This window comes from Macrosteles quadrilineatus, unplaced genomic scaffold, assembly GCF_028750875.1.
Source record: "Macrosteles quadrilineatus isolate MER2022 unplaced genomic scaffold, UCM_ALF_1.0 Scaffold_2__2_contigs__length_208266976, whole genome shotgun sequence".
In the NCBI taxonomy this organism is placed as follows: domain Eukaryota; kingdom Metazoa; phylum Arthropoda; class Insecta; order Hemiptera; family Cicadellidae; genus Macrosteles; species Macrosteles quadrilineatus.
In genome coordinates, this window is record NW_026542595.1 from 14,886,777 (window position 1) to 15,030,955 (window position 144,179).

At 35.4% G+C, this 144,179-nt stretch overlaps 2 protein-coding genes across 7 annotated transcripts; both read left to right on the top strand.

Moving 5' to 3' along the window:
• Positions 1–8,721: 8,721 nt before the first annotated feature.
• Positions 8,722–73,323, top strand: LOC128985713 (kelch-like protein 38). 3 transcript variants are annotated; one of them, XM_054405516.1, is made up of 6 exons: positions 8,722–8,811; positions 30,239–31,202; positions 45,074–45,182; positions 48,841–48,962; positions 61,954–62,160; positions 72,910–73,323. In XM_054405516.1, exons 1-6 carry the CDS (start codon positions 8,794–8,796, stop codon positions 73,185–73,187), a joined length of 1,698 nt encoding a protein of 565 aa, XP_054261491.1. In that variant the 5' UTR covers positions 8,722–8,793; the 3' UTR covers positions 73,188–73,323. The 3 variants fall into 3 exon arrangements, with proteins under 3 accessions (XP_054261491.1, XP_054261490.1, XP_054261492.1); XM_054405515.1 differs by lacking the exon at positions 8,722–8,811 and adding an exon at positions 8,819–9,156; XM_054405517.1 differs by lacking the exons at positions 8,722–8,811; positions 61,954–62,160 and adding an exon at positions 8,819–9,156.
• Positions 73,324–113,066: 39,743 nt separating this feature from the next.
• On the top strand, positions 113,067–124,035 carry LOC128985716 (replication factor C subunit 4-like). 4 transcript variants are annotated; one of them, XM_054405523.1, is made up of 2 exons: positions 113,067–113,253; positions 122,900–124,035. In XM_054405523.1, exon 2 carries the CDS (start codon positions 122,904–122,906, stop codon positions 123,975–123,977), a length of 1,074 nt encoding a protein of 357 aa, XP_054261498.1. In that variant the 5' UTR covers positions 113,067–113,253; positions 122,900–122,903; the 3' UTR covers positions 123,978–124,035. The 4 variants fall into 4 exon arrangements, with proteins under 4 accessions (XP_054261498.1, XP_054261500.1, XP_054261499.1 ...); XM_054405525.1 differs by lacking the exon at positions 113,067–113,253 and adding an exon at positions 113,317–113,405; XM_054405524.1 differs by lacking the exon at positions 113,067–113,253 and adding an exon at positions 113,417–113,551.
• Positions 124,036–144,179: the final 20,144 nt, after the last annotated feature.

Below are 144,179 nucleotides of genomic sequence, written 5' to 3' on the forward strand. Positions count from 1 at the left end.
GCACTGTAAACGAAAAACTATCACAATAGTTCAAACCAAAAAATTGAAAAAGAGGAAAATATAAACAAATATGGAAAATTATGGGTAATTTTCTAACATATTTTTGTGAAATTATAATCAGGCAAATGGAAATTCGCTCGGTCTATAGATTTGCTGCGGCAGGGGGATTATATATTACTGGTTTGCACAAAAATAATTCAAAGAAATAAACCTCATAAAACTCACGATAAGGGCCTAGGTTGATACGGCAATGATTATAGAATATTAATTAGTTCCTATACCGGTATCTATAAATGATTTTTTTACAACAAATTTTTCCCAGTAAAACATTGTTACAGCATTTCACAAAAATTAGAACAGACTCAGTATAATAGATCATAAACATAAACAAATGAAGTAACTGAAAGAATCATATACTTATGAAATTACATTGACATATTATGGTTTGACAGCTCCATTTAAGTCATGTTAAATAATGTTTACAATAGGGCTAGTGACATCATTATTTTAAATTTATAATCCTTACCCTCTCTGTTCTAACATTCGTGCAGTATTTAATTTCTTTGAGCCAGCTGTGTGGCATTGTGAAATCAAAATTCATTTGACAGTTTGTTAGTTCTACTTGTTTACATTTTTAAACTTTGTAGGTTTGTTCTTTGTTACCATGGATAACATCAATCAATATTTACTTTTAAATCTCTCACCTCAAATTTTTGAAATCCCACGGGGCAGAGCCCTAGGACAATATTGAAGCGGGAATAGTTCTATATGTATCCTCGGAGCTGTATTTACAGTTGTGTGCAATTTGAGCCCCGTCGGTTCAGTAGTTTTTGAGATTATCTAATACAAACACACAGACACCACCTCTTCTTTATAATAGTATCCTTATATGTATAATACGTGAAGGCAATTTCAACGAAACACTACTCCTCCGTTATTAATGGACGGATTTTTACAAACGACGTGTCAAAATAAAGTATTTTTTGTGTAGACACCCCGTTCACCAATACCTGTAATAAAAGTCCTCGGGCTTTTCCCCACAGGCCATCAATGTTGGAGTTTCTCCCATAAGATTAACATGGGTGAATCTAGATATTTAATTGGAAACTTTGTCCCCACTAATTTGAGAGAACGGCTCGGCGTAGAAACTTGGTAGAGGTGTCCAAAGAAAGGTCTTGGTCTGTAAATGAGTTATCAAAAGAATACCCCCGCCGCAGCAAACCTGCAGACTAAGCGAATTTCCATTTGCCTGATTGGATTTACACTAAAATGCCTCCTTAAAAATATCACATTCATTCCCTATTTAAATAACATTAGTTTAACGAGTACTTAGGTTTGCTGCAACAGGGAGGGTAAAAAGGTGTTTTTGTAAAATGTTAATCGCTTAGTATGAAATGAATGCATTATCCAAATTTGATTAAAATATGATCATAAACAAGCAAACTACAACAGTTTACTTATTCTCCATAAGAATAACATGGGAATTTTAAATTTACAGTTTTTTGGAATTTTCTCCGTAACCATTAGGCGCATAATAACGCTTCAATATACTAAATTATTTGTTTTTTTAAGCTCTACAAAATGGTTTGGAAAGAAATTGCTAAATTTTATGTTTTTTGGGTCAAAAATGCGAAAAACCTATTTTTACCCCATAAAACCCCCCGTAAACCCCCGTTCCCATGGTCCGATCATGCTGGATCGCGAACTCGTTCGAATAAACGTAGGTTTACACGTTTGTACCAAATTTCATCAAAATCGGATCATTTTTGCTCGAGTTATCGTGCTAACGGACACATATATCTATATAAATAAAATTAGAGTTTTGTCTGTACATTGCTTAGAATAATGAACTTTTTGGTTATTTTTACATTTCATAGGTCAGAGAAACCGAATCAAACCTTATCTCAATTTCTGTCTGTCTGTCTGTCTGTCTGTCTGTCTGTCTATCTGTCATTCTCTTGGTAACGCTAAAATACGCACTTTATTACAACTACTCCTCAATAACTATAGCACTGTCCCGCCTGAAACTTATTTTCCAAATACTATACATATATGAGATGGTTTTAGACGTATTTCATCGAATATGAGACAGTTAGATATTTAACAGTAAACCCTTGAAAATCAAGTTTTTGTCGATTTTTGACGTGGAATTTCTGGAAGCCCATGTTAACCTTATGAGAAATGAAATTATTGAATCTTAACAGCTGTTTCAATTAAACAAGTTGGTTCTGTTCTGTGATGTTCAATAGCATTAAAGTTACAAGGATTACCAACAGGGTGCAGCACTAGCACTATTATTTCTTTTACATTTATGACAACAGCTAATTTGCAACCTGGAGGCGAGTGAGCGTAGCGAACGAGCTAACCTGAAGGCAAGTGAGCGTAGCGAACGAGCTAACCTGAAGGAAAGTGAGCGCAGCGAACGAGCTCCAACATACAGGTGAGTGAGCGTAGCGAACGAACTTCAACCAGGACGTGATTGAGCCATGCAAACGAGATCAGATAGTAAAAATAAAAGTAAGCCTACCGTTATAGGATCGACCGGCAGACACAGAGGTAATTTAACCTTTTATTGATTGTCATACCGATCCGGAACAACAAAAAACAACATAAAATGAAGCTATGTATAATAGTTTGGCCAGCATATCTTAAAATATGCAAACCAACTGCTGTTCGTTATATAAGAAGGTTTCAACTGAATATTATAAGATCCCCGTGCGTAGAACGGGTACACAGCTAGTATATATATAAATATATAAATATATAAATATATAAATATATAAATATATAAATATATAAATATATATATATATATATGAATTTGAACGGATGGTGTTTTTGGCCTCTAGGGACCTCGAAACGAAAAAAAAATTGGTCCCGCGTCCAGGTCTTACCATGAGTACTACGGTAATAGCTTATTCCCTATATGGGAAATTCGCTAAAAACTAAGCAAAATCCCTTAGGACTCTGCCCCAGAAGCCTTTAAAGATCCCTCCACAGAGTTGTTTTCATTTTGGCCATGTGAATAATACTTTTTAATGAAACAGCTTGTTCATTTTTAAATTGTATTTCAAACAACACACATTTATTGGGAGTTACTGAATTCTACCAAATAACTATTTGCAATGTTATTTTCTGATTAAACAAAAATTGATTTTCTCCTTTATCATGTCATGTTTTGCAACGTTCCATTACGAAATCAGTGGAAAATCATTTTATCACGGCAATTCTTAAATTATTTCTTATTGAACTATCTTATATCTATTGTACGGGTATGTGTCTGCTTTTTCACCATTTCTGCCTACATTACATTTTATCATATTATTCTATACATATCAAATATTTATGTGGAAATATCTGCTCTTATCGCGTCTAAATAAAATCCAAACATAGAAACCTTGCCTAAAATGGTACCCATCTTGAAAAATATTTGCACCAGCCTTTGTTACGGACTTTGGCACACTGGTTTGGTAACATTATTGAAAATAACACGACGTTTTGGCTGTAAAATATGGCAAAAAGAGAAAATACTATTTAAGCAACTACTATCATGACAGAAAGGCCATATTCCTTTTAAACTAGATCACATAATCCTTTATAAGATACGTTGATTAACAATATGTAAACGTCTGATGTATACGTAACAGCCAATTTACAGTATTTTTGCTTTTTGGAAATGTCTTATTGCTATGTCATTTGCATTTTGTTGTCAATGAAGCCGCATGACCATATGAGCTAGGAGGCCCCTAACAGTTCAAGAATAAAAGCCAACTTCACTTCAAGTATTCCACTACACCTAACATTCCGTAGAGAGATTATATTGACAACTTTATGGATAAGGCTGAGACAACTAACTGACATCCCCCATGTCAAGGAATTCCAGCAGTAACCCACAATCAATTTCTCAAAAATATGCTAGAGGGGTTCATTCATTAGCACAGAAGTACGATATGAACTGACGCGACGTGACGAAGGAAAAATCAAACTTACACTGTAACGGATATACCCCTTTGAAGTTAGAATATGTCTTCCCAAACATTATTTTCTTTTGAAATAAAACCATGTTACAAATCACGGAAGTGTTTAACTACAAAAGATCCACCAATACGATTTTAATACTGTTTAAAAGTTCAACACCGATGACGTACGGTATAGGGAATATGTTATTCATTGAATGAACAACCAAATTTGGCAACTAACGCAATTAATATCATTATTGTTGTTACACTTATTACTCTTTAAACAATGCTAAATGCTCAAAATATGTATATTTCACCCAACTCATTGCAGTTAGATGAATTAAGGTAAGCCTTGAAGAAAGTAGTAGATTTCTAATAACCCAATTACAGTAACATGTAGGCCTATTCACCTCTGGTACTCCCAGTGGACGTCCAAATTTTAAATGTTAACATTTTAGAAGGGTTAGACAAATCATGAAACTCTAAAATGCTGTGGAATCCAACCAAAAATAAGGTAGAAAATAGAATTTATGACAAACATTCGGTGATTGGCTCACACATCTACATGTTTTCTTAGTTAAAAAATGGCGACAGCTGGTCCATATAGATGGGATGTTTACTTCAGTACCCAATAGTGAATACGGTGTACATTACATGTTTTGGTCGAGTTTTCGACCACCGGACGACCACTAGTATTATTTAATTTATAGATCACTTGACTTGATTAAAGTAAAGCCATAGATAAAACATACTCCCCTAGTAGATTTCTCATCCCGTATGGAACAGCTGAAGCCGGTGCATAACCAAACAGTAAAGCACAAATCCTTAAATTAACCCTAAAATAATAAAAAAAATCCGTCGACACTAACGCACGCAGTGTCGCCGAACATGAACTAGACACGAAAGACGAGCTTCAAAATTTACAATGGGATAATAAGTCTACTAGTGGTTGGTTAGTCAATGGTTTCACCTAGAACAAAATGAGCCTTACGCGCAAAACTGGGGTTTTGAGTGTTCGTATTTTTTTTATTCCCAATGGACATAGGCACGTTTCAAGTAATTAAAAGCCTTCTCAAGCTTGTAGAGAATACATCAAAATAGTTTCATCGTGATCTGTTTGTTCGTTTTCCTGTCGAAGAGAGCGTAAAATAACATCTTGTGCGTCACAGACAGACAGGCAGAAATTGAGTTTCTGCTTTCCTATCGTATGACTCGTTCCATACGATGAAACTAACCGAAACATTTATCATTCTGAGCCATGTACAGACAAAACTCTAATTTTAGCGAATTTCCCATATATTCCATATAGCAATTACAGTAGGTCTCATGGTAAGACTAGATCCAGGACCGATTTACTTTTTCGTTTTGATAGGGTGTTTTACGGGGTGAAAATTGATTTTTCCTATGTTTGACCCTAAAAACACAAAGTTTTATAATTTCCCTCCAAGCCATTTTGTAGAGCTTACAATTTTTTATGAATATTTTAGTAAAAATCCACCTCGGTAAATGGAAATTCTGGAAAGTCTGCAGGTTTGTTGCGGCGGGGGTATTATTTACATAGATTTTTGGTTCTTATGTATCTTCACAGCATTCTTCTTCACAGCAGTATCTTCACAGCATTAGTCATCAACATCAATTTCTGTGTATTCGAAATATACTGAACTAATAAGTAAACAATTGAAACATAATTCAAAGATTTGAATATAGTCGAGTAAATCCGTAAGACAACTCTAAGAAAATTGCTTAATTAAAGATTGGTTATTTTGACTAAGAATTGTGTGCATTTACTAGTGAAACGGTGAAAAGAAATCGGAGTCTCTGAAGTCCAAAATTAAAGATGGCGTAAACGATTTTTGTCAAATACTTGTATACTGTTCATTCATTTTTTTTATTTATGAGTATTTTTTGCTTGAAACAATCATTGTTGGGGAGAGTGTATTTATAATTAATCTGTTGGGTATCTTTATATTTATGCTATTAGGAGATAGTTACGTTTCTAAATTTCAAATATTGTCAAACATCTAGAGTTGTTTACGATCGCATAAACCACTCATTCGTTCTGCTAGGGCAATTAGTCGGCTCTTAACAAAGCAGTTGAGACCGTCCTTCTGCATAAAGAACAAATACGGTCACAAAAACTCCTTTTCTATCTAGGCTAGGAGGACTGTGGGTTAAGAGTGGTCTGTGGTCTATGTGATCAGTTGCCTACTGACTGTCGTGTCAGCCGAGTAGCATTGTTTTCTTTCAGCATCTCACGTATTTCATTACTGTCGGGACCACGTTTGCAGTTGGTGGCAGCCAATCACAAGACAAGGCTAGTGCGACGTTGCCACATCGCCCGTTGACAACACTAATTAAAATATACTAAGCAATATTTTCAAATCAGCTGGCATATTAGATTTGGCAACACTGCACGGTTCTCATTGGTTAATTCAAAATCATATGGTACATAGGCTCCTCCCTCAACTGCAAACTTACGTGGTCCCGACAATAGTCTTAAATTATGACTCTTAATCCACATTTTTTAGTAGTTTCGTTATAGAAATTAATTTATTACAGTTTCACTATACAGTCCACTGATATAATTTGTTTATATCTTATCTACATCAATAAAATCATAGTTTAGTTGAAAGTGTTAGTTTGTTTTATTACCAAAACATTGGCGCATCACGTGCCGCAACAATTATTGAAACATTTTTAGAACATATTATAAACAACATATTATAAACATAACACAACATATTATAAAGAACATAAGCTAAAGATCAACATATATATTTTATTTACTTAAATATGTCATATTTATGATGGAAACCTTATCTTAACCTACATTAATTTTGTATTTAAAATAACGGCATTATAGCACAGTTCCGATTGCTTATACAATTATTAACGTGGAACACATGGGTTATGGTTTAAACGCTTGAATCAATGCAAATGTGAATGTCAATATAACTTTTTTAACGATATTTTTCGTATATATTTCGTGGTTTCGCTGATATACTCACCATCATGTCCTCTTATGCAGTAATTAATTTAGTAGCCAAAATGGTGGAATCCGAAACTGTTAAGGATTTATTTCTAGGTTATAGCTAGCTAGAACTGTACCGCTCTGTTTTAGAATAAGTTCATGACCAATCCTGAGGGTTTTTAATTAACATGTAAATTCAGGTCTCCAAAAATGTCTAAAATTACATAGGTATCTGTGTTTTTTACTGCCCTTCATTACGAACAACGTGTATCTAATTACACCAATGACCAATACCTATCTTTACACAAACGTTCTCTTCCTTCACTTAAAATTGTTGGTAAAAATAATTATGAAGCTCAATGGTGAAGGTCAATAACACCCTGATGACTCCGCTCAATTTTGTAAATGCCTCTGCAAACGCCACCTAGTTAATATACATTATATAGATGTGTCATAATTAAAAGAATCCGGAACCGCAGTAAAGCAGTATATAAAATACAGGCTGAGAATCATGAAACAGTCTTATTCCCATCCGTGGTTCAGAGGACTAAAAGTGAAGTTTAAATTTTGATTTTAAAATAGACACCTAAGTAATCATTATCAAGTAAATTGTTATGGAACTTGCTCAGGTTCATTGTTCATAAGCATGTGCAATATTTGATGTAATACTAAAATTTAAAGGCTTTACTTTCAATTTTTTAAATTTTATTGTTAAATTTAAAAGTGATTACTAGAACCAATTTTTAATTTATAAAAGTATAGATTCCGTTGCACATTGCAACGTGCTTGCAATTATACAGGTCTTATAATAATAATGTTTCATTTTTGATATCCGAATGGAATTAATAATAAATAAAAGTTTTTCCTCCCATTGGTAGCTACGGGCCAGTTCTGGTTACGATAATTATAAATCCCTGTGTTGTGAGGGAAACGCCACCGAGTGTCCTTACTCGATAATGGGGGCGAAAGGTGCCGAATTACCCACCCGGCCTTGGCGCGGGGATTTCTAAAGCGTCCATCCGCGCGAACCACCATTTTGAGGGTGTCGTGTCAAACACGTCCGGGCTAAACACGGAGCCGTATTTTAGCTTTTGGCTAGCTTGTGGGTAAATGTGTAAAAGAGGACTGGTACAACACACTCAAATAGTTCCTTCTCTTGAGTTTCGAATCAAACTACCCCGCCCGTGTTTTGTTTTCCTACTTGGTGTTTAATATTAAGGTCAAAAGATTCTTATAGTTGTCAAATCATTATTTTAAAAGGTTAGGTATACCCACGACGCGTTATTTATGTAAATATAAGTTAATTGGGATAAAAGGCAGACTAACATTCCGGCGTTAGTGTTAAATTAAATATTAATAGTTCATAATTTTTGTTTATTTTAAAATTAAGTCCTTCTAACTAAGTATGTTTTAATCGATAATCGATAGCAAGTGATGGTCGATATGACTACAAACGATATTGAACCGATATCTTGTCAACACTGTGGGGGTGATAAAATGGTCACCGGTCAGGTGCTTCGTCTTCTTCTTCTTTGTATAGTTAGTTGTGAGTATGAAAAAATGTTATACCCACTGAACTATAGGCTGCACTTTACTTGACGTCCTACACTCATTCGAATGAAAATATCGATCGATATATCGATTAATCGATTGCTTCGTTCGATATATCGTTTGGTTAGTTAGGTAAGGTTAACCTAACCTAACTAACCAAACGATATATCGAATGAAAAAATCGAATGAAAATATCGAATCGAAAAAAACAATCGAATGAGTGTAGGACGTCAAGTAAAGTGCAGCCGAACTGATTCTAACCGGAGGTAGCAGGAGAATGTCAAAGATCAAAGATGCGTGTCGCCAGCCGCCATGTTTAGGCAACAGCTGGTGAGTGGTGACAGCTAAAAGCTATCTCGCTATCTCTTCTCTACTGTCTACCATGTTTTTGAGGTTAAAGGTTGCACTCTTTAACTCTGTAAAATTGTTGGCAATTAATTGATCCTGATTAAAATGCTGAACGTGGTTTACAAAACTTAAGTACTTATTGTTATCTTTGGTTGCTGTGATTGTTTCTTGATAATGGAAGATAATATTCCTACCGAGGTGACTTTGAAAGTTAAGGACACAGAGTTTTCATGCAGTAGAGAGTTATTAGCTCTACACAGTCCATATTTTCATGCAATGTTTAATAATGACTTCAAAGAGAAACACCAGGAATTCATAAGCTTACAGGTATTTATCACTGTTTAGATTTCCTTGGTACATTTTCTTAGCTGGGATCCACTAATATCGACTATCGTTTCGATTAGTAACCTTCATTCATTAGATTTTTTCATTATCCGCAAGTTTGGTTAGTTAAGTTAGGTTAGGTTAATGACAATTTCATTTTATAACTGATATAGGTACCGGTAGGCTATATAAAATATTGATTATTAATCAATATTTTCAATCGATAGTTTTAATCGATATTAGCGTAGGCCTAATTTATTAATTCCAGTTAACACGTTCGCTGCGAGTGGGTCAGTACTGACCCATGGCGATCGTATCGCTCACGCAGCCGGGTCAGTACTAACCCACACTGCAGTGCATCAATCTGTTGCTCAGTGCGAGCCTAGCGTCAGTCGAAGGTGAACCTATACCACGTTAGCGTGTAGTGTGTGACTTGCTTTATTCACCGTTGAGATGGTTCCCGCGTCTCGCTCCGGCCGAGGCGGCTGGGTCGGTACTGACCCACGTTACTGTGAACGCCCCTTGCTTTGCTACCTTTGTGTGCTTTATGACGTCATATTTAATTTCAATTAACTTTTAAACTATTTTATTTCAATAAATTTAACATTTCAAATCTTTTATATCTCTCATTTTTGTTTAACCCTCCGAGCGTCACTCGTCGAAAAATCGACTCACGACACACTTTGTGTAGTGTCACGTGTCAATTTTTCGACGCACGAACATAGTTTACGGCGAAGGCTCTATGACTGACTGAATCGGATTGAACTGGATCGAGTTAGGGGGTTCGTTAGATTCTAAGCTTTCTCCAGAGGTCTGTCTCTAAGCGCTTTATGTTCTCCGAGCCGATCGTAATTGTAGCAGACAGCTGACGTGCGTATTTGTAAACAGCTAGGTTACCCTCGGACCGATGACTGATGTGTTTTATTACGTTTATCATTGTTTTAGTGTTAAAAATCAAAAGTAGTGATATACGTGGTGCATTATAAGAAGGTTTAAGTGATTTTGAAGGGCTGTTTGATGATCCTGAAGAAGTAGGTAGTGATATTGATGTAAATTATCAGCCAGATTCCTAGCTATGGTTTGTAACATTCGCAATTTTATTGCTACTTTCAAATAATACAGAGGTTGGCCCCCTCATGTATCCCAAGAATTTATTCAGCTGTAGTGCTAGCCTACAGTCTGCTTGAAACCCAATACAGTGCAGTAGTGTTCACCTTTTGCCTACTGAAATTGAAGGAACCACAAAATCCCAATACAAGCCCAGCTTAGCAAGTTCAAGTGAAAGCGACCATCAGCTGTTTGGATGACTCATCAGTGCCTGCATCATCCTGTTAGCTGATATCAGGTGGACTGGGGTTTAGGTTTGTCTTGTTCTGGCAGTCTTGGAAGCTTTAGCAATTTATTCACCCTTCAGGTTTCTGGATTAATTAAGGTAAGAGTTCGAATCATTTTCATTGCAAACAAATTTAAATAAATGAAATATTAAAAACCTCAACCAATCAAAATAGATTATTGCTAAAAATGTGTAATATGTTGTTAGGTTAATATTTTCTAGTTCATTTAGTTAAATTAAAGGAAATGGAAGTTTTCAAGCCTAGTAGTCACATGTTTTCAGAGCTTAACTAAATTTTATTTATTTATCATTGTACATTTTAAAGTTGCTGTATATATAAAATAATTTGTTGTAATTCAAGTGTACTAATTTTCATCAAAATAATCATGGTAAATATTAGTGTGACAATATTACTTTTGATGATTGCAAAGCTAAAAGTTGTTTTAACCTGCAAAAGTTCAGGAAATTTCAGGATAACTAGATTTAGGAAAAATGTAGATTCCCATGTGTTTGTAATTATTAAATATTTTTGTGTTCTATAGTGTCAAGCTGTTCAGAGTAAATTAATGTCTGGTAAAGTAGTATTTCTCAAATTTGTAAAGACAGCCAAATGTTAAAATTTGTCCTTCATTAAAATACTCCAATTTCAAGTAGACTATTAATTGTTTATTGCTAAGAATTACTATTTTAATCATTGTCTACTAACTCAAAATATTATCTGTTGCCTTTATTGTCTTAATGTTCACTGTGTTGTTCTAATTGTTCATTATTATTGCTGTAACTAAAACAAATACTTTTCTCTCTATAATTAATGTTCAAAAATTAGGCCTGTCCTTTTTGTATTTAGTGATTGCATATCTGAAAACATATTTTAACTTGAAACAAATATTTAAAGTATAAAATTCTGAATCAAAGATTGTTAAATAAATATATTTGTGTTAACATAAGTTTAAGAATATGTTACATTCTTTTGGAATATCCTAGGGTTTTACCGCTACCGCTATCGCTGGATTCTGGACCTGGACCTGGACTTCCTGGTGTCTCGTCCTACCTAGCCTACTATCGCTGTATCGACTATCGTCTCAACCTGCCGAGGATCTACATTGTTGAAGGACCTCGTGTGTGCCTTAGCCTATGGACTATCGTGGGTCGACACATTCGTACCAAAAGTAAGAATTTTCCAATTTGTACGATATTTATCTTACTATGAGACCAACATAACTGCTGCAAACCTACATCATTGAGGATCTCGGACACTTAGTTCTTGGTTGAATGCTTAATTTTGCAGTGACTTTGCACTAGTACTAGTGAATTTTGATAGCATCAATAACACAGACAGTGAGTGTGAGATCTACCTACACCTGGACAGGACTCCACCTGATTTTGCCAGAATATCTAGCTGTAATTTTGTTTAGCTTAAGTATTGTTATATTTGTTGGGTATTATATTGTTTTATATGTCATAGTGTATGTAAATGTTCTTATGTGATTTTGATTCTTAGCTGGTGGCCACCGAATTTATTGAATTATATTATTATACTTGTTCTTGATTTATCAGTTGAATATTGCAATCAAAATAATTAATCGTTAGTTTGTATTAATAATTTTTACATTTATATCTGAAAGTGAATCAATCCTTAAACTTGAATAATTCTCGGGTCAGATAACAAATATTATCTTGTGGAATAACTACTGTTGTTGGACAGTCCCTTTGTTATCTTGCTATATCAACTGAAATACTTATCTCTGATAATACATTCCTGGTTTATTCATTCAGTGTTATTTATTTAGTTACCTATGATCTAGACAGTTGGTTCATTTACATTCTTAGAAAATATAATTCAACTTTTTATCAATTTTCACAAATCAATACAGAGTTTATTAAGATTAGAAATTTGACTATACTGCAATAGTTATTAGATGGTGTTAGATTTATGCAAATTTTTGTCTTCTATTTTGAATGGTCGAGGTTCAATTTAAATTATCAAATATTCCCTGAATATCAGCTACGGGTTCAACAACTCAAGAGTGGAGTTTGACCCTCGCTTCGACTCCAGGACTTCTCCTTTAGCGAGGTGGCGCCCTCAAACTTTGACCAAGAGGAATAGTAGGCCTAGATTGACTATTAAAAATTGCAGGACCACTCCCATCACTGAGTTAGCGGGTAAAAATCGTCGCAATGGCGCCGGCCAACGTGGGGCAAAGAAATTTGGCATAACAATACATAGGAAAAAAAAAAAAAAATAAAAACAAAATAATAAAAAAAAAATAAATAAATAAAGAAAAATATATACCTATACATTGTTTATAGAGGTGTTGCTGGCAAATTGTTTGGATTGATTCACATCCAAATATTTGTGGATCTTGTTTGTATTATTTGGTCTTTGAAAAAAATATATATATATTTAGCACTTATACAACTTGTGTGTTTTGGACATTATGCTACTTTAATGATTTTATGCTGATTTTGTTACCATTGTCTACTGAAGAGTTATTAATTGTTGTATGTCTTTTGCTGGTTTACTTGGTTATTTGATTTAAAGGAAAAAAATGAATTCTCATCGGTTACGCAAAACTGAAATTCAGTATGAGTTAAAGATAAGGGGACTACGTACTGATGGAACGGCTAATGAATTAAGGAAGCAATTAACACATTGTTTCTCAAATAATATTAAAGTGGATGAGGCTGTTGTACTAAAGCTGGATCCTGAAACAGAACTTGAAGAATGTGAGGAAAAATATTCTGATCTCTACTCATTAGTTGATGAGTATGATGGAAATGGGAAAGATAGCGAAGGTCAACGACTTATTGCCCGACTGGGACATCTTACTCAACGCATTGATAGAATTCCCTTAAATGAGACTAATAAGGAGGAATTTGAGGATAAACTTGTAGAATTATTGGCAAAAAGTAAGAAATTACTTGACTTAGTCACGAGTAAAGAAGATAAATCAAATGTTGATCCATCTAGTGAAGAGGAAGATAGTGAGAAGGAAGAAAGTGTCTCCATGGTAACAACGAAGAAAGAGGATACTGCAATGAATGTTGAGGAAGGTGGACATCGTACTGCTGTCAAGGCTATTGGTGTTGCTGGGGCTTCTACAGCACTGAACTTAGAGAATTCAACTAAACCCGTTAGACCTACTGTACATACTTCTGTGCCTGGTAATGACAATCCTCAAACTTCACACCAGACAACAAAGCCTTCATATTCATCATCTCAGAACAAAACAAAATCCGTTCCAGTCTACAAGTGGGGACTTCGCTTCAATAATGAACAAGAACAGAGTGTAGCAGCATTCCTTCAGCGAGTAGAGGAACTTAGAAGAGCTAGAGGAGTTAGCCATCAGGAACTTTTCGACTCAGCTGTCGATCTTTTTGCTGGACCCGCACTGGTTTGGTATAGGTCAACAATAGGAAGGATTAATTCTTGGGAATCGCTTTGTGCAGAGATGAGGATTGTTTTCCAATCAACAGACCATGATGTAAGACTGCAACAGGAAATATTCAACCGAACTCAAGGGGAGAATGAATCAATTGATTTGTTCATTGCTTGTATGGAGGGACTGTATGCAAGACTAGCAACCAGTGTTCCAGAACAAAACCGTCTTGAACAAATTTTACACAATCTCCATCCTCAACTGCAAGACCGACTTGCCTTGTTTGAAGTGAACAGTATAGAGCAGCTTCGCTTACTTGGGCGAAAGGCGGAGATGGGCCGCCGTAGGGCGAATACATCTCGTCCTATCACCTCTAACAAGACCAGCATAGAACCGGATTTAACATACCGTGACTCAAACTTTGCAAAGCGATCTACAAATGTAAAATTAGCCAGTCTACAATCAAGACCTTTCCGTCAGAACACAATTAAGTGTTGGAACTGTATTAAAGAAGGGCATCGGTTTACCTCATGCCAAGAGCCAAGGACTAAATTCTGTTATGGATGTGGAGCTAGGGATGTAACAAAGTCTACCTGTAGCCACTGCAATCCTTCAAAAAACGTGTAGATTTGGGGGTCATCTTGGATCAGGCTGACTCCCAAGTAAAGAATATAATGGAATCTTCTGAAGAAACTTTAAGGGAAAATATTAAATTAGATTACTTGTTGGAAACTGTGGATAATGATTGCCGACCTCATCTGGACGTGAGAGTTTTTGGAAGAAAAATTAGGGCTCTATTGGACTCAGGTGCATCTCGAACTATTATTGGAAACAAAGGCCTTTGGATTCTTGAGGACTTTCCTACTAAATTGTTGAAAACATCACAGCATTTCATTGAAACTGCAGACTCCAGCCAACACCATGTTCAAGGATTTGTCAATATACAGATCAGTCTTGAGGGTAGGACTACGAACATAACTGTCATGGTGGTACCTACTATAAACCAATCTTTAATTCTGGGTATAGACTTCTGGAACCAGATGCAGATTGTCACAAATATGTCAAACAAGACATGGGAATTTTCTCCAACCATCAAGTTAAGCTGTTTGCAAGAATCTCAAGGAATAAGAGCAAATGAAAACTTATCTGAAGAAGAACAAAAGCAACTAAAAAAGTTGGTTGATGAATATTTTTCAAAAAACACTAATGTACTTGGACGGACTGATCAAGTTGAGCACATCATTGACACTGGTTCAGCAACACCAATTAAACAACGTTACTATCAGGTCTCTCCTGCCCGTCAAAAATTAATAATTGAAGAACTGGATCGTATGCTAGAAATGAATGTGGTTGAACCATCTCGAAGTCCTTGGTCTTCACCCATACTATTGTTAGATAAACCTGATGGAACTCATCGTTTCGTAGTCGACTTCAGAAAACTAAACCAAGTTACCAAGAAAGATGCCTATCCCTTGCCCAAAGTAACAATGATTCTTGACCGTCTTAGAGATGCCCGTTATTTATCATCACTTGACATTAAACATGCCTATTGGCAAATACCTCTCCATAATAGTAGCAAAGAAAAGACAGCATTCACAATTCCTGGTCGTGGGCTGTTTCATTTTAACACCATGCCGTTTGGACTCAGTAACGCTCCTGCAACCTGGCAGAGATTCATAGATAATGTTCTTGGAGCAGACCTTGAGCCTTTTGTTTTTGTATATCTAGACGATATAGTGATCTTGACCCCCACCTTTGAAGAACATCTGAAAATTCTGAAAGAGGTATTTACCCGAATTTATCAAGCCAAACTTACCCTTAATAAGGATAAATGCAAATTCTGCCGACCCGAGTTGCGCTATTTAGGATATGTCGTAGACAAACATGGTCTTAGAGTAGATCCAGAAAAGATTGAAGCCATAGTGAAGATACCTGCTCCACGGACTGTAAAAGAAGTGAGAATGTTTTGTGGTACTGCCTCATGGTACAGGCGATTCATAGAAAACTTCGCTACTCGTATGTATCCTATAACTAACCTATTGAAGAGAAACCGAAAATTCTTCTGGACCCCTGACGCACAAGAAGCTTTTGATGACATTAAGGGTTGTCTAATTAAGTCACCTATACTTACTTGTCCAAATTTTGAAAAGTCGTTTTCTATTTCCTGTGATGCATCAAATGTTGGAATTGGCGCTGTTTTGACTCAAGAAAGCCCTACAGGTTCTGGAGAAGTAGTAGTCGCCTATGCCAGCCGCACCCTTACTAAAGCAGAACAAAAATACTCAGCAACAGAAAAGGAATGTCTAGCAACTATTTGGGCCGTGGAAAAATTCCGTCCTTATATAGAAGGAACCCATTTTACCATCATAACTGACCACTATAGCCTACTGTGGCTCCACAACTTGAAAGATCCGCAAGGAAGATTAGCCAGATGGGCCCTTCGGCTACAACCCTATGACTACACTTTGATACATCGGAAAGGCAAAGATCATGTAGTGCCAGACCTGCTTTCTCGAGCACCCCTCATAGACAAGGTTGATATGGTCCATGAAATTGAATTGGAAAATAAGATCGATCATCAAGAAGACTCTACGGACAAATGGTACTGCAAGATGAAACGCCTAGTTACTGAGAATGGTGAAGATTATCCTACATGGCGAGTAGAAGATGGAAGATTATTCAAGTTAGTTATTGAGAACAATAAACCAGAAGATGACACCACTGGATGGAAGATAGTTGTTGCCAAGGATAAAAGAACAAAATTATTAGAAGAAATGCATAATAAAACCACAGCTGGACACCTGGGAGTTTTCAAAACCTACCATCGGATCAAGGAAAATCACTATTGGCCAAAAATGCGCCAAGACATAGCTAAATACATCAAAAGATGTGAAATATGCCAAACCACAAAGTATGATCAGAACAAGCCAGCAGGATTTCTGGGACAGAGAAGAAGCATAGATCGACCATGGGAGATGTTGAGCACTGATCTGATAGGACCATTTCCCCGCTCTACTAAAGGATTTAAGTATTTGCTTGTTGTTATTGACACATTCACCAAATTTACCTTGATGTTCCCCCTCAGAGCAGCTACAGCATTGAGTGTTGCAAGACATCTTGAAGACGATGTTTTCATGATCTTTGGGGTCCCAAAGTATGTCTTGTGTGATAATGGATCAGAATTTGTAGGCAATGCCCTGAAGAAATTGATGCAGGAATACAAGGTGAAACTGTATTTGAATGCTAGTCGCCACCCTCAAGCGAATCCGGTAGAGAGGACCAACAAAACTATCATCTCTATGATTCGTGCTTATATCAAGGACAACCATCGTCATTGGGACAAGGATCTCCCACAAATAGGATTTGCTCTGAGATCGGCTGTCCACGAGACTACTGGATTTTCTCCTGCTTACTTGACATTTGGTAGAGAGCTTAGTGCTACCTCTGAGGGATATGCTCTGCTGAATGAACAAGATCAATTGCCGGTTGTGGAAGAAAGTTGTGCCAACCATGCAACCAAACTCTCAAAACTTAAACAGTTGATTCCTGTAGTGAAGTCTAGGCTTGAAAAAGCCCACAACAAGAGCACCGAAAGGTACAACCTACGAAGACGAAACGTTTCTTTTCAAGAAGGTGATTTGGTATTGAAAAAAAATTTTGTGCAATCCAACGCTGCTGCTCACTTTACTTCAAAGTTGGCTCCACGGTTTGTCGGACCATACCGCATAGCCAAGAAGACATCTACCGTCACTTACCAACTTCAGAATCTGGAAGGCAAAGACATCGGTACCTGGCACGTTCAAGACCTGAAACCCTACATCCAATGAACATCTTTGAAAATTTGGGAAATTTCCTTCAACGAAGGGGGGTGGTGTAACATTCGCAATTTTATTGCTACTTTCAAATAATACAGAGGTTGGCCCCCTCATGTATCCCAAGAATTTATTCAGCTGTAGTGCTAGCCTACAGTCTGCTTGAAACCCAATACAGTGCAGTAGTGTTCACCTTTTGCCTACTGAAATTGAAGGAACCACAAAATCCCAATACAAGCCCAGCTTAGCAAGTTCAAGTGAAAGCGACCATCAGCTGTTTGGATGACTCATCAGTGCCTGCATCATCCTGTTAGCTGATATCAGGTGGACTGGGGTTTAGGTTTGTCTTGTTCTGGCAGTCTTGGAAGCTTTAGCAATTTATTCACCCTTCAGGTTTCTGGATTAATTAAGGTAAGAGTTCGAATCATTTTCATTGCAAACAAATTTAAATAAATGAAATATTAAAAACCTCAACCAATCAAAATAGATTATTGCTAAAAATGTGTAATATGTTGTTAGGTTAATATTTTCTAGTTCATTTAGTTAAATTAAAGGAAATGGAAGTTTTCAAGCCTAGTAGTCACATGTTTTCAGAGCTTAACTAAATTTTATTTATTTATCATTGTACATTTTAAAGTTGCTGTATATATAAAATAATTTGTTGTAATTCAAGTGTACTAATTTTCATCAAAATAATCATGGTAAATATTTGTGTGACAATATTACTTTTGATGATTGCAAAGCTAAAAGTTGTTTTAACCTGCAAAAGTTCAGGAAATTTCAGGATAACTAGATTTAGGAAAAATGTAGATTCCCATGTGTTTGTAATTATTAAATATTTTTGTGTTCTATAGTGTCAAGCTGTTCAGAGTAAATTAATGTCTGGTAAAGTAGTATTTCTCAAATTTGTAAAGACAGCCAAATGTTAAAATTTGTCCTTCATTAAAATACTCCAATTTCAAGTAGACTATTAATTGTTTATTGCTAAGAATTACTATTTTAATCATTGTCTACTAACTCAAAATATTATCTGTTGCCTTTATTGTCTTAATGTTCACTGTGTTGTTCTAATTGTTCATTATTATTGCTGTAACTAAAACAAATACTTTTCTCTCTATAATTAATGTTCAAAAATTAGGCCTGTCCTTTTTGTATTTAGTGATTGCATATCTGAAAACATATTTTAACTTGAAACAAATATTTAAAGTATAAAATTCTGAATCAAAGATTGTTAAATAAATATATTTGTGTTAACATAAGTTTAAGAATATGTTACATTCTTTTGGAATATCCTAGGGTTTTACCGCTACCGCTATCGCTGGATTCTGGACCTGGACCTGGACTTCCTGGTGTCTCGTCCTACCTAGCCTACTATCGCTGTATCGACTATCGTCTCAACCTGCCGAGGATCTACATTGTTGAAGGACCTCGTGTGTGCCTTAGCCTATGGACTATCGTGGGTCGACACATTCGTACCAAAAGTAAGAATTTTCCAATTTGTACGATATTTATCTTACTATGAGACCAACATAACTGCTGCAAACCTACATCATTGAGGATCTCGGACACTTAGTTCTTGGTTGAATGCTTAATTTTGCAGTGACTTTGCACTAGTACTAGTGAATTTTGATAGCATCAATAACACAGACAGTGAGTGTGAGATCTACCTACACCTGGACAGGACTCCACCTGATTTTGCCAGAATATCTAGCTGTAATTTTGTTTAGCTTAAGTATTGTTATATTTGTTGGGTATTATATTGTTTTATATGTCATAGTGTATGTAAATGTTCTTATGTGATTTTGATTCTTAGCTGGTGGCCACCGAATTTATTGAATTATATTATTATACTTGTTCTTGATTTATCAGTTGAATATTGCAATCAAAATAATTAATCGTTAGTTTGTATTAATAATTTTTACATTTATATCTGAAAGTGAATCAATCCTTAAACTTGAATAATTCTCGGGTCAGATAACAAATATTATCTTGTGGAATAACTACTGTTGTTGGACAGTCCCTTTGTTATCTTGCTATATCAACTGAAATACTTATCTCTGATAATACATTCCTGGTTTATTCATTCAGTGTTATTTATTTAGTTACCTATGATCTAGACAGTTGGTTCATTTACATTCTTAGAAAATATAATTCAACTTTTTATCAATTTTCACAAATCAATACAGAGTTTATTAAGATTAGAAATTTGACTATACTGCAATAGTTATTAGATGGTGTTAGATTTATGCAAATTTTTGTCTTCTATTTTGAATGGTCGAGGTTCAATTTAAATTATCAAATATTCCCTGAATATCAGCTACGGGTTCAACAACTCAAGAGTGGAGTTTGACCCTCGCTTCGACTCCAGGACTTCTCCTTTAGCGAGGTGGCGCCCTCAAACTTTGACCAAGAGGAATAGTAGGCCTAGATTGACTATTAAAAATTGCAGGACCACTCCCATCACTGAGTTAGCGGGTAAAAATCGTCGCAGGTTAGGCTATGCATTCTTAGCTAAACGCTATGTACTGAAATCTGTTTTTTGCCCATAACTTATTTATTTGCAAATCTACTTCCTTATATTATTATATATTTGTAATCCTCATAAAATTTAGAACAAAGTGGCTATTTTCAAATATTTATAGGCCTATAATTTATACAATTTCATTGAGCGCGGAACTTATTATTTATTTTTTGAAAATTTTCCAAAATATTTTTTTTACCTAAAAGTTTTTTTTGAAACAAATGTTCCTTATGTTTTATGTATAATATTAAAGCCCATGATTTTCCAAACAAAATGGTATATAGAACAGTAGAATTAACATTGTTTTAAGCTTCTCAGATCCGTTTTAATAAAACCTTGCAAATGCGCCAAAAATAGGCGGACATTAAGGCCTAAACTATGGACACTCGGAGGGTTAATATTTAAATTGCTACCTTGCTTTACTTTTCCTAAATGGAACCAAGCTCGTTTGGAACCAGCCAAAATGTCACTGTTGCATCCAGTACCAACTAAAAAATTTTTGCCACTTTTGCGACGGCCATGTTCACGTTCACGACCATTAACCTCAACTTGTTTGTTATTGTTATCCTTGTTGGCCGTGGAGCTGAAACGTTTTTTGATTGGTCGCTGGGGAGGGGAGGCAACCTGACTCTTGCGTCTTTTTGACGATGGAGTCCGTCAGACAGACCTTCAACCAGTGATTGGGCGTAACTTTTTCTTTTAGCACGTTTACCGTACATTGGACATCTTTCCAAGACTCACGATCATCAAGATTTTCGGGAGCACTAGTAATCTCACATGGAGCCTTACTTTTGGTTTCACTATTTACAATTTCCTCTTTATTTACATCGTTACATGGTAGGGTTATGCAATCGGTAAGTAGGTCGACTTGTCCAGTACTTTGATTTCCAAGATCGATACTATCGATCGATATAGAGTCAACCGTATCACAAGTTATTTTATTTTTGTCTACGTCACTTGCACTTCCACCTAAGGTTGCAGTTGATTCACGCACAACATTGATAACTTTAATAACTTGTCCAGTACTTTGATTTCCAAGATCGATACTATCGATCGATATAGAGTCAACCGTATCACAAGTTATTTTATTTTTGTCTACGTCACTTGCACTTCCACCTAAGGTTGCAGTTGATTCATGCACAGCTTTGTTAATATTTACATTTTCTGTTACAGTTAACCCTAATTTGGCTGGAGGCGTGAGGTTATGAAATGAACTATTTAACACTTTACTTTTCCCATCCATATTTGTTAGTTCTGAGATTAGTAGGCATGTTTTACGTACATGCATGTTATAGCAATCGTCAACAATGTTCCAAGAATTTCTCATGTCTGCAAGCTTACCCTCACATGGCTTGCAGAACCACAGAACCTTATCTTCAACCTTCTGAATGTCACTATATGATGACTTGTCAATATTCACACACCTCGCGTGGAACCATTTGTCACAGAAACTATCGCACTGTAGGGGTCGCTGGAATGGTCGCCCCCGGAAACATCACCCCCCAGGCTAAACGTGACGTCACGAAACCAGACAACCAGCTGGTATAAAATCTATGTCCGCGACCGGAATCGTACCCCCCAAGGGCTTGACAAGTAATTTATCAAAGTATTGTTGATATGAACTAATTATGTTATTAATTTTAATTCAAACTAGTAGAAACGGAAAGGTCTCCCCCGGCAAGACATCCCCTATGTACACCCCTGAATCGTCCCCCCCTGAAACGCTACCCCTAGTAGGGCTGGGCTGCTCGGCAGCCTACCTGCTGCCCGTCCTCCCCAGCCCATTGTTCTGAGGGTCGGCCGCTAGTTCATTACTGTCGCTTGGACAACCACTTTTCCACAGAAAAAATAATAGACGTTGTGGTGGAATATAAATCGGTAGATTTAGATGTGTATAAACTTCTAAGACAACTAAATAATAAGAGCATAGTTTGACTTTAAAAAATGATTATTTTAGGCCTATACTCAATTCATAAAATAGCTACCAGCGATAATGCATATACATTTTCTGTTGCATTAAATAGTAGTTATACTTATCAACATCAGTAAACTCACCTTACACCCTATGGTAATTGTTAAGCAACATATTTGTTTAAAATATAATAATTTCTAAATGTATTAAAAATAAATCACATTGCTTTAGGTTTGGCCACGATTTTATTAATAATTCAAAAATTAGAAACAGATTATTATATAAGAGTAAACATATTAATATCTTTTAGAGGATTAATCCCTTAAATTTAACGAAATAATTAATCGTAAGTAATTACAAATATGTACCTAAATTATACTATTCTAAAGGTTGTGCCAAAAAGTATCTTAATCCAGAAACAGCCTAGGCTAGATTCATATCACTGGAATGGAGTCAAAATATAATGAAAGTATAATAAAAATATCAGAATCACTTCAACTAACATTTGAGTTTTTCGAAGATTTGTCTTTAATTAAAGATATTATCTCCTGTTATAATTACGATACATGAAATGTTATATACTAGATATACTTAGTGAGTTACTGGTTTTAATTTAAGCCATTGACTATTAAAATCGGTTGAGTTGAATATGAGTTGTGAACCCCCAAACAACAACAAAATAGATTTTTTTATAATTTATCTTTAGTTAATGATTGTGTCTTGACTCTTGAGTTATTTTTACGTGATAGTGTATGTTTTGGTATGAGAATACTCAGTGAATTAATGCGGTTTTTTGAGCTATTATTTTATTGAAATCTGACGTTTTTGGGGCGAGTTATAGGCTTAAACATGGAATAAAAGTTTTTTTTTCTTATTTTTCTTGACATATTTCTCAGCTGCTATGTATACTATGTTTTTTGTTCTGGTCTAAAAACACTATGTCAACTTAGAACTTTCATTTGAGTGAATTTTCATTTAAATATGTAGAGTCTAAGGTGAGTTGTAGACCTCTAACTAGCATTAGGGTTTTTTTAATTTTAAGGTCTGTCTTTGATTAAAGATCTATAACTCAAGCTCTAAATGAGCTGTGTTATTCATTTTGGTGAAGAAAGACTCAGTAAACTATGGATAAACTCAGATATGAACCTAATCTGGTTTATTCCAATCAAGTTGTTTTTTTGTTGCGTTTGATATACACCAGTGAACAGAATTGAAAAGATGTAGTTGCGTGAGCTCAGGCTACCTTGCACAGTATTTTGCCATTTTGAGGATATAATATTTGTTTAAATGGAAAAAGAAAAACTCAAGACGACAGCGAAGACTACGACAATGTAGACTAATGAGTTAATACCCCCGCTGCAGCAAACCTGCCGAGTACATTTTCCATTTGCCTGGATAGATTTTCAATTAATCTATTAAATTAACATTTATGTTTAACGAGTACCTAGGTTTGCTGCTACAGGTAAACTAATCAAGTGTGTTTTTATTAAAATGTTAATAGCCTAGTATAAAATAAATAAATCTGCCAAGTTTGATCAAAATATATCTAAAAACAAGCCAACTACAACATTTTATAATATTCTCCATAAGAATAAAATGGGAATTTTAAATGAACTACTTTTTTTTATTTTCTCCGTGACCAATAACTGTACAAAAACACTTTGGTAAAAAGGTCTAGAGAAATTTTGTATTTTAAGGGTAACAAATTATAATACCGGTACTCAATTTTTACCTCATCAAACCAAACCCCGTTCCCAGGGTCCGATCATGGTGGTTCGCGGAATCATTCAATTTTATCCCACCTTATACCTTTAAACAAAATTTTATCAAAATCGGACAATAATTACTCGAGTTATCGTCTTCACAGACACCATGGCCTCTGGGGACATCAAAATATAAAAGTAAATCGGTCCCGGGCCTAGTTCTTACCATGAGACCTACGGTAAAGAATGGCTACTTTTCTATAGAGAAATTTGCTAATAGTCACTAAGGTTACTGAAACGTTATTAACAAGTTTTTCCATGTAGGCCTAGGCCTATTATGTAAGTTAAAATTTTACACGAATATAATATTTATGTTACAATACAAAATAATAAGAGTCAACTAGGCCTATGTTGAAATCAATTTTTTACATATTGTCTTTTTCAATTTAACGCAAATACTAACAAGCATAGTCACAAGTGCAACGGGAATTCTGCTAACTTAAAAATTGAGTATTATTATTACATGCCATAATAATGATGTAAAGAATGTGTCTTGCTAGTAACTTAAAGAAGCTCAGGTTTAAATTGGCAAAACTTATATTTTGTTTGCTTAGAGGTAACACTTAAACAAGGTCGTATACCAATTTTTTTTTAATTGGGCAGAAAATGTAATTTTTAAGATAAAAACCACGTTTTCCGCCGCCATTTTGAAAAATCGGGACTGATATGGCTAATATCTGGTAAATTTATGAGTAACATTATGACGAGGTTTCATTCTAAATTTCATGATTTTTCGAACTAAAACGCATAGTTTATAGCTTGATTAAGCCCTACCATGTTTTAAAATCGAATTATTTTTTAATATAGACTATTGTTATCTCAAATTCTGGAAGTTTTCCCAAGGTACTTTGTAAGTACCCGCTATTTTCTGCATCTAAATACTACCAAAATTAAATATCGAAAATAAAAAAGGTTAATAGAACAAAACAAGGTTCAAGGAAAATTCTCTGTTTGGCTGCCGGACTATTCCCAATTTAAAAATCAACAGAATACAAAAATATATTTTTATTGATTGATGATCTATACCTCAAACTTTTTCAAATCCAAATATGTATCAATATGTTCCTTGAAAGCCAGTACGTTACCGACTGTTTTCATATGAAAACATAAAACATAACATAATAATCACTAAAGATATAGGGCTGTGATGAGATTTTTTCGTAACTAAAATGACTCTTTTTTTAGGGGGGTCCATAACTAGCTTATTAAACATCCTAAGATTTGAACGTAAATGGAAGCCGTTGGTTTATCGAGCATTTTGATACCAAAAACTGTAGAAAAGAACTACAGAATATTCTTAGAAAGAATTATATAAATCATTCTCATTTATTAGATACCCCTCTTTATAATAGAAAAAAATAATAAAAATTATTTCTCACGCTTTGTTGTGACCTTATCCTTGATCCAACAAAGATCCCTATTGGATGCACAATTTCAATATCTACAACTTTTGTAACATGTGTCATGGCCTTTTTTAAGAGACTTTAGCTCAAAGTTGAAAAAAGTTGGGATAGAACATATTTTTTATCTAAATTATTAACTTTAAAAAGAAATAATTGCCTCAAAACACAAAATATATAATTAAAATATGATATTTTCCTGTATGGAATTTCACTGTGAGTATTTTAAAAGCGTTCGCACTGGTGTAGATAGCATGGTATTTTCATAACATAGTTTTAAGTAAAAGCTTACACTGTAAATTACGTTTTATGCCATTTTCCAAGATGGCGGCTATTGCCCAAGGGTACCAAAAAAGTACCCGGTGGTTTTATGGTCTACACACCCTAAATAACTCAAATCAACAATAAAATAAACTTAATAGAACAAAACCAGGTTAGGGGCAAAATCCTCATTTGGCTGCCGGACTTATCAAAATTTATTTTAATGTATTATTATTTTTCAAAAGCTAATTTTTTAGTGTTTTCTACAAATGTTTCCCACTCATAGCCGCATTAGGATGTCCATAACAAGTATTATAAATAATAAAAAGAATTATTTCCACTTTTTTTACTTGGTAATGTTCTATAAATTTCCTATGTTTCCATAGTTTGCAAATCGGCTCTTTCAATAATATAATTTGCACAGGGTTAATTTTAATTTTTTTGTATATTAAATTGACCAGGCTTTCTCGCTTTTTTTTCCATTGTAATATTTACGAAAACCCAAATCCAAATAGTAAACACTAGCAGAGTACCCGTCCTTCGTACGGGGTTGGTATATAAGTATAAAATGCTTATTGCAGTTATACTCAAGCTTTGCGTTTGCAATAAGGGAGGACACAGTTTGATAAAATTTGCTTTTTTAAATGTACAGTATTCTATAGTATTACACATCTACCATAGCCATAATGTTCTACCACTTCACCTAAACAATAGAGAAAAATAAACTATCAACAATTCGCAAAATATCACAAATTATTCATGAAATGAAAAACATAAACATAACTGTAAACAATCCTACTTTGACAGTTCTCATTGCGAATCACAGTTTTTTGTTGCTGCTTAGTTCAAGTTAGCTGTTTTCATAAATGCAAAAAAAATAAAATGCTGCACCCTGTTGGTAAATCTTATAACTTTTTAATGCTTTTCCATATCATAGAACCAACTTTTTTAGTTGAAACAGCTGACTAAATTCTTTAATTCCCTTTAAATATGAATACTCATAAGGTTAACATGAGGAATTACAGAGCCACTGGGGCGGAGCCCGAAAGGATTTTTGAGATAAGAATATGCCTATATGTTAATCGGGAATGTAAGCTATCATCATGCCAAATTTCAGCCCAATCCATCCAGTGGTTTATGTGTGATTGAACTTCAAACACACAAACACACAAACAAACAAACAAACAAACAAACACACAAACAAACACACAAACTTTCACATTTATATTATAATATTAGTAAGATTTCACTTCAACCAAGTATTTTGTAACACAGTGACTTTTCCTTGAATTGCAACAAAAATATTAACAGCTTATTTAATTATTTAGCTGATCATAATGTAAACAAATATGTTCAACGTGGGTACTTTAAAAGCCACTGGGGCAGAGTGCAAGGGACTTTTTGAAATTTAAGTTCAGTTTGCAAATCTACGCCCCTAAACAAACATTTTGGTATATAATATGTGGGATTAAATCTTAAACTAAAAATGCATTATTGTTCACACATTTGCACGTAGCGTATTAATAATATAGATATATGCTATCTGACATTTGATACTATTTGATTTTTAGTGTATACTAAAAATCCTTATGTTGACCAAAGGATAATTCAAGATTCGATCCTGAACCCTCCATTTTTGGAACAAACTGTGATTGGATCTTACTTTTTACAAATTGCATTAACATTTTCAAAATCTGTTTAAAACTCTATGAGGGGTTCTGTTCACAAATTAACCCCTTCCAAATTAATTATGTACATAGGCTAGATAACACTGATAATTATGGATTATATGTACGAATTATAGTAAAAAGAAAAAACTGACTTTAAAAATACTAGCTATTGGCAAGCTACATTTTAGTTGGATTCATTATTTATTAAATAGCCTAACTATAACTACATTTATAACTAAACTTTTCCTTAACTATGTTAAACACACATATTTGGTTCTGGTATTTTTGGGAGGGATACCTGAAGTGTGGAAGTCTAAGCTATTTAAAAAAAAATACTTCCCGCTATAAATACAGTGTTGTATTCTACGAATTAATAGTCTCTAAATTACAGACGAATTCTATTATTAATCAATACTCCATGAAAATAGTGGATACTATACTTAGAATTATTATGTTCTCTTGCAAACTTTTAAGTTCTACGTATTAAATATTCTGCGAACGACAGGTAGATTTAAATGTGTTACTTTTCAAAACAATGGGCGACCGTTCATTGAATAACTTGAAAAACAATGGGCGACCGTTCATTGAATAACTTGACTACTTCAATGTCAATTTAGTTATTTAAAATCAGCAGTGTGAAATCATGAAATAAAGTGAATGTGACACTGTTGCTTGTTTCCCGTCAACACAAACGTAAACAGTGTGAACTATTTTCCGTTTATTTCTAAAGAAACTAACCAATATTTACTTTATAAAACTATTTTTACGGGAAAGAGTCATTCCCCAATATCAAATCAGGAATATTCTCAATGCGTTTATTTAACCATAAAATCCAGATAATCTTTTTTAATGGATATTATATACAACATTTATTGGTCAATGTTTACAATTTAAGAATTAGGAAATGTGAAAATATGTTTGTCAAGTGTGTAATGTATTATGATGTTGCGTGGTTAAAGCATGCTCATATTATTACGAGTTGATTCCTTACTTAATTATTTACTTATATTACTATAAACATTTTATTTCATTTCCACGTGTTTCAAATACATTTTGTACGTTGACGGAAAAAAACTATATGTAACTAGCAGAGTATCCGTCCTTCGTACGGGGTTGGCGTATAAGTATAAAATGCTTATTGCAGTAAAGTTATACTCGAGCTTTGCGTTTGCAATGGGGGAGGACACAGTTTGATAAAATTTGCTTACTTAAATTTACGGTATAGGTATACTATAGTATTACACATCTACGATAGCCATAATGTTCTACCGCTTCACCTAAAAAAAAAAAAAAAAAACAAATTACGATAAATTTGTAAACTATCACAAATTATTCATGAAATTAAAAACATAAACATAACTGTAAACAATCCTACTTGTACAGTTCTCATTGCGTATCACAGTTGTTCGTTGCTGCTTAGTTTAATTGCTGTTTTTATGCATGACAAAAATAATAGTGCTGCAACCTGTTGGTAAATCTTATAACTTTTTAATGCTTTTGCATATCATAGAACCAACTTTGTTAGTTGTAACAGCTGACTAAATTCTTTAATTCCCTTTAAATATGAATACTCATAAGGTTAACATGGGGAACTACAGAGCCACTGGGGCGGAGCCCGAAAGGGTTTTCGAAATAAGAATATGCATATATGTGATTCGGGAATGTGAGCTATTATCATATCAATTTTAGCCCAATCCGTCCAGTAGTTAATGCGTGATTGAACTTCAAACAAACAAAAAAAAACAAACAAACACACAAACTTTCACATTTATAATATTAGTAAGATTTATTCATTTGATGTATAAAATTAACGGGAAATGTCTAGAGAAAGCACAATATTGAAGTGTTAATTTGTATTTATCTTAATATCGACAAAATTTGCGTAATAATATAAAATCCTTCCCATTCATGCAAGTTAAAATCCTTCACATTCACGAGAGTTCAGTCGAGCGGTGGTAATATGGGACAGTCTCCACCCTTGTAAACAATAGCTGGCTCGAGTCACGAGCCCAAGCCCTACAGCAGGTATAACGGGGGTGATCATGGCAGGGGGGGACCTTTCCGGGGTGTGCATTTTGAAAACGATCGGGGTAACGTATCCGGTTAACATAAATTGTAATTAGAAAATCTGGTAATTGTATATGATAAGTGGATATAATTATCTAATTAATACGCAAACTCTAAAATAACTCGTCATATCGACGAGTGCATGCTGCAACTGAAATTGAGTGTCCGCGGCCGGAAACATCACCCCCCGGTCTCTGACGTCATATGACGTAGGTGGGTGATGTTTCCGGGGACGACCTTTCCGCGTCCCCCACTGGAGTCCCATACCAGAACTTTTCACTGTTTTTTCACACACCTTGCACAAAGCTAGACCATTATCCACCGCCATGACACCGGAAGTCAAATTACTCACATCAAATTACTGTACAGTAGGTGGAAAGTAGTTCCCTGGTTTAAGAATGAATTTTGGTAAACTGTTTAAATAATGATGTGGGAAGGTGTAACCCTTTCTTGGAAATTCAAACATGCACTGCTCCAGGATCAGTCATGTGAATGTTATCCTAACATAACACTTTTAAAAACATAATTTTAAACAAGTTAAACATAGGCCTATAATAATACACCACTGGTTCAGTGAAGGAGAATGTAGATGATAGTTGTAGCATAAGTGTGATGTGAGTTAGTGGCGACTTTGACTTGAAACAATGAAATAAAGTGGGCCATTTCTTCCCCTCAGCCTTAAAAACATCCCACATTTTTTCTTTGATCCTCTTCAACCCTGTGGGCGTACGTGACGTGTTGAGTTAATTTGATCACAGTACCACTATCTCAATGAATCTGGGAGATTTGGCTTACAAACATTGGATGTGTGGTCGTAAGACTTTGAAGAGCTGCATAAATATTATGGTAAGAAACTGAATGCTCACAATAATCACTATGGTAAGCATATGCAATTTAAATTCAGATAATTTAATAATTTTTAATCCATTAAAATTATTGTTTGAATTTATTTGGTTTTTGTTTTAGGGAGTTGATCCTGAAGCCTTAGACTTTATACTAAAGACTTTAAATGGAAATGAAGTTGATTTTACCAGAGCAAGTAATGTATTACATATATTGGAAACCACCTGTATGTTACAGTTTGGTAGGCTGCAAAATGAATGCATTCAATTTATAGTATGTTCATGGTTGAATAAGGAGACATGGCTGATCACTGCAAATTTAGCTGACAAATTGGGGTTGACCGATTTAAAAAAAAAGACTCAGACATTAGCTTTATGGAATTTTAGCGAAGTCAGAAAGACAGAACACTTTTTATACCTTACAGCAGATGAAGTTTTTGATTATTTAAGTGATGATAGGCTTAGAACCACAGTGGGGGAATTTGAGGTTTTTGAAGCCGGAGTAAACTGGATTGAATACAGTCCAGAAGATAGGCTGTTCTTTTCACTCTTGTTATTAAGAACTGTTCGGTTTAAGGATCTAAAACCATTCGATATTAGAAACATGTTACATTACTCAAGTGTGAAGGACACTCCACAAGCAGAAATAATAATCCAATGCATCCTTGAAATGAAAGATGGCTTATTAAATCAAAGTTGTGAAGCTTGTAACACGCCAGAATTTGAGGAGCAAAGTACTACAGATTCAGAAAAGACTTCACCTATGCCTACAGCAATATTTTTTAAAAATTTGAAGAGGAAACGTAGAACAACATCTCACTGTACATGTTTTGATGATACAACAGTCAAAACTTGTCACGAATTCTTAGATAAAGAACCTCGCTGTCTTCCATTGATTCCTTGTGTCGCAGCAAGCTTTCCTTTTAAGTCTACTACACCAGATGAGTCTCCACGACTGAAGTTGAGGAGAAAGAATAAGTGGCCTTATATTTTTCATTGGGATGGTGAAAATCTTGTGCCTTTTATACATCTATCTAAAATTGACGAGGGTCCTGCAGAAGCTATGGGATACAAAGTGTCAGTAAAAGGTATGGCTTACAGCTTACGAGCTATTTGATCTGATATCTATCTATATATAACTCAAACGAGCTGCACTTTAGTTTACGTCCTACACTCATTCGAATGAATATACAGGGTGGTAATAAAGTCCGAAGACAGTTAAATATTTAAAAAAATAATGTAGATAGAGCTACAATAAATACTTCGTACAAAGTTGCAAGGCATTAAACTCTATTTTAACACATATTCAGTGATCCAATAACTCTTCAGGGGGACGGCCCACAAGGAGTTGGAAGAAAATCTAAATGGAAGCATAGGTCAATATGCACATAAAATTAAAGGTATTTTTTAGTAGAATATGTTAGAATGTTGAATGATGTTTTATATTGTATGTAGAATACAATTCCGCAAACTGCAAACTTATTACCACCCTATGTTACAAACTAATTTTTTTTAAGGTTATTGCTGACTTTCATCATCTAACAGGGCATGGCCCATGATGAGTCAGTAGGTAATCTTAACAACATCTCGCTGTACATGTTTTGATGATACAACAGTTAAAACTTGTCACGAATTCTTAGATAAAGAACCTCGCTGTCTTCCATTGATTCCTTGTGTCGCAGAAAGCTTTGGGTAAGCTTGTGGGTAAGCATAATGTTGATATTGACATCATTTTAAAGGACATTTTAAGCAAAGAAGAATGTTGTATACCGCACTTCAAAAGGACCATCCGTTAAAAAATAACAGTTTTAAAGATTTAAAATAGTGTTTTAATTTAAAGAAATTGGCTAATTTTGAAAATCTTTGAACATCTGCCATCTTTGAACATAGGGCTTGTTTAACTTTCAGCGATAATTCTGAATCATTTTTACATTTGACAACTGCAGTTGTATCGTCGGCATATAAGATAAGGTTGTTAGAGACATTTTTAGGCAAGTCATTTATATACAAAATAAAGAGTAAAGGTCCAAGAATCGAGCCTTGAGGAACACCTACTGTAATCTTTTCCCATTCTGATATTGATTTGTCATTATTTTTAAAATCATTGTTTTTTGAAAACTGCTTTTAAGTATGAAGTCAACCATAAGACAGATTTTTTTTTGAAAAGTTATAAATATTTAGCTTTATCAAAAGGTTATCATGGTTGACACAGTCAAATGCCTTGGATACAGTGGTGTAGCCAGGATTTCAGTTGGGACGATGTCGAAGTTGGACAACGTTAAACGTGGACTACGTTAAAAGCAGACACCGCCTCAATCAGACAACGATAAAAGCAGACAACGACGAACATGGACACATTCAAATGTGTCCAAGCTTAACGTTGCACGCAAACGACGAACCTGGACACATTTATAAGTTGTCCAGGGGTGGCGTTGCACGACACGACGAATCTGGACACATTCAAATGTGTCCAAGTTTAAAGTTGCATGCAAACGACGAACCTGGACAAGTTTTTAAGTTGTCCAGGGTTGTCGTTTGCGTGCAACGTTACCCTTGGACACATTCAAATGTGTCCAAGTTTAACGTTGCATGCAAACGACGAACCTGGACAAGTTTTTAAGTTGTCCAGGGGTGGCGTTGCACGACACGACGAAACTGGACACATTCAGAAGTGTCCAAGGGTAACGTTGCACGCAAACGACGAACCTGGACACTTTTAGTTTTTGAATAGACTGTACACCAGGCTCATCAAATTCTCAGTCTCGCTCGGTTGGTAAACTCTGAATGAGCTTCCTAAAACAGAAATGCCGTGAATACGCCTTATTGTTACAAGGCTTCTTTCTAACACACTGTTACTAATACACTGTGTTGTAGTGACTCATAGTCCGCGAAACACATTGTACATTATAAATTCGGAAATTTAATTGCATGTTTATTTGGTCGTTGTAAATGTTTGCTGGATATTAATAAAAAATTAAAACCTATGGGACCTGGATACACCGTGTCCCAAACGGACGGTTCAAATCTACAGCTTTTGTTCAATATACGTGTTGCTAAATGTCGTAGAAAAGTTAATTAAGTCTCATTTTAAAACTGCCATATTTAAGTGATTTTTAGTGCCCTTCAATAGTAATTAGCTGTCCATTTTTTTTGGCACATTTGAATCTTCAAAACATACATTTGCAATATGGAGCTGCGGCTGAAATCAAAATTTGTTAATGGTTTATAGAAACGAAATATGTGGAGTGTTTTTGTCTGGGGGTTTGTCCTTGGTTTTTCAATGATTGAACGTATCAGTCGTCAACCTCTATCATGGATAAACTAACAAAATGAAGCAAACAGATGCCTTAGATTTTAACGTTTTCGTGGCAAAACAAGGATTATTTAATTACGGTATGTGTAAATGGATCCTGCTCGACTAAACCTGTTTCACAATGTGCAGTCTATCGTATCCTACGATCACATATCGTACCTACATAGGTTGAAAAAATAAAACTGATTCGTTTGAGGATTATTTGAACAAAGCAGCAAAATAGCGGTGATACACAATGACAACATATCAGGCGTGTATTTGAGATCGTTAGTGAATCCACTACGGGTAATACTTTGCAAAACCGTTACGGAACTATAACTACACCCGCCACAACGAACCTGCAGACTAAAAGCTACTTTACTTTAGTCTGACTGTGTTGTCGATAAAATATCTCCTTAAAAATGAAATATTTATTCCCTATTAGTCTATTACTATAACATTAGTTTAACGAGTTTTTATGTATGCTGCTACAGGGAAGGCTGTAAGGTGTTTTTATAGTTCAATGTTGACATTGACAGTATAGTATAAATAAATACATTTTCCAAATTTGATCAAATTTTGTTTATAAACAAGCAAACAACAACAGTTCACTCATTCTCCATAAGAGTACTCTCATAGGGCTCTGCCCTGCCTGCCTTAAAAGTTTCTACGTTATTCTTATGAATACACTTAATATTGGAATTTTCAAATGTATAACGTAATTTATTTCATTATATCGTATAAATTTATACGAAAAGTAATTTGAAAATGATCAGGCTGCTGATCTATCGAAATTGTGTTTATTTATTCGTTGGTTCTTTTCATCCAGTATATTTATGGAACATATTCTCTCTCGTTGCGAATCACGGATATAGCACGGACGTAGGGGGTGGTGAAGGAAGTAATAAAGGTGAGCAGTGTTGAGTGTGGGAATTGATTAATGTATCTGTAATGCTAAAATGTTATGGGAAGAGACTGTAGACTGTAGGTTAAAATGGTTACGAAGCACGAATCGATACATATTTTCGATATATGCAATCGTTTACGATAGAAATTTACAACTGAGTTGACAACAGCTGATTTTTACTCCATAGAGGCCTAAAAATGATTCTTACTCCCTAAAGAGTAAAAATGCTACTTAAGACCCGCAACGCATGCATTAAAAACGACTGTTTTATGTAGTATGACAAAAATAATATATTATGAACCCTTGATGATTCCGCTCAATTTTGTGGATGCTTCTGCAAACGCCACCTAGTAGTTTAAACCTACCATTGCCAAGTGGCCACCTCAGCATACAAAAGTGTCAGTCATAAAATGGCTAACATAATACTACAAGCTTTTTGGTTATTAGAATTTGTAAGAAAATTGTAGTGGAAAATATAAACTTAGTTCCAGATCATAACAGATGTTGCATTTGAGACTAAATCTTTAAGATGCTGTCTGACTTCTGGCCAATTAATCATACATTTAAATAGCTCATAATGTATTTGGAAGAATTAATAACTATTTACCACTAGGCCTTCTATTGTAGCGAGAGAAGTGTCTTGCTTGCATTTAAACACAAAAATGAACAACTTAAATAAGTAAAATTAATTATGAGATATCAGAGATTCTAAATATAAACTGGAAAATTGTTATACAAAACAATCCAAATCACTGGTTTGTATGATATTGGACACGTTTCAAATTTTACTGCAAAGATCACTTAACAAATACCATGGTGTAACGATATAATACGTCATCTGAAAACAAATGGTGACCTGTTTAGAGTAATGTTCTTCATATCAACTTTCAATTTTATCTTTACGTTATAGTTTATTTACAATCAGTGACGTGTTTTGAAATTACTTTTAGAACAATTCATTTAGTTACCAATTTTACAAATTAGTTAGTACAGATTTCTGAAACATACTAGTACTTCATCTATGCTAGTTGTCTCATCTAAAGGTACCAGTACAATCGGTACATATCTAACTCATGTCACAGACTCGCGGGTAAAAATAACTCTCTAACGGTCAAAGAATCCGAATCAGAGTGCATTATTAGTCAGTCAGTCTTAACAATGTAATTTATTTGGACGATTCTGGTCAATAAACAATAACCTGATAATCTATATAAAGAGAACCGATAATATTAGGATGAAATTATTATTTTGTATACAGTAGACCCCCTCTTAACCGACCTCGTATTAACCGATAATCGGATTATCCGCCTTTGATCGTAAAATAATACAGTTTGTTTTAACCGACCTTGCTTTGAGAGCAGCTCGGTTTAACCGCCGCTTTCTAGGAATCTCAGCATTTCCGCTCCCACGCTGGGCGATGAGAACTGAACCATACGCTTATCTCCACAGGATATGACTAACAATAAGTTATCTTGTGAAGATCACAAAAAATATAGCATAGCCTATTGTCAGTTTGTCATCATCGTACGTAGCTCGAGCACATCTGATCTGATTTGTTATCTGTGCGGCAAATTTATAACATCATAAAGTGCGTTACGATTTTGAGAACTGATTATCTTATCGCTGGAGTAAACAAACAACGCAACTTGTAGGGAGGGCAGGGAAGGGGTGTTAACAACTCCAAGGTCAAGATAGTTTTTTTGCCTCGAGCCTCCAGTGAGAGGCTATAAATAAACGTCCTGTCTTGTAACAAAATGGTCGCTTGTATCTTTAATGACGACAAAAGGTTCTGTACTGTATTACGATGTATTTGGAAAGCATTAATTATTACATTACAGTAGTAAAGTTATTGAAATAGGAATTTTATTGACTCTTGCCTAGTATTATAATATATTCTACTGAAAGTAGGCCTATTTGACTTAACCGTGTTTTGTGTTTATTTGTGACATTTCTATCAATATGAAAAAGGAGATAAGAGTAGTTTATTTTATAAATAATGCAAGTATGACTTCAAAATAATGATTATATAATTCCAAATGAATAGCACTTTATTATGTTATGATTTTAGGGATTGCCCGTTTTATCCGACCTTTTGAATCATCCGACCTAGGTCCGGTCCCATTTGGGTCGGTTAAGAGGGGGTCTACTGTACAGGATTCATGTAAACCAGAGGTTTACTAGTTCGATTGTAATAACTGAGCGGAGCGAAGCAAAGCTCTTTGGGATCGGCTTCAATGTAAAACTTTGTAACACTATCACACTCAATAACGGCTAAACATATTTTTGCCAAACTTACCAAGCTTTTCCGACAAATGTTTGGAAAGTTTTGAACAAAACAATCTCAATTTCTAATAATGCCTATATAATGTAAAAGTAACTCAAAGTTTTTAAATTGTAACATTGACCTTGTGGGTAGCCATGATGGTTACAAAATGACGTAAAAGTAAATAAAACTATTAATCATACCATACCTTTACAATCGAGCCAATATACTAAATAAACATAGTAGAGAGGACAGACATTCGTCTGATGATCACAGATCAAATAATACTGGAAAATCGATATAAATAAAACTATAGTTTTCTCTGAATTATATATTTTTTTGGTTACTTTTACGTGTTATACATTAAACTAGCCGAAACAAGTCTTATCTCAATTTCTGTCTGTCACGGCCCAGAAGGCATTTTACGCGGCCATCTCCGGAAAAACGAGAGTACATAAAATCAAGATTCAAATCATTTTAATGTATTCACGGGGTTAGCGTGTGTGTATTTAGCCAATAAAATATAGCCTCACTACTTTAAATCATTTTTATGTATTCACGGGGTTGGCGGGTGTGTCTTTAGCCATTACAATATGGCCTCACTACTTTGTAAATATAGCTGTCACTGATATGTTTACATTATGTTGTTTACAAATACCGCAACAATTTCAATCACGTTTTGAAATAAAAGCCAAACAAAGTTACATAAAAAAAAATTGTCCTTACATAACGGATTTAATTAATCGCAAGTGCAATAATGTGTAACCGCAAATGAAATTAAATAACTTGGCATCATCCAGGTCAGGAACCGGAGATTCAATTCAATTATTTAAGATGGGGACGCCACTATGTGCGTATTTTAACCCAAATATGAGTGAAGGATGAGTGTAGGATGAGTGGCGCGATCTTGTAGTCTTGTTAGTGACTAAGGCCGACATGTTCCTTAGACACAGCTGTTAATTAATAGCCCATACAGCTAATGGCAACTAAGGGACCTACAGTTTATAGTGGAATCCGAACCACATTTTTCCTTGTAATTTACGAATTGGTCTAATTATTCAGGATAATACTGCGGATAGTCGTAGTACTCACTAGTGCGGACGTTAATCCACACCAGGGAGCATCGCATCCACAGTGCATCCCTATAAATATCCACAATTTGTGACCTCCCAGTAGCTGGATTACAGGACGACGCCACCCAGATTCTTTGTGTATCAAATTGTTCCTGGTTTTTGATAACCGGGAAAAACCTTGAATCAGTGCTGTTTAGGGCTGGGAAACTTACATTTTTTAAAATCATTGTCGTCACTAGCTTACACAAATTAGGTTTCCACTCATTGACGGCGCTTACTGATTTATATGTACTTTGCTATGGTTAAATTGTAGCAAATTCCTTAACTAATTAAATTCTGAATTTTCGTGTGTATGTCTGTTTGTGACGCATTAATGTCTTTATTACTCAGTGTTTCACGAAAAAAGTCAGGAGCACTTTTGTTAATGGAAATGTCAAATTGGATAAAGTGTTCAATGGTGAGGACTACACTATCGCCGTGCGTAGAACGGGTACTTAGCTAGTTTTAAATAAACATGATTTACACGTAAAGCAAGGTATATGTTTTATAGTTTAACTAGAGTTCCAGATTAATAGTTTAGTTTACCTTAAACATGATTGTTTTATTTTCGTTAGACATATTTTTAATGAGATTCAGTAAGAAAACTAACCTCTTAACACTTATGCTCCAGACTCAAGAGCATAAAGTAAAGACCATGACATTTTTTTTTTGCAAGTCCTTAAAATCAGCATTAGAAAATACATTATACAGCTGAAAATCACATCTTAGAGTCTTCGGAGTGTTTATTTGCAGTTTTATGTATACAAAAATACTTATTTCTGACAGTAGATTTATTATCAGTGGAATTCATTAGTTTTGAATGAACGTAACCTTTTTTGGCCTAACACAAAACTGTATGATGAGTCTAATTTGTAGAGGAAATCCGATGTTAAATATAGGCCAATAAACTAAAAAATATGTGATTAACCGTTATAACATCAACTCTTAGGCCATAGCCTAATATGGTGCAGCTTTAAAAATGATAATACTGTAATGATACCATTTTTAAATGCAGAATTTTTGTGTTGGTAATTTTTACCGTGTCAATAATGCGAGTTTGTTTAGGCCTACAATGGTTTTCAATTACTTGAGATGAACGAAATACGAATGACTCGTTTTTGTGCAGTCACACAAAATGTGTGAAAATGTGCAAATAGCACCGATACTTTTTAAATAAACCTGAACTACTATTTATTTTTTATTAAGTCACGTTTGAAGATAGAAATCTACGTTTCATATTAGTTATGTATGGACAACATATACAATAATTACATGCTAATAATAAGAAAGTCTGGTCTTAATACACACATTCCGATCAAAAATAATTTTATGTGAAATGAAGAGGCTTGAAAACCAAACAGATATTTTTAAATAGTCGCCCGAAACTATATTACGATATATGTAATCTTATTAATACTGTCATGATTATTTCATTCATATTTAATCCATAATATCCGGAAAATTAAAAATAGTACTAAGCTATGAAAACAGAAAAAGTATAGTTCAACTGATCTGAAAGATTGGCGACAAACATGGACAACGCAAAACAAAAGCCTGAGGGATGCATTTTGTTTATCCTAAGGCGGTTCCAGACATGCGCCAGTCACCAAGCACGAAATATTAACGTTCAGCGATTAAGTTTTCTTGCTATTCACCGATTAAAAAATAGACTTATACTACATACATGTGTTGTTTTCCGATAAAGTGTTAGTTTTTCCGTCCGTAGGGAATAGAAAATATTTGTTTACTTTTATGTATGCAAAAATACCGACTATGTGCAACACTACGTCACAGTGGTCGATAGTTGTACGAAAATGTAACCGTAAAATCTGAAAACAGCCAGCTTTATTACCTAAAACATATGGGATATTGCAGTGAATCTATCCACTAGTGTGACGTCATGAACCTTCAGCATGGCGTGTTTTTCTAGTGGGGCCTTGGTCGAAATCCCAAACAATGGACTTTGACAGGTAGAATGTACAGTCAGGTCCCAAAACAAGAGACTTAAGACAAATGTCCAGATTCGTCGTTGCACGACACGACGAAACTGGACACATTCAAATGTGTCCAAGCTTAACGTTGCACGCAAACGACGAACCTGGACACATTTATAAGTTGTCCAGGGGTGGCGTTGCACGACACGACAAATCTGGACACATTCAAATGTGTCCAAGTTTAACGTTGCATGCAAACGACGAACCTGGACAAGTTTTTAAGTTGTCCAGGGTTGTCGTTTGCGTGCAACGTTACCCTTGGACACATTCAAATGTGTCCAAGTTTAACGTTGCATGCAAACGACGAACCTGGACAAGTTTTTAAGTTGTCCAGGGGTGGCGTTGCACGACACGACGAATCTGGACACATTCAAATGTGTCCAAGGGTAACGTTGCACGCAAACGACAACCCTGGAAACTTAATCTGTCCAACTTTAACGTTGTCCGCGTGTGTCGTTGTCCAAGGTCGGCGCGGTCCCTTTCAGTTCAGCAAGGGTGGGTCCGGAAAAAATTTGGGCTTAAAATAGAGCAATTTAAGGCCAAATAAGCAATAAGTTCTATCTCGCAAATCCCTCTTAAAATATAACTATTTTAACATATTTTTATATACTACACCTGTAATACTTAGCAATTGCTCGAATTCGAGCAACAGGTACTCTTGACTTATCTCCTTTCACTCCTGCACGGAGCATAGGGCCTCCACGAAACATCACCATCGGACTCAGTTGGCAGCCAAGGCTCCCACTTCCCTCCAGTTTTCACCTGCATCTTTTATTTCTTCTTCTATAGTTCTTCTCCAGGTCATTCTAGGCCTTCCTCTTCGTCTATGCCCCTGGGGATTCCAGATCAAGGCCTGCCTCTCTACAGCATCTGGATCTTTACGAAGAGTGTGTCCAATCCATCGCCACTTGCGGTTTTTAATCTGTATATCTACAGGTTCTTCATCTGTAGCTTTCCACAGCTCTCTGTTTGAAATAACCTCGGGCCAGTAGATCTTCAGTATTTTCCTCGAACATCTGTTGATGAAAACTTGTAGCTTTTGTGTCAAAGATAAAGATACCTTCCCCCCATAAAGTCTCACACCCATATAGCAACACAGACTTGACGTTGCTACTAAATATCTTCAACTTGGTTCTGGTCGAAATGTCACGAGCCTTCCACACTGGATACAGCTTTACAAAAGCAACATTAGCTTTAGTAATTCTTGACATTACATCTTCATCAGCTCCTCCAGCTCTTGTTAAGACACTTCCCAGATATGTAAATCTGTCCACCTCTTCCATTTCTTCATCTGACATTCTGAAACTGTTGTTATTCGCTACATTTATCCTCATTGATTTTGTTTTCTTTGCATTTATTTTTAAGCCTGTAGATTGTTCACTTTCCAAATACTGCAACTTTGCTGTCATGTCATCAAATCTATGGGAAAGGAAACGAGGAAACAAATATCATCAGCAAAGGCCATTTCTTCAAGCCTCTGTTGGAGACCCCAGGATATGCCTCTACAGGTACACTAGTGTTAATTAAATTTTAATTGAAAATCAATTCAGGCAAATGGAAATTCGCTTAGTCTGCAGGTTTGCTGCGGCGGGGGTATTTTTGTTTGGATTTTTCTGTTTGAATTTGTATTACTTAAGAAATATAAAAAATATTAACTTTTAAAACTTTGAAAAACATTCTAAACATATTTTATGCTGTTGGATTTATACAATTAAGCACATTTGTCCAATCATAAGTACCAAGCTTATCCACTAACACACCTACCGAATCAATCCAAAGTTGTATTTAATAGAAGATCATTATGGTCGGAGAAAGGAAAATCAAAAACTTTACAGCTTATGTTTGCATTTTTATTACAGTTTGTTAATTAATACGTTGTCCAGGCAATTGTTGCCTCGAGTATGGTAGTGATTTAGGAAGTGAAAATTGTGCTGGCGGAGTATATTAAGAAATTGTTTAGAGAGAGGTTGTTCTTAGTCAAGTCAACATTATTAAAATCTCCTCAAATAATTGAAACATAATTAGTCCAACGAGAGAGATGAGTTAGGCTTAATAATTTATCAAAATGACCAAGAAAAACCACAGGGTTGCCCGAAGGTGAGTTTGGTAGACTGAAACCAAAATTAATTTAAAATCCTCGATAAAGACCCCAACTGCTTCTAAACTCATTTCAGAACAAAACTGGTCCAAATCACACATTTTAAACTGTAAAGAATTTTTAGTGAAAACTAAAGAGCCCCCCCTTATATGATCAGTTCTGCAGAAAGCACTACCGAAAAATTCAATTAAATACCACAGATTCAATTTAAGCATTGACTCCTTATAGTCCAGCATCTATAGGGGGTTGAGTATGCACTGAAAGTGTAACTCTTTTTGACTTTTGATTGTTGTTGGGGGCATCTTGGAGATGACAAAAACCGATGTTGTCGCCCTCCCAGCAGGTGCACAACTTGGGGGGGAGGGGGGGAAGGTGCTCTGAGACGCGTTCTAGAAAATCGCATATATCTCGTGAACTAGACACGATAGAAACAAGCTCTAAACGGCATTGTATTAACAACTTCATCTGCTTTAAAAAAGTATCCAGGAAAAGTCCAGTATCTATGATATTAGTTGAGTTATTTAACAATTTATTTAAAATTTTAAATAAAAACCCCTAAAAAACGTTAAATTCTCCATTAAAACCCCTTTAAAACAACAAAAGTACAGTTTTTCATCGTGCATAATATGTTTTACACGCTAAAGTGACTTTATATGGTAATTATATCGAAATATTACAAGGTTATGCGAGGTTTCCGATGAAGCGGCACGGTGACGCGGGTGACGTCGCTGCGCGGCAGAAATCAACGTGTAGTACGGACTGGTAAAAATTGGGTATGTACCGAAAGTGTAACGCATTTTGACTTTTGATTGTTGTTGGGGGCACCTTGGAGATGACAAAAGCCGATGTTGTCGCCATTCCATCAGGTGCACAACTTGGTGGGAGGGGGGGGAAGTAGCACTGAAGTGCGTTCTAGAACATCACTCATATCTCGTGAACTAGACACGATAGAAACATGTTTTAAACGGCATTGTATTACTAACCGCATCTGCTTTAAGTATTTTACAATGAAAAATCCCATATCAATGATAAAAATTGAGTTATTTAACATTATATTAGAAATTACTAATTTAATGTCGAGATACCGTTTATCTACCTATAAAACTCTCATAAAACAATGAATGTAATGTGGTTAGAATGCATTCTATGTATCAACCATCGAATTTACAAAAAATTAAGTTTATTGTACTTTCCTTAAAATAATATGTACGGAGTTGTCAGGTTAGCGAGAAAATAATTATAAGCTGTTTTTAACACTAGCCTATTTTAAATATAAAATTTTAACAAGCATTTACATGGCTTTAGCAAATTTGTAGGAGCCGGGGGCAGTGTCATAAGAAGGGGGCGCAATTTTCCTGAGCTGTTTTTTTAAAAAAATCGTACTGGAATAGATCTCAAGACAATATTTCTCCTGTCAAGGACTTTTCCCAAAAATATAGTTGGGCACTACACCGTAACAGGTGTAATTTGAAGCTGTCCGGTGTGCAAGGCATTTTACTAATGTCCTTGACTGCAGATGGATTAGTTGTGATTGCTATATAGCTGCTGTCATTGCAGGTGCTTCCTTTCCTTCTTAATACTGCTGCTCCTACTGCAAATGTTTTAATAATAGTAAAAATCCTTATCATTAAGATCGTTTCAAACAAGATGACTGAAATAGTATCCATTGTTTTCTTATGTGTAGTTTACATGGCAGTAAGTTTTAAAATGAAGTACAGCATTTCCAAGTCTATTTTAATATTATTTTAATAAAAACTGTATACATTTCAAACTTAAGCATTTTCTTTGGTAGTTGTGCCTAGATTTTTTTTAATTTTATATTTAAAATCGCCTAGTGTTAAAAACAGCTTATAATTATTTTCTCGCAAACTCGAGAACTCCGTACTTATTATTTTAAGGAAAGTACAGCAGACTTATTTTTTTGTAATTCGTGTGTTGAACATAGAATGCACTCTAAACACAGTACTGTTAATTTTCGTTTTATGAGAGTTTTATAGGTAGAAACGGTATTTTGACTTTAAATTTGTAATTTCTAATATAATGTAAAATAACTCAATTTTATCATTGATATGGGATTTTTCATTGTAAAATATTTAAAGCAGATGCGGTTTGTAATACAATGCCGTTTAAAACATGTTTCTATCGTGTCTAGTTCACGATATATGAGCGATGTTCTAGAACGCGACTCAGCGCTACTTCCCCCCCCCCCCTCCCACCAAGTTGTGCACCTGATGGAATGGCGACAACATCGGTTTTTGTCATCTCCAATGCCCCCAACAACAATCAAAAGTCAAAATGCGTTACACTTGCGGTACATACCCAATATTTACAAGTCTGTACTACACGTTGATTTCTGCCGCGCAGCGGCGTCACCCGCGTCACCGTGCCGCTTCATCGGAAACCTCGCATAACCTTGTAATATTTCGATATAATTACCATATAAAGTCACTTTAGCGTGTAAAACATATTATGCACGATGAAAAACTGTACTTTTGTTGTTTTAAAGGGGTTTTAATGGATAATTAAACGTTTTTTAGGGGTTTTTATTTAAAATTTTAAATAAATTGTTAAATAACTCAACTAATATCATAGATACTGGACTTTTCCTGGATACTTTTTTAAAGCAGATGAAGTTGGTAATACAATGCCGTTTAGAGCTTGTTTCTATCGTGTCTAGTTCACGAGATATAAGCGATTTTCTAGAACGCGTCTCAGAGCCCCTTCCCCCCCTCCCCCCCAAGTTGTGCACCTGCTGGGAGGGCGACAACATCGGTTTTTGTCATCTCCAAGATGCCCCCAACAATAATCAAAAGTCAAAAAGAGTTACGCTTTCAGTGCATACTCAACCCCCTATAGATGCTGGACTATTAGGCTACTGATTTCAAATCGCATATCACTCTTACTTAAACAGGAGCGTTGATTTTCTTCCAAATAGTTTTCAGCTACTATGACAAGACGAAACTTATTGTAGTACAGGGTTGGAATCCGGCCATAATAGTAGTGTATGAATGTAAGAAAACGGCACTGGTATCAGATTTGAGCTAGCTTCAGGTTGCTCAGTTGCTAAGTTTGATGGACCTTAATTTATGGAAAACTTGTAAATTTCAGCTTGTTGAAAAAAAATTCCACCAACAAATGTCACATTTTAAAGATTGGCATCAAATCATATCTGGGTTGGCTAGATTTCCGTAACAAATTGTACATTTACAAACACAGACATGTATACATCACAGCTATGTGTGTGGGAAGTGGTGGGTAGCTAACAGTATATACAGATACAGGTTTGTTAACAGATTTAAAGCTGTATGTCATTGGTGGAGAGTACATGATGGGTCATGGGGACTGGAACACATCAGTTTGGTCTTATGACACCTGGCGAGAAACTTGGGAATTTGAGACCAGGTATTCATTGTCTCATTCGTAATCATAAATTTACAATAAAACTCTTCCACCTCAAACCTTGGTACCATTGGAAACCACTATGATTTATTCATGTTTTTCCTATTTATAATCTTTCTTATATAAAAAATAGTATAAATTTTAGTTTTCAAAGATTACCTGGCCTCTAGAATTTGAATTCTCAACCATTTGGCCTCTGGAATTGGCATAGTTCATTTTTTTCACTTTCAAAGTCTGTTTAATAGAATTAATTTGTCTTACAAGAAAAGCCAAAAGCAGATATATAGCCCAGTCAATAAAGGTTTCTTATAGCAACTAAATGGTGGAAAGCTAGATTGTTTGGTACTTTCCTGTTAAAGGGAACATTCATTATTATCGATCTGATTTCTTTCGATATATCGATATTTTTGTTTTCCTTTACGATTCATACCTTCTGTTTTAATATCTTCATACACATTTATATTACAAATTGACAACTGATCTTGTTTAGGCAAAACATAAATAAGTAAAACTGTTCTAAACTAACCTAACATAACCAACCAAACTTGCTGGGTTTGCTGTATCATTTCAAAATTTCGTTTGATAACAGAAAAGGCATGTGAGTTATATAAAACGGAATTTGGAAATTTTACAGCAAGTTTGTTTGGTTAGGTAAGGTTAGTTTAGAACATTTTCATTTCAATATTTAAATTGTTTGTTGATACTGAACAATATTTACTTATCGTAGTTGTCAGCTGACATCTCGTTCATTATCGGATCAAAAATAGAATATCGATATATCGAAAGAAATCAGATCGATAATAATGAATGTTCCCTTTAACAGGAAAGTACCGATTGTTTATATGTGATAGACCCACATGAGAGGTGCATTTTCCCAAAAGTCCCCACCCTTGAGCTTTCCCCCCTTTCTTGAGTATAAAATGTAAAATTTACTTAGAGTCCAATAATGCAGCAGGCTATGATGAAATCACAGGAAAACTGCTTAAGTACTGCAGAGAAGAAGTAACAGAACCTCTACTCCATATTATGAACACCTCACTCAAAGAAAATCAAATACCTAAAAACTTAAAAATCTCTAAGATTCACCCAAAATTTAAAAAAGGAGATAAAGAAGATCCTGGAAACTATAGACCCATATCTAACTTACCAACAATATCCAAACTATTAGAAAGAGAAATATACGACCAAACCATTAATCACCTAGAAACAAACAACCTACTCACAAACTGTCAACATGGCTTCCGGAAGAAACGAGGAACAAACAATGCAATTGCAAAACTCTGAGAAGACATAGCAACTATCTGGGAAGGCAGAAAAAATGCATCAGGACTTTTCTTAGACCTTCAAAAAGCGTTTGACTCATTGGACTGGGACATACTTCTACAAAAGCTCAAAAAAGAGACGTAGGAATTGGCTAACTCAGGAACTCGCTAACTCGGTCGTGTGGCGGAACTGGCTAACTCTGGAACTGGCTAACCGTCTCAGTCAGGAATTGGCTAACTCCGGAACCCGCTAACTCGATTTTGTCTCGCGGCGGAATTCGCTAACTCTGGAAGTCGCTAACCCGGCCGCGCCCACTGCTCGGAGCGGTGCCAACCTTGTACGACAAAATAATCGTACACTGCCGTATTTCAAAATGTCAGTGTCTATAAAGATACAGTAAATGTTATTGTTTTTTGTTATCAATTCCACTTTTAACAGATAACTAGCCCAAAGTAATTAAAAGACAATTAAAAAATCATGAAAAAATGTTTTTTATTAAACTGTACAATGGCCAGTTAAATGTTTATGATTTCGATCTTAAATATAAATGCCATCAGTATAAAAGAAAATAATAGAATATGAAAAATATTCAAAATTTAGTTTAATTGGTAATAAATAATTAAACCTCTACGAAATTAAGCTAAAATACACGCAAGTTCTTAAACACGGAAAACAGATTTAATTGTAATGTCGTTTCAGTCCGATGAAACGGACCTTGAGTCCGATTTGAACGTGTATGGCGAATCCCGCAGTCCAAGACAGTGCTGCGCTTCCCCCTCCCCCTATAAATTTTAAGCATTACAGTATCGCATTCGCATCCTTTCTTCATTGTGAGTCAACTACTGGTGAAAACATAATCGGAGTTGTGTTGTTTGTTGTTTTGTTGGTATAGTTTTTGGATTTTGGCGCTGTAGTGTTGTGTAGTGATTTCGTTAGTACTCCACATTAATCATGTCTACCTGGTCAAGAGACTTCACACTGGAATTCATTGAGAAATACCGAGGTCACGAATGCATCTGGAAAATTAAAAGTAAAGAGTACCATAACAGGGAAATGGGGGAAGCAGCCTATCAACAATTATTGGATTTTGTGAAGAAGGCGGACCCAAAAGCCACAAAGGACACTGTGGTTAAACAAATAAATGATTTAAGAAGTGCGTTTAAAAGAGTTGAAAAACTCCAAACTGTGCAGTTCCGGACTGAGCGTGTGTGGGGAGGTCACGACTCCGGCCAAACTGTGCAGTTCCGGCCTCAAGGCCAGGCCTTGAGGCCGGGACGGAACGTGTATGGCAGGCCTAAGGCCAATGTTAAATTTCTAAATTATCAAATGAGTTGTGTAGCGAAATACCAATTTTCCTGAGGTAGTGGCACCAATCACAATTTAGAGCTTTATGTCCCTAATTTTAAAATTTTGTCAAATTCCTTCCGCTATATATTAGGCCTACAGACAAAAAGACAAATAGACATATAGCTCGTATTAGAGTATAGGATATGTTTATAAAATAAGCATATTTCTTTATATGTGTAAATAAATTTACGGTAATGATTAAATCCGTAAGATAATCGAAATAGGATGATGTTTGCTCGAGTTATTGCGAGACCTGCGGTAATAGCGTATTCCCTATGATATATATAATATGGCAGATTCTCTATAAAAGGACTAACTTAATTCAAACTCATGCCTATTACAATGCCAGTAGTGATAATGCCGCAACCCCTAGGTCTAGCCTGAAGTAATGTGAAAAACAATCCCAGGCTCATGCTTAGCGTCCTAGGACAAAAAAAAAAAAAAAAATACTGACTAGCCACCATACCCGTGCTTCGCAACGGGAAGAGAATGCTTAAGAGAAAAATTATTATTCCATAGATCTGCTTTATTGTTTTCATTGACTGGGCTAATAGGAATGATCGGTTAAGATTGTTCCTCTGGTGATAATTTAAGTTTTAACATCTTCATCTATGTGTGAATTACCCTTTGAAGAACAGATACCTTAGCTAGTTTGTTCTTCTGTAAAAACTGTGCTGTTTATTTAAATTAGGCTTAACATGATTTGTCTAAAATTGAGAGCAAAGCAGGCATTTTAGCTAGATGTTGCCTAAGATTCCTAACATCGTGCATTTCGCTGTCTCCTTCCACTCGCCTACGTGCGTAAATATTTTTGGGACACAAGAAATGGGTGAATGGAATATTCATTTGCAAATAGGTCCAGTTTTATGACCAAAAACAAACAAATAAAAAAGCTTTTTTTCTAGAAAATCTTTTATTTTTGATGCAACCTAATATTACATTAGCATTACCATGGTGAGTTAATATAATTTAGTTAAAAGAGATCTGTGAATGGCTGCAATATTGTTACAATAATTAGCTTCAGTTAGTTGTCACGCATTATCTGTTGCAGTTTGCCTTCTCCTCGCCGCCACCACTCAGCTGTGTTTGTCAACAACGATCTGTTTGTGATTGGAGGAGTCGGTCGACATAGAGTCATGTTAGATTCAGTTGCAAAGTACAACTTGGTATCCAGTGAGTACCTTGTGTCTTGAATTTTTACCCTTTCCCTTTCAGTTTCGAGATATTGAGGTCCATCTAGTATTATAAGCTGGATTATCTATATATAAATTACGCTAAGCCGATTTTTGTAAACAGAACTCCTCCCTCATTTTTTGACCGATTTTGATGGTTAAAATGTCAAAACAATGGCCCTGGTCTGCAGTTTTGCAAAGTTTTTTTTAGTTTTTTCATATCTTTATTAGTTTGGGCAGGATCTTCCATCAAAGTTGGGTTTTCTCCCATAAGATTAACATGGGGGAATCTAAATATTAAATTGAAAACTTTATCTCCACTAATTTGAGAGAACGGCTGGGCGTAGAAACTTGATAGAGGTGTCCAAAGAAAGGTCTTGGTCTGTAGATGAGATATCAAAAGAAAAACAAAGTAAATTCGCTTAGGGCTCTGCCCCAGAAGCCTTTAAAGATCCCTCCACAGATTTGTTTACATTTTGGCGATGTGGATAATACTTTTTAATAAAACAGCTGTTAATTTTAAAATTGTGTTTTAAACAACACACATTTATTGGGAGTTACTGAATTGTCCAAAAGAAGTATTTGCAATGTAATGCAAAATAATACAAGTGCAGAAGGGCACGGTGCCCATTTGAGCCGTGTCCATATTTTGTTAAATTTATAGTAGTTTTCAGCAACTGGATAAAACATTTTACAATATTTATGTAGAAATATGATCATGATGATGAGAGAGGTTACTTCGATGTATTCATTCAGCTTAGTGAAAACATAATATACTGTCCGCGAGAGTAAAGAAGTCCCTTGAGCCAGAGCGATACGCAGCTATGTTTGGAGGGTATCGCACACTATTTACAGGCGCTAAGCATCTGGGCGCCTCACCTCGATGTCTGTCTGTAAACAACTGTTGTAAACATAATTACTCATATCTTTGTTTTTGGTAAGTGGATTATCATCATGTGGTCACGTCATTTGATTCATTGCAGTCTCGTGTGTTCGCGTAGTGAGTTCTGTTTTGTTTTGGACGGTCCTTGTAGCTATGGATTTAAGAAAACGTGGTGCTACTATACTAGTACATAGTGGAGAGAGAGATTTAATTAGACGGGTGATCGAGTGTTGTGACAACGAATGTAAAGACAAAAACTTATCAATGCCGATAGAAAAGGCAACAGAACGTGCCGCAAACTATTGTTAAGTGCCAGAAAAAACTAATAAACGAATTAGAAAAGCCGGCAAACAAACTCCGGATGAAAAACTCTGTACACCAAGGAAAAACGCAAGTAGGCTGACCAATATTAAGTACAAATATATATCTTTGATAGGCGTGTAATTGTAGATGTAATACGCGATTTTTACAAGAACAAAAAAATTGTCCATACATGTAAAAAACTATTACCTGTTTTGAGAGAAAGAATTCATTTTAAATGGAGCGAATGGGCACTTCCGTGTCTCTTAAAATATATGGGGTTCAAGAGGAAGAAATTTTGTCCTAAAAGAAAATGTTTGATTGAAAGGCCTGACATCGTTAATTGGAGGTTTCAGTATTTGCGAGGGATGAGAAAGCTAAGGGGACAAAAAAAAGGAAAATTTTCTATCTGGACGAAACTTGGATGGACAGTAATTTAACGTTCCAGAAATTTTGGCAAAGTATAGACGTCAATGGCGTGTTACCTGATATGAACACGTCAAACCGCGTGATTGTCGTAGACATTGGGTCAAAGGAAGGGATTTTGCTTGTTTTCTTGATTTTTTGCTTAGGTTTATGGTAATAGGATTAATAACTTTAATAATAAGTTGTTTGCGATGAATGTTATTGAAACTGCTGAACTCGTGTACTTATATGTACCGGTAATATGCATTCACCATAAGTATATTCATGGATCAACTAATTATTTGGGATTAATGCTTTCAAACTCGGATTTAAAAAGGATTTTATTGTATTGTATTTAGTTGGTATTGTTACATTTAACTAAACAAAAATCATAAAGTAGAAAGGTTATTAATTTGCCTTAGTAACACTAGAAAATGGGTTTCCTTCAATTGTATGACTATGCAAAAAAATATTATGACATAGATTTATAAAATCATACAGATATTAAATACAAAAATTAAGCCTTAAAACTAGCAGAGCAGCGTGAAGACGGCTCTACAGTGATTGTCGCGCAAAACGTTCAAGCGTAACGCCTTCAAACTACGAATAGGCCGAAGCTCAGGGTACTTCTTTACTCTCGCGGACAGTAGATATGTATACAAATAAGAACACTTAGAGAGCCTTTGAATGTTATTAGACTAACGAAAAGGGTTGTGCATATTTACAAGCGCTACTCAGCAACATAAACCATTTATTTATCTCTAAAATATATATTCTTAAAGTGCACTGAGCAGCAGCCTAAAAAATCTATGTAACTTACCCATTATAATATGGTTACAAAATGCTCAAACTCGCATTGTGACATTTATGATGATTCGGCTTATATTTCTCCAACAGAAAATTCATCTGCAGAAGAATTTTATTGTGCTCTTACCGTTTCTAATAACATCCAAACACAGAAACCATACCTAAAATGGTACCTACCTTGACAAATTATTTGCAGTGGCCTATATTACGGACCGTGGCCCACTGGGTTGGTAAAAATTATTGAAAATAAGACAAAACATTTTAGCTGTAAAAATGGGCCAATGAGTAAATACTATTTAAGCAGCAGCTACTATCGTGACAGAAAGGTCATATTCCTTTAAAACTAGATCACATCATCCTTTATAAGATATGTTGATTGACAATGCATGTAAACGTCAATATTTACGTAACAGCGAACTTACATTATTTTTTGCTTTTTGAAAATGCCACATTACTATGTCATTCACATTATTTTTTGCCAATGAAGCTGCACGACCATATAAATGTGAATGCCCCTAACAGTTTAAGAATAAAAGCCAACTTCACTTCAAGTATATTCCACTACACCTAACATTTTGTAGAGAGTTTATATTAACAACTTTATGTAACTGATAAGGCTGAGACAACTAACAGACATCCCCCATGTCAAGGAATTCCAGCTTTAACAGTAACCCCACAACCAATTTCTCAAAACTGTGCAATAGGGTTATTCATGGGCACAGAAGTACGATATGAAACTGACACGTCGCCCGACTTGACGAAGAAAAAATCAAACTTACACAGTAACGGATATATCTCCCTTTGAAGTTAGAACGTGTCTTCCCAACAAACAGATTTTTTTCAAATAAAATCATAAAGGCGGATACCAGATATAGAGAGATACCAGATAGTATACTAACAACCCCAATGACGTACGGTATGGGAAATATTTTATTCAATGGATGATCAACCATATTTGGTAACTAACGCAATTAATATCATTATTGTTTTTACACTTATTAATCTCTTAACAATGCTAAATGCTCAAAATATGTATAATTGCACTCAATTTATCGCAGTTAGATGAACTAGCGTAGGCCTCGAAAGTAACCGTTGATTTTGACGGGTTTCACCTAGTATTATATATTCTATTCAGGGTGTCTACCAACCATTGTACTTAATTTTTTACTGGCCATGAAATGTACAGGAATTGTCCTTAACACGTTCGCTACTGCAATAGTACGAAATTTTCCATTCACATAGACCAGCGACGCACATATGCGACGACCGGTTTCCACCCATAGACTGCCGTCTCATATATGCGTCGGCTAGTCACATTAAAATAGACTGCCGACGCATATTTGCGTCGGGGTTCTAATGTTATTAAAATGCTTATATCTTTGTAGTGGTCTATTTGAAGGCATTGAATTCCCTGCAGTGGTCTACAGAGATGTCTGACGCACAACTGTGTCGCTTGGTCTGTGGGTATGATGATTGGTGACGTCATATAATAGTTGGAAAAACTGGTCTTTACTTTTCTGCATCACTGTATGTATGTATGCAGTATGTATGCTGCATTATCCTATGTAGCTTTTATATTTGTTCAGTTATAAACTGTCCTTGAATAATCTGTTTATTTATTTACTTACTTTCACCTTAAAACACAAAAAAATGAACTGTCGCATATATGCGACGTTTAGTCTATTTCAAGAAAACTATGATAATTTTCATTATTGTCTTCGCTGTAGACCGGGCGTCGCAAATATGCGACATTACAAAAGGTTATAAAAAATACAAATAAACAAGAATAATTTATTTACAAACACGATTGTAGCGTATTACAATGTAAATGATCACTGTTTTACAGGTTTTCGCCCGTGGTCTGTGTGTACTGTTATCGAAGTGACAGCCGGTCTATGTGTAAGATTCAAACGTATACCTCGGTCTGTGGCAATGACTGCGGCGTCGCATATATGCGACGCTCAGTAGCGAACGTGTTAAATGTCAGACTATGTCCTTAAATAGTTTTATGGGCCATTTTAAGTAGGGCATAAAAGTCGTAGTTGGTTAGGAGCACATAAAAGGTTTATCAGATGTTTGTTTACATTTTCATAATTTATTGCTAGAGTAATCTATATACAGTGTGTAAAAAATGTCTCCTCCCCCCTATTTATTTTTTTTATTTTTTAAAATAATGAAATATCGTTTGGGGAGTGATAGTAACATAACGTGAAGTTTCTTTTGACATAGTTAAAATTTTTGAATTCCCCCCCTAAATGGGGGGTAAGGGGGGTAACTCAAAATTTTTAAATGTAAACCCCTAGCTTGTGACACCTCATTTGAAAGAGCATTAAAAAACTAGGTAAATGGTGAAAACTAGAAATTTCTATCTAATTTCTAACCGGAATTACAGCCAAAAACGCTCAAAATTACAATATTTTTGGGAAACTCAAAATTGTAATTATTGCATACACCCTTTGAGTGACCCCTCATTTGAAAGAGCAATAAAAATCAGGCTTATGTTATTAAATTAAAAAACTGTTACTTCCTACAGCCAAAAATTTCTACAGCTAATAAATTATTATTTTAATAAAATCTTTTATTTCTTTATTATTGCAAAAGTGCAAAATAACATCTTTTGAAAAAAAGTGAAAATGAAATGTATTGGTTATCCACAACAGAGCAAGTACAAACTAAAAAATTAAGGTTATTACAATAAGAAATTTTCGTGAACATGAGTTTGTTTCATTAGATGACCTTTGCTCAGCCGGTTTTCCCTGTTTGCCCTGGCATGGGTTTCCTCAACTCATTCTGTCAATGAGCTGTTACAGACAGGTCTAGGTCAGTACTGCAGCATAAATTCAATTTCTATTTAATAATAACAATTATGTAACTATTTGATAACTGTAAAGACTTTTTTGTTCATTAAAATTCTCTAAGGTTAATAATTAATTGTTAGTTTGTTGCTATTTAGTTAGTCAGGTTTTTTAATTTAGTTTCTTTATTCAATAGTTAGTTTTTTGTTAAAAGTTTATTAGAAATTTTTAATAATGGCTCGAAGCAAAGACGATAAGGTGGAAATGGTTTTAACTTTTGGTGCCTCGAATGAAAACTACCACGAGACAGAAAGGAGATTCAACGAAGCACATCCTGATCGACCAGTGTGTCGAAAATATTTGAGGGAACTAATTGGCAAGTTCAGACGAACTGGATCCGTAGCTAATGCTCCAAAATCAGGCCGAACATCTTTAGACGAAGAAACACAATTTGAAGTTGTGGCAGAATTTGTAGAGGATCCTCAGCAGTCGACTCGATCAGTTGCTACACTGTGTGACTTATCCCATCAAACAGTTCGAAATATTTTAAAGAAAAATAAATTTCACGCTTATAAATTTAAACTTGTTCATGCATTAAACGACGATGATCCAGACCGTCGACTTCAATTTTGCGAAGAAATGGAAGAACTAATCAAAGCTAATCCACATTTCGTGTATAATGTAGCTTTTTCAGACGAATGCACTTTTTTTGTTAATGGAACTGTCAATAAACATAACTGCAGATACTGGGATACTGCAAACCCCCATGTTTACCGAGAATCCTCAACGCAGTACCCAGAAAAATTAAATGTATGGGCTGGGATGTTGGGTAATCATATCCTAGGACCATTTTTCATCGATGGCAACCTCAATGGAGAACATTATTTGCAAATGCTTCAAGAGTCGGTTTTTCCAGCCATAGTGGAAGTTATTGCACAACATCCACATGAGTTTGATGAAGATATTGTTCACTTCCAGCAGGATGGCGCTCCCCCTCATTTTCATCGACAGGTCCGAGCATTTCTAAATACACAACTGAATGGTCAGTGGATTGGCAGGCGTGGCCGGATAGAATGGCCAGCACGGTCCCCCGATCTAACACCTTTGGATTTTTTTCTATGGGGGTTTATTAAATCGACAATTTATAAAACTCCCGTACAGAATATTGAAGACTTGAGACACAGGATTGTTGAAGCCTGCAGAAAAATCACTGAGGAAACATTCCATAACGTGAGGGAAGAGTTCACGTCTCGTTTATTTTACTGTCAGGAAGTAGGAGGACTTCAGTTTGAACATTTGCTGTGAATTTATTTGGTGAACACAACATCGCTACTGTTATTTCGCACTTAAGGTTAGTTTGTTTGTAAAAATCATAAAAAACCATCTAATTACCTGTTAGAAATTATTAATCCTTATCATTGGCCTGATTTTTATTTATCTTTCAAATGAGGGATCACTCAAAGGGTGTATGCAATAATTACATTTTTGAGTTTCCCAAAAATATCGTATTTTGAGCGTTTTTGGCTGTAATTCCGGTTAGAAATTAGATAGAAATTTCTAGTTTTCACCATTTACCTAGTTTTTTAATGCTCTTTCAAATGAGGTGTCACAAGCTAGGGGTTTACATTTAAAAATTTTGAGTTACCCCCCTTACCCCCCATTTAGGGGGGGAATTCAAAAATTTTAACTATGTCAAAAGAAACTTCACGTTATGTTACTATCACTCCCCAAACGATATTTCATTATTTTAAAAAATAAAAAAAATAAATAGGGGGGGGGAGACATTTTTTACACACTGTATATAAATTCCAATGTATGTTTGTTTGTATGTATGTTTGTATGTATGTTTGTTTGTATGTATGTTTGTATGTATGTTTGTTTGTATGTTTGTTTGTATGTATGTTTGTCCTTTATGGACTCCGAAACCACTTGACAGATTGTAATGAAACTTTCAGGCATTATTAAGCATTATTCAAGGATGGTTTGTGTGAAGTTTGGTGCAGATCCGTCAAAAGGGCTCTGCCCCAGTGGCTCTGGAGTTTCGCATGTTAACCTTATGAGTACTCATATTTAAATGGAATTAAAGAATCTTAACAGCTGGTTCAACTAAACAATTTGATTCTGTGATGTTCAATAGCATTTAAAAGTGAATAGGTTTACCGACAGGGTGCAGCACTATTATTTTTAGTGAATTTCCCTATAGGGAAGTAGCTATTAGCGAATTTCCCTATAGGGAAGTAGCTATTACCGTAGGTGGCACGGTAAGACCTAGACTCGGGACCGATTTACTTTTTCATTTTGATATCCCCAGAGGCCAAAAACACCATTCGTTCAAATTTTTATATATGTATATATATATATATATATATAGACTTATATATATGTTGACGCTATTGAGGAAGTAAAGCGAGCCGTAATGAGAGCTGAGGAGTTTAACAACTATTCTCGTCGGGTTGTGCTGCTTGTAACACTTGATGTGCAAAACGCATTTAATTCTGCAAGATGGTGCGATATGCTGGACGCTCTGGAGAACACTTTCCACGTCCCGGCATACCTCATGCGCATGATAGAGGACTACCTCCGGTACCGCCTCAACATTTATGACACTACAGAAGGCTCCAGGACGATGGATGTAACTTCTGGTGCTGCTCAAGGATCCATACTGGGCCCGGACCTCTGGAACGTCGCCTACGACAGCCTCTTGAGATCCGAGATGCCTGAGGAAACTGTCCTAGTTGGGTATGCAGATGACGTTGCGACTTTAATAGCTGCACGTAGCATTGAGCTTGCCCAGCTGAAACTAAATCGAGTCATGCGCACCATTAACGCATGGATGGCATAACATGGTCTCTCACTCGCTCTGAGCAAAACTGAGATTGTGATTCTGACTAAAAAGAGGATTGACACCATCCTATTGTTGATGGTGGGGAACGTTGAAGTCCAAACCACTCATGCCGCAAAGTACCTTGGGGTCATGGTGGACAGGAAGCTCAGCTGGCGAGACCAGATCACCCGTACGGCGGACAAGGCCGCTAAAATGGTTTCTTCCCTTAGTCGGTTAATGGCCAATGACGGAGGTCCGCGGTCCAGTCGCAGAAGGCTGTTGATGTCTGCGGTCCAGTCCGTGCTCCTGTACGGTGCGGAAGTCTGGGCAGACGCTCTCAATAAGGAGATATATAGGATGCGGCTCGCCCGAGTGCAGCGTCAGGCAGCACTAAGGGTAGCATCTGCCTATCGAACAGTGTCCGAACCCGCCGTCCTGTTGGTTGCTGGAGTCATCCCCGTCAAACTTTTGGCGGCGGAGAGGAAGGCAATTTATCAGCGCCGTGGTGAGGACCAGGCAAGAATTGAAGAACGCACCCGGACCTTCCAGCTGTGGCAGGAGAGCTGGGAACAGGAGACAAGGGGGCTCTGAACCAGGCGACTGATACAACAGGTCCAACCTTGGGTTAATCGGCAGTGCGGAGAGGTGAACTTCTACCTCACCCAATTTCTGACGGGTTACGGCTTTTTCCGGTCGTACAACACCGGAAAAAGTGTTGTACTTGTTCAGGATGGGCAAAGCCGTGTCACCCGATTGCATATACCGCCCAGGCATTCCCGATGACGTGGAACACACTTTCTTCGTTTCATCCACTGCCAGCATTGGGAAAGGCCCCGCCTGGAGGCTCAACAGTTCGTAGGACTGCTGTCGGTGGACACGGTCATACCGAAGATGATGGTGGGTGAGGACAATTGGACCTGTGTGTCACTTTACATCCAGGGTGTTCTCCGCGCCAAGAAGCTCGACCTCGACCGGGATGCGGTGTAGGTCAAAAAAAAAAATAAAATAAATAAATAATGCCAGAAAACGGTGCGAGCCCTGTGGGCTTAGGTCACATGTTGGCCTGACTTGAAGTAATGTGACAAACAATTCCAGGTCTGTGTCCAACATAGCAGAGGGGGTTTTTTAGTGAGTAGTCTGATAAATTCAGGAGTCTCACACTACAGGCTGGCTACCTGTGTGCGTAAAAGCATTTTCCTTCCTCACCCTAAAAAAAAAAAAATTGTTCATTTGTTAAGAATTACAATAGTGTCAATGTCAATACAATAGTGAATTGTACGTGTTAATTTCCATAATTTTCATAAAAATCCTTTATTTAGTAGGATGGTCTTGCGATTAGCCACTTCTTTAACTCCTGGCGTAGCTTGTTGCCAGTCAGGTCTCTCAGGTGGTCAGGTATCTTATAACAAATTTTATAAATTGTGGATATTTATAGGCATGCACTGTGGATGTGATACTCCCTTGTGTGGATCAACGTCCGCACGGGTGAGTACTACGACTATCCGCAGTACTATCCTGATAATTAGACCAATTCGTATATATACCAAGGAAGAAATGTGGTTCGGATTCCACTATAAACTGTAGGTCCCTTAGTCGCCATTAGCTGTATGGGCTATTAATTAACAGCTGTGTCTAAGGAATATGTCGGCCTTAGTCACTAACAAGACTACAAGATCGCGTCACTCATCATACTCCATACATAACTCCATTCATACTTGGCTTAAAATACCTACTTTGTATGGTCGCCATTTCAAAGAAAAAGTATTAAAGTATTAAAAAGGTTAATGGTTCCTCAGTTTGCAGCTTATTAGTGGCAGCCGTTACCGTAATTGGTAACGGAGAAAATCCAAAAAAATTGTAAATTAAAATTTCCCATGTTATTCTTGTGGAGAAAAATTTTGTATTTTGCTTGTTAATATATATTTTGATTAAAATTGGCAATTTTATTTATTTTATACTAAGCTATTAATATTTTACTACAAAACACACTTTATTAGTTTCATTGTAGCAGCAAACCTAGGTACTTGTTAAACATAATGTTATATAAATAGATTTAATAGAATATCACTTCGGTCAAATGGAAATTCTCTTAGTCGGCAGGTTTGCTACGTCGGGGGTATATTTTACTGACTTTTATGGCAGATGGGAATTTGCCTTCTTTAAATGATTTATTTGTAAGATTAACCAGAGGAGAGATGAGTTCTTGAGAGCAGTGCTTATCATCATAGAGGAAAACTCATCTATTCCACTTAATGTTTTGGTTTTTAGGGAGTTTATTATCGTTTTAACTTCTTCATAGGATGTTGAAGTTAAGGTAAGGTGTATTGTACAGACTGGTTCCTCTCCATTCAGCACTGTTTCAGGGTCTATAACGATTGCTCTGTTTTGGTTAAGGGTATTTTCTGCTATATTTGAGAAGAATGTGTTGAAGTGTTTGGCCATTTCTTTTGTGTCATTTGTGAGTTTGCCATTTATTTCTAACTAGCTGGCCCGACAGACGTTGTCCTGTCCTAATGTGGTTTTATGTCAAATGCTCGTTCATTTTCAAGATGAGCTCGTTTGCATGGCTCAATCACGTCCTGGTTGAAGTTCGTTCGCTACGCTCACTCACCTTTTGGTTGCAAATTAGCAGTTGTCATAAATTTAAAAAAATAATAGTGCTGCACCCTGTTGGTAAACCTATTCACTTTGTAATGCTATTGAACATCACTGAATCAAATTGTTTAGTTGAACAAGCTGTTAAGATTCTTTAATTCCATTTAAATATGAGTACTCATAAGGTTAACATGCGAAACTCCAGAGCCACTGGGGCGGAGCCCTTTTTACAGATCTGCACGAAACTTTACACAAACCATCCTTGAATAATGCTTAATAATGCCTGAAAGTTTCACTACAATCTGTCTGGCGGTTTCGGAGTCCATAAAGGACAAACAAACAAACAAACATACATTGGATTTTATATATATAGATTCTGTAAGGGTTTTCTCTTCACATTTTCCTTTCCTTTCCTTGTTTATTACTTGCCATAGCGCTTTTGGTTTGTTGGTCAGCTTGTTCCATGAAGCTAGCTGTTGAGGACATTTTTAGGTTTCTTAGTTTCATCTTCATGTTGTATATCCTTTTTCTATTAATCATTTCTACTTTGTCTTCATTTCTGTTTGTTAACTCAAACTTTTGCAGAGCTTTCAAAAAGTTCTCTTTAAGGCTTTAAGGTATTTTGCTTCAGGATCGTAGTACTTAATATGTTTTTTGTTTGTACTAATTTTAGTTTTCTTTAATGAGCATGTATAATCCAGTGCTGTTTGAAGAATATTATGAAATTTGTTGTAGGAGGTTTCAAGATTGGGTGAAGAGTAAACATGTTCCCAATTTTGTAGATGGAGGTGACCCGTGTTGTTTAGGCTTCTTTTCATTACAAATCTTTGGGAGGTGTCTTCTTGGTGTGATTTCAGCAGGCACAGATTTGTCTGCATGCGAATCATTGCTGCTTCAAAAATTAGCTCCTGGCATGTGTTCGATATGTCAATAGCTGATACTGTATCAGCAAGGGTTTCCTTGGAATATATTGCTACACCTCCAAGTTTATGTTCTTCCCTACTAAAGTTGGTGATTAAAGAGTAGCTGGGAATTTTTGTAGCTTGTAGTTCTGTTTTTTCAGTACGTGTTCAGTCAAAACTAGAATGCTTGGTTTTGTGTCATTGAGAATATGGTGTAGTCTGTTCTTCTTTTGTAGCAAGTCCTCTAATGTCCAGACTGAAATGAACAATATTTTGCCACGATCGAGATAGACGATGCTGATGTTTCATTGCGCGGGTTATTCAGTATTTGGCTACTGCGGGAGACAAAGACATAGCCTACACTGCCGCTGCAAATGATCAGAATTGTAACGCGATTGTGGAAGATGTTGATGACGTTTCCGTTACCGTGGTAAACAAGGATGATGTCTTCATGGCCGCAGGAGATTATTAGAATTTAGCCGCAAACGTGGAAGACGACGATAATCGATAATAATGTCAATGTCTACAAGATCGAGGGAGATGTTCATAATTTTGCCGCAGTCACGGAAGACGATGATGGTGTTAGTTACTGCGGTAATTATTCAGGGTTTAGCCGTGACCACCGGAGACAATGATGGTGTTCATACGACTGCGGGAAATGGACAAAATTTGGTCACGATCGGCAAAAATGATGATGACGTTACCGTGACTGTGGGAGTGGGAGATGATCAGAATTTAGCCGCAAACGCGGACAACGACGATAATATCTACAGGACCACGGGAGTGTTTCATGATTTAGCCGCGATCGTGGAGCGGAAGACAATGATGATGTGGGGGTTATTCAGGGTTTTGCCGTGACCGCGGGAGACAATGACGATGTGGAGGGGGGGGGGTCTTCAGCTCTAATCTCGTCCCCCCTCCAATCTAAAGCTGAATCGGCCACTGGGGTACGCGTTAGCTAAAAATTTCAAATGGAAAGTGTATTTGAGATTGGTATCATTTTACAGGTCTTGATAAAACCAAACAATTGCATAAAGGAAATAAAAATGGGACCACTAATAACAAAATGGCAACGCAAAATTTCGTTTAATAAGCCTTAAAAAGCATTGTATTCGTAAAAGCATTGTGGGGATGAGGGCGTAAAAAAAGTGGCTAGTAAAAATTTTTGGAAAATACCCAACTTCCCATAATTGTTGTTATCAGCAATCTCTATCAGTTTTAGGGTGCCATTTACCCCACTAAAGGACAACATTTTCAAAATAATCATCATTATTGTAGCTTCTTATATCGGTTGCCGCAAACCAATTTCAAATATCTCAAATAGTTAAAAAATTAAGGAGAGGTGCAAGTTACTTTTCAGCCACCCAGTATGGACCCTGTGGGAGATGGGTGGTAATGATATTTTATTCCCACTAAAGTGTACTAATGAGTGTAACCTATAACATTGTGCGTCTTTGGAATATTGGTTATCTCTGATACAGAATGCTGGGAGACATGTGCACCACTGCCCACAACCCTCTATTCAGCTCCCTGTTGTGTCTATAGAGAGGATATATACCTGTTTGGACCTCAGATCTACTGCTACCGCCAGGCTATCTGCAGTTGGGAGTCGGTGGCCAGGATTAGTCTGCCTGACAACATGGCAGTGGCAACAGCCATGAGTGACAACACACTTATCTACATCATAGGTAGTCTAGTAATGTTTTGTTACTAAATTTACTAAATTTCAATCCTTGAATTTCTTTGCCATTTAAACCCTAGAGGCCAGGATATCAGACTAATCTATATTATTAAGGGCACGCTCCCCCTAACGGCAAGTTTGTAGGCGACGCCAGCGCGCTCCACAGCGACAGTATCGGTTTGAACTAGAATCCTCCACAAAGTTGAGTCACAACAAAAATAGTTCGCTCCGCAAGGGAGGGTGGCGGGAACCCACTGAACTGAGAGACAAAGCGACAGAGGTCGCCTTGGTCCGTGTTGTGTATGCATTCTGCATCACTGATTCTCAATTCTCCTATAGCTTTAATATTTTACCAAATTTTACTCGTAAATTCCACTACTAGTAAAGGAATGGCGCAAATCAACTTGACTACAGGGCTGTGTTTACTTATATTATAAAAAATACCAGACTATGAAATATAGTCTATATTTTTAACAGCTTTAGTGTGATTAAAAGTCCTATTTCGTGACTAGTAGTGAAATATACCATTACTAGATCCACTTACAATCAATTTAATTTGAACCTGTAACATGCCAGTACTCAAGAGGCATGTAGAATGTCCAAGGACCTATATTATACGATTATTTTTGACAATTTCTGTAAGGTGCAAGTGTTATTCATTAACTCACAGTATAAACAAACTACTCAGGAATTTCCTAACATACTGTACGTTTTTGTTATATGTGTGTGGGAAAATCATTTGTTAAACTCAATCTATACCTAATTCAAATTGTTATTTTAATGCAACAAATTGTATATACATACTAGCTGTGTGCCCGTTCTACGCACGGGGATCTTATAGGAGTAGTAAGTAGAAACCTTATTATATAAAGAACAGCAGTTGGTTTGCATATTTTCAGACGTGCTGGCAAAACTATTATATCTAAACCTAATATTATGACATATAAAGAAAAAGCAAAACATATATAAAAACTTTGGTGACAGTTTGAACCAAACAATCTCATCCAAACAGCTTTTTGTTATTTAGAATATGACGTATTCTCTTAACGATGTTTGGTATATGTAGCTAATATTACTGTAGAAGGAAATGTGAACAAAATCACACAATGTTGTGTTTTTTTTTTAAGTTTTTAATTTGATTTCCTAAGTAGGTACCTAGGCCATGTATTCTAGGGAAAAGTACCGGTATCAAGGATCGTCGTCGAATAGGTTGTTATGAATAATTGGGTAGGCTATGTACCCAAGATACAGTCTTATTGGCCTATTGGCTGTATGGTCTAGCGATTGTAGCAACCGGGGTCAGTAGAAACCGAAAGTGGCACATTGGAAAAGCGAGTTTAGCATCATCCGTAAACCTCTGTTACAATCACCCTCTGCAGTTATGATTTTTCACTTTACGCTTTACACAACCGCCATTGAAACGCCGTCAATTTAATAAACGTAAGTTTCCCAGCCCTATACATCACTGTTTCAAGGTCTTTTTCCCGGTTATCGAAGCTTCAGAGCAATTTTATACACATAGAATCTCTATTTCATTTTACACATTATTGAACTTGCGATTAATAAAATCCTTTATGTAAGGAAAATAGTTTTTAATCTCACTTGGTTTTGGATTTTGCTTTCAAAATGTGATCGGAAATGTTTGCGGTATTTGTAAACAACCTTTAATGTAAACATATCAGTGACAGCTAGAAAAAATAATATTGATCTGTACAGCTGTTCGTTATTTCATTGATGATTCAGTGATGAACATTGGACATTGGGAGAAAACTTGACAAAAATTGCACGAAGTCGGGTTTTTAAACGTCCGTCGTTTTATATACAAAGTAGTGACGCCATATTTTAATGGCTAAAGACAATCTCGCCAATCCAGTGAATACATTAAAATTATTTGGATCTTGATAGGTACTCTAGTTTTTCAGGAGAAGGCCGCGTAAAATGGCTCTTAGGCCGTAACAGACACGAAGACAGACAGAAATTTAGATGAGACTTGTTTCGGTTTGTTTAAAACGTAAAAATAACCTAAAAGTTTATGATTCTGAGCAATGTACAGACAAAACTCTAATTTTATTTATATAGATAAAATCATGTACACATATATTAAAAAGGGAACCTGATTGAAAGTTACGTTGACAGTAAAGTATAAATTTTTTTACTTTTAGGTACGGTAAGGAATAATGCAAACACTAATTAAAACTTTAAAAACATTACTAATAATCAAAGACATAAATTTAATTTGTATAGTCTTTATTATCTAGGTGTAAGAAAAAAATCTTTTTAAAATAAAATTTCATGTTTAACAATTAAAAAATCGCCTGCATGTATATTTTACTGAAATTTCACTTTAAGTAAATTTAATATTTCCATAATTCCAGGAGGATATAACTGTCAGAATAAAACAGTACAACACATACACTATTAAAAATGTGTAATCACACATTTCTTCTTAAATGTATACAGGGTGACTGCCGGGAACCAGACGTTTTTTAAATGAATAGTACAACCTTATTTTATATAGTAAAATTATTTAATTGTTGAATATATATTGGTGAAAACATAGCATTTCAAAAAACATATGTTTTATGGAACCTTTTATCCTAGTTTGGGTTTATTTCTAAAAGATGATATCATGCATGTGATGGCCGTTAACCTGGATACAGGTTTCCAACCTCTGGAGAAAATCATTACGCACTCTCATCAACATGTCTTGTCCAATCAAATTCACCTCTTCGGTGATTGCATCTTTTAGCTGCAATAATGTTCGTGGTTTGTGAACATGACACGAGCTTTCAAATACCCCCATAAGAAATAGTCACAGGGCGACAAATCTGGTGACCTCGGTGGCAACGGCACGTCATCAAAACGTGAAATCAACTTGCCAGGGAACATCTTCTTTACAACTCGCATCGATGCAGCGGCAGTATGCGCTGTGGCCCCATCTTGTTGGAAGTAAACATTTTTCACGTTTATTCTTTGCCTCCGAAGTTGTGGCTTGAGATATGTTTCCAACATGTGAACATAGCGTGCAGAATTCACTGTCACTGTGACTCCATTTTCCTCAAAAAAATACGGACCAATTATCCCAAAGTGGCCTACAGCACACCAAACCGTTACTTTTGGAGAGTGGATTGGTTTTTCATGAAAGTTACATGAATTTTCAGGAGCCCAATATCGTAAGTTTTGTTTGTTCACTGAACTGTTTAAGTGGAAGTGAGCTTTGTCGCTCATTAACATCATTACTTCAGGATTATCAGTAAACAACACCTGCATACGTACTGCGAAATCTTCTCTTTGTCCATTGTCCGTCTCTTTCAGTTGCTGTACCACCTGTATTTTGTAGGGATGAAATTTCAAATCTGATTTTAAAATTATTCTGACAGAATCGCGCTCCATGCGTAGCTCTTGTGCGTGTCTTCGTGCAGAGCGACCCGGGCTCCTCATCAAAGCAGTTCTCACTGTGGCGATGTTGTCTGGTGTTCTCACTGTTCTTGCTGGACTGGGTGGCTTTTTCTTTGATACTGTTCCTGTTGTTCTGAACTTGAGCACCCATCTTAGCAATGTATTTCGGCTTGGAACCGTGTCATTTCGCGCAATATTAAAGTGGCGTCAGAAGATACGCTGTGTTTTGATAACGGATTCGTCATTTTAATAAATGTCATATGCAAAAACACGATGCTGAACTGACCACTGATCCATCGTGACCAAAATGGTAAAGCTCACTCAAAACAATGACATAACCTCAATCTCCCTAGCATGTGTAGCAACAATGTAACAGCTGTTGCAAATTCGTCCGGTTCCCGGCAGTCACCCTGTATAAGAAGAATAGTGTTAAGAAGAATGGTGGGATATTTTCTTTAAGATACATTACCCACCAAACTGATATCATTAAGCATTACAAAATATCCAGCTAACATAAAAAACTGAAAAGGGGCATCTAAAAATTTCCATTTTTTACTGTAAATACTACATCAGTACATTAAAAATGAAAATCTATATAAATAACTACTCAAATTCATATACAGGTAATTGATAAATTGCTGTATTAAGTTTAAAAAACATAAAATAAATTTTTGGGAAGCTAATTTTTAGACTTGGAACCTGTTATATGTATCATCACACTTCATTTACTTACACACAAAAAATTTGTCACACTGAGTACCAATCACCCTCTATATTATGTTTTATTGCAGTTTTCCTTAGGTACTCGTTACATCTAATGTTATTTAAATTTAAATAGATTTAATTGAAAATCAATTATGACAAATGGAAATATGCTTAGTCGGCAGGTTTGATACGATGGGGGTATTTTAAAGATACCATATTAACCAATAATAATAATCGAGGAAGGTATTTTGTAGAGAACTGATTATTTGTTGTTTATTACATTTTGCCAGTCACACATTTACTTTTTGGTAGCCGTCACAAGCCCACACATCTAAATCTGTCTTATATCGGGAGAATGAGGCGAACGAGCGCAGGCGAGAAGTTATCATTGCATTCGCAAACACCACCTAATAATACACTTACCACGCCAGATACAGAGTTGAAGTTGGTTCTGTATCATCTCTTCGACCACCTCCCGTCTGCCATCACGGTAAGCAAGGGCACGCCTTGTCCACGTCGTTACGCTGTCACGCGAGGACTGCTTCTTCTTCTGCTACAATCTTCATTTTGCAAGGGCAGAATTTTCCCAAACTTTGGAGATAACATGTTTGTACTTTTCGTAAGTATTGAACCCCATACACCGGACGTTCATGGCCCCTAAAACTTTGTTAAATTTGCAAAGCCTCCACCCGTCCTGGAACCAGTCACCGTTGCTGCGTTGATGTCCAATGACGATTAGTTATTAAGGTCAGACCACACAGTTTCTTTAAAACCACACATGTTGCACACAAACATAAAACCGGAACGTAGTCCACGTGTTATTTGCCTTGTAAGTATCAAATTACTAAAAGAACAACCAAACTGTGGGGCGTGATTGTTTCAAATTTTCAAACAAGTAGGCTATACATTAATTTGACAATGTACCGTGCAAAATTACGTGTTTTTGTAATGTGTAATTTAGTTATTGTCATTTATAAATGATTTGTTGTTGTTTGAGCAAAGTAAAACTTAACCAAAAGAATAATTTTGTTTTAATATAATTTTTTAAAGTTTATAAACGGGCTTCAATGCATTGTTTGTTATAGAGCCGATTTGGCCGTCATTTAGTTATTAATTACACAAAATAATAATACAATTAATGTGAATAGCATGAATAGCACAATGAAACTCGTAATGTTTTTTTTTTTACTATACATACTTGCCTTAAACATGACCAAAAATATTAGTTTATTTTTAAAAACATAAATTGCTATTTTTACAATTTGGTCCACGAGTTGCATTTAGGATTATATTACCTTTCAAACGATATCACATTTGTAATTTTCCGTTGAAAAATAACGATAAAATTAGGGTGTACCGGTATTCGTTAGCATTGGGCTTATGGAGGATCAATTCAATATGGCCGACGAGGGGAGCGAGGCCTTAATACGCTACATGAAACTTTGTAAACAATAAGGCTTTTTTGTTTTAAGATCTAACCCCACATGTTATATACCAAAATGTTCATCTAGGTGTGTAGATTTGCAAACTGACCTTACCTTTTTGAAAAAGACCCTTGGGCTCTGTCCCAGTGCCTTTTAAAGTTCCCATGCTATCCTCATGAAGAACATATTTGTTTATATTATGATCAGCTGGATAATTTAATTGCTGTTAATACTTTATTTGCAATTTAAGTAAACGTGTGCTACAAAAATTTAATGACTTGGTTGAAATAAAATACTCACTATTTGATTTTGGGTTAGCGTAAATATTACAATGGAAAAAAGCGAGAAAGCCTGGAAAATTTGATATGCTAAAAAGAAAACTGAATTAACACTGTGCTGAATTTCTTGCGCAATCATTAAAAGAGCTAATTTGCAAACTATGGATTTGACCCAATAAAAGATTTTTACAGTCAAGAACGATTTTTACAATAAAGTGAGGGTTATTCGCTAAATCAAATCACTGAACAATAGTAAACATTATCGGGGATAGTGGTGAATTACCTGTATACTCCAGGAACTTCACTAGAACCCACTATAGCACAACGCAAATCACGTTTTGAAATGTAGCAAAATCTCTGAACACTTCCTGTAGTCTAACGATCAATGGGACGCCCGCAAGAATAACCCCAAATGCATTGAACGAAATTTCACCCTCAATATCACCGATATCAAATGATATTATCTGTGGGAAATACAATAGTACTCTGCACGTTAGATCCCCAAGTCTTTATAGGACATTCAGACATTAGATAGGACACTTTGCTACTCCTTTCAGGAAGCTTAAGAAAATCCAACTGGTGGTCAAAGACCCAAAATGGTCTGCTCAAGCCTGCCGGGCACCAGATGCCAACACAACTAAGCTGGCATCTGGCTTTTGGCAATCATCTGCATATTCTACTCCCCCGCTAAAATACCGTAACTGTGGGAAACCTTCAATGACACACTTAGCCAAGAGTTCCTTAGACAAAACACACCCAAACAGGCCTGCCTCACATGCTGCAGCTACCAGAAGCAATTTTTGTGAGCATGTTAGACAATACAAAGCTTTTCGTCTGCCATAGCCAGTTGTTTTTTTAGGAACAAATCACAACACACCTCTACTGCCACATCCAAGAAGGACAGGCCAATGGAAGAATAGGTTATGGATATATATAGTTGAGGAGCAGAAAGCCATTACAGATTATATAGGCTATACTATTCAGTTCGAAATAAAAAATTATAATCTCAATCTCAGTTCTGATTCGGTTCTTTACCAAGTGACGTAAAACTCTCTGTTGTGCATCCATTAGACTTTTAAAACTCATTAAGCCCTTCAGGTTCGTTAACTTTATTAAAATATGTTCTAAAAAGCCATAATATGAAATATTTTATCACATTTCCAACAAGAATAACTGAAAATTCCAAAACAGCCATAGACAATTTTTTCTAAAAAAAAAAGGCTAAAACAACTTTTTATGAAGATCAAATAATATAAATCATCAAATGTCAAAAAAACTGTTTGGAACATATTCAGAAGTTGGAAAGAATAATAGATCAATAAGAAAGTTTGTGTTAAATGATGGCTTAAATGATATAACTAATCCTAAGGACGTTTCAAATATGTTTAATAGGTACCTATTTTACAAATGTTGTTAAGAATATAACTACTAGCAGAATATAGGAAAGAAATAGAAAAGAGCTTATTCTTAAGTCCAAGTTTTAGACTCAATCCTGTAAATAAACATGAGGTGGAAAAAGTCATTAGCAGTTTGAAAAATAAGCTTTCAAGTGGCTATGATGAAGTTCCTACTACAGTATTTAAGGGAGCAAGCCAATACTTAACCAAAGTTTTATGTCACCTGATTAATTCTTCTTTCATTTCTGGCTTGTTTCCGGCACAACTTAAAATAGCAAAAATAATTCCAATTCATAAAAAAGATTATCCTAAAAATGTTTCTAATTATAGGCCCGTAGCTCTGCTTCCTTCTGTTTCCAAAATATTTGAGAAAATAGTTTCTGTACAATTAACATCATATCTAGAGCAACATAACTTATTTGATGACTTACAGCACGGTTTCAGGTCAGGAAGATCTGTTATTAGTGCTGCAGTATCCTTCATAGAATCAGTAATAGAGTCAGTTGACGAGGGCAAACATACAACGGGTATATTTATGGACCTCTCAAGAGCATTTGACAGTGTTAATCATCTAATTTTAATAGAAAAATTAAAGAATATTGGCATTTCAAAAATATCTCTAAATTGGTTTAATACATTTCTGGTAAATAGGTATCAGTATGTAGAAGTAAAACATTTGTCACCGAATAACAAATTAACGAATATAGCTTCAGACCTGGAACTAGTAAAATATGGTGTCCCACAGGGACCAATATTATGTAATATAGCAAATGGAAATAAAATTTTTTGTAGAGCTAGAAAATTTAAATGATTACTTAAAAAAACATAATTTGTTTTGTTTTGTTGTGTTGTGTAGTGTCTAAACGCACTAAAAACTAACTTCATGCAATTTAAAACTACCCAAAATAAAAACAAACGGTATCAGCATTCTGACACATACTTTCTCCCATAAGCTTGCCAACAGCCTTTATCATGTGTAAGAGTAAATGTACGGAAATGGGATTTGTACAATTTTGTTCAGAATTTAAAGACTATAACATACAAAAATGTTATCAAAATCATTCGGGCTATTTTTGGGAAAATCCGATTTTTCTGTTATTTTATGGGAAAATAACATAATTTACAATAACTTTTGACCCGTAATTTTTACAAAAATGGGATTTGTACCATTTTGTTCAGATTATAAAGGACAATAACATACTAAATTTTTATCAAAATCGTTAGGGCCATTTTAGTGAAAATCCTATTTTTCCGTTATTTTATGGGGTTTTATGGGAAAATCCCCATTAAAAATCAAAATTTCCAAAAAATGAAAGAACTATCAAAGTTGTAAGGACCATAACATACTATGTTAAATCAAAACCGGATTTTTTTCTAAAATCCTATTTTTTGTTATTTTATGGGGGTTTTTATGGGAAAATAACGTAATTTACAATAACTTTTGAACCGTAATTTTTACAGAAATGGGATTTTTTACCATTTTGTTCAGAATTTAAAGGGCTACAACATACTAAATTTTTATCAAAATCGTTCGGGCCATTTTTTTAAATATTCAATTTTTCCGGTTTTTTATGGGTTTTTATGAGAAAATCCCCATTAAAAATCTAAATTTCAAAAAAATGAAAAAAACGCCTGGAGATACCATGGATTAGAACCTACATACCAAATTTCATCGAAATCGGACCACAGGTGTAGTCCCTAGCTCTGTAGGCTACACATCCAGACACACACACACACACACACACAGACATCACTTCGAAAACCATTTTTATTGGGTCCAGGGGGACCCAAAACGAATATATCCACTCAAAACTTAAACTCGAAAATTTTGACGAAAACAATACTTTCTCCATATACTATGGTATAGGCGGAGAAAGTAAAAATGAGAATTTAACTATTATGTCAGATTCACAGATGATTGAGGAGAAGACAAGTACATGCTTCCTTGGTTTAACAGTGGATGCAAATTTAGATTGGAATGATCATGTAGGTAGGGTGTTAACAAAAGTTAACTCTGGTATATATGCTCTTAGGAAAATGTCGTTATACTGTGGATCGGAGACACTACGTCATATCTATTTTTCATATATTCACTCACACATAAGTTTTGGATTGTGTCTTTTTGGAGCAACACGAAAAATAAATATGGACAGTATCTTAAAAGAACAAAAAAGAGCCATAAAAATTATTCTTAAACTAAATTATGATCAATCAGCCAAAGAGGAACACTTTGTAAATTTTAAAATCCCCACAGTTTATGGACAATAAATTTATGACTGCATACTAATTTCTAAAAATGAGGCAGTAAGTTCTAAGTCTTCTATATGCCACAAGTACAATACAAGACATAAAAATGAAATAATCCCAAATCATCATAGATTAAAACTTTACGAGGAAAAACCAACATATTCGGGAAAGAAATTCTTTACGTATTTACCAAAAAATATAAAGTCTGAAAAGAATATTGAAAAATTTAAGAAGAAACTCAAAGAATTCATAATAAACAAACCAATTTATTCTTTGGATGAGTTTTTCCACCTTTTTTCACAAAAGAACTAAAAGTATATTTCAGGACAAATTATCTTAATAGTTAAGGTTCGGAGACTGATGTATTTTTAATGTAATTGTTTGACACTATGTGTACCTATGTGCATGAAATAAATAAAGAATTTTTTATTTGATTTGATTTGATCAGAAACCTGAACGTTAAGCAGGCCCCAAGATTGGTTGTAGCTCACTTGGGCAACCACACTAAGTCATCATGGTGAAGTTGGCTGACTCCGGTCAAACTGTTGTCACATACCACGCAATAGTTCTCAATCCTTTCAAACTGACTAAGAAGGAAGTTCATGTCAAAGTTACCTTTGCCATAACTATAAACAAAGCACATGGACAGACGCTAGCGAAGGAAGGATTGTTCATGCCAGACCCCGGTTTTTTCACTCATACAGTTAGTTGTTTGTGGCGTTGTCAAGTGTATGTTTTTTTTCAAAACTATGTGCAAAAAAGCGATCAACACTAAAAAAATCGTATTTGACCATAACATCACTTCAAACATAGTGTTCAAAGATGTCCTGTTAACATGTAAATATTTAAATAACTAAAAATTATGTTTTGAAAAAGTTAATAATCTAAAATGTACACCCACATCTATTCCTGACGTAAGGACTCATACCTAAATCAATGATGCACTTACTACGCAGTATTGTATGTTGTGTACTTAAATTGTGGGATTTGAGGAGGGTACAGTACGAATGCTTCGCACGGGTCGGCTAGTTGTTAATAATTCTTTTGACTTTTTTTGCTCATACTTATTGAATAAAATTCATATTGACATGTTACCTGTATTTAATACTATCCGCCATGAGTACTTTGAGAACTAATTAAGAAGTAAATATTAATTGAAAAAAATAACAGAGAAGTGAAGCGACAAAATGCTAACAACGTTGGAACATGTTTAACTAGTGAGGTTCTGTTATACCTCTCTTAAATTAATTTCTTTGTACACTTTTTGGATATTGTTTGAATTAAAATTAGCTTTTCTCTTTTTTAGGAATAACAGCAAAACTGTATTGTTTTGATCCTCAAACTGAAGATGTAAAAGTGAAATTCCTAGGCGAGTTTAAAACTCCCGGGAACAATGCTTGCCTGGTCAACAAGACGATATACAGTTTTGGAGAGGAGGATGGTGTGCAATCCGTAGAAGAGTACAGTATCAAAAAAAGAACTTTCACAACACTTTGGCATCACAAGCGGGCAGATGAGGACGAGCCTTCTGTCTTCTGTCTCAACCAAGCGGCTGGCTGCTTTTCCTTTCCTAAATATTACTAAATTTGTATGAAACAAAAACACTAACAATTATTATCACTGACACAAATCAATGAACCAAACACTGACACAAATGAGGAAAACCCTTCATGCTTAGAATTAAAGCAGTTTATAAATATAATTTTATTTTAAAACTGTATTTGCCTTATATAAACAATATACCTTACATCAGAGTTTCTCAAAGTGTTGTCCGAGGCCCCTAGGGGTCTGCGGGCAGGTTTTAGGGGGGTCGCCAAAAACATTTTAATCGAATTTATTTTTCACACCAAAAGCGCCTATTTCTGAAAATAACAGTTTCCGTTTGCATTACAAAATGCATTCGTAGCAAGCTCTACAAGTGCCTATGAGCAGGTAAATATTGGGTTAATGGTGTTAGGGGGTGGGGGTAGTTGTAGGGGGCAGTGGCGGCTAGCTCATAAGGACTCTCGGACGCCGCCCTCCCAACAATACATAAATAAATTACATTTTAATATTAATATAATTCAGTTAAATGTAATTAAATTTACTTTAACGAGTATTTCAAACTATATACAACATAAATATATCAAATAATTGGATAATTTAATTCAGTAAAGACTAAATTTTGATCGTCGCTTGCTTAGTAAGGACGGCGCGGACGGCGGCCAGACCGTCCCAATCCCAATACATGTAGTCTTATGGCAGAACAACCAAACCGCTCTGAGGGTGCCATGACGCCATTCCATTGCTTTAGTATAGGCGCTTTGGGGCAGAGTCCAAAGTTGCGCGCACACTCTTAAATCAGGGCAGCCACCACAATCTGGATATTCTGTATGGTAAGCTACAGTTATGAAGGGTAGAACTGATGTTGGCACACCTGTTTGTCATAACTCAAACCATCTAATTTCTAAAACTAGAAATTAGAAAACAACTGTGCTAGCCTCCAAATGTTATTTTGGTTTGGTGTTGATGTTTAGTGATTAATGAATAGTGATGTAGAAGTACTGTTTGTGCGTGTATTTAAGCAAAATACTAACATTGTATACCCTATTAAATTGATTTCACATCCAGTTTAGTTAAAGGTAGGCCATGCATTTCTGGTTAATTAATATTATTGAAGTACAATTTGTTAGGTACCGGTATAAGTTTATGGTTTAAATGTAATTTGTTTTCGTAAGCGGTTTTACTTTTTTGGCTTTCTATTCCTTAATACCTAAGATATTTTATAGAATACTAGCAGAGTACCCGTCCTTCGTACGGGGTAGGCATATAAGTACAAAATGCTTATTGCAGTTATGGGTGAGGACATGGTTTAAGAAAGGTTGGTTCTTTTGTTCTACCACTGCCCCTGAACCATAGAAAAAAGTAAAGGTCTCATTATGTACCACAGCTTTTTGTTGGTATTTGGTTCAAATTAGCTGTTGTCATAAATGCAAAAAAATAATTGTGCTGCACCCTGTAGGTAAACCTTAAAACCTGTTAGTGCTATTTAATATCATAGAACTAACTTGTGCAGGGTGAAATTCTTTAATTCCCTTTGGATGTATTTTTAAATAACTTCTTGATCAGCATCGTACGTGTTATTAAATTTACGGAAAGTAAATGAAAGATACCTCTTATAACACTTACCACATATATTTATACTTATACTGTTACTCACAATACGGTAAATATACAAGAAAGATGGTAAGTGGTGATCAATTTCGATTAGACACTCCAATCATCATCAGACCCAATAGGCGGACCCAATATATTTACCGTCTTGTGAGTAACAGTATAAGTGTAAATATATGTTTAAGTGTTATAAGACGTATCTTTCATTTACTTTCCGGATATATTTTTATCAAACTTGGCAAATTTATTTATTCTATACTAAGCTAATAGTATTTTCCTAAAATCACACTTCGTAACCCTCTCTGTAGCAGCATAACCTAGATACTCGTTAAACCTAATGTTATTGTATTGGATATAATTGAAAATAGGCTGCAGGTGTGCTGCGGCGGGGGTAACATGGAATTGTAATTTATGTAGAAAGAAGACTTTGTGGTAGTACATGATTAACTCTAAGTTATATAAGATACTAAAAAAATCCATCCCCAATTAGTCCCAATTAGTATTTGGGGTCCCAATTAGTAGCGTATGTCGCTTAAAAATTTGACTGGCGCTACTATTCGTATTCGCTAGCTGCTATACCCGTGCCTTGCAACGGGGTCAGTATGCAAAAGAGTTATTGCTGGTTCTTTGAAAATGCCAAATGGTTTCACCCCCTACCATTTATTTTAGAAACGAAATTGAACTGTATAAGCCTACTTAACTTGATAATAGTAATAGGTCTAGTACTTTTTTGCTAACTCATACTGTGAATACTTATTTAGGCTACCTAGGATACAAAGCCAATGATATATTTTAAGGTACCGGTATAATAAAAAGAACCTGTTTAACACGTAGAGTGCGGCCGTTCCCGATCGGGTACGGCGCTTGGCCCCCGTACGGTGCGTCCGTACCCCATTGGGAACGCTCGGTAATGCCTTTTGTATATCTTCGTTTTTGCTCTAGCGTCGGCCGAAAGCGGACCTATACAACGTTAGCGTGTAGTATGTGACTTGCATTTTGTTGTGGTGTAGGTTGGTAGTAAATTTCCCCGTAAAATCCCCGTCTGGCAATCTCAAAAGTCTTCTTTTTGTCCCGTCTTTTTCCCTCCATTTGGCAATACAATTCCAATGGGACCGGCTACGTTCCAAGCAGTGCTGCTATCTGTGGGTGTTTAGCGAACTACATCGACTCTCGTTGTAAAGCAGGACATCCCCTCACGTTATTTGCTATTCGTCAGACCAAAATTGAAAAGGCCAATCACACGCGGCAATCGGGTTTACTCGACGCTGAGGGCTGCGCCGCACTGGGGATACGCCCGCTATTTGACGTGCCGCAGCGAACGTGTTAATGGTTTGGACTGTAAACGAAAAGCTATAACAATAGTTCCAAACCTGTCAACAGTGTAGTTTTCTAACATACTTTAGGGAAATGGCAATCAGGCAAATGGAAATTCGCTTAGTCTATAGGTTTGCTGCAGCAGGGATATTCAATTACTGTTTACACAAAAATAAATCTAAAACATAATTCTCATACAACTCAGGATAAGGGCATAGGTTGATACGGCAATGATTGTAGAATATTAATTATTTCCTATATCTATGAATAATTTCTTTTTACAATGAAATATTCACAGTAAAATATTATTACAGCATATCACAAATATTAGAACAAGCTCAGTATAATTGATTATAAACATAAACAAATGATGAAACTGAAAGAGTCCTATTATAATGAAATGACACTAACATATAGTTTGACAGCTCCATTTAAGTAATGTTAAATAATGTTTACATTCAGGCTAGTGACATCATTATTTGAAATATGGTCCTTAGCCTCTCTGTTCTAATATTCGTGCAGTATTTAAATAAATGTTTGAACCAGCTGTGTGGAATTGTGAAATCAAAATTCATTTGACAGTTAGTTCTGCTTGTTTACATTTTTATACTTTGCAGGATTGTTCCTTGTTACCATGGATACCATCAATCAATATTTACTTTTAAATCTCTCACCTCAAATTTTGAAAGCCCACGGGGCAGAGCCCTTGGACAATATCGAAGCGGGAATAGTTCTATATGTATCCTCAGAGCTGTAGCTTCATTTTTGTGCAATTTGAGCCCAGTCGGTTCAGTAGTTTTTGAGATTATCTCATACAAACACACACACAGACACCACCTCTTCTTTATAATAGTAATAATAATAATAATAATAGATAGATTATCATTATTTTGGTAACGTTATTTTCAGGACAGACCCTTTAAAAAAATAACTACCCTGTAACATACTTGAACTTGAACACTTATTAAATAAATAAATATAATATGCATACAGCTAGAAAATGGCTGGATTGCTTCCCTTCTAAGGCTTTATTATTACTGTATTTAATTTTCAACGTCGAGTCAATATATAACACGATGAATTTGTTTTCTAAATTCATATGTTTTTGCGGGGCATTGAGCCGCACAGGTTCACTAGTTAAGTTAAAAACAATAGGAGCCTTGGACTTGGAAACAAGTTTGAATATATATATATCATAGGCTAGGCCTATGTGTGTTTGTATTACAAATTTAAGAATTAAATATATAAAATTATTTGACAAACGTGAATGATGTTAGGCTTTTGTTTATATATAAAAATATACAGAGCCCTCCCACCACATATGAACACCAGCCGCTACTGGTAGGGGGTCCGTATTAAATACATAATTAATTACGGGGGTCCTTGAGTTGGTGAAGTTTGAGAAACCCTGCCTTACATATTTTATTATTGAGTACCTGGGGACCGAGCTTTGGTCAAATGATTAATATCCTCTAAGGGCAGTCTTTGGTCAATTTAATTGATCTACTTGTTTTATAGTATATATTTAATCTGTTAAAATTGTAGTTGATACTTGATAAGCACTATAAAAAATATTTAACAGGCCATAAGACCATTTTGAAACTGATTTTTAACTCAACAGTATAGCCTTCTTTAAATTGCAATTGATACATAATAAATACTGTAGCCTACTGTATGCACAATAATTTGTTTATCATACTTCTATAGTTACCCTTCAATATGTAGAAAATGCTTGAGCTCTAGTTGTAAAGGTTTATAGAGTATAATTCGAATTATAAAGGTCGTAACTACTGTAACTGTTAGAATGCAACACCTGATGAGTATCTAGAATAACTGACACTTCCAATGTTACACAATAAAAGCATGGGGCTAAAAATGGCATTTTGATGTTCAATTAAGTTATTCACTCCATAATACATACAAAGGGTGCTAAAGTTACTAGGTGGCGTTCGCAGAGGCATCCACAAAATTGAGCGGAGTCATCAAGGGTTCATATTATATTGTTTTTGTCATACTGCAGTAATAACAATCGTTTTTAATGCATGCGTTGCGGGTCTAAAGTAGCATTTTTACTCTTTAGGCAGTAAAAATCGTTTTTAGCCTCTATGGAGTAAAAATCTGCTGTTGTCAACTCAGTTGTAAATTTCAATTGTAAACGATTGCATGTATCGAAAATATGTATCGATTAATCGATTCGTGCTTCGTAATCATTTTAACCTACAGTCTACAGTCTCTTCCCATAGCATTTCAGCATTGCAGATACATTATTAATGTAATTACCAAAGACAGTTCCCACAATCTGCACTGCTAGCCTTACTACTTCCTTCACAATTTCCTACGTCATAGACCTGTTTCCTTCCCTTCTCACAGCATTTAAGTATTACAGATACATTTATCTAACTGCCCAAACGGTTCCCCCACTCTGCACTGCCAGCCTTTACTACTTCCTTCACCACTTCCTACGTCGTGGGGCCTGTTTCCTTCCCTTCTCATAGCATTTTAGGATTGAAGATACATTAATCTAACTGCCACATACGGTTCTCACACTATGCTCATACGCCACTTCCTACGTCGTGGACCTGTTTTCATCACTTCCCATAGGATTTTAGTAATTTAGATACGTTAATCTAATTGCCACAAACATTTCCCTCACTCCGCACTGCTAGCCTTTACTATTTATTTCACCATTTCCTATGTCGTGGGCATACTTCCATCCCTTCTCATAGAATTTCAGCATTGCCGATACATTAATCTAACTGCTACAAACGGTTTCCAGTTCCCACACTCCACACTGCTCACCTTACTACTTCCTTCACCTCTTCATACGTCAAGGACCTGTTTCCCTCTCTTCCCATAGCATTTTAAGATTGTAGATACCTTAATCTAATCGTCATAAACAGTTCCCACACTCCGGACAGCTCGCCTTAACTACTTCAACTTCCTTCACCAATTCCTACGTCACGGACCTGTTTCCTTCCCTTCCCTTAGCATTATTGGATTGCAGAAACCTTAATCTAATCGTCACAAACAGTTACCACAGTCCGGTCAGCTCACCTTGACTACTTCCTTCACCACTTCCTACATCGTGGACCTGTTTTCCTCCTTTCCCATAACATTTTAGGATTGTAGATACCTTAATCTAATCGTCATAAACAGTTTCCACACTCCAGACAGCTCGCCTTGACCAGGGGTGCCCAGAGGGGGGGGACCGTGGCGCGTTTGCATATTTTTTTGTTAGCTGTCATAATGAATGTAGAATTTTGTATAATCAGACTGAAAAACTTTGTCTAAGTAGCTCAACAATCAACACCAACAACATTCTGCCATTCGTAATTAAGATTGCTTCTAAGAATGGTAAAACGCACCTTATCAGACAATCCTTAATATGTACTAGTGTCGACTTTTTTTATTCTGTGTTCGCTGACTTTTACTTGCTACATATGTTTTGGTGGTTCTTTAACTCCACCATCGTCAGTCTTAGGCCTTTAAAAAGATCCACTTCTGGAGGTGTCGTCAGAATACGTTACAAACATTTAACACAAAACGATTACAGATATGCCTATCAATGCACAAGAGTACATTGGCACGGGCAGGACTGGAAGTAAACTGAATCAGTCCGACGTGGTCTCTGGATTGTCGTCTGTTTTGTGCGTTTTCAACAGCTGATATTGGACTATGGTTGTAGTGACTGAGAAGAGTGTTGAAAATATAATGGGATTCATAACTAATTGAGTGTTTTCACTCAAAAATTGTGTGCTGTCCCTAGTTTTATTTATTTATATACCGGTATTCCAATGTATAAGTTTATTTCTCTTCCAAAGTATTTAATAAATTTCTTTTCACGCAGTAATGTAGAATTTTGAGACCATCATTATTATATCCAGCATAAAAATTGGTTATTATTGTCAATAGTTTTGAATGGAAAACTCAATTATGAATTCCATTATATTTTCAACACTCTCCTCTGTCACTACAATTAGTCCTAACATCTGTTGAAAACGCAGACGACAATCCAGAGACCACGTCGGTCTGTCATAACCTGATTCAGTTTACTTCCAGTCCTGCCCGCAGCAATGTCCTCGCATGAATTGATAGGAATATCTGTAATCGTTTTGTGTTTTGTGTTAAATGTTTGTAACATATTCTGACGACACCTCCAGAAGTCGATCCTTTTGTAAGTCTGACGATGGTGGATGTTACATATGTAAGTCTACATATGTTAAAGAACCACCAAAACATATGTAGCAAGTAAAATACGACACTACCGTACATATATTATTAGGGATTGTCTGACAAGATGCGTTTCCACCACTATTAGTCATAAAAGGCAATCCTGGGGCTATCCAAATGAATTATAAGATTACTTCGTCACAAAAACCTTTTGTGCTAGTGGCAATTAAGGTATTTTGTGTATTTTGCCCGGCGATTTTTGTAGAAGGCAGCCTGGGAGTGGCGAGCAACAAGTCTGCCCTATTTTGTGACTCTCTGCCTATAATTTTGAAACCAGATACTTTTTGTCAAAATATTATTAATGCTCTTAAAGCTGTTTGAATTCTTAAGCCCTGTAAAAATTAATGCCACCTAATATATTGTACAGTTACAATACTGTGTTGGAGTAGAGTAATTCACCGAGTATGTTGAGCACATGTTGGCTGACAATACAGTTTCTGAATTGTAAATTGAAAAACTTCTAATTTGTCCGTTAGTTAGATATAATTATGTATTGTTAAATGATGTTTCCTATTAAACATTTAATATTGATTATCAGCAGTCTTGTTTTTCTTTACCTCAAGTTTACTAAATACTTGAAATGCTCGTTTTATGAGGTAAAGGGGAAATTGCCAGATACATTGGCAGGCAGGGCTGCGTTAAGGGTCAGTGGAGCCCTGGGCAAACCCAAGAGCAGCGCCCCCCTTTTTTCCTAGTGCTGGCAGGTGGTGGTTTGGGGGCTCCCACCAGCGCCCCTGGGCATATGCCCAGTCTGCCCGTTTATAAAAGTGGGCCTGTTGGCAGGTGGAAGGTAGGTTTAAATAGACGGCAGCATAAATTGGGGGGGGCTACTCCTTTGGCTTTGGGAGGGGGGGGGGTTGCGCCTCTGGGTTTGGGGGGATGGGCACCTCTGGCCTTGACTACTTCCTTCACCACTTCCTACGTCGCGGACCTGTTTCCTTCCCTTCCAATAGCATTTTAGGATTGCAGGTACCTTAATCTAATCGTCATAAACAGTTCCAACACTCCGGACAGCTCACCTCGACTACTTCCTTTACCACTTCCTACGTCGTGGACCTGTTTTCCTCCCTTCCCATCGAATTTTAGGAATGCAGATACCTTAATCTAATCGTCATAAACAGTTTCCACACTCCAGACTGCTCACCTTTACTATTTCCTTCACCACTTCCTACGTCGCGGACCTCAAGCTAGTGTCATTTGATTATATTTATGATCCATACCGTTTCTGTTCTAATATCTGTGGAATAATGCTATCAGCTATTTCTTTATCTACTACAATCAAAAGTCAACATTTGATCATTTGTTTATGTGTCAAATACTGCTTCCATAAGGATTACATTGAAACTTTGAGACCCAGTGGGGCGGATTCCTGAGAGACTTTTTTAACGCCATATAGATGTTGGCACTCACCGATATGGTCTACCATGGAAAATTTGAAAACGATTGATTCAGCCGTCTAGGAGGAAGTTGCGTATTACGAAATGCATAAGAGTGTGATTCTTACAACATGTATGAACCTAGATATGTTGTGAATCACCTTTTATTTAATACAAATACTCCCTATAGTATAGATGAGTTTATAAATCAAAAATGAATTAGCTGTCCATTCTAAAATAATTGTGAAATTTATGGTTAAGTCATTTAGATTAAGTTGTATAACTAATGTTGTATGCTTTGACACTATTCATATATATAAAATGTACTAGCTGTAACCCGCGGGCTTTGCCCCGTTTAACTTCTTAATTTTCAAGATTATCTCGTTCCCATGGCTCAATCACGTCCTGGTTGAAGTTTGTTCGCTACGCTCACTCACCTTTAGGTTGGAGCTCGTTCGCTACGCTGACTCACCTTTAGGTTGGAGCTCGTTCGCTGCGCTCACTTGCCTTCAGGTTAGCTCGTTCGCTACGCTAACTCGCCTCCAGGTTGAAGTTCGTTCGCTACGCTCACTCACCTTTTGGTTGCAAATTAGCTGTTGTCATAAATGTAAAAGAAATAATAGTGCTGCACCCTGTTGGTGATCCTTGTAACTTTAATGCTATTGAACATCATAGAACAGAACCAACTTGTTTAATTGAAACAGCTGTTAAGATTCAATAATTCTATTTCTCATAAGGTTAACATGGGAAACTCCAGAGCCACTGGGGCGGAGCCCGAAAGGATTTTTGAAATAAGAATATGCCTATATGTTAATCGGGAATGTGAGCTATCATCATGCCAAATTTCAGCCCAATCCGACCAGTATTTTTCGCGTTCACTTGTCACAAACATACATCCAAACTTTCTCATTTATAATATTAGTAGGATAAAGTGAATAAATATTATTTGATTTGATTTGATTCAAATTAATCTAATTCATTAGATTGATCGATTATTTTAACGGACCGATTTAAAGTGAGCCTCCCATATAATAGGTGAGCTATGGACTAAGTAGAAGAAATAAATGTGGTGGGGGAGCTCCTGGTGTTACTTGACATGTTAATTTGTGTTCAGACTCAGTATTTTGAAAAATTTACCTAGACATTTTTTGCTTTATAAGTTGTTTTTTGTATCTAAATATCCAGTTTCAATTTCTGTGTAAAATTTGGAAACTGGTTTATTTGTTCTAATAAACCGGTTGTAAAATATAAAAGAATTTTACTAATAAATTCAAGTTTCAGCGAATATTAGAGATAAGATTTGGCCAGAGATAAGACAGCAGCTAGTGGCTGTGCACTACAGTGTTTCCATTCGCGGGATTATTATCCCGAAAACGGGATTTTTAGACCTTGAGCGGGATTAAAACGGGATGCGGGATGAAACGGGATTTTTGGCTGTGATGACTATTTATAATTTATTCTACTCAATTTTAGAGAAAAACTAACTCAAATTGTTCAAATACTGTAGCAAAATATAATAGTGATGTTTAAACAACTTATAAAAATGAAACGTAAAGTTTAATACAAGGAATTGTACAAAAAAAAAAATCATGCGGGATAAAACGGGATTTTTCACCAATTTAAAAGCGGGATAAAACGGGATTTCTCGACCCAGTAAGCGGGATTATTTTGTTGGTCGTGTGGAAACACTGAACGTGTAAGAGCTGACCTTTGGAGCAGAAAGCAGGTCAGCCCCAACACAAGACAGGTTGTTTGTTCACATTTCACACAAAGTTTGACAATAGACAAGGAAACCTCTGACACTAGCAAAATGTGATTGTTATCACTACACCTTTTCTGATTTGTTTACAATAGTATATTTCATAACAAGAGTGGAAAGTGAGTCATTACATATTTGAGACCATGTTTGAAGTGCGAGATTTATTGAGCACTTAAAATGGTCAAAAACATTTATAGACCCACTTTCCCTCGTGTTTTGAACATGTCCGTTATCTCGTTAACATATAGGTATTAGGGCGGTTTCACACGGACCACAATCGCATGTCGTATGTGGGAGCGACTATTTTCTATCTGTGGTACCACAATCGCAGCGCACGTTAAATACATGAATAGGCATGGCAGTGGCAATGATTCTTTCACACGGTGACGCATCCTGTGGATGCGATTATTCATTCGCATTTATTATTATTATTTCATTATTATTTCGTCATTATTTCATTGCGCGTGTGGTACCACTGGCTCTAACACCTGTGCTCCCACTAGCTTCAGTAAAACAATCGCATGTGCTGTGCTAATGTTCCCTCCAATTGTACCTCAAGCTTATAAAGTTGTACCTCAAGTTCATTGGTTAAGGATGAGGTAGTGGGTTGGTGGTAGTAGTAGGGGGGGGGGGGTTGTTGAATTTTTGAAGCTTTTGCTACAAAAATTTCCGGCTACTCTTTAATTACCCACTTTAGTAGAGAAGAACATAAACTTGGAGGTGTAGCAATATATTCCAAGGAAACTCTTGCTGATACAGTATCAGCTATTGACATATCAAACACATGCCAGGAGCTAATTTTCGAGGCAGCAATGATTCGCATGCAGTCAACCAAGAAAAAGGATATCTACATTTTGGGAATCTATAGACCACCAAGCGAAAATGCAAGAATTGCCCTTGATCTCCTATCAGACACGCTAGAACTACAAGAAGTACACAAGAAAAACCTCATACTCATCGTATCGACATAGGCTCACCCAAGATTCCAAAAACATCATGCTGGAACAAGAGTTAACCACCCAAAACATCTGGAGATTTCCTCTAGAGGCCTCCAGAACAACCCATAACACAGTCACTTCCATAGACTGTATTTGCTTAAACATACCATATTCGTATATTACTGGACAAGTTGTGCATACTGGTCTATTTGACCACACTGCGCAGCTGGGCCTGCTGAAAACACACCAAGAAGACACTTCCCAAAGATTTGTAATGAAAAGAAGCCTAAACAACACAAACCTAAACAAACTGAAGGCTCACCTCCATCTACAAAATTGAGAACATGTTTACTCTTCACCCAATCTTGAAACCTCCTACAACAAATTACATAATATTCTCCAAACAACACTGGATTATACATGCCCATTAAAGAAAACTAAAATTAGTACAAACAAAAAACATATGAAGTACTACGACCCTGAAGCAAAATACCTCAAAGAAATCTTTTTGAAAGCTCTGCAAAAGTTTGAGTTAACAAACAGAAATGAAGAGAAAGTAGAAATGATTAATAGAAGAAGGATATATGACATGAAACAAAGAAACCTAAAAATGTCCTAAACAGCTAGCTTCATAAAACAAGCTGACAACAAACCAAAAGCACTATGGCAAGTAATAAACAAGGAAAGAAAGGAAAATGTGAAGAGAAAACTCTTAAAGAATTAGAAATAAATTGCAAACTCACAAATGACACAAAAGAAATGGACGAACACTTCCAACACATTCTTCTCAAATATAGCAGAAAAGAAAATACCCTTGACCAAAACAGAGCAGATCCTGAAACAGTGCTGAATGGAAAGGAACCAGTCTGTCCAATATACCTATACACCTTACATTAACCACTAAACAACGCACTATATTTTTATATACAGGGTGGCTGGTCATCAGTGTGACAAATTTTTTTTGGCGTAAGTACAAAGTAAATGCAGTGTAATGATGCATATAAAAGATTCCAAGTCCAAAAATTAGCTTCCCAAAGAATTATTTTGTTTTTCAAAAGTAACTATGTTTTCAAACTTAATATAGCTATTTCTCAATTACCTGTAAATGGATTTGAGTAGAAAATGTCATTTTCGTGTTCTACATTAAATTTTGAATAAGAATAATATACAAAATGACAGAGGATCAGTTGTAAAAACCCCATTGTAAATAGATTCAAAGATAAAAATTAAGATACTTGAAAAAAATTAAAAAAACATTGGTCTATTTTATTTGTTCACACCCTGTATGCAAGAAAGTATCCGAATATGTTAAAAACTGCGCCATTTTATAAGCTTTCTAACCATATGCTACACTATTGAGGTTTAGATATTCTGATGTTTGTTAGCGAATTTCCCTATAGGTCTCATGGTAAGACTTAGGCCCGAGACCGATTTACTTTTTCATTTTGATGTCCCCAGATGCCAAAAACACCATTCGTTCAAATTTTTATATATGTATATATATATATCCTACACTCCAAGGTCGACCGAAAACCCACAAAACAAACATTCCTATAAGACCAGTTGTCCACTTCAGAAAGGCACCAACATACAATGTAAATTTCTTAATGATAAAATAAAAAATACCTTAAATTTAAAACATAACTATGGAATCAAAAACTCATATGAATTGGTAAACAACATAAAAAACATACAAATTGCACAAAATTCAACATTTATTTCCTTTGATATTGTAAACATGTATTCAAATATCCCAATCAAAGAAACCATTAATATCATACAAGAAGAGTTACTAAGAAACAAATCTCTAAAACAAAATGAAATAAAAGACATCATCAATCTCAAAAAAGTTACTTTGGAACAAAATTATTTTGAATACAATAACAAATATTACAAACAAAATGATGGTCTTGCAATGGGTAGCCCTCTTTCTGGCTTATTAGCAGATTTATATATGAATTATTTAGAAACAAACAAAATTATAAACAATTCAAACCCCATGAAAAATAAGGTAATATATTGGTTCAGGTACGTTGACGATGTTATTTGCTTATTTTAAGGATCCGAAACTGAGAGTGACACACTTCTAACATAGGTACATAAATTCTATATCTAAGAATATCAAGTTTACCAAAGATGCTCAAAAAGAAAAAATCAATTATCTGGACTTAACAATCTCAAAAATTGACAAAAAACACTCATTTGATATTTTTAGAAAAACAACCACTTCTAAATTAATAATACCTAAATCATCAAACCATCCTTGGCAGCAAAAAATGGCAGCATTTCACTCCGTGATTTACAGACTAATAACATTGCCCCTAAACAAAACAAATTTTGAAAAGAAAAGAAGATAATAAAATATATTGCAGCCGAAAATGGATATAAGGACAATCTTATTGATAATAATATGATAAAAAACAAAATTAAGAAACAAAAGAAAAAAGAAGAGAAATTGAAAAAAGAATACATATGTCTTCCTCATAACTCTAAATTAAATAAAGCAATAAGGAAAACCTTATCCAAAACAAATTACAAAGATATAGAACAAAAAACAACGTCTTTAAGATTATAAATTCAAAAGTGTCCAAACATCAACAAATAACTGAAGAATCATCAAAATTTAACAAAAGCGGTATTTACAAAATTTCCTGTACAGACTGTAACAAGTATTATATTGGCCAAACTAGTAGAAGCTTCAAATGTAGATTCCAAGAACATATACAGGCATTTAAATCTAAAAATTCAACAAGTATGAAATCAAACTACTCAGAAAACCTAATAAAAACTAATAGCCCAGTCAATAAATGTTTTTTACCGCAACTAAATGGTGGAAAGCTGGATTTTGTATATGTGATAGAACCACATGAGAGGTGTATTTTCCCAAAAGTCCCCACTTCTACCCCTTGAGCTTTCCCCCCCACCCCCTCCAAACACAGACATTGCAGTGTTTTACTTAATTGATCATAACTCGAATGCTATGTAAGCTATAGAGCTGCAATTTGTTTTGTTTTATTTCCGGTTAGTTTTCCTACAACTTTTGTGTTAACAACATTTTTCTAAAACCAATACTTAGGGAGATATAAAATTTAAACTTCGTTAATAGCTTTGTTTCAGAGTGCAAAATTTTGTTTTTCTCTATGTATACTTTTAAATAGAAATAATACGCAAATATGGTTCAAACAAAAGTCTTAGTACGTTTTTCAAGGTTTACAAATATATTATTGGTTAGTCATCTAGGTGACCGGGTGAAGAGCTGGTCGTCGGCAAAGAGAGCGTGTGCGGGCTAGTTGAACACCTCTGCGCTGCGTCATCGCATCTAGCCCAGCCAATAAACGCACAAACTGCCTTTTTTCGTAGCTAAATAGTGGAAAGCTGAGTTTGTTATATGTGATGGAACCACTTAAGACGTGTATTTTCAAAAAGTTCCCGATTCTCCCCCTTGAGCTTTCACCCCCAACCCCTTCCAAACCTGGAAATTACAGTCGTTCACTTTACTGGATATAATTCAAGTTCTATGCATGCCATCGTAGTGAAATTTGATTTGTATTATTTATAATTAGTTTATCTACAACTTTTGTACTAAAGGTTTTCTTATAAAACTATGTCCAAAGCGATATAACATTTTAACTTTTTTTGATAATGTTTATGTTTTTGAGTACACAATTTTGTTTTACCCTCTATATATTTTTCCAAATAAAATACGCAAAATGTGACAATACAAAATTTTAGTACGTTTTTCAAGGTTTATAAATATATATTTGGTTAGTCATCTGAAAAAAAACTAATGTAGTGTGGGCGTCGGCAAAGACAGAGCATGCAGGCTTCTAAAGCATCTGCGCAGCCCCGCCCGTCGATGCGTCGCGTCGTTGGCACCGACATCGCTAAGTTCTCAAAGGTTGTATTTAAATGCTAAGGCTTTGTACTTTGTACTTTACTACAAAAAACAATCTGTATCCAAGCTTAACCGTGAACTGCAAAAACAATTATTATTTAGATGGAACCCAATCATTTAATTTTTTATAACTAGTTTTGGTTCAGGTAAATTAATCTCTACCTACTTACTTGTTATACTTGAAATACTTGTAAGACTTGATTCCTTCATCTTTGACCAATGGAAGTTTGATAGATTGAGGTATAGAACACTAGGCCTTATAAACACTTTACAATTTACTATAAACATACTCTTTGCTCTTCCTTACGTAAAAATGTGCTTTCTGTTATCTACCACTAATGGGACTCGCTTTGTTCTACAAGATTTATACTAACTGCACTGCGCCTCGCAGTCAGTAAAGATCTAAACAGTAAACTGCAAAAAATACTTATTAGATGAAACCTAATCATTTATACATTTCTTAAATTTATTGATAGTTTTAAATCGTTTCTCATTTGAATTAATAATTAATTTAATTATTTCTGTCAACGGCTATACCTATTGACAAAAATATACATGGATACATATATTACATTACATAAAGCTAGGTAAGAAACATACTGAACCCAATGATGAGATGACCCAATTCGCCTATGGGTCTGAGGATGACTGGAGTGTCGAATCGAAATCTACCACCACTTACCATCTTTTATGTATATTTACAGTATTGTAAGTAAGTGTAAATTAATGTTTTAAGTGTTAGGCTATTAGACGTATTTTATTTTATTTACTTTCCAATTAATTAATGTAATAAGGCATATATCCAAAAGTTATAAATAAGTAAGTCAAAAACTCTATTTGTGTCCCCATACATGCAGGCAAGACTATTTACGGGATACATACAGGCAGATTACTCAAATTTCCTTTCTTAACATATTGTGTAGATGTGTCAATCAAATTGTGTTTTTTTCGTAAAAATTGGCAGCAATGTATTACGAATCTGCTTTACGGCACTAATATGTAGTCGATATCAATCATTTTTAGAGACTCTATACTGTGAATCTTGGTGACGTTCAGTTCTCTAATATTTGATTGTTTTCATGTTATCTCAAAAATGAGTCAGCTTAATAGTTCTTTATTGGTTTGTGGTAGACATTATGCAAACGTTTAACATCGCTAATAAAGATGAAGGCGCTTATTAAGTGTTTTAAAATCTCCTCTATTTAGACTTAATAAAAAAATAGTTGACATTGACTGGTTTTAATTTGTATTCCTTACGATGATTAAAAATGGCTTATAAATATTACCGACAGTTTTCTACGTTGTTCGTGATAATATTTTAACACAGGCTTACAACTCATGGCAGAGCAGAAAGCTAACCCTTGCTAGCGGGAAGCGTGAAGAGAGGGACATATCAATGATAGGACGCAGTTTGTATCAAGGATTGGTGGGTCGACGAAAACTTTTTACTGAACGCGAGGTGCTTCAGTTAGTCACGGTTTGGCTTGGAAACAGATTGTTTTGGTAGTAAAGTAGGCTACAAGTGAGGAAGTCTTAGGATTTGTATAAAAAAGGCGAGAACTTAGCGGTGCCGGTCCTTGTTATTATGCATCGACGGGCAGGGCTGCGCAGATGCTTTAGAAGCCTGCATGCGCTGTCTTTGCCGACGCCCACACTACATTAGTTTTTTTTTCAAATGACTAACCAAATATATATTTATAAACCTTAAAGAACATACTAAAATTTTGTATTGTCACATTTTGCGTATTTTATTTGGAAAAATATATAGAGGGTAAAACAAAATTGTGTACTCAAAAACATAAACATTATCAAAAAAAGTTAAAATGTTATATCGCTTTGGACATAGTTTTATACGAAAACCTTTAGTACAAAAGTTGTAGATAAACTAATTATAAATAATACAAATCAAATTTCACTACGATGGCATGCATAGAACTTGAATTATATACAGTAAAATGAACGACTGTAATTTCCAGGTTTGGAAGGGGTTGGGGGTGAAAGCTCAAGGGGGAGAATCGGGAACTTTTTGAAAATACACGTCTTAAGTGGTTCCATCACATATAACAAACTCAGCTTTCCACTATTTAGCTACGAAAAAAGGCAGTTTGTGCGTTTATTGGCTGGGCTAGATGCGATGACGCAGCGCAGAGGTGTTCAACTAGCCCGCACGCGCTCTCTTTGCCGACGCCCAGCTCTTCACCCGGTCACCTAGATGACTAACCAATAATATATTTGTAAACCTTGAAAAACGTACTAAAACTTTTGTTTGAACCATATTTGCGTATTATTTCTATTTAAAAGTATACATAGAGAAAAACAAAATTTTGCACTCTGAAACAAAGCTATTAACGAAGTTTAAATTTTATATCTCCCTAAGTATTGGTTTTAGAAAAATGTTGTAAATACAAAAGTTGTAGGAAAACTAACCGGAAATAAAACAAAACAAATTGCAGCTCGATAGCTTACATAGCATTCGAGTTATGATCAATTAAGTAAAACACTGCAATTTCTGTGTTTGGAGGGGGGTGGGGGGGAAAGCTCAAGGGGTAGAAGTGGGGACTTTTGGGAAAATACACCTCTCATGTGGTTCTATCACATATACAAAATCCAGCTTTCCACCATTTAGTTGCGAAAAAGGGTGTTTTTTTGCATTCATTGACTGGGCTATAATCATAAATATCAAAATATAGAAAATAATTTATCCATAATTGAATTTGAACCAAACAAAGTGAAATTATTCATTAAAGAAGAATTCCACATATATAGAAACCATAAAAAAGATCCTGAAAACATACTTAATACAATGCAAATTCAAAAAGAAAACATAATATATGAAAAAATCTTTTATAATAAATTAAAAGAAAACAACATCTAAGCCAACCTATATACTAGACAAAATTCCAAAATCATAATGATAATTTACTTATTTATTATTTACATTTCTATTTATTTACTATTTGTTCATAACTGTGATCATGGCCTAAGAGCCAAAACATGTAAGTTTATTCAATAAATTAATAACATAAAAAAAAAGTACTAAATGTTTAATTATTTATTTCATTTATTAATATTTATATATATATATATATATATATATATATATATATATATATATATATGTGTGTGTCCGTGAACACGATAACTTGAGTAATTTTTATCCGATTTTGATGAAATTTGGTTTGAAGGTGTAAGGCGTGATAAACTTGAATGAGTTCGCGATCCAGCATGATCGGACCATGGGAACAGGGTTTTATGGGGTAAAAATAAGTTTTTCTCACTCTTGACCCTCAAAACACAAAATTTCCCAATTTTTCTTTAAACCTTCTTAAAGAGCTTAAAAAAACAAACAATTCAGTATATCAAAGTGTTTTTGTACGGTTATTGGTTACGGAGAAAACTAAAAAAAATGGTAAATTTAAAATTCCCTTGTTATTCTTATGGAGAATATTGTACAATGTTGTAGTTTGCTTGTTTATGGATATCTTTTGATCAAACTTGGCAAATATATTCATTTTATACTAAGCAATAATTATCTATATATAAAGCCAAAAGTACCCATGAACTTTTGAGAAAACTACAAGTCACACCCCCCATAAACCATATATACTTAAAATGTTCGTCATTACGAGAAACCTTGCGCAAAACTATCCATTATTTCTTAAATTGCCCTATAAGGTCGTAATTGCTTTCCAAATGGAACTTTCCATATGACTAATGTTAAAAATACCTCAGCTGTATTAATTTGTATGTTATTCTTTCAATTTATTACCTTATTAAAATCAGGTGAGATTATTTGTTTGTATTACTGTATTCTGTTTTGTTTATTTCAGCTTAACCTAACCAACAATAGTTTTATTAATACTTATGAAGTCAAACGGGGTGAAGCCCGTGGGTAACAACTATTTTTACTTAAAACACACACTTTATTAGTTCCCTAGTAGCAGCAAACCTAGGTAGGCTACTCGTTAAACCTAATGTGTTATTTTAAATAGATCATTTGAAAATCAATTCAGACAAATGGAAATTCGCTTAGACGGCAGGTTTGCTGTGGTGGGGGTATTTTAGTGGTTTGTATACCAGAAAACAGGGATATTTTTTACTGTTCAAGCTGAAACAAAAATACAACTTGCTTAATACATGCCGGCTTTCTATGTTTTAAATGTTAAAAACACCCTGTTTTCTGGTATTCAAACCACTAAAACAAACAACAGAATATCTAAACCTCAATAGTGTAGCATATGGTTGGAAAGCTAATAAAATGGCGCAGATCTATTATATTATTAAAGTGATACAATCAAATTTTATGTAAACGGTTAAGGCCATTTACCAAATAAAAATATAGGCATATGGCATATCAAAATGAAGCGTAGAGTGTGTAGATTTGCCGAAAAGTATTGATATGGACGAACTCCCTAAGGGCTATGCCCCACAGGCTGATTTCCAAAGGGCTACGCCTTGCATGTTTTGGAAGTTAACGTTATTCGATTAATTTAGTGAACAACAGCTGGCCAATGCAATTGACAATATAGTTTGTTTGTTTACATTTTTGTTTACTTATTTTACTATTTACTTTTATGTTTTTAAAAGATGTGCGGTGATGGACAGTGAAGCTATTTCTAGCTGTTTGATACAAGTGAGTGATAAAAGGTGTTCGAAACACGATGAATATGAGATTAACAAACCATGTATATTGTTCGTTCCAAGAGGTTGTCACCGATCTTCAACAGGTCACCATTTCATTGAAAAGTATTAAAGTAAAGCATTAAAGAAGCCGTGGAAGAGAGCGACGAGTTCAGGTACAACCGTTCCCACCTCGGCCACCTAGGACGTAAGGTATAAATGTTCCACTGCTTTTAACATCCTTTCAGATGTCAATTTCTCGAACTTGGGCCCTTTAAATGAAATATAAAGTCAAAGTTGATTAAATTAATTTAATGGTGGCTTTTGTACACCCGTGAATTCGCGGGTAGAACCTCTTGTTTTAACATATTCGGACACTTTCATGTATACAGGGTGTGAACAAATACAATAGACCAATATTTTTTTTAAATTTTTATCAAACATCTTCATTTTTATCTTTGAATCTATTTACAATGGAGTTTTTACAACTGATCCTCCGTCATTTTCTATTATTCTTATTCAAAATTTAATGTAGAAAACGAAAATGACATTGTCTACTCAAATCAATTTACAGCTAATTGAGAAGTAGCTGTATTTGAAGTTTGAAAACAGTTATTTTTTAAAAACAAAATAATTCTTTGGGAAGCTAATTTTTGGACTTGGAACCTTTTATATGCATCATTACACTGCAATTCCTTTGTACTTACGCCAAAAAAATTTTGTCACACTGATGACCAGCCACCCTGTATAGTGGACGACATGCCGGACATCCTATAAAGATGTTTAAACGATAAAACTCCCTTAAAGCCAAAACATCAAGTGGAATAGATGAGTTGTCCTATAAGATGATAAAACACTGCTCTCAAGAACTCATCTCCTCTGGTTAATCTTATAAATAAATCATTTAAAGAAGACAAATTCCCATCCGCCATAAAAGTCAGTGAAAAATATCCCAAACACAAAAAAGGACCAACTGAAAATGCTCAAAACTACAGCCCCATCTCCAGTTTCTCTAAAATCATAGAAAATATAGTTTTGGCTAGATCAATGGCACATCTTTATCATAACAAACTCTTATCTGACAACCAACATGGCTTTCGGAAGAATAAATCTACATCCTCAGCTATAATATCACTAATTGAGTTCGTCCTACACCAGATAGAAAACTAACGATACATTTCCACCATCTTCCTTGACTGCAGTAAGGATTTTGACTTCCTGGGCCACGACCTGATATGCAAGAAACTCAAAAGACTGGGTATAAGAAACAGCGCTAGAATGGTTGAATACCTAACGGGACGTTCACAAGTCGTGGAACTGAAAAACTCATCAAATGAATTCCAGTACCTAGGGCCGCAAATACTTTAATTACGGCACTGTTATTAGTAATGATTATTTCTGGATACAAAAAAACTAGAATAAATAAAAATGCTTATGAATGTCTAAAACGTGCAAAGGTCTACCAGACGAGTCCAAGTAGATATGACAGAGAAGTGTTGATGAACGAGTCTATTTGTGGGTCTCCTTAATCCTGAAGGGTCGCTGTCAATGCGCCCACGTCAAACCGCCACCTCGGAGTTTTGGTCAGAGGCGTCAACCCGCCAACACCAAAAAGCCGAGGTGGCGGGTTGACGTGTACGCTCAGTGTTCGGTGCCGTCAACGCGCCACCTCGCTCATAGGCGACAACGTGCCACCTCGACAACCCGCCACCATGCACTCTTGTCGTAAATCGGTTGGATTTATATTCTGTAGCATTAAATATATTGTACGTTGGTTCAGTTAATTTAGAGAAAGTTAACGAAACTCTTGAATAGCATTTCTGGAAATTTTAGTTTATTTTCGGCAGAAAGATTGATAGGTAATACAATTATTAACATGGCGAAAACCCGATATTTGAAAGGGTCTCATGCCCTTAAGGGTAGGAAGTATTAAATTGTAAAACCTTAATGCAAATAAGGGAGGAATAGTGTTAACAAAAAACAGCCCTCACGTATTAATATGAGAGATGATAATGTATACCAAAAACAAAAATAGAATATTTATTTTACTTACAGTAATTGCCAGTAAATAAACCATTTTTTTTCATTAGGCGTGTAAATATATATATATAAGTTTTTATGCGCATCTATACCACCACGTGCGCACGCAAAATACGTGTGAAAAGCGGTGCCGTGTTTCCCCCGGACGTGCTTGAGGCGGACAGTGCGTGAGGCGGACAAAACTGGTTCGGGTGGGTAATTGAGCGGACGTCTCCCTGCATCTACCCGGCTCGCGGGGAATATCCCCGTTACCGAATCGTCCGAGGAATTATCGCGTTTTGCCTCCCAGTGCCCAGTTCTTTCAACCACACCTAAACTACCTACTCTGATTTTGTAGGTTAATAGCTAAGAGACTATGTTTTATCTATAATTTCTAATAACCCAATTGCAGTACCTAACACGCAGGCCTAGTCATCTCTGGTTACTCCCCGTGGACGTCCAAATTTTTAATGTTAACATTTTAGAAGGGTTAGACAAATCTTTAAACTCTAAAATGTTGTGGAATCTTCAATTTAAATTTAAAACGTGAATAGGTCTATGTGTTAATTTAGGATTTGTTGATTTATATGTTCAGTATTTGGCGTTACCGTACTCATCTAAAATGTCGACACGTTTAACACGTGCCGCGGTCATTGCCACGGACCGAAGTATACATTTGAATCTTACACATAGACCGGCTGTCACTTGTATAACAGTACACACAGACCACGGGCAAAACCCTGTAAAACAGTGATCATTTACATTGTAATACGCTACAATTGTGTTTGTGAATAATTTATTCTTGGCTGTTTCTTTGTTTGTACTTTTTAGCGAATTTCCCATATAGGGAATAAGCTATTACCGTAGTACTCATGGTAAGACCTGGACGCGGGACCGATTTTTTTTTCATTTTAAAGCCCCTAGAGGCCAAAAACACCATCCGTTCAAATTCATATATATATATATATATATATATATATATATATATTAATAAATGAAATAAATAATTAAACATTTAGTACCTTTTTTTTAAGTTATTAATTTATTGAATAAACTTACATGTTTCGGCTCTTAGGCCATATATATATATGTGTGTCCGTTAGCACGATAACTCGAGCAAAAATGATCCGATTTTGATAAAATTTGGTACAAACGTGTAAACCTACGTTTATTCGAACGAGTTCGCGATCCAGCATGATCGGACAATGGGAACGGGGGTTTACGGGGGGTTTTATGGGGTAAAAATAGGTTTTTCCGATTTTTGACCCAAAAAACATAAAATTTAGCAATTTCTTTCCAAACCATTTTGTAGAGCTTAAAAAAAAAAAATAATTTAGTATATTGAAGCGTTATTATGCGCCTAATGGCTACAAAGAAAATTCCAAAAAATTGTAAATTTAAAATTCCCATGTTATTCTTATGGAGAATAAGTAAATTGTTGTAGTTTGCTTGTTTATGAACATATTTTGATCAAATTTGGAAAATATTTTTATTTCTTACTAACTATTAACGTTTTACAAAAAAAACAGTTTTACCCTCCCTGATGCAGCAAACCTAAGTACTAGTTAAACTAATTCTATTTAAATAGAGAATAAATTTTATATTTTTAAGTAGACATTTCAGTGTAAATCCAATCAGTCAATTGGAAATTCGCTTAGTCTGCAGGTTTGCTGCGGCGGGGGTATTATAACCTTACACCTAATCCTTTTTATACAGAAATTGAGATAGCACGCGTTATGGCTTTCCTATCGTAATACTCGTTCCATACGATGAAACTAACCGAAACATTTACGATTCTAAGCAGTGTACAGACAAAACTCTAATTTTAGCGAATTTCCCATATAGGGACTAAGCAAAAATTCACCCTAGGTCTCATGGTAAGACACATGTAACATGGTAAGACTAGACCCGGAACCGATTTACGTTATCGTTTTGAGGATAACTAGAGCAAAAATGATCCGATTTTGATGACATTTTGGCACAAACGTGTAAACCTACGTTTATTCGAACGAGTTTGCTAACCAGTTTTATGGGGCGAAAATTGATTTTTCCTATTTTTGACCCCAAAACACAATTTTTTTTAATTTCTCACAAACCATATTGTAGTGCTGAAAAAATAAATAATTTTGTACTCGTATATTGAAGAGTTGTTGTATGCCCAACGGTTTGGAGATAATTTTAAAAATTGTAAATTTGACATTCCCATGTTATTCTTATGGAGGATAAATAAACTGTTGTAGTTTGGTTGTTTATGGACATATTTTAATCAAATTTGGCAATTTTGTTTATTTCATACTAAGCTATCAACATAGTTATCAACATTTCAATAAAAATCACACCTCATATCTTGCCCATAGCAGCAAACCTAAGTACTCACTAAAATTAATGGTATTTAGAAATTGAAAATAAATCTGACAATTTTGTGGGAATATTTTAGTAAAAATCGAACGAACCGGGTAAATGGAAATTCGCTTAGACTGCAGGCTTGCTGCGGCGGGGGTATTATTTACATAGATTTTTTGTTCTTGTGTCACTGAATTGTATTCACAGCATTTGTCAGCAACATCAATTTATGTGTTTTCAAAATATACTGAACTAATAAGTAAACAATTGAAACATAATTCAAAGATTTGAATATAGTCGAGTAAATCCGTAAGACAACCCTAAAAAAATTGCTTTAAATTGTTTAATTGGTTATTTTGACTAAGAATTGTGTGGTTTTACTAGGGAAACGGTATAAAGAAATCGGAGTCTCGGAAGTCCAAAATTAAAGATGGCGTACACGATTTTGGCAAATACTTGTATACTATTCATTCAAAAATTTGTTTTTTATTTATGAGTATTTTTGCTTGAAACAATCATTGTTGGGGAGAGTGTATCTAATTCATTTGTTGTGTGTCTTTATATTTATGTTTTTAGAAGATAGTTACGTTTCTAAATTTCAAATATTGTGAAACATCTAGAGTTGTTTACGATCGCATAAACCACTCATTCGTTCTGCTAGGGCAAGTCGGCTTCTTAACAAAGCAGTTGAGACCGTCCTTCTGCGTAAAGAACTAATACAGTCACATAAACTACCTTTCTATTTGTCTTTAGAATTGCTATCTAGGACCGTGGGTTAAGGGTGGTCTGTGGTCAATATGATTAGTAGGGTCTAGCCTAGAGATTGTCGTGTTCGGCCGAGTAACATTGCTTTCTTTCAGCTTCTTAATATTCTTAAATTCACATTTAGTTTACAACCAAATCAGTTTCGATATAGACATTCATTTATTGTAGTTTCACTATACAGTCCACTGATACAATTTGTTCATATTTACATCAATAAAATTATAGTTAAGTTAAAAGTGTTAGTTTTTATTATTTCCAAAATATTAGCGCATCACGCGTGCCGCAGCAATTATTAATAGGTGTGAAAATAAAGAACATAAGCTAAAGCTCAACATACCTATTTTATTTACTTAAATAAATATCACTAGTGGCTTGTAAGGACATAAGTCCCTAAAAAGCTGAATAATTGACAAATTATTTTAATATTTAAACAATCTCATAAATATGTTATCAATGTGTCAGAATAGATATCCCCGTACACCATATCTTTTGTGTAAAAAAACATTTTGGTGTTTTGCCTTTGTTTGCTTTTGTTGATGTTATACGGTGTTGTGAGTCATGAAAATATATTTATTATCAATAAATAATTTCAATCACTCCATAAGTTTAAATCTGATAAAGGCAGCAAACATATAATTCATTCAATTCAATTCATTCATTTATTTAGAAAAAATAAACATTACATATACTTTTTACATTAAATAATCTGAAATCAGGTCCCTGCAAAGCAAAGCTTCAGTGCAGGGACCGAGTCGCAAACATCTTCCACCATGCCCATAAACCATATACCGTACTTAAAATGTTCGTAATGACGAGAAACCTTGCGCAAAACTATCCATTATTTCATAAATTGCCCTTTAAGGTCGTAATTCTTTTCTAAAGGAAACTTTCCATTTACCTAATGTTAAAATACCTCAGCTGTACTTATTTGTTTGTATTACTTTATTCTGTTTTGTTTATTTCAGCCCAACCTAACCAATCAATAATGCTATTAAACTTATGAACTCAAACGGGGCGAAGCCCGTGGGTAACAGCTAGTTACTATAAAGAACATTTAACGTTACATCTCGTTTTCTTGTAACTTTATGGAAATTCTGCTATTTTTCCTGAGTCCTTGGGGTCAAGACCTTTAATTTAAGACCTCTCCCACGTTTCTGCGACTTACCAGACGTTCACAATTTTAGGGTAACAATTTTGTCTTACAGAATTATATATAAGGATATTTATGACGGCAACCTTATCCTAACCTACATTAATTTTGTATTTAAAATAACGGCCTTATAGTCTAGTCAAGTGGGTTTTTAAAAGGGCTTGAAGTGGAAAGTTCATAGGTAATTGTTTTTTAAGGCTTACTTTATATTTTTGGAGGTTCTGAACACGAACCTGAAGTTGTCCAACAAAATGTCTTTCGGCAAATAGAAGAAAATTAAAAAATGTGTAAAAATCTTTAAATAGTCTAAAGAAACTAAATAAATTGTATCACAAATCTGACACATACTTTCTCCCATAAGCTTGTAAACAACCTTTATCATGGGTAAGTGGTGGGATGAGTAACTATAATAATTTTGTAGAAAAAATCCCAAAAGTTGCAATAACTTTTGAACCGTAAGGAAGTTGTATTATTTTGCATTATTAAAAAAAATTAATTGGACCTCTTAGTTTGGAAAAATATCTTTCATTCAAGTTAGGCTAACTTATAAGGCTTCCTAGTACCTTTCAGAGAGGTTACTTCGATGTATTCATTCAGCTTAGTGAAAACATAATAGGTCTATCTCAAAATAGATAAGTATACAAATCAGAACTTGAACTCCCCCTTAGAGAGCCTTTGGATGTTATTAGACTAACGAAAAGGGTCTATGCAGATAACATTATTTCTGGTTTTATACAGTATACAGTACATTGCCAAATATACTGGCAAATAAGATTATATTTGAATTATACACGCAATCCTCTAAATTATAATATTGCGTACTGGATTAGTGATAAATCACGATCATCAGTATTGAAGTAAACAAAAATCAGCTGTAAAATGGCTGCTAATGTTATTCTTATGGAGAACACATTACTTTAATTTACTTTACTTTTGTGTAGAAACAGTTTGTTGTTTGTTTTTGTTTGCTTTTGATGATGTTATTTTCAATAGATTATTTGAATCACTCCATAAGTAAATCACTCTGCTAAAGGCAGCAAACATATACTTGTTTGTGAATAAATACGGTACTGTCATACTAAGGTAGATTTAGTTTCGTGATTAACTTGCATAAAAAAGGATTCCCTGATTTGAATGTTAGACATTGCCTTCGTGAAATATAAAAAGGAAAATAAAGGCAAAGAAGGTGTGTTGAGGTATGCTTAGTTCTTGGCCAAAACAGCTAAATCAAAATAATAGTTTATACTACTTTTGTAAAAGGTTTAACAAAATTAGTGTGAAGTAAAGGTATCCCATTGGCCAAACCTAACCTGATTAACATAAAAAACTACAATAATTAGCCTAGTGTAAGATTATTAGGTGGTATTCCTCGTAAAGGTGCGATTGACTTGACACCACCAAATAAAGTTTGACACCACTGTAGTATATTTAATGATTTTATGTATTCAATATTATATTTGTAAAACAGCGTTTCTTGTAGGAAACCAGATTTGTATAAAATGTAAGTGTGTGTTAGTGTGTGTGTACATCACGCCACGTCTGTGACGTCATATCAGGTGATTTTTAATAAATTCCCATTGGCTGCCGCGACCACCTATACCCGTGCATCTAACCACTACGTCAGTCCGTCCTAGTCCTGCAACCGTACACTTTTATCCCGGTCCGTGCAGCCCGTGGTATTAACTAATTATGTAGTTTTTATTTCTCACTAGTCCCGTCTCCTGTCAAGTTAAGACGTCGTCACACCGGCGACGTCACAACCACCATAAAATAAGTCTAATCATCAGCTGATTCCTAACTCATTTGCGATTGGACTGGTTCCATTACCCAGTTATCGAAACCAATTACGAAAATACTTTTCATCAGCATTTATGCATATTTTTGGCAGGGGTGCCCACAAGGGGGGGCTGTGACGCAGACTGCGTCATTGAAGTTCTTGGGGGGGGGGGGGGTTCAAAAAACTAAAATGGGGGGCTATAGTTAATTGCAACAGTGTTCAACGTGACGAAAATAAAAAATACATTACGAAGTCGCCAGATAGAAAGTCGATTAATTAATGACAATAGTTATATTATTTCATTCAATTAGTAAATAGTTATTTGTGCAACTAGTGAGAAAAGTGAGCAATTGACTCACTCGAGAGAAATCCTTACTCACGAGCCGTAGGCGAGTGAGGAATGGTTTCTCGAGTGAGGCAATTGTACTTTGAACTCGAGTTGCACATTATACTTTTCCTACAGATACCATAAAACAAATAAATTGGTGAAGAAACATAACCTATTTTTACACAGAAGTGAACTTTTAACATAACATTTAATGTGAAGTGACAAATACAACAGTACAACAGCTGACCAGCTGATTTACAGCCAGTGCTGCCAACGTATTTCGCGCGCATACGACGTTGCCTGCATGTTACGCGCTCACTATTCCGTGCCTTCACGTTGCAAATCTGGAGTGAGACAAAGTAATTAGAGTGAGACAATGTTAACATTGTCTCACTGATAAGCGAATTGGCCACTTTGCTTTCTTAAATCAGTGAGAAACATGTACATTGTTAGGTAACTGTAGGAAAAATAGGATTTACTGATAGTTTAGGATTTGTAGGAAGTTATTATTCAAGATTAGTAAGACGTGAGATCTATGAGGGAAGGCACGGAATGGCTCAACTGCTGTGATAGATAAAAGATTGGCACACCCACGTCCAGCTACACCGCGACTTAGCCCAGAACGCTTTGTTGACATAAAGCTAGTTAAAATACAATCAAGTAGCATAGGCTACAATACTTTACACTATTGTTTAGATACAGTACTCGATTACCTGAGTTAATAGGGAGGGGGGTAGTGGGTAATGAAAAATACGGTTAATCCAATATAATATAAAAATAGATGACAAACCCATTAAAACGCGGTAAGCAGCCATTAACGTCACGATTTGCATTTTTATAAACGAAATTCAATATTGCACAATGATTATTATTGTAACTTACATTTCAAATCATTTATCTTGGTTCGGTTGTACAAACGGCATCGTTTAAAATTATAGCTAACTCAAACGTTTTCTGTGCTCAAACACAACTAATAACTAGCCAAACACTGCATTGCTATAAATAACGTAAGTATTAAAGGAACCTTTAGAAAGTGTTATAAAAGCTACTGCTCATGATAGACAGATAGCCTACCGGTAGGTGCTGTATCACAGCATAGGAGTTGATAGATAAGTAATAAAAAGGTGTAAAATTATATTTAGAGATAATAAAAACACTCTTAAAAAAGAACGTAACGAGAACAATCTTGTTATTCTTTTTCTTTGTTCTTCTGTTCTTTATAAGTTTTTTTCTTCAATTCATACACAAATTCAACAAGTCTCCATATTTAGGCCTACTCATTGCCCAATCACAGCCTAACTAAAGTTACCATGGTTACTAATCACAGTTTACTAAGCATTATATCGTCATCATTCCCCAGCTGTTGTATCTGAAATCTGTTGTAACATAGCGCACAGCAGACAGAAGTGTATAACGGAGCAGACGACTGTTGGCGCAAGCGTTGTTTCCATTTAATTTTCATCGAAGGAGCTGTGATGTTTCCAAAGAAAGGGAGAGGGTTTCGTTATATCAAGAAAAAGACGCTGACAAATCGTTAAGCAGAGGTTACGAACGCTATATAGCTATTCTGGCAATAAAAAAATCCTTAAATTGAGGTGATTTATAATACTCTAATTATATTTATATAGAAAGATAAGTTTTCCAGTCCTGTACAACACTGATTCACGTACGGTCTTTTCCCGGTACCTAATCAAAATTCAAGTACAACTTGATATACACAGAATCTCCGGTTCCCGACCTGGATGATGGCTAGTTATTTATTTTTTTAATTTACAGTTACATATTAGTACCCGTGATAAATCAAACCCGTTATTTAAACTAAAGCCACACGGTTAATTATCTCACTTGGTTTTGGATTTGCTTACAAACGTGATCGGAAATGGTTACAAACGTGATCGGAAATGGTTACAAACGTGATCGGAAATGGCTAGGGCCTAAACAGTATTATTCGTAAATTCGTAAACAACGTTTATTTTTGTAAACATATCAGTGACAGCTAGAAAAATGAATCGTTATCAAAATAGCTGTTCGTAATTTCATATATGACGTGTTCTCTTAACAGATTATTAATATTTCATAAATGACGTGTGTTAACGTATGTTTACTAACATGGAGAAAAAAACCTAGAAAATGACACAAAATTGGGTTTTTAATCGTCCGTTATTTGATTTCCAAAATAGTGAGGCCATGTTTTAATGGCTAAGGATGACACTCCTGTGAATACAATTAAACCATTAGAATCATAATCGGCACTCTAGTTTTCTTTAGAGTAGGCTGCGTAAAACGCATTCTGGGCCGTGACAGACGGACATAAATTGAGATAAGACATGTTTCAACTTCTTCAATATATAAAACGTAAAAATAAACCAAAACATGTATAATTCTGAGCAATGTATAGACAAAACTATTTATATAGATTAACTACAGGGTGTCCACATTCTGGAAAGTCAGGGATAGTCATGGAAAGTCATAGAAAAAAATTCTGGTCATTGAAAGTCATGGAAATAGGCAAAAAGTCATGGAAAGACATATGGAAATCCCCAATGATGGATGGATTTCAGGGGTCCTTTCAACGATCTAGTCGGCCGTAACCCCGACTATTGTAGCATTTTTCCGAATTTTTCACAAATATAAGACAATTCAATTTATTCAGTTGGTTTAGTTGATGGGTTTTGAGTTTGTATTTTGTTCATTGTTGGACCTGTTGTACGCCATTGTTATCTGTTAATACATATTTCAGTATTTTCTGTCTAGGCAGTATTATTCGTGTGTTTACGGTATATTATAATTTTCGAGTAAAGTTTGTGAGTCATCGAAATCAATGGTTAATGGTCATGGATAGGCCTAGTCATGGAAAGTCAGGGAAATTAATGAAAAAATTTCTGTGGACACCCTGAACTAGGTTTGAATTTTTAATATAAAAAAATGTATAAAACTTATTTTAGTTTTACAAATAGTGCTTGGCGGGGAATAATGTTTCTCATTTGTTGTGTACCTCATTTATTGGGGGGGCTGTTGCTCAATTGGGGGGGGGGGGTGCGTCATGAGTCTAGGGGGGATGGGCACCCCTGTTTTTGGTTTGTTTAAAAAACGTAAAGAAACAGAAACTACATCTAGGTTTTACTGTTATATATGGATGTTCCATTTACTACTATACCATACTTGCTAGGCTATATTATTTTAACCTTTTTTGCTTGGAACGTAAAGACAGTACCTGTTTCAAATCTCCTCCAAACAATATTGTTTTCCGCCCATTGGAACTTGTCATAGTACTCACTTAGTTAAGAAATTTATTTCCTGATCAAACCTATTTCATCTTTATTCCCAGGTTATTTTGTAAGAGTAGCCGTTGAGGTTATTTCACTTCATACCAAATATTGATTATATACAATAAATAAAAATTATAGGCCCTATTATATACAATTATATACAAAATTGATATACAATAAATCTCAAAATTTAAAATGTTAGTTAATTTACAAAGAAGGTGTAGAATAAATCTAGAACATGTGTTTTGAAATATAAACAAAGCAGAAGTTTTCCATCTTGAATCGTTAATTATTTAGTCAACGTGGTTATTTCATGTTAAACGTTAAAAATACACAAATTTGAAAAGTTTCACAGTAAAATAATTTACTTCAACATTCTATAACCCTAAAAAGTCTTAATTAATATAGGTACCCTTAACCCTGGTTTTATAGTATACAGTATGTTGCAGAATTGACTAGCAAATGGAGTAATCCAGATGTAATTTTGCATACTGGCTTAAAGATAAATCACGATCAAAGAAGTTTTGGAATTTCACTACCGGTATTTTTCCCGCCGTTACGGGATCGAGACCTTTAATTTGAGCCCTCTCCGGTCGTTCTACAACTTCCCAGTTGCCCACAATTTTGACGCAAAGAATCGGCTTACGTCATTAATATATAGTTGTGTCATAATTTAAAAAATCCGGTACAGCAGTAAAGCAGTATAAAAAAATTCAGGCTAAGAATCATGAAACAGTCTTGTTACCATCCATGGGGCAGGACTAAAATTGAAGTTTAAATTTTGATTTTAAAATAGCCACCTAAGTAATCATTCTCTAATTGTTATGGAATATGCTCAGGTTCATTGTTAATAAGTATGTGCAATATTTAATATAATACTAAAATTTGAAGGCTTTACTTTCAATGTCCTTTATTTTATTGTTATATTTAAAAGTTATTGCTAAAAGTAATATTTGTAATTGTAATTTATAACATTATAGATTCCGTGCTTGCAATACAGGTAGTAATAACGTTTAGTTTTTGAAATCCGAATAGAATTAATAATAAATAAAAAAACAGTATTTTCTACCACTTGTAGCTACGGGCCACCAGTTCTGGTTACGATAGTAATAATTCCCTGTGTTGGGAGGGAAACGCCACCGAGCGTCCTTACTCGATATAATGGGGGCGAAAAGCGACGAATTACCCACCCAGCCGTGGCGCGGGGATTTCTGAAGCGTCCGTCCGGGTGAAACACCATTTTGAGGGTGTCCGCGTCAAACACGTCCGGGCTAAACACGGAGCCGTGAAAAGCATGCAATTTATAAATTTAAACCAGCAATAGCCAGGGATAGTCTTGTGCCATATAATGGTGATTGCGAAAGCAAGATGGAAAGAAAATTGTATTCACTTGAATTCCATAGGTAATTCGGGTGAAATGATCGGTATTCTGTGATTAGACCACAAATACTAGAAAAGACCTGGTATGGAATATAAACATAAACAAATGATGTTTAAAAAATAGTACAACACCCCATTGCTGTAATAATTATGGTCCAAAAGTTATTGCAGCTTTTGTGATTTTTAACTATATACTATCACCGCTTTCCCTTGATAAAGTATGTTTGTCATTTCTAATGTGTGATATTAAGTAATCATCCGTGATATGAAAAAAATTGAATCACGACGTATATTGACGCTTTCAATTGGCTGAAGGCCACTGGGGCAGAGCCCTGGTGGAATTTCAAATATGTTTTGTTTTATGGCAAATTTACATGTTACGGCCTATCCAACGACCGGTGGGGCACACGGGAGGGACTAAGGCTAACATATCTTGTAGTGTCAGCGTTCGCCGCTAGAACTGTTATGTTAAAAAAAATATAAATTAATTTTTTTATTATTTTTAGTTATAAAATTAACTTTTTAATTATAAAATATTGTTTGAAAATTATAAAATAAATGTTTAATTTTGAAAATTAAACCGTCATAACATAACCTAACCAACCAGACTTGCTGATAATATAAGAACAATATAAGATAACAATCTAATTAATGATTACTTCTCATTTTTAATTAATTATAAAATTAATTTTAAAATTTAAATAAACTGTCATAACCTAACCTAACCAACCAAACTTGCTGATATGAAAAATTTGATGACAAAAAGTTAGTGCATTCAGCAGGATTCGAACCCGGGACCTCCTGAACACCAATCTGAAACGCTACCAACTATGCCACGAACGCCGCTGAAATTACGGCGTTTCGTTACGGTAATCGTGTCGCCGGTGCGATACCAGGGGCTCCCGACGACGCAGACTCCCGACGACACAGACTTCCGAAATGTGACGTCACGGCCGACCACCCCTCTCTCTATCTGAGTGGAGTGGGAGAGAGTCGTTGCGGCAGCGCCCCCGATCCAGCCGATGGCTTGTCCTCCACACGAAAACCCCTACAACACTATGACGTCACGGCGTCTATCCCTCTCTCCGGGTAAAGTGGGGAAATGTGAGTTTTCGTCCGCGATTTTGATGTTGTTGATTTCCACTAAATTAACGATATAATTGTTTTAAATCAGATTTGTAAAGCATGGCATAGACATATTTTTTTGATATTGTTCATTCCCACTAAATTCGTAATATATTTCATCAAATTTGAACATAATTGTTAACGCAATTTGGACATTATTGGAAAAGTGTTGAGGTTTGTGAGTTAGTATGACATCCACATAAATCACTTAACTGATTAAAGTGAATGTTGGCTTTTGAATGTAATTATTGTATATTGTATTCATGAAAGCAATAAGAAGACAATGTGCTGAATTTACTCTGACTTTTAATGTAAACCTGTAGAAGTTTCAACAGCACATTGGGATATACAACGTCACACAGCTGATTTAAACCAATAATTGAATTCAGAATAATTGTTTCGTTTGTTTAAACCATCGATCTCTATTACTTAGAGATCGATGCCCATGTAGCACAGATGGTTGGGCCAACGTTGGTAAATTGTGGAGCCACACAGTTGGCCAACGGTAGAAATGTCACCTCTTTAAACTGTTTTCCAGCCAACCATTGTCCAACCGTTTTATTTCACACAAAATAATAAAGATTTAGTACGAAAAGCATAATTATTAGTTGAGTAAATTGATTAAATAGTTCATAAAAACAAATTTTGAAAAAAAGCTAGAACAAAATTTTTTGGCCCAGACCGGGTCTCGAACCCGGGTCCTTAGACTTATGAGCCTCTTACTTTACCACTGAGCTATCTGTGATTGTTGATATAGAGAGTTTTCAAGTGGTGAAAGAGTAGCCGACAGTTGCAATGGTCGCAATACTTCAAACATTTTTGATACTACACAGTATAATATGATTCTGTTAATCTGTTAAGGCATCAAAAGTCGTTTTTTTTTTTTTTTTTTTTTTAGTTAGAGAGGATACTGGTATTTGAATATAGATTAATTAATTACCGTTCGATTATTAATGCTATTATAATTGCCTGTTATATGATTAATTACTCTTTCCCCTTAAATTGTTGCAAATAAGTTAAAGAATATTAATTTAAAAAATATTTGCATTATTATAATTATTAAAATTCATTGTTGTAGCCCCGGAACTGTAATATATAAAATATCTGGTTTTACAATACCTTTATCAGTTCCAAAAACTTTTGGAACTGATAAAGGTATTGTAAAACTAGATATTTTATTATAATTATGTTGTGAAAGCTAGACCCAGAGAATGAAAGTCGTGTAAACTCAACTATGGACCATCGTTGGTCCAACAAAAGTATCTTTTGTTGGTCCAACGGAGTGAAAAACGGTTGGACAACGGTTGGCTTGATGTATGATATCCAGCAATGCATATTAATGTATTTCATTAACAATGAACCAATGTTGGTCCACAGTTGTAAATATTGGTTGGCCCAACTACGAGATATACAGTTGGACAACGGTTGGTTGGTTGTGGAGGCTCCAACCAACCATCGACCAACTGTCCCACAGTTGGCCAACGTTGGCCCAACCATCTGTGCTACATGGGTGGTTTGAACTAATTGGTGGGTTTATTAAATTATAATACTGTGTTATTTACTGTAGGACATGGGGATTCTATAATGGTAGGTAAAACAGACCAATGTTGTATTATTCAAGATATTTATGTTTAATAAATTATTATTACGCCACACTACAATGTTTTAACGAACTTCCCACGCAAGGATTTAGGCCTAGTCCAGAAAACAGCTGTTTGCCGCCAGCTTTAGTCAAATGTGGTTTCATTACGTACTAATGTATTGTAATGAGTTTTTACCGGACAACAACCAGCTGGATGATTACATTAGGCAATGAGTGGTTATAAACAAAATCATTACCTCTCTTAGAGGTTATGAGTAGTGATTGTTAGTCCTTTAGTTGGTGGATATATATAAGGATTTTTTATTGTTAAGTTAGCTTAGAGTTGTATGGTGTAAAATATCTTAAGTCACTCGTCCAAAATGTGTTTACCGGACTCGTATGGTAATCCCATACGACTTCGTGTCGCACGGGAACGACCACACACTCGTCCGGTAAACACCTATTTTCAGGACTAATAACGTAATATACTATTACGTCACACTACACTGTTTTGACGAACTTCCCACGCAAGGATTTAGTCCAGAAAACAGCTCTTTGCCGTCAGCTCAATCAAATGGGGTTTCATTACGAACACTCTACTGTAATGAGTTTTACAGTATGACAGTATGACACCAACCAGCTGATTATATACTGTATTTGGCAATGAGTGAGTGTTTAGTTTATAAGCTAAAACATAACCTCTCTTAGAACTACTACATAGTAGATTCAAAAGTGCAACGTGTTTTATTAGAAAACTAGTTATAATTTTACCATAGAAAATAATGTTTTTCTACTGTAATTTTTAAACTGTAAGAGATATAAAGAAAACTGAAATACGTAAAATGTTTGTTTGAAAAGGACCTTCCACGTGATATGAAATTGTTATACCTTGCTATTTAAAATTTTTGAGTTTTCAGCTTTCTTTTATTCTTCAAATTTGAGATTTTTAAATTGGAAAATATTACGGAAAATGTCCTTAATAAATTATTTTAAAGAGTAGCTCAAGAATAAGCTAGGAAAAAGAATTGGCGCTATTCCGTTCAGTTGTTAAGGTAATACGGTACTTATCTTCAAAGTCCTTTTTTTAAACGTTTTGACCCACTCTGTAAATACGGTTAAAGATAATTAATTTTTTTGCACCAAAATGATCAGGGTATATATACCTTTAAATTGATGTATAACACAACCCATGTTTACATTTGAAAATTTCTCAAAAAGCATCCCTACCCCCCAAATTAGGCCCTTTTGGGGCATTTTTCTAAATTACAAATAATTTTATTAGATTCGGAGTGTCCAAATTAGGGGGAAATGAGAACGATTAAGTGTTAAAAGCCTTACCTTTGGATACAACAGATATGGAAAGTTTTCAAATGAACTGATTAAAGAAAAGATTTGTTCTGCAAATAATATTCAATTAAATGTCTATATGTGTCTATTTAGCAACGAGAAATCAGTAGTATATGGCAGTGTTTCACAGCAAGAAGCTGCATTGTTTATATTTTGATTCGATACTAAGATTTTCCCATAACTAATTTTAGTGGACTAGTATTTTTTTCTGACGCCTCAATTATTTTAACCTCAATTTTAATATTGCTTGAAAATAAACCTGAACTATTACGGGGTGTATTTTTATTATTCTCCGGATGACCATACATGACCACCGAAATATATAATTACTAAATAGAAAACATTATATTATTTTGCAATCTCTTATCAATAATACTCAAATTAATTGGTAACTTCCATATTTAGTTTATGGGGTTTCCAATAATTCAATCCCTCCTTATTCAATCCGATGCTCTCGGGTCAAACATCTATCCGGGGAACCGAAATGTTTTGGAATTTGAGTGACGCATACAGTACTTATTTTCACCCCTCCTCCTACTTTAGAACGAATCAGATAGTTTTTCAATATAAGCACAACCCACATTACCCTAAAGCCACTTAAAGGTTTAGTTGTTGAAATGTTTAAAGGAGAGTGATCGGGAAGTAGAACGGCGTGTGGTGGGTAACGGGATGCATGGAAGTCACTAAGTCGTGGACAGGGCATATCTGAACAAGGAAAAGGCTACCTACCTACCTCTGCTATTGTGGGGTGGTCCGCCTGGCCGTCCCTAATTAATTTCGCTTGACTGCGTCAACAAAAACAACTACCCAATAGCAAAAAGTAAGTTATCAATACAAAATATTAACATTCATTATCATATTATATTTTGTTTTTTCATGTTGATTATTTCGTTACCTACTAAATTTGATGTACTGTAATGAATAATAATATAGTTTAAGCATATCCTGTTGTTGTAAAATTTTGCTAAATCTATCATGTTGAAACACAGTGTTGAAAAAATACAATAAATCGCAAATAAATCATCGCATTAGAGATTACAGCATATAGATTCTTAAAACTGTGTGAAACCCCCTCCTTTGCACATAAAAGCCCTTGGCAATTCCCTTTTAAAAGCCTTTAATTCCAGGAGTATTTTAAGACCAAGCCAAACAAATTAATGAAATAAAAATGAATTACGTATCATTGATTTCAGATAAGTCCTAAAACGATTATAATGAATTATTGTTGATTCTGCATCGTGCTTCAGGTACGTCCGATCTAATCAATAGCTCATTTTAGAATTAGCAGATTTTAGAACACAAAAATCAACGACGTACAACTTAGTGATTGATGATATTCTTTAGTTTAATTTAAGCATAGGTTTAGCAAAACACAGTAACTAAATATACAACCTTAATATACATATAAAAAAACAATGTGACGTGCAAGTTATGTTAAGTTAATCCAACACATGTTAAGCAGTTCGAATTTATTTTAAGTAGCCTCCAAATCAGGGTAGTGAACAGAATGTTGTGCAATTTGTACCAATACGTGAGCATGGTAAGAAGTTATTATGGAAAATCTGTGAAGGAATTAGTCCAATATCGCACAAAAACTGTGTTATCTTCTAATATCCAGTAGTGCATGCGATGGGTCGTTGTCGCGTTTAACATTATCTATCTTCCAAATTCAATAACAATCATAGCATGTTAAAATCAAGCCACGACCTAAACACAGTACAAAAGGAAAAAATGCAAATGATGATTACTGATCAAATAATACAGAGAAAGTCTTAAGTTGACATTAAAATCACAATTTGGAAACGACCACGTATTGAATGGGTACAGTATTTTACGGATTTGAATAACGTCGTTTTTGTATAAACTAGCTCCCTATGGAATAAGACATATTTAAATTGAATATCACATGGCCAATATAATCGAGTTTTGGCAATGAACAACATAAAGATTTTGGGCGACTATTTTAATAATTCTAATAATTTGTTCCAATCTTTTTAAGCGGAAATATATGTGTAAGGCATGGTATGCGTCAAAACTGATTAAAAATATATTGCTAATTCAGTGGTAATTACGTGCCATCGGCTGGACCGGGGGCGTTGCCGCAGGGAATTACGTGTGGAGGTTAAGCCGTCGGCTGGACCGGGGGGGTTGCTACAGAGAATTACGTTTGAGGGTAAGCCTTGGCTGCACCGGGGGGAGTTGCCACAGCGACTCTCTCCCACTCCACTCAGATAGAGAGAGGGGTGGTCGGCCGTGACGTCACAGTTCGGAAGTCTGTGTCGTCGGGAGTCTGCGTCGTCGGGAGCCCGTGGCGCGTTCCCGTGTCGCCTCAAGAGAAGACATTAGCCACTAGAGATATGACGTCACTACACCTTTAGCCTTAGTCCCTCCCGTGTGCCCATTCCATCCAACGACACCTTAAACTTGATGATCGGATGTGTAGCAGTTTCAAAACAATAATCACAACATTTGGTTTGAAAAATTAAATATTTAAATAATGATGATGATGATTATGTGTAGGTAGGTAAATGTATCCTCGACTAAACAATTTTCACAATGTGCAGTATATCTTATCTACATAGGTTAAAATAATATTACTGATTAATTTGAACCTTAATTACGCATCAAGCAGTTTCATTATATAATACGATTAGATACAAATTTGACATAGGATTATAACCTGAAAAAGGTCAAATCCAAAGTCCTTTATTTTTGTTAACCTGATTCTTGTTTTGATAAACAATTTGTTTTTTTCGCAAGATAATGACCATTGGTACCATTTTCCTCCGTTTAATAATTGATCAACAATGTTTGGCGAAATAATATTACATTTGGATGGATGGTAAAAATGTAACTGGCCTAAGCGTTTATTTCAAGTTACGGCCTGATTCATACGTTGAAGTACAGTGCTGCCCCCAGGACAACGTGCCACCACGACAACCCACCACCACACTTTTCCGAGGTGGCGGGTTGTCGTACACGCTAGAGTCAACGTTCCACTCCGACATCTCAATGCTCCGACAACGAGCCACCAGCCCACCCCGTCAACCCACCACCTCAAACTTCTTCTTCTTTATGATGGTGGGTTGACGTGGTGGCGCCTTGGTGCGTTCCCACGGCTACGATCATGAAGATGAAGACAGAAGACAGACTTGGCTGACGACCATCTGACCGTGACACATCCCTCTACTATAAAAAAAAACACAACCACTACTTTTATTTTATATTGCATTTTTATTTTTGGCGGGAATTGAAGATTGAAACATTGAAGTAGTATAAGGTAAAGGTAGTATTTACTAGGTTAATTAGTATTTATAATTAATATTAATTAGGAGGGTAGATGCCCGGACCCGGATAAGATAGGCTAACTTAGTAAAGTAGTAAGTTGTCATTTAACACAAACACAGTGACGGATTAACCGACTATTTATAGGTAGGGCCTAAGAGGTTAAAAACGAAAATGGAGCAATAGGTTGATAGGAATAAGATTTAAGTTAGGATAAATTATAAAGTGTCAGTGTTTGAGAGGGCTTTGAGGTATTTTGTAGTACCTTTTCATATCGATAATGCAGAAAGATAGTAAGTTTGGTGTATATCTGTAATATTTGCAACTGTTGTGGCTATGTGATTTTGTAATTGCCTAAGTTAGCCTAGTCCTAGGCCGGTATTTGTTTACTTTAGGGGCTTCTAACGAATTTTGGAAAACACGTTTTGGTAATTATTCCGACGTAGTGACTACTCGCAAAAGTGAAATTTTTTGTTTCCTTAATGACCTAAATTTCACGCTGAATCCGAAAATTACGTTTTTAATTTTTTTGAAAATACCGGAAATTACCGAAAAAAGGGAAAAACGGGAACATTTTTTTTACTCAAAATACGTCATGTGGATACTCAAAATATGCGGTATATTGTGAAGATTAAGAATATGCAAGAATTTTTTGGATCCGATGAAAAACACCGGAGATAGGACGAAAAAACGGAATAATCGGTTAGGTTAGGCTTGGTTAGGTTAGGATAGGTTTGATTAGGTTAGGTTATGTTAGGTTAGGCTTGGTTAGGTTAGGTTAGGATAGGTTAGGTTTTCATTAGGTTGGAATAGAATAGGGTCAACCCTAACCTTACCAAACCTATCCTAACCTAATCAAAACCTAACCTAACCTAACCAATTCCAAGCTAACCTAACCTAACCAAACCCAACCTAACCTAACTCAACCAAACCTAACCTAACCCAACCTAACCTTTTGATAGGTTAGGGTTAACCCTAGTGGTACGGCTTGGTTAGGTTAGGATAGGTTTGATTAGGTTAGGTTAGGTTTGGTTAGGTTAGGTTATTTTAGGTTAGGATAGGTTTGGTTAGGTTAGGTTGGATTAGAATACCCTAGTAGGGTATTAACCTAAAATAACCTAACCTAACCAAACCTAACCTAACCTAATCAAACCTATCCTAACCTAACCAAGCCGTACCTAACCGATTATTCAGTTTTTTCGTCCTATCTCCGGTGTTTTTCATTGGATCCAAAAAAATTCTTGCATATTCTTAATCTTCACAATATTCCGCATATTTTGAGTACCCACATGACGTATTTTGAGTAAAAAAAAATGTTCCCGTTTTTCCCTTTTTTCGGTAATTTCCGGTATTTTCAAAAAAATTAAAAACATAATTTTCGGATCCAGCGTGAAATTTATGTCATAATGAAAACAAAAAATTTCACTTTTGCAAGTAGTCACTACGTTGGAATAATTACCAATGTTTTTTTCTCATTATTTGGCCTATTTTGAACAATTTTTACATTTGGCACTTTTGGGGCAAACGCCTATTTCACCCTGAAAATTGCAAAAAGTGCTAAAAATTTGCGTGGTTTTTTTACTCTTAATGTGATTTTACTGTTACTTAGGACCTACAGAACTAAATATATTCCAACCTAACATAATAAACCTAATCTAATCTAACCTAACCTAACCTAACTTAACCTAACCTAACCCAACCCTACCTAACCAGTGCTTTTAGGTTAGCAGTAAGAATATGCCGAAAATAGCGGATTATTAGTTGCAATACAATGAATACAATGAATATAATGAATTTATTTGGCCAATCAACAACAACATTGTTACAGGCTATGTCAGTGTACGAGCATAATAATGTACAAGCATAAAATAAAATAAATATCAAGAGTTAAAAATCAAACCAACCAAAAATCGATCAAAACCAACCATGTGAAAAAAAATATGTTCAAGACCATGCACAAAACGATACAAAGCAAACAAATGCAGTTCATGCAAAATGCATGCACTATGCAAAAACAGCAAACAGGCTGTTCAGAGGAAAACTTACTTAAGCCGCGTTTACACCGGAGTTTCAAACAAAAAGTTGCAAACTTTTATTGCAAACAGCAGTTGCAAACAGTAGTTTCAAATAAATGTTTGCAATTTTTATTTCATAATTTGTTTCCATGTTTCATTAAAATGTTTGAAATAATTTCGACCTTGATTATGACTCGTCTCGTTCTGGTTCCTCGGATCATCAGTTCTTCCGAGGATTTCAAGTGTCGAGGATGTTATTTTAGCCGCGGCGGCATGTGTCGTGTTGTCAAAGCAACGTAGGCCGAGACGATACTGGTTGAACATCGGTGCATTTATAATTCATCAAATTAAAATTATTATTCATTTTTAAAGATTACAAGGAGTTAATTAGCCTATAACCCTTTTAATTCACATGTGACGTTATTGTTATTTTTAAATTAGACGATCTTGTCATTCGAGGTTAGTGTTAATTCATTGACAGACAAACAGCATTTTTCCGATTAATTTACTGAGTCGAGACACAGGGTCGCAGTGATCACGTGAGTGAGAGTGGAGGTGGTAGCGTAGGGGAAGGTGGAGAAATGTTTCTGTTTCGTGTTTCGACGGCTCATAGTGACCGAAACTAGTGTGAGTTTGCAACTCCCTTTGATCTTTACCGACTTCAAGTGGAAACAAAAATTTCTGTTGCAAACACTGAAAAACTGTTTGCAACAGCAAAATGTTTCGTCTAAAAATGTGCGTTGTTAGAGATGTTTGCAATTTCTGTTTGCAACTCGTGTTTCAAACTCCGGTGTAAACGCGGCTTTAACTAACTACAGTTTCAAAAAACTCTAAATTTGAAAAAAGGATTTTCAATCAGCCAGTCTAATATTGCGGTTTGGAAGTTCTTTCTTTCCAGATATCTCACATGACCAGGAAGGTGATTGAACAGTTTTATTCCTGAAACAGGGTATGACCTAGCTCTTATCAGTCCTGGACCGAGGGATGACAAGCTTAGAACTAAACCTAGTGTCATGATTGTGCACTGAACTGGTTACATGTAAATCATTCATGCTGTTCTTAATACTAACAAGGCATTGGAATATAAACATATTTACAACTGTCAGAATTCTTTGTCTCTTAAACAAGGGCTTACTGTGTTCTTTATAGTGAGCATGACAGAGAATCCTTACTGCCTTCTTTTGCAGTCGCAGGATCCTATCGACATTGGGTGAGTGGCCCCACAAAATTAACCCATAGGATATGTGAGGTTGGAAAAATGCAAAGAAGGACATTCTAAGGGTACTCTGTGGCAATTGGTCACTTAGACGTCTTAAAAGATGTACTACTCTAGGCCTACTTAGTTTAGTACAGACTTGGCTTATGTGGTCTTTCCAATTGAGACAGGGGTCAAGGGTTATACCAAGGAGTTTGACAGGCTCTTGGAAAGGAACAATCTGGGAATCACATAGGCTAAATGTTATGTACTGTGTTTTCTCATTATTGAGCACTAATTTATTGTCAACAAACCAATTTGAGGCTGACTCAAAAATCTTCTTAACAGACAGCTCTGCTTGTTCACGGGTCGCTTTACATGATATAAGGGAAGTATCATCTGCATACAACATGCAATTACCTTCAAGTCTGGTATAGAGGTCATTGATTGTTACTAAAAATAACAGAGGTCCCATAATGGAACCTTTCGGAACCCCGTGTCTTACAGCTAATGGTTTAGATGTAATACCATTCCAACTTACAACCTGTTGGCGATCACTGAGGTAGGATTTGACCAATCTCAGAGCACTGCCTTCTAGGCCATATTTTCCCAATTTCAGGAGCAAAATTTCATGTGACACGCAATCGAAAGCGCGAGAGAGGTCACAAAGTATTACGGAGGTAGATTTCTTAGACTCAAAAGCATCAACAATTAATTGTACAATAGAATCAACAGCCAATATAGTGGATTTGGCTTTCCTGAAGCCAAATTGACCAGGCAATTTGGTCCAAGTTAAACCAAGGTTAGGTTACGTTAGGTTAGGTTAGGTTAGTTAACCCTCTGAGTGTTATGTGTCGGAAAAGCGACCCATAACAAACCGGCCGTAGTGTTATGTGTCGCTTTTGCGACTCACAAACACTGTTTACGGCAACGGCTCTGGGACTGACTGACAATCGGATTGAACTGGATCGAGTTAGGTATCGTTTTTTTTCCAGCAGATTCAGAGCTTTCTTCTGATGTCTGTTTCTATACACTTTTCCTCTTTTCAAAAAGGCGGACAGAACCGATCCGGGAAACTATCGTCCAGCCTCGCTTCTTCCGTCAGTCTCAAAATTAATTGAAAAAGTTGTTTCGGAGCAACTTACTGAATTCATTGAAGTAAACAATATTGTCTGTAATAGACAATATGGTTTCAGAAAAAACAGATCTACAAAATTGGCTCTTATTGATTTTGTTAATGATTGTATCGATGCGGTTGAGGCTGGTGAGACAGTGGTGGGTTGCTTTGCCGACTTGTCAAAAGCATTAGACTGTGTCGATCATATCATTCTTTTGAAAAATTTGGCTTCAATTGGCATTTCCGGAATTAATTGTTTTCAAATGGATTGAGTCGTACATGACAAACCGATACCAAATTACTGAAATTAGAGGAAAATCAAATAACAAAATTAAAAATGTCATGTCGACTCCTCAAAAAATCACAAGCGGAGTTCCACAAGGATCCGTCTTAGGACCTCTCCTATTCTTGGTTTACATTAATGACATCACCAACACGATTCCAGAGTCGGATGTTGAGGCTCTGGAGGGCGAAGCAAATGAAAAATTTCAGATCTTTCTAAATTTTTTGAAGCAAACAAAAACTCAGTTTAATTTCCCAAAAAATATACTATTTGTGTTTTCAAACAGCACAAAAGCAAAATTCCAAAAATAATAGGACTCCGAACCTATTTATAGGAGAGAATCAAATTGAACAATTAAAAACAGCTGACTTCTTAGGGGTGAGGCTGGATGATAGACTCGGATGGGGCGAGCACATTTATGGATTAGAGAGATCGCTTGCTCGAGGACTATTCATTCTACGTAGGATGAGGTCATACAGCAGCGATGCTCTGTCCAGCCTCGTCTAACACGGATTGTTCGAGCAGTACATTTCATATTCTATCATTTTGTGGGGTTCTTCCAACAAAAAGAATTTGGAAACAGTTTTTGTCTGGCAAAAAAAAAAAACAATAAGGACCATCCTAAGCATGCCACCAGATGCCAGCTGCAGAGAAGCATTCATCCAGCTTGGACTCTTGACTGTCCCTTCCATATTCATCTACGAAGCAGTAGTATACATAAAATCACAATGGTTTGACTTTAGCTACTATGCAATTTTCAGGGAAAAATCCAGTTTTTAAGGAAAAATTTACTATGTGAGTCAACGGCAGTAAAATCTCAGATTTGCAAAATTTCAGTGTGTGCACGCTGATTTCATCGATTCCACTAGTTTTTTTAGATTCCATTTTGGAGAGGATATCATCAAGTTTTTGAGGTGTGATCTTTGAAAAATCGGTCATTTTGCAGACTGTATTATCTTTGCTAGGAAAACCTGAGAATTGGAAGCCTAGGTGGTTGCCATTTACAAGGTTTGATAAATTTGCAAAATATGTGTTAAATGTTTCTGCGACTTGGCAAGGATCCTCTATGGTTCTGTCATTTATTTTCAAGTTTATATTGGTGCTATTATCTTTTTTTTGTGTTCTTAAGCTGTTAATCACATTCCAAGAGGCCTTTGATTTATTTTTGCTGTGGTTATACTCATGGTTATACTTATTGCTGGAACATATCCTTCTTTGATTTTTGAATGTCCGCTGTCATCCACTTGGACCTTTTCATATTTCCTGTTTTATTTTATTTTTAACTACTGGACAGCTAATATCAAAGTGATACTTTAACGTGTCAATAAAGCTATTATACATCTCGTTGACATCATTTGCCAAGTACACAGAATTCCAGTTTTCATATTTAAGTCTAAATTTTAATTCTCTAAGATTTTCTGTATGTTTCTCTTTTCTACCGTTGTTTGATTTGAATAGTGTCTATTAGAATCATCTGAATTTACATTTATTTTAATGGAAATGGCACAGTGATCAGAGATATGAGGTTCAATTGTCGAAGCATGCAATGGTCTAAAATATGTGAGGAAATTGTCTAACAAGTGCTAGAGGTCTCTGTAATCCTAGTAGACTCTGTTATATTTGGTCTCAAGTTAAAACTTTCTATTTCATTAATGAATCTATGATCCCTTATTAAGTAAGAAGTTATTACTGGAACTTAGTGTTTACAAAAATATGAAACCAAAAACTTCATTGTTTTTAATTGTATCAATCTAGGCTTTGACTTGGCTGACCTACTCTAGGCCTACCTACCTTACTTCCAATTTTGAATCAAAATCATTGGCTATTTGCTATTTGCTCTTTTAGCGAATATCCTTATAGGGAAGTAGCTATTACCGTAGGTGGCATGGAAAGACCTAGGCCCGGAACCGATTTTCTTGAACGCGATAACTTGAGTAATTTTTATCAGATTTTGATAAAATTTTGTTTAAAGGTGTAAGGCGAGATAATTTCGAATGAGTTCACGAACCAGTATGATCGGACCATGGGATAATTTATATTTATGGGGTAAAAATTGGGTTTTCTCATTTTTTACCTTCAAAACACAAAATTTCCTAATTTCTCTCTAGACCTAGACCTTTTTAAAGAGCTTAAAAAAACAAATAATTAAGTATGTAAAAGTGTTTATGTACGGTTATTGGTAACAGAGAAAATTCAAATAATTGTAAAATTAAAATTCCCATGTTATTCTTATGAAGAATATTGTTAAATGTTGTAGTTTGCTTGTTTATGGATATATTTTGATGAAACTTGGAAAATTTATTTATTTTATACTAAGCTATTAGTATTTTACCAAAAAAACACACTATTAGTTTCCTAGTAGCAGCAAACCTAGGTACTCGTTAAACCTAATGTTATTTAAATAGATTTCATTGAAAATAAATTCAGACAAATGAAAATCCGCTTAGTCGGCAGGTTTGCTGCAGTGAGGGTATTTTTAATCACATCTGAGATATCGTTCCACAGAGAACCTAACTTACGATACTTAAGTTGTTTATATTTTTGGATTAAATATTAGTTTGACATAGATATTGATAAAAAAAATCAATCCAAACCTATCACCTGGCTCAGAAAATTAGTTACTTTTTGAGTTAAATATGTATATAGGCCTACAGTATCCATTTTACTTTCTCCCCCTATACCATAGTATATGGAGAAAGTATTGTTTTCGTCAAAATTTTCGAGTTTGAGTTTTGAGTGGATATATTCGTTTTGGGCCCCCCTGGACCCAAAAAAGTGGTTTTCGAAGTGATGTCTGCGTGTGCGTGTGTGTGTGTGTGTGTCTGGATGTGTACAGAGCTAGAGACTACACCTGTGGTCCGATTTCGATGAAATTTGGTATGTAGGTTCTAATCCATGGTATCTCCAGGCGTTTTTTTTTTCATTTTTTTGAAATTTTGATTTTTAATGGGGATTTTCCCATAAAACCCTATAAATAACGGAAAAATAGGATTTTCCCAAAAATGGCCCGAACAATTTTGATAAAAATTTAGTATGTTATAGTTCTTTATATTCTGAACAAAATGGTACAAATCCCATTTCTGTAAAAATTACGGTTCAAAACTTATTGTAAATTATGTTATTTTCCCATAAAAACCCCATAAAATAACGGAAAAATCGAATTTTCCCAAAATTGGCTCGAACAATTTTGATAAAAATTTAGTATTATGTCCTTTAAATTCTGAACAAAATTGTACAAATCCCATTTCCGTATATTTACTCTCACCGCTTTCACATGATAAAGGTTGTTGACAAACTTTTGGGAGAAAGTATGTATCAGAATGCTGATACCGTTTATTTTATTTCCTAAGGCACCAAGGATTTGTTTTACTATATCTGATGACTTAATACTGACTTGTAATAGGCTATATAAATATATAAAAAAGGCGGTTGAAAAGTGAAATGTATTTTCTTCATCAATTATATTAAACTAGTGCACATGTTGCTCGAATTCAAGAAATTGCAAAGTATTACAGGTGTTATTTCAAAACAAATAACAGTCATAATTATTTCTGATGACTTAAAAGAGTAAACTCAAAGATAATGTAGGCCTAATCAATCACTCCACTCCAGTTACCGAAACTGAAAACGAACGCTCTTGTGTGTATCTTGTGTTTACTATGAACAGCTGTAATTAATACAAATTATTCGTCCGTTTAAGTAAACAAAATATTTTATCCATAAGAAATACATTGGTATTTTGATGGCCTGTGAGGCAAAGCCCGAGGACCTTTATGACAGGAATTGGTGAAAGGGGGCATCTCCCTAACCAATACTTCATTTTGACAAATCGTTTGTAAAAATATGTTCATTATTAACGTAGGAGTAGTGTTTTGTAGAATTCACCTTCACATATTATATATAAGGATAGGTAGTATTTATTTTATTTTAGAAGAAAACTTTTAAAGGTGAACTTAAAAACAAAAACATAGCAACAAGAAAACAACTATTATCATATGGTTAAATTAAAATAGTAACACATGACAGTCTTCCTCCCTTAGGCCCTGTACACATGAGGGTGGCAGCCGCCGCGGTGGCCGCAGCGGCGGCCGCCTAGGACCGTACACATGGCAGCGGTTGGAGCCGCGGTTACGCTGCGGTTGCGGTGTGAATTGACCGTCGCTCGACAGCCCGTACTGTATTTACCCAATTATTTTTCTTTTAAACGCGTAACGCTTGACAATTCTTTTCAGAAAAAAGCTCAACTAACTCTTGCCAAACAATCTTTTTTAGTTTATGTCCTAAACGTATCTTCTTTTTGTACTTCTTTAGTGAACAGTTCAGTGTCAAAGTTTTCTGGTTCCACAGCAGCACGCATGGCCATTGTAAACTTACACCACGAGCACTACATCAACTCCAGCCACAGCTATTCACTTCACCAACACAGAGAGAGAGAGAGCGATGTCCACAGCAAAGGGCAAGCGTGCAGATGTCTGTGATCCTATAGTAGCAACTGCAGTCAACCGCGGCGGCTACCGCCCTCATGTGTACGCTCTCATGCCAACTCTAGTAACTTCAACCGCACGGGAGCCGCGGCGGTCGAAGGGAAATCTACGACCGCCGCGGTTTGTTGCGGTTGATTGGAAGTGGGCGGTTGCATGTGAACGGTCCCATTTGCTCCTTTGTACTTTCAACCGCCGCGGTTCCCGCGCAATGGCAACCGCGGCGGCTGCCGCCCTCATGTGTACAGGGCCTTATAAATTCAACCTCACTGGGTTTCTTCCTGGTCTGCTTGAGCGTCTTGGGACAAACGTTTGTGACCTTACTAGCGTATCAACTCTTGGTGGTTCTCCAGCATTTTGGAGTAGGCCTATCTATTTGGTCAAAGAGTGTTTTTTCCTCTATCTGTAGCAAGAACTACCTGTACTGTCTTTTTTAGAGAGCACAAGCACTATTTTGAGAGTTATTTACTTCTTTAAGTGTTCCTGAGCCGACTGTTCTATGGGTTTAACCTTAATTGATAATGTTGTAGAATTTTCTTTTTTGTTTCAGGAAAATGCAATCTTTTTTGAAGACTGGAAAAATTGGAAAAGATGAAACCTTAGCTAAAGCAGACTCATCAAAATCTAAAACAAATAAAGAAAGTAAGCTGACACCATGGGTTGAAAAATACAGGCCTCGCTCAGTGGATGATGTGGTAGAGCAGAATGAAATTGTTGCTGTTTTAAGGCAGGTACTAACTGGTGCTGATCTACCACATTTTCTTTTTTATGGTCCTCCTGGGACGGGTAAAACGAGTACAATAATAGCCGCAGCACGTCAATTGTTTGGGGATATCTATAAAGAAAGAATTTTGGAGTTAAATGCATCTGATGATCGTGGTATTCAAGTGATAAGGGAAAAAGTAAAAAATTTTTCTCAATTAACTGCAAGCTCAGTACGACCCGATGGTCGTCCATGTCCTCCGTACAAAATTGTTATCCTAGATGAAGCAGACTCTATGACAAATGCCGCCCAAGCCGCTTTGCGTCGTACAATGGAGAAAGAAACTCGCTCAACTCGTTTTTGCCTCATCTGCAATTACGTGAGCTGCATTATACAACCTTTAACATCCCGTTGTACAAAATTTAGATTTAAGCCATTGAGCCAAACTAAAATGATGGAAAAACTCCAAGAAATCAGTGAGGCAGAAAAGGTGAAATGTGAACCAGAGGCTTTAGATTTATTGGTGGAAATGTCCGGAGGTGACATGAGACGTGCAATCACATCCCTGCAATCTTGTGCCCGACTGAAAGCTGGAGAGCAGGTGATCACAAGTGATGTGTTTGAGGTGACTGGAGTTGTTCCTGACCATTGGATCAAAGGACTGCTTCAGGTGTGTGCAAGTAAGGAATATCAGCAGCTGGAAGACTACATAGACAAAATGATGATGGAAGCTTACTCTGCTTCACAGATTCTGGACCAGATACAGAAAAGCATCATTAGTGCTTTGGACTTGAATGATGTGCAAAAAGCTGTTATTTGTGAAAAGATTGCTGTTTGTAGTTGGAGGCTGCAAGATGGGGCAAGTGAATTTTTGCAACTAATGGACTTGTGCTACACAATTGTCAAAGCCCACAAAATGTCATAAACATTCAGTTTAGTTACTTTTTTTATTTTAATCGCCACTTTCAATAATTTGTGTAGTTTACATTTGAAATTGTCTGCTATTATGTTATAGTTACAGTTTAGATATTTTGTATTACTTCCTCTTTTGTGTCAGTTGCTTTGAATAAATATATGACTCTGTAAAAGTTTTTTAGTTTTTTTTTAGATTATAGTGCAGTAAAAATAAGTGAAAATTCGATAAACCTAAAAGATTCTGCTTGTTTTTAGATTTATTATGATCAAACTTGGAAAATTAGTTTATTTTATACTAAGTTATTGTTATTAAAAAAAACATACACACACACACTATACTACCCTTTCTGTAGCAGCAAACCTAGTTAACTGTTATACCTAATTTTATTTATATACATTTAATAAAACATCCAATCAAAAGGAAATTTGCTGAGTCTGCAGGTTAGCTGGTGGAGTTGTTTTACTCATAAAATAAAGTTAAATTTTAAGATTTTATGGTGTCGCACTATTTAACTAAATGGGATGAATTATCGTAAACCTTGAAAGTAACCGTCGATTTCCATGGGTTTCGCCTTTTTTTTTTTAAATAGAAACACTAAATATACTTAATCACATTTAAGTAAAAAATGGTTGGGTTTAGAGAAATATGATAAAATACCCCCGCTGCAGCAAACCTGCAGACTAAGCGAATTTCCATATGACTAATTGGATTTACACTGAAATGTCTACTTAAAAATATAACATTTATTCTTGATTTTTAGAATTCAAGTACTTAGGTTTGCTGCATCAGGGAGGGTAAAACTGTTTTTTTTTTTGTAAAATGTGAATAGTTAGTAAGAAATAAAAACATTTTCCAAATTTGATCAAAATATGTTCACAATCAAGCAAACTACAACAGTTTACTTATTCTCCATAAGAATAACATGGGAATTTTATATTTACAATTTTTTGGAATTTTCTCCGTAACCATTAGGCGCATAATAACGCTTCAATATAGTAAATTATTTGTTTTTTTAAGCTCTACAAAATGGTTTGGAAAGAAATTGCTAAATTTTATGTTTTTTGGGTCAAAAATGGGAAAAACCTATTTTTACCCCATAAAACCCGCCCGTAAACCCCCGTTCCCATGGTCCGATCATGCTGGATCACGAACTCGTTCGAATAAACGTACGTTTACACGTTTGTACCAAATTTAATCAAAATCGGATCATTTTTGCTCGAGTTATCGTGCTGACGGACACACATATATATATATATATATATAAATATATATATATATATATGAATTTGAACGGATGGTGTTTTTGGCCTCTAGGGACCTCAAAATGAAAAAAAAAAATCAGTCCCGCGTCCAGGTCCTACCATGAGTACTATGGTAATAGCTTATTCCCTATATGGGAAATTCGCTAAAACAAAAATGAGTATTTTTAGATGGACTAAATTTTGTATACCTATTTATTCCTGCATCTCTAATAATAAAGTCACTATAGCCAAAAATACAGATATATGCCGCCATTTTCCAATATGGTAGCCGTAGCACAGCTTCAATTTTAGGGGACTTTTAGTATGTTCAAAAGGAAGTTACCAATACACCCAACATTTGTACCAAATTCCTTAGATATGCTCATTTTGTTTGGGTCAAAACATATTTTTATTGAACTACATTGGGAATAAGCTATTACCTAAGGGGTAATAGCTTATCTCAGCTATTGGTCTCAGTGGTAAGACCAGGACCCAGGACCAATTAAGGTTTTTTCCTTTTAATGTCCCAAGAGGCCAAAAACACCATGTGTTCAAATTCATATACAGGGTGTTTTTAAAAGTGTATAATAATAATATATCTTTATTGTCGTTTGGTAATATAAACATTACAATAGACAAGGTCAACATGTTTTGTTACATATGTTATATAAAATATTAAATATTCTACAGAAAATGTTAAAATAAAGTTAAAGTATCACGACCGTCTATACTTTTCGTGACAAAAATAATTAGGAATGAACTAAATTGATAACATTTTATTTGAACATGTCTGTTGTAAGAAGTCTATAACACTAATAACAATATTTGTTTACATCTGATCATAATATAATATCCTAAATAAAACACATGTTTTATTTGCAGTCATGAAACATCCCCCTCCTTAAAGATCGAAGTCTCCTTGGAGGATGTACTTGACGCCCGTGTCTAGTCTTGTAACTTGAGTTGTCCTCTTGTGGTTTTGGACTTCTGGTACAGTACAGACACTTGTTGAATTTTGTTCTGTCACATTGTCTCGTGATGGTGTACTTTTCAAGTCATCGGGAAATGGTAGAAGATGGAAACGGTTTCTTCTTAGGTCTCTTGTATCAGTCCTGACAATATATGATCGTGGCTCAGTTGCTGTTTTTACAACCGTTCCAGGTTTTCCCACGTCAGATATCCAAACGCTGTCTCCAGATTTCAAACTTCCAAGAGATTTGGCACCATGCCTGGAGTCATAATTTCTCTTGTACTTTTCTCTATAATTCCTCTCCCTTTGTTTCAAGTCACTCAAATCTGGCTTTTCTGTTAAAAGTCCTGGCAAAACTGGTAGGTTGTCTTGTAAACGTCGTCCCATTAGTAGTTGTGCAGGGCTAAACCCGTTCGATATTGGAGTGTTACGGTAAGAGTGCCAGGTAAGGGTCTTCTTTATTTTTCTTTAGGATGCATTTTGCTATCTTCACTGCAGCCTCTGCAGCTCCATTACTGTGATGGAAGTGAGGGCTACTTGTCTTTAACTTGATATTGTAGTCTTTGGAAAACTGCTGGAATTCCGAACCTTGACGCATGGTGAATTGGGTTCCGCTGTCGGTTCTGATTTCTTCTGGAATTCCATGACGGCTAAATACTGATTTGTTCTATTTCTAATACAACAATATTAAACACACATCTTGTTTCAACAAACTCTATTTCCAACTAAACCAATGTTTACAAAAACATGTTTACAAAAATCATTTGTCAACAAAAGATATTTAAACACAAATAAATCATATGACTAAAAGAACATACTTAATACTACATTTTTCAATGACTTGATGACTTGTCAAAGAACGTAAGGTTGCAATTTCAAAGTATCGTGAGTAACAATCTGTTAACACGATGAACCACTGACCACTTAACTTGAAAAGATCCATTGCTGCAATCTGCCAAGGTCTTGAAGGGAACTCTGCTGGGATAAGTGGTTCGTTTTCGTTTTTCCTGTGCTGAATACATTGTGGACAACTTTCAACCATCTTTGCAATCTCAAGAGATATTCCTGGCCACCAAAGACTGTTGCTGGCTCGAAGTCTACATTTTGTTACTCCCAAGTGTCCTACATGGATTCGTTTTAGCATTTCTTCTCTCAATGTTTCTGGAACATATATTCTTGTTCCTCGTAATACAAGATCATCAGCAACAGAAAGTTCTTCCTTTACGTTGAAAAATGTCTTTAATTGATCTGGAATTTCAGATTTTTCTGGCCAGCCATCAATGATTAAGTTCCGTAATTTCATACAAATTGGATCTTGTCTTTGACAATTTAGAATTTTCTGTATATTTTCATCAGTAGTTGGAACACTGGAAATGACTTGTCTCACGTAGTAAGTGAGTTCCTCCTCTAAGTCATAGTTTTCAGTGTCCTTTAGAGGGTTACGTGAAAGACATTCAGCTGTTGTTAGGTGTTTTCCAGGAGTATATACAAGATTGTATGAGTAACGCATCATTCTTAGTCTTATTCTCTGTAGACGTGGAGTTAATTCATCTAAGTTTTTTGACGTCAAAATCTTCAAAAGTGGTTTATGATCTGTCTCGATTATTATGTCCTTACCAACTATGTAGTCTTTCAACTTGTCACATGCCCAGGCGATTCCCGGAGCTTCTCGTTCTACGTTGGAATATCTTCTTTCTGCATCAGTGAGAGAACGTGATATGTAGCTTACTGGTTTGAATGTGCCACTTTTTTCTTGTTGCAACAATACTCCGCCGATACCAAATGATGATGCATCAGATGAAATCATTGTTTGGAGATTAGGGTCATAGAAAGCTAAGTGAGGAGCCGTAGTAAGAAGATTTTTGATAGTATCGAAAGCTTTTGTTGTGGTTTGTCCCATATCCATTCATTATTTTTGTTGAGTAGCTCGTGAATAGGCTTCAAAATCTCAGACCTATTTGGAATATATCTTCCACTGAAATTGATCATTCCAAGATATCTTTGTACACCTTTCACATCAGTTGGAGGCTCCATCTCAGAAATAGCCTTAACTCTCTCCTGATCAAGAGAAATGCCATCAGCACTCAGTTCAAAGCCAAGGAGCTTAATTTTTGGCTGTGAAAAGACTGTTTTCTCTTTATTCAAGGTAATGCCTTCCTTTTGAAGCTTTTCCAGAACCTCCATCAAAACCTTGTCATGCTCGGCTTGTGTGCTTCCCCATATTAGGATATCATCAATGTAAGCTTTTACATTTCTTTGATCACCAAGAGCAGCATGGATGCGTTTCTGGAAATACTCCGGAGCTGATGTAATGCCAAAGGGGAGGACCTTGAACTTAAATCGTCCCCAAGGTGTCAAAAAAGTGGTGAGATCTTGTGATTTTCTTCCAAAGGTATTTGCCAAAAACCGTGATTGGCGTCTAGCTTTGAGAACACAGTAGCTCCTTTGATCTGTGCTATTGTGTATTCTATCCCTGGAATTGGACGTAACTGGCGCCGAACACTTTGGTTTAGTTTTGAAAGATCAACACATATCCGGACGTTACCGCTGTCCTTCTTTGGTACGACTACCATCGGAGAACACCAAGGTGTAGCATGGTCTACTGGAGTTATGACCTCCATATTTACCATTCTTTCGATCTCTTCCTTGGTTTTTGACCATAATGGTAGAGGTAATCGTTGAGGCACTGTAATTGAGAATGGCTTAACTCAATTTCATAGGCTCCGTTCATTTTACCTAAACCACTGAAAAGAGATGGATATTTTTCATACCAGTTTGTCAAAGTTGAAGACACACTTCGGACAACTTGTAGAAGGTTTAGTTTTTCAATGGCTGGTTTACCTAGGAGCGGTGTTTTACATTTTTCTGCTACATAAAAACGCTCGAAACAAGATTTGTTCTTATAGTCCAACCTTACATTTACCATCCCTCGTACAGCTAACTGAGTCCCATCCGGTCCTGAAAGTCTTTTACTGGTATTTTGCAATGGCACTTTTTTGTTTAGCTTGATATTAGCTGGCAAAACTGAAACGTCTTCTCCGGTATCGATTTTAAACTTAATAATGTCAGAATCATTAAACCTGAGGTCAATTTCCCAAGATTCAGGGTTTAGAGCACTGTTTTCGGTAATTTGACCTATGGATTCTTCAGAATTTGATGAATTTGTACAATAATGATTAACAAACTGAGGTTCACTACTGACTTCATTAACCTTTTGCTTAGAACAAACTTTAGCAAAGTGACCGTTTGCTTTACAGTTGTTACACCGAACATTTTTGGCAGGACACAAGCCTCGGCGATGGGATGGAGTATTCCCACACCATTTACATAGGTTCCCTGGATTGTATTTTCCTTGGTTATTAGGAACAGTTTTCTTACAAAAAGATAATTTGGAAGTGGTGTTTAATTTAACCCGATCAACGGAGGGATCAGCTAGGTCAAGTTTTTTCCTAACTAATGCCTCTGAACTACAAAGAGCATCAACTGCAGCATCTAATTTTAGTGAGCTTTGTAACTGTAAGCGATCACTAAGGTTTTGGTCATTCATTCCAACGATAAGTTGCATGATAATCATTTCATCCCTTAAATCTCCCCAGTTGCATGGTTTTGCAAGAGTATATAAGTCCGTGATGAAGTTTTCAGCAGACTCTGAGGATCCCTGTTTTCGTCTAAGAAATTTAGCACGCTGATAAATTATGTTTGTTTTGGGAACGAAATGGTTTAGAATTTTCACATGATCAATTCATAATTTTCCAACTCATCAGGGCTTAGATTAAAGGAATCAAATATTTCCTCAGCCTTATCCCCCATACAGTAGCAAAGAATGTCAACTTGCCTTTTCCCAGGTGCTTTATGTAGATCGCTGACTGACTTGTACCTTTCAAAGCGTTTCTTCAACGCACTCCAATCATAGGGGTTGAAGGAAAAATTGTCTGGAGGCTTGACATGGATTTGATTTCTTTGAAGTCTTATCTCTTCAATTTCCTGTTGGATCTGTAGGTTTACATCACGCTGCGCCATGTATCACGACCGTCTATACTTTTCGTGACAATAATAATTAGGAATGAACTAAATTGATAACATTTTATTTGAACATGTCTTTTGTAAGAAGTCTATAACACTAATAACAATATTTGTTTACATCTGATCATAATATAATATCCTAAATAAAACACATGTTTTATTTGCAGTCATGAAACAAAAAGAATGCCGGGATTTTAAATGGTAATTGTTTGGGTACTATTCAAGGTTACTAAACGTTTTATGCGTCAAATTGAAGCTAAAATAACTAAGTTTTGTTTCCCGAGTAGCAAGGGAGAAAACTTTGACCCTGGCATGCCCAAAACAGGTGCGGGGTGGTAGGCCGCTATTGTGACTCATACGCCTGAAGCTAGTCACCAGTACAACGTTTACGGTGCAACAGAAATGCTATTGATCATCACAGAATCAAATCAAATCATTCTTCATTCACTATACATAAAATAACATGTATTGAATAGAGTCAAATAGGCTATAAATACCTACATAACTACATATTACAAAGTGCTTAAAGTATAGTACTAAGATTTACTGTAGGGGAAAAAGTTGATTGATCTTTAAAAAGATGATTAATATTTGAAAAGTGAAGCATTTCTAACTGAATATTTAAACAAAAATATAAGTTAACATTGATTCAATCACAATAACATGAGCCGTTAATCTATATATATAAAATCCAATGTATGTTTGTATGTTTGTCCTTTATGGACTCCGAAACCGCTCGACAGATTGTAATGAAACTTTCAGGCATTATTAAGCATTATTCAAGGATGGTTTGTGTGAAGTTTGGTGCAGATCCGTCAAAAGGGCTCCGCCCCAGTGGCTCTGGAGTTTCCCATGTTAACCTTATGAGTACTCATATTTAAATGGAATTAAAGAATCTTAACAGCTGGTTCAACTAAACTATCTGATTCTGTGATGTTCAATAGCATTAAAAAGTTAATAGGTTTACCAACAGGGTGCAGCACTATATTTTTTTTTTAATTTATGAGAACAGCTAACTTGCAACCAAAAGGTGAGCGAGCGTAGCGAACGAACTTCAACCTGGAGGTGAGTTAGCGTAGCGAACGAGCTAACCTGAAGGCAAGTGAGCGCAGCGAACGAGCTCCAACCTAAAGGTGAGTGAGCGTAGCGAACGAACTTCAACAGCTAATTAGCAACCAAAAGGTGAGTGAGCGTAGCGAACAAACTTTAACCAGGACATGTTTGAGCCATGCGAACGAACTCATCTTGAAAATGAACGAGCATTTGACATAAATCCACACTAGGACAGGACGACGTCTGTCGGGCCAGCTAGTAAAATATAAAACGTACATCCATTTTCTGCGCTTAAATAAAAATAAAAAATAAAAATAAATGTACAGTATTACTAATCATGGTGAAAATTTAAATTATTCCCCTAATTTTGCTATGGAATTCAAATTATGTAACTACTAATTTTTATTTTTTAGAAATTCTTCTATGTGGAATAAATTGGAAATTTGATTATAAAGTCTTTTAGTGTTCTTTTAAATTTATTCAAATTGTCTTCTTTCTTTATATGAGCCGGCAGGTGTTGCAAGAAATTTAGACCAGAATAATAAGTTTTTTTGAAAAATTCCAATCTATGTTGTGGTAAGTTAATTTTAAACCTAGTGTTATAGTCACCAGTTTTGCTAGAAGTTAAAGTGGGAATCAAATAGTTTAGTTGAAACAGCTGTTAAGATTCTTTAATTCCATTTAAATAATACTAGATAACCCGTTGCTTGAAATCGAGCAAAACTGCAACTTGTAATAAAAGAATAAAGAACAAAAACATAATCAGCAAGTCCCCAATCAAATAGTTGGTATATAGTGCGAGTCCCATGCCTCACTTTAAATTTAAGTTTCCTAAAAGGTATCACTCGCTTAGCTTAGTCAAGAGGTGTTAGGTTAATGAGACATAAGACTGCTTAAGGGTGTTACTCAATGTGTAATGAACAAAAATTAAATTTAAAAGAACAGCAGCAAAAGAAAACTATGAAAAGGCAAAAATCAACAATAATAAGATAAATTAATTTACAACGTTAAATTTACAAGAAAAGAAAATCAATTGAAAATATAAAAGAATTAGTTACTGACAAATTACATGACTTGTTTGTTTTACAAAAATGTAGCTATGTATTTTATTCTCTTGACATACTGTTTATTGTCCCAGAAGCACACGCACCGATACACGCACTCCCAAACTCCTGATCTTCTTGGTCCGGTGGCCCGTGGTGATCTCCCCGATTGTCCTCTCTAGGTCCTCCAGCTCCGAGACTCCTTGACCTCTCTATCTTCTTCATTAGCCCTTGTCATTGGCTGATTACCGATAGGGTGTGTGGCTTATAGGTTAACGATGTTTCTTGGAAGTCAGCCCTACCGGTCATCGCCTAGCTCACATCAGCTGGGAAAGGAATTTGTAAATCGATGCTCATGCTACTGTTCAACTCTGTTCACACCAACTGGTCGACTAAGTGTAATGTGAACAGAGTGTCTGCATAGATGAGCACCGTGGGTACGGGGTTAATCCCCTTTCTTACACCCCCCGGTTAAAACGTCAACCTACCACCGGTTGACAATAAAAAAGAAAAAACAACTTAAGGAGATAGGCGGAAACATCAATTGCGAAGGTGGGAATCGAAGGGATATCTTGATGTGCGTTCCGACTCTTCTTCCCCCCTTCCTGCGACGCGACACGATCTTGAGGATCGGCGCATTTGCTTGTTTCGCGACCCTTCCAGCGACGCGGTAGAATGAGCTGGTGGTGTGTAGCTCATAGTCGCTCACGTCTTCTTTCGCCCCATCGAGTCTCCTTAAGTTAATTGATTGTTTCATTAATTTTGAACTATTTCAATATTAGCTGTTTGTTAAGATGTTTTTATTTTTTTAAATTATTATTATAAATTATTTTTTGATGTTGAGATTATAAATGATTTATTCTGGGTAACACTTTGTTATATTAATAATAGTCTTTTTGAGGGGTTTGAGGTTTTGTGATTAGATTCATTTTAATATTGAGTATGTGGATGAAATATGCTGAAATAATGAGTAAGATTGTTAATATTATTATCCAGACTAATAAAATGTTTGATGAGATTTAGGGATCGATTGGGTTATTTTAGTGGTGCGACAGAATGATATGGAGTTACGATTTATGAGACTTCATTAAATTATTCCGGTCACGATATGCGTTGGAATTTCCGCGCCAGCTGATAGAGTAGGTTGCCATATGAGAAGGATAGCGGCGAGCACAGCTGGGACGGTGAAATGGGCAGCATCACGGCGTCGGGGTTGAATGGACGGCGAGTGCTGACTATGCGATGAAGATGACGTCATGTCGTGTTGCGGTGACCTTGTACTTGTTGTTGGCTTCAGGGACTCTTTTACTGCTGAAACTTACTTAACAGTGGAATTATTACATGTTGTAATAGTTTTATTCACAAATGTTGGTACTTGGTAACATGCAATTTTAATCGATTCATATGCTTTTCCTACTAAGACTATCTATCTACTTATTGTAATGAATATTTAGTTGTTTGGAATGTATCTTACATGGAACTTAAAATATGACACTTGTTACAAGTGTGTGTTGTTACAAGTGACTTGTATGATACCTGATGTTGTTAGACACATAAATACTATGTTCAAAATGGTATTTGGTACACAATTACTTTATGACGACACTTTGTTATAAGAGTTTTGAACATAAATGTTTTATTTTAATTTGTACTTATTTATGAATTCTTGCGTGAAAGTCCTTTCTTTCTTTAATAATCTAGAGAGTTGTAAAGAAATTTTTTGAGTGAATAATTAAGGGTGATCAATCCTTAATTACTTCTCGTTGAGTAGAGTTTGTCCTTGTGCTGTACACCAAACCAACTTGTATGTCACTGAATGTCACTAATTATTATTCTTCTTACACACACTAGTAAATTCACTAAGTGTCTACGTGTGTAAGTAAGTTGCTTGTTATAAGAACTAAAAATACAGTCACAATGGTAAACTTGATTGCGATTGTCTGTGTGAGCCTGTGTGGCCACGCGATATCTTTGTATTAAAAGTCTACTTAACACTTGAGTTTTGTGTAGCTACACATTATTTACATAACATTTACACAAGTTTGCGGGAGTGCGTGTGCTTCGGGAATAGACGTACTAATTGTTTCTTAGGTTGGCTAGGGTTTCGGTTTCAGGGATGGGTGGGAGTTGTATTTTATATTGACAAGCTAGTTGTAAAGCCTCAGTTTTGTTTAAGCTATATATGTCAATGTTAACAATTTCAAAATCTAAATCCATAAATTATCTTTTAAGTTTTAGTAATGTGACAAACCTACATAAGCTATTGTTACATTTGGTGGTTTTATGAAGGTTATGGGCCTAGCTAAAATACGTCTTTTTATTTGAGTTAGTGGCCTATATTGTTTTGTTCATAATCTTTAAGTTTTATCTTAAACTAACACCCTATACATTTTACGATTCGTGAGTCTGATAACTTAAGTGACTATATTTGACTATGAATAAACTAAAATAATTCACAAGTCATATAATTTGTTTCAAGATAATTTATTAAAATAAATGTAGGATCGTTATTGTTTAGTTAAAAATGAAAAGACAGCCATCGCCGTGCGGCTGCCTCCACCATGCGAGTCCCATGCCTCACTTTAAATTTAAGTTTCCTAAAAGGTATCACTCGCTTAGCTTAGTCAAGAGGTGTTAGGTTAATGAGACATAAGACTGCTTAAGGGTGTTACTCAACGTGTAATGAACAAAAATTAAATTTAAAAGAACAGCAGCAAAATAAAACTATGAAAAGGCAAAAATCAACAATAATAAGATAAATTAATTTACGTTAAATTTACAAGAAAAGAAAATCAATTGAAAATATAAAAGAATTAGTTACTGACAAATTACATGACTTGTTTGTTTTACAAAAATGTAGCTATGTATTTTATTCTCTTGACATACTGTTTATTGTCCCAGAAGCACACGCACCGATACACGCACTCCCAAACTCCTGATCTTCTTGGTCCGGTGGCCCGTGGTGATCTCCCCGATTGTCCTCTCTAGGTCCTCCAGCTCCGAGACTCCTTGACCTCTCCATCTTCTTCATTAGCCCTTCTCATTGGCTGATTACCGATAGGGTGTGTGGCTTATAGGTTAACGATGTTTCTTGGAAGTCAGCCCTACCGGTCATCGCCTAGCTCACATCAGCTGGGAAAGGAATTTGTAAATCGATGCTCATGCTACTGTTCAACTCTGTTCACACCAACTGGTCGACTAAGTGTAATGTGAACAGAGTGTCTGCATAGATGAGCACCGTGGGTACGGGGTTAATCCCCTTTCTTACAATAGTAATTTCTATGACTGATTATAGAAACTAGTGTACCTGTTGCTCGAATTAGACTCGGCTTAAAGATTATGGAAATACTCAAGATGTACATAGCTGATCAATATAATGCACATTTCTTGTAAATATCTTATCATTTTTCAAAAAATTATCTTGTTTTTTAGTATTTTCTACAAATGTTTTCCACTCATAGGCGGGATATGCTGTCCGGGGTAGCGGATTTTTACCCCCCTGGAATTTTACCCCCTGGGCGAATGTGACGTCACAAACCGGGGGTAAAGTTCCGGCCGCAAACTTTTGAGTTCGCGACTTAAGTTCGACAGATTAAACGCGGATTTAAACGTATATTTTCATGGTTGTGAATTTAATCAGAACACATCAAATTATAAAAAACTAAAGTGTACGAGCCGGAATTCTACCCCTGGACTTTTACCCCCTTCATGAGGTTAGCTCAAAATGTACGGCCCGGATTTTTACGCCTGGAATTTTACCCCCCATAATAACAGTGTTAATTCAGTTTTCTTTTTAGTGTTACAAATGATCCAGGCTCTCTTGCTTTTTTCCATTGTAATATTTACGCCAACCTGATAATCCGAATGTACCGGGTTCGAATCCCGCTGGTAGCACTAACTTTTTGTCAACAATTTTTTTCATATCAGCAAGTTTGGTTGGTTTGGTTCGGTTATGACTGTTTAATTTTATAGTTAAAAATGATAAAATTGAATTATAGGCATTTATAATTTTATTTTATGAACAAAACTATTTTTCAGATTAGTTCATTCGATTTTTTCATTATCAGCACGTTTGGTTAGGTTATGACAGTTTAATTTAATAATAGAAAAATTATAAAATTTTCTGTTTCTTCAGACGCAGCAGTTAGTGACGCCAGCAGTTAGTGACGTCAAACGGTACCTGAGAAATCTTCCGTGTGCCCCACCGGGTGGTGATCTGTTTTCAGCTTTGAAAATAGCAGAGACATCTGTACAGGTAGCATCATTGTAGTGAGGGAAGTCACTTCTTTAGGGTATTACTATTCACATAAGAAGCTCTCGTCCTTACAACTTTCTGCCACAGTTTTAAAAGATTGGGCAAATGAGTTGGCATTGTGACCCTATTTCCCGCATATTTCTACATTGCATTTTTTTATTAATTGTGTTTCATCATGGGCTGTTGGGTTCCATTGCCAACGTCGTATGTTGTACATATGTGCGTTTACAGGATTATGACCTTCTTGAGGAATTAAACGTGTCATGGATCTACAAATTGTAGATCCCCTTTGTGATCCTCTCTTCTAAATGAGCTCCAGAGCTGACCATGGCAAAGGTGGAATTGAATTGACGAATTGTATCCAAATAATTTCTGGATCTAAGCCCTACGCCCTGTTTTCAGATTGGGAGTTTCCAATTAGTTCCTGAAAGTATGGTTAATTCCGCAAACGCCTTTAATGAATGGCAACAAATAGTAAAAATTAACTGTGGCACCAGTCTTTTCTTGCTTAAAATGTAAGCCACCACAATGTAAACATCTAACATTCATTTGTCCGAGGTTGGATGTATCACCACAGTGGTACTGCCACTCTGTATCCGTTACATGTTCCATTGAGAGGTTGATGCAAGCGGTCACGTTCACGTTCCCTCCAGCCACTCACAGTTCTTGGTCTTACTGGTGGCATTTTATTTTAAATTTATATAAAACTAGTGGAACCCCGTCGAAATCGACAGTTAATCTTAAGGTTTTATGTAAATTCAGCTAACTGCGTTGGATAGAGTGAAGTCATTAAAATCTTAGTTATATGAAGGGAGGATAAGCAATAATAATGACGATTGTGTTCCCTAAAAAACGTGATTGATGAATTCGTTTAACACAATATTTCCTACCTTTCTTTTTATCGGCTTTAGGTTGCCCAAAAGGTTTTTTAGGAGTCTTATAATTTTTTGTTCATGAGTTTGTTTCATACCAAAGCCACTTTCACTATATGGGAGAATGAGTTCATATAATTAGTCTATCATGTTACGGAAAGAGTCAATATTTATTACTAACCACTAATTCCATCTGCTTTAGGAAAATCATTCAGATTGTATCCGGATTTATAAGTAAATCTTCATCTTTTTTTTTTGATAAAAATATCTGATTCTCCAGAAAGCAGTAACATTCTTTCTTCAATCTCAACAATTTTAAATCCTTCTCTTGCCACATCAACCAATGTATTTAATCATCCTGTTCTTACTTGATATTTCATTAACTTATGGGGTAGTTTTGCCTTGGCCATATAGATCACACAAAGCTGTGCATGTATTTCATGGATTGGAATGAACCATAATTGTAGGAAATTTTATCACAAATCTTGAACATTTGCGGAACCAAATCCATAACCTAGTCCAGCATTGGTAACAAATTATGCAAATGCGATGAGATGTGATGACACTGTTGTGTTTCCGAATGTTTTGTATGTAGTGAGGTTTAGATGCGTTGTTCAACCTAGCTACATGTGTACATCAAAGTAAAAACTGTGTACACTTTTTTTTAAATACCTGAATTGACATTAGTTTACCTACTTTACTAAAACCATAGACTCCGTAGTTAGTCTATTCCAAAACTTGAACACAGCTCCCATCCTCAACGTACTCATCTATGACACAATTTTCAACCCGATTATCAAAAACTGTTATACCAATAAATGAATATCAGGTGTTCTTTCTTGAATTTAAAAATAAATTGTGATTGAAAGTAGGAAAAAAAGGCAAGTGCCAACCTTACAATATGTATAAGCTAACCCGATAAGGAATAGTTATATGTTCCTTTGAAATTGATAAGTCACACTTATTTCATAATTTAAAATTTTCTAAGAGCAATAAAGCATAGATTTTTGAACAAAACATTTCAAATGTATCATAAATTCATCATTTTGTTGAAACTATAAAAAACTTGCCATGCAGTGGAGAATCCATTTAAAATCTATAATATTAAAACGAAAGTGGGTTTTTTTTATTTCACGATTCTGAATCAACCACTTGACGGATTTTCATGATTTTTGTGTTGAAAGAAAGATAATTTTGAAAACTAGGGAATGTCGAAGCCATAATTTTAGTTTAGGGCCCCAGATTTGTAGAAATTAAGTTTTAATTTTTAAAAAGTCTAGCAGCCGACGCTAAGATTCTAAACTAGCTTTTGGCATAAAATAATTTGCTTAACATAACAGCTGTAAACATTCAGCTTTTGTGTCACAAATTCAGCATTTGGATAAAAATGTAAAGACATACTAAGGGTTGACTTATTTATACTATGTGTAATGCTATTCATTGATACGTTCAGTTCTTCTGTAAGAGGATGACAGATTAATTAAATATACATAGTAAAATACTAGGATGTTCAAATTATATTTTAAAGCAATCTTTGTAATCTTCGATTTGTTTTAGAGTAATATAATTTGTTTTAACTAACAGCTGGTTAAATATCAATTATGGAATTATGAGGTTATTTTATTTACTCTTATTTTGTCATTGATTATAGTAAATAAGTAAGATTAGTAGAGATAATTTGACCACAGTTTTAACAAAAAATAATTAAACCACAGTACAAATCGAGGCTCTGTACACGAGTCTTAATAAAAAAGGATAAATGCAAATTATTTTACTGCTACACTTTTCAAGCACTTTTGCTACGCTTTTTGTTTACAATTAATGTTTGTCTGGTTTAACTTTGTTTGGATTAGGCGCGGAAATATTGATGTCATAAAAAGAAGATCAAGAATAATCAGGAATCACGATTTTAAATTACCACCACAACATCAGCCGGGTTTTATACAAAGATAAATAGATGGATGACATAGATTGAACACAACGTCAACATTGACCTAGGATACTGCAATTAGACAACCCATCCTTTTATGAAATCGTGTTCAGTTGTGGTTACGTTTGGGGCGCCTATATCAGCGCCCCCAAACGTGAAAATATCACTTTTATTTCAACGATGAATATATTGTAGTTTAAATTAACTAATATGGGAAGTTACGATGTACATTTATTCAATGAGGGTGGGTAATTATCAAGGATAGAACTGATAACGGTATGGATAATTATCATTGACAATTTCGTCATTAGCTTTACTAGCGTGTTTACTTTTTATATTCCTGCTACATGTGACCAGTTCTTTTTTAAATTGATGTTATTTGAACCAAACAGCTGTTTCAAAACAAACTGTTATTGTTTTTACTTTTCTTTGTTTACGCTTATTTATTTAGCAATTAATGCAGTGATAGGTGTGACGATTAGTTTTGATGTTAGGACACCAAAGTTAAATTATGTGTACTGTGAATTTTATTGGTTATTATCGTTTTATTTTAGGTAGTTTCTATTCAGACCTACTGGAAATTGTGTATAGTAGTTGTATTGTGGTGATAATAATTATGGAAGAGGCAGGTATGCTATGGAAGGTGGTATCGTTGACTAGGTCTATACACTTCTCATTTGACTATTTAGTCGAGTAAATATAGGCACTTGAGATAGAACAAATTCCAACAAATGGTTTTTCGACGGTTTTTGGTAGTAATAGGTGTAGAAAGTACCAGGAAAAAAGTCTACCAAAATCGGACAACCGGAAGTCGGGGTTTTCCAAGATGGCCGCCGCGAGGCCCTCAAATCGACAAGATGACTGCAAATTCGTCGATTCATAGTTCCAGGATTGGCCGATTTCCATGAAAATTGGCAAACACATGTAGAATTATATTTCCAACCTTAAATATGAAAACTAGGCAGACAAAGTAACACAAAGATGAATTTTCAGGGTATTATATGCTAAATACCCCCGCCACAGCAAACCTGCAGACTAAGCGAATTTCCATTTGCCTGATTGGATTTACACTAAAATGTCTCCTTAAAAATATCACATTTATTCCCTATTTAAATAGAATGAGTTAAAACACATACTTAGGTTTGCTGCAACAGGGAGGGTAAAAGTGTTTTTTTTTTAATGTAAAATGTTAATAGTTAGTAAGAAATAAAAACATTTTCCAAATTTGGGCAAAATATGTTAATAAACAAGCAAACTACAACAGTTTACTTATTCTCCATACAAATAACATAGGAATTTTAAATTTACAATTTTTTGGAATTTTCTCCATAACCATTAGGCGCATTATAACGCTTCAATATACTAAATTATTTGTTTTTTTAAGCTCTACAAAATAGTTTGGAAAGAAATTGCTAAATTCTATGTTTTTTGGGTCAAAAATGGGAAAAACCCATTTTTACCCCATAAAAGCCCCCATAAGCCCCCGTTCCCATGGTCCGATCATGCTGGTTCGCGAACTCGTTCGAATAAACGTAGGTTTACACGTTTGTACCAAATTTCATCAAAATCGGATCATTTTTGCTCAAGTTATCGCGCTAACGGACACATATATAAATATATATATATATATATGAATTTGAACGGATGGTGTTTTTGGCCTCTAGGGACCTCAAAACGAAAAAAAAAATCGGTCCCGGGTCCAGGTCTCACCATGAGTACTACGGTAATAGCTTATTCCCTATATGGGAAATTCGCTAAAAATAAGATTTTTTACCTCAAATATATGTTTTTCTAATATTTTGTACAAAGTTTTTTATAATTTCAAATTTTTTTTCACCATTAGATTCAACACAAAAAACCTAACAATTTAGTATATTGAATCTTTGTTCTGCTTCAATTTGTTACAGAGATATTGAAAATAATAACTTTAGTATGTTTTCTTGCCGAGATAACTCAATGTTAATCTTATGGAGAATAAGCATAAATATTAATATTATTTTTCATTAAACCTATATAGATAAGACTTTTTTTCTGCCTTATATTATCTGTTTTAATATTTTTTTTACTAAAAATTCCTTTTTTGACAGTTACCATTGCAGCAAACCTACGTATCGGTTCCTCAGTTTTAATCATAAGGAGAATAAGCAAAAATAATTTTTTTATTAGTCCGAGAAGTATAGATACCTTAAAAAATTGCAAAAAAAACGTTTTATGGTTTTTTGTTGTAGTGTTTGGTATGCAGAGTAACATAGTAAAAATTGCCAAAAATCGGTCTACTGGACAACCCCTAGAATCAAGATTTAATATGACGGATTTTCTCAACATTGGCAAAAAAATCCACATGCATTTTCATTGATATTGACTTCAGACCACCACGGATATTTTTTGGGTGGTAATTTCTTCATTTCGATAGGGAACGTGTTTTCGGCCGTCATTTTGGATCCCCCTAACGGATATAAAAATTTTTTCAATGTAATGACAGTGCCATTTCAATAGGGAACGTGTTTTTGGCTGTCATCTTTGATCGGCCATATTGGATATAAATATTTTTTTTTTATGTAATGGCAATGTTGTGACACATTATTTTAAACTAGATTTTCACGCCCACTCCATTGCCAAGATGAGTTTTTAAATATATTTTTTCGTTTTAAAGATATAATCAAACAAAAATTCTCCTGCATACATTTCTTAAGGACGTTTCGTATTTTGAACATTTTTTAAGATTATTTTTTCTTATATCTCCAGTACATATTAACGCTTGCAGTTCGTTCTAGCCTTAAACATTAAGTAATGTAAGGGCTTTCATTTGATCTATTGATCATTAAAATCTGACGAGTTAGAGACTAGTCATAAATAATAATGTAAACATTTAATTTTGACAGTTTCAGTAGACCTTTGAATACAATTTTAATATTAACAGCTGGTTCATTAAAAGTAGTGTAAAATTATCCATATGGTCGAAAAGTAAACAAAATTGCAGAGTGAACTTTAAAGGCCTCTGGGGCAGAGCCCCAAGGAAATTTACATCGTTTCTCTTTTGAGGGCTCACCTACAGACCACCTTTCTTTAGACACCCCTACCAAGTTTCTACGCCCAGCCGTTCTCTCAAATTAGCTGTGACAAAAACCTCGTTTTCCTCCATAAGAATAACATGGGATGGGAATTTAAAGGCCACTGGGGCAGAGCCCCGAGGGAATTCTCCATGTTTCTCTTTTGATGGCTCATCTACAGGCCAGGACCTTTCTTTAGACACCTCTACCGAGTTTCTACGCCCAGCCGTTCTCTCAAAATAGCTGTCACAAAGAAAAACAGTTTCAAATTAATATATAGATACCAAATTTAACCAAACAACAGAAAACACTACAAAGGAATTTTGATACACATTGTAAATTACATGGTAATGTAACGGAACGGGTAACTGCACTGTGAATAATCACTTTCAAACATTCACTTCATTAGACAAATAGACAATAGACAAATTCTTTAGTCCTTCAACAATATACACATGCAACAAAAACTCATATTTCATCATTTCATCTATGTCATAAAAAGGATTTTTTACTAGCCAGGAATGCAATACTTTTGCAAATTTTCTTTCTGATAAATTCAGCCAGGATTTTGGTAACTTGTTAAAGAACTTAAGAATCAAGAATCAAGAGTTTTATTGTCATTAACCTTTCTTTGTACAAAGGAATAGACATAGTCAAAACACATACAAAACATTCCAAATTAACAAATAAAATACAAAGTTTAAAAATACTTAGTTAATTAACATATGAAATGTCTCCAGAGAATATGGATCATGTAGATCAAATCAAAATTCAATATCAACTTTTGTTTTAAGAAATTCATGGATGTTATAAAAAGGATTGCTTATCAACCATTCACATAATTTAGATTTGAATATCTTGAAGGATACAGTTCTGGCTGAATCAGGCAATTTATAAAAAAAAATAATGCAGTTTAGTTTATGACTATTGCTACTCTTTTTAAGTCTATGAGCTGTTATTTCTAACTGTAGTTTATTCCTTGTATTATGAGAATGTAAATCTTGTCTTATATTAAATTCATGTAGGTTAATTTTTGTATACTGCATCATTTGATAAATGTATAAATTAATTACTGTCATAATTCTAAGCTTGACGAAAAGAGGTCTGAAGACCTAAATAACTATGGTAACTCTTTGTTTTGGTTAATCTACATTTTGGTAACTGTAGGAGATGTGTATCTCTTGTTTCATAGTCATGGAATATGGCTCTTTTAGGCAACAATGGATAGTTTTTCTTTACCAACATCAGAACATCATATATAAAGATTAACAAAGGTTAAAACATTAGCTTCTACAAATAACGGTCGACAATGTTCTGACGGTTTACCATTCATTATTATTCTAATTGCTTTTTTTTTGTAAGATTAAAATTCTATCCATGCCTATACCATTTCCCCAAACTGTCAGGCCATATCTTAAAATACTTTCAAAAAAGGAAAAAATAAGACATCCTTAAACACACCTTAGTTACGTGTCTTTTTAAATTAATCAGTAGCCTAAATATATTATTCTACATAACCTTTTACAAACAATATCAATCTGATTTTTCCATGAAAGACTAGCATCAATACTTATACCTAACAATGTTACAGCCTTATTTACATCATATAAATTACCTTTTTTTAAAGAAACTATCAAATTTTGTGTTTTTCCTTCATTTAAAAACAAACCATTAGCTTCAAACCAACTCTTTGCATCCAGAAGGGCTTCCTCTGACAAATATTCCAGGTGCTCTAAACATTTACTTACATTCAGAAGGGAAGTATCATTGTAGT

Coding starts and splice junctions, on each gene's coding strand:
- LOC128985713 (XM_054405515.1), top strand. CDS start 9,004: ATGGAAGATAATATTCCTACCGAGGTGACTTTGAAAGTTAAGGACACA. Junction 9,157..30,238: donor AGGAATTCATAAGCTTACAG/GTATTTATCACT, acceptor TTTTTGTTTTAG/GGAGTTGATCCTGAAGCCTT. Junction 62,161..72,909: donor CACACTTATCTACATCATAG/GTAGTCTAGTAA, acceptor TCTCTTTTTTAG/GAATAACAGCAAAACTGTAT.
- LOC128985716 (XM_054405522.1), top strand. CDS start 116,428: ATGACAGAGAATCCTTACTGCCTTCTTTTGCAGTCGCAGGATCCTATC. Junction 116,484..122,899: donor CAGGATCCTATCGACATTGG/GTGAGTGGCCCC, acceptor TTTTTGTTTCAG/GAAAATGCAATCTTTTTTGA.